The following is a 144,179-nucleotide window of genomic DNA, read 5'->3' on the forward strand; positions in this document are numbered from 1 at the left end:
AAATTAGTTTGAAATATAGCAGAGATAATTTTTTGCTGGTGGCGTGTTTATGAATGTTACTTATATCTTTGATCTTCCAATGTCGCACCGTATTTATTACTGAAGCCATGCGGGTTCTTATTCGGTACATTGAGTTATCATGAAAGACGTGTGTAATGTCAAATATTTCACGATAAATTTGGTACGGAAATGAGCTAAAATAAGTTCATAGTATAAATGTATCCTCTTTAATTTTTAAGTTTCATTAGATTATACATAATTGCTAATAATATTTCACTATTGTCTCTCTATTATACCTATACTTAAATCTATTTTCTGCATAATAAAAAAAAATATACACAAGTTTTACTCCAGATTTGAACAGTGACTGTACTAAGAAGCTGTCAAGAAATACTGTTATTCCAAACATAACTGAAAACTAAATGCTATAATGGGCATAAAACATAAGTTATAGATATTTAAAAAAATACCTTCAAGAACTTATTTTTAGGAATTCAATAGTATTAGAAAAAAGGCGTTTATCTGTAGTTTCGATTGTCATACGACGACTTTCTAGGCTGACGGTTAGCAAAAAATTTCAATTAAATTTAAAAAATAGATTGTTCCATATTTAAATTTTAAATTCCGACATCAAGGCATAGTACAATTGTATAATAGCTAACTAAAGCCAATCCCAGTTCAAGCGATTAGTTCAGTCAGTACAATTCGCTCTAATTTTTCTGTAATAGGCAATTCATGGATGGTCCTAACAAAGCTGACTAATTATCGTGGCGCGGCATGTCGTAAAACAGTGCATATTGACGGAATATAGAGAGGCCGGCACACAGTGCTTAATGACATTAATCACATTGATTTATTGTGGTTCCGAGTTATTACAGGCTGGGCGCCATCATTAGTGTGCGTGAACACACTAATACATACGCAGCGTGTAACATAAGTAGTATGTTCTAATCCTAAACCTAAACAAATTTTACTATCAACCTTTGTATATTGTAAATAGTTTGAATGTAGATGTATTTTATTAAGTATATGGTATTTTTGCATGTTTTATGTAATTTATGTAACACCCTAGCTGTATTTAAATGGATATACAGCATTAGGTAACAATTTACGCTGTTTGCAGCGTGTTAATATTGATTGGCTGGGTTTATTTAGACTCGCGCGAATCTAAACTAGGACGAAATTTTTTGTATCGAACCTCATTCATTGGTTATAAGCAAAGTTGAACTGAAGAATAAAGCGTTTGTTTATGGTTGATTTTAAATTTGGAATTTGTATATAATATGATATAAAGGACAAGGAAGAAACAATTACATTTAAAAATTTAAAAAAGGAAGTTAGTTTAGTTTTTTTATGTTGTCCTTCGTGTAGTCTCTTTTTTTCTTAATGTTAAGTAAAATAGGGCCCATTAAAGGACACGCCTGACCAGGAGATGCAGTGCGGCCACTGTTGGATGTGTGAGATGTCAAAAACAAAGGGGTGAGCTTCAAAACATTTTGCGGTTAAAAAATACAAACATGTGTCAGCAACACTGTTAGTACTAAAAATTATACTAAACAACTTCTACACAACCTACATTGTTCATGGGAACCGTGACAAGAGGTACTCAAAGTCGTGTTTACAAGGAAAGGCAACGTGTCGGTCGCAAGGACCACGTCTTCAAGTCGCGACCGAGCCCCGACCGGCATGTCAATCAGACTATTATAATTTCATAAACGCTTGTCAACGTAAATAATACGCAAAATTTATGTTACGAGGTTCTCACCGTTCGACGAAGGCATAATGAATACTTAATACAATCATTAAGTATAAAACAGAGAGCGTTCGACTCATATTCATTTGAGGACGTGGATATAAATTCAATTAAGCAGTTAGTATTTAGCGACGGACGCCAAAGAAGTTTTGTTATAACTTACGTCAAGAGCGCAAGCAAAAGTCGTCTCTAAATGAATATAATACAGATTGTTTTGCCGATTAGGTATTTGATTTATACTGTAATTAGTGGCTGTTAGATGTACTCCTTTTAGTCGTGTGTATGCATTATTTAAATATTTTCATGATATATCACCGGAAAAGATATTAAAATTGTAACTTAAAAGTTTCGTTTATAGCCTTCCAGAAATAGATGCAAATGCATAGCACTTGTAAGGTTTTAGATATGAATCGGCTCAAACGGTAATGTTATTAATATGACTATTCTTGATTCTTGATACATTTAACAGAGTTTATTACGGATACCTTATAAGTCCAAGAATATTATATAAATAAATGCCTAGTCACGCAGTATTGGCCCAGTGGCTTAAGCGTGCCACTCACCCCTGGAATCGTAGGTACGAGCCCCAGATTTGCACCAGTCAACTTTCTGTTACACTTATTTTAAAGAAAATATTGAGAGGAATCCGGCATGCTTTAGACTTAGGTCGACGGCTTGTGAAAGAAAATACAAACCTACTTGTCTATTGGCAAAAACAAATGATCCTACAACAGACATACATCTGAGCTTTATGGTTTTAATATCCAGGTATCAGTTTTTATATACACAACAATTATTAATAATTTAGCTATTATATATATATTATTATTAATATATTACAAGTTCTCATATTTCCGCACGTGTATATCATTTATATTTATTTTATTCTATGAACAGTATTGGCGTAGTGGCTTCAGCGTGCGACTCTCAACCTACGACAGGTTCGACCCCTGGCTGTGTACTAATGGAGTTTAATTCAATGTGCGCATTTAAGACTCGCTCAACAACAACTCGAAAAACATCGTCACTAACCGACTTGCCTTAGACGCAAACAGTCGACGGCATGTGTCAGGCTCCGGAAGTTGATCATCTACGTGCCTATTAGATTGACAAAACATGCTGCAGAAATCTGAGGCTCAGACATAAAAAGTTTGAAGCGCCACTGATTTGTTGTTTTTTATTTTTATTTCTTTTCTATAACACATTTTTATAAGTACACTAGCGGATCCGACAGACGTTGTCCTGTCTATACGTCTTTAATTTGAAAATTTCAAACTTTTTTTAATAAGCTAAAACATTCTGGACCATTTTGATGAAAATTATTATTTAAATGTTATGACAATATCTAACGATCCAGCACATGGTCTACAATAACACAATGATAACAAAACTTTTTTTTAATTTGATCGCAGCGCTAACTGTCGGGACAGACTAAAATTAAAATTCGAATATTATTTAAAATTTGACAGTGCGATGGTAGCGCCGTCTGTCGGATCCAATGTAAAACATTCCAAAATCAACAACTACTAATTAATTAAAAAAAACATTGTCCAGCGGACAAAATTGTGAATCTAAACCATTCTCGAATCTCCACGAACACACACAAAAAATTTCATCAAAATTGGTCCAGTCGTTTAGGAGGAGTTCAGTCACATACACACGCACACAAGAAATATATATAAGTACATATCTTATTTTACGCATTTTAATATGTAAACAAAAATAAAACTAACAAAAATTAAATAATTAAAACAATACTCAATGATAAATAAACAATACATTAATCATTCATATTTCTCGCCCCTGTATTAATATCTGAATAATGTTGATATAATAGGTGCCAGGGGCGCGACCCTCAAAGGTAATCATAGACAAGTGCAGTATTTGTCATTATCAACATTTTACTATGGGCTTATTAATGGCGAAAGAAATTAAACAATTCGTGGATAAATTCGTAACGATAGTACCACTATCGTACGTAAGTTGTACGATCTTTTTAAATGGTATAGAAAGCTGGTTATTATTCTATTATATAACTTTACGGCCCTGGTAATAACTGCCTGGCTTCAGGTCATGTACTTTTTAAGCCACTGTTTATTATTAACCATGAAAGAAACTACTTAATATCAGGGTAACAGTTTTGAGCATTGACTACCAATTAACGTAATCTTCTTGCCTAGGTATTTAGTTGTATTTTCTAAGAATTCCATAGTCATACTACGGAATTTCGGAAAAAAATAACTTTTTTATTACCTAGTATGATTATTATATAGGTTAAGTAAATAAATACAGTGTATTGCTTGGAAATAAATCAACTAGGGTTTGTTACTTATAAACATACGTTGGGCTCAAAATGGGCCGATTTTCTTCACAGAGTTCATATGTATCAATTACGCGTACGAAAAAATTCCATTGATTCAGGGCTTAAACGCACACCTTTGGTTTACTAGTAGGCATCTGCACTTTCATGTACTTTTACCGTGCGATACTTGCATAGTTAAAATACTTTTAGTTCTTGTATAAAATTCCAATTTAAAAAATATTTTTTTTTAATATTAATCAGTTTACACTTAAACCGCTAAGGCATTGGCACTCAAAATTAATCTATATCTGTACTCAACATAAGAGATTTACCTACCATTATTAACTACCATATTAACTGAATCGCGGGTACTCGTTAATAGCCATATAAAGGTAAAATGCGTTTAAAAAATAAACGTGCAAACTGGACGCAAACCCCTTTTTTAATATTTGCAACGGGACATTGATATTAATGTTGATAAACACGAGCGGTGGACGTCGCGGCCGGAAGTGGGTCCATCCATCATCCTCCCGCCCTGGATAAAAACGCTCGTTAGCCCCCACTTCCCTCCCACCTCCATACCCTACCTGCCTCTCTATTAATGTTCCACTCAAGTACCTCTATTACGGCTGTCATTTATTATATCCATTTTAGCAGATTGCCCGAACTCCTATTATTCATTAAGACAGCTTGATTGCTCTCGTATTTGCGTTTTTATCGATATATCGGCAAATACATTCCATAAACAAAAATAAGTTTGAAAAGATTTTAAAAGAATCGTTACAATGCCACAAAATATACCCTTCCGAGAGTGGAACTATACGAAACGTCAAAATAAATCTAAAGCCCCGAGGGTGTTTTCGAAAGGAAACAGAGATTGAGACGGGGGTGACAGCTCGAAACCTCGCAAGGCGACAAACGCTTATAAAAGTATGCGAATCCTGTCGCGGGTATTAAAATTATTATGAAACCACCGCGCCGCGATAAGGCGGATGATACGACTTAACACCCACCTCCCTCACCCCCACTATCGCATGCCACTCCGATGCCTTTCCACCATATCTAACTACATGAAAAGTTGCGTCTACGACTTATACACCAGTTCGTAAGTGACACAAGTTTGTAACTTTGTGCCCTTATCTAAATATCTTGTGTTCTTGACTGTTTGGTATGTTTCACTTTCCGATTTCCACTTCCTTGTGAATATTTATAGCCACAACACAAACAGCAATTAAAAGGTTTAATCGAAAATGACAACACAAAAACTGATCACACGTCAATCTTTTAAACCTCATCAAAATTCATGCAAGATGAAGTGAAAACTCGAACCAGACAAAGTTATTTTAACAATGCAAACGTCGAGAAGTTTATGCTGAATCTGCAACGGTAGGTATGTCGAACAACAATTATAACTTTGGCCCCGGACGCGACAGAACGTCGGAACAAATAAAATATGTCCACGAAACGCGCGAAGGGGGTGGCAAAGGGAAATTTCGTACATGAGACAAAGATAAGCTTAACCAGCGCGAAATTATGAGCGTTTAACTGTTTCTAGCTAGAGAATCTGGCACGGGCGCTTCGCCGGCTCGCCAGCGCGTTATTTACGAGGGGGGGTGGGGGCACCCGCGGCTCCCGAGGGCCGAGATAGCGCCTCCGGAAGAGCGCCATCGTCGCGGTCGCGACCTGCCGCGCAGAACTGACCCCTTGCGCCAACACCACAAGGCACTTCATACCGACGTCGCTATTACACCACTATGCTTCTACCGTTAAAGCGAACCAACACTATCGTAAAGTCGCTTGAAGCGAACGAGTTGTTTTCCAACGTTAAACTGAAGATGTCTAGTATTTCTTGTTTATGATAGCATAAATATGTTCGCTATGGTAGCTAAATTTATGCTACGATATCAATACAACAACCACCATATATTGTGTTACAAAAACGAAACTGGGGTACTAACTACCGTATCGTTATAGCTTCATTAATTCTGCGTTCATAAACAAACAATTTATTCCTTGGAAAACCGGGCAACTACGTACATGTCACATTGTATTACTAAACAATGTATTACAGAAATTGATAATGCTTATTAATGTTATGAATCGGGCAGTTAATTTATTCATTTGTTAAAATTATCATAAACAACGCATAGATGAAAAATTACTTCTACAAAGATTTCGCAGCAGACTTTAGTTTAGTTTTAATATACGCTCAAGAAAGAAAGTAATAATAACGTTATACTTAAGTAAAAATAATGTCCAGGGAAAAAACTGTAGTAAAACTGTCTAGGGTGTACGGAGAACCATTACTTTTGATATAAACAAAATAACAAAATATGAGCGTCCGGCCGCTGAGTGCCTCTACTTTTATATTTCATGAGCCAATTTAACTGCAATATTGTGTACCCGCTCTTACTTTTTCCTCGTATGTAATAAGTTGAGTGTGTTGTGAGTGTGAATAGTGTGCAGAGTCTCAAGAGTAAGTTATTTTTCGCTTAAAAGTATAACGATGTATTTATTAATTATTTAAATATATTTAAACACAGGAACCTTAAAAACCTAAGATATTTTTTTTTAAACTATGCAATGTTAATTTCTAATCTTTGCATTTTTAAAGTAACTAATTACTATGATATCCAATATACTGAAAACCTTAAGTGCTTTTATTAAGAAATACAAATAAAACTTATGTTTATAGGCAAAATTGGTATAGATATAAAAAACTGAAAGACGTACGTAACATAAATACGTTGGAAAAGTGACAATAAACATTTGGAGTTGGATTCTTGTAAGGGAAGCCTTCCAGTCGGGTCAGTGAACTATCAGCAATATATTGTTTTATATGAATTAGTCTTTCGAATCATTACAAAATCGGGTTGCACTATTAGACAATCTTGGCTTGTTTAGAAACAAGTTTGGGTTTGGTTTCCGAGGAAAACCTTCAATGTGTTCAATGTTCACACTGTACATTAATCAACAATTCCCAGAAAAAGTGTGATGTTAAATAATATTCGTGATTAAAAGGGTCGCATCAATTATCCTTCAATACAATTCCTGGAAAAGTAATTGTTTCGGGTTGGTAGGTACGAAATGACCAATGACAGAATCCGAAGTACATCGTAAGCAATAAAACGGACACATATATGTCTCATTGCTTTGCACTGCGTGAGCTGTAGCGGTTTGCATGCACTTTCCTTCATCTCACGTCAATCACTGTCCATACATAATAACTTAATTTTTCCCTCGCAAAGATCACTTCATAACAGCAAAGCCCCAAGCCACTTATTACCGCTTCGATAAACGCTTTGTTGAACTATAATTATTATTATATTTTCATACAGATTGGAAAGAAAATAGGCAGGAGCCTCATTTAATATAAGATACAGCATGGACACGATTAGCAGAGTTTGTTGTAGACTTCCAAAATTGCTATCATAAAGGGGTATTTTTTTTTCTATATACATGTGTCTTCACTAAGACATCATGGAACATTACAATCTAGCCTAACTTAAGACTAATAAGTAATTTAAGTCTAACCTAATTTACTAAAAAGGAAAGTGTCCAATAACACTACTTACAGTCTCTATTAAAGGGAAGAAGACACTCTGTTCTTGTGTTCTATTTTGCAGACACTTTACCACTTGATATTTACGTACATTATCACTAAATCACTAGTTCAAAAATAAAGGGGTATGAGTTCAAAATCGGAACTAGCTTTATGAACAGAACAGAGAGACACTTTGAGCTCATAAAATATCAAGTTGGTTCGAAAAGATAATTTTCAAGTAAAAATTATTGCTAGCTCCAAAAACATGACGTAACCGCGTGAAAATGGCAATAGGTTTCAGAGGGGCGATATTAAAATGCATGGAAATAAATTCAGCGTCGCATTCGGCCGTACTTTGGGGGTGCAGTAAAAATAAACATTGACGCTATTAGAACTCACTTCCATATTCAAATTTATGAACGCAGTCCGCTACTGTCACTGGACACAACGTTATTATAAATTGTTTAAACGTTAAAAAATTTACGACGCGGATATATAATGTCGTTTTAGGAGCTCTCAAATGATTTTTTTCTATAAAGATATGACTTAGTTACGAACTGAAATCTGAAGTTAAGTCCTTAACAGTAGAGGCTTGATAAATTAAAGATGTTTTTAGTTATTAAAAATATGTAATATGCGAACGTTCGTTTAGAACATTTAGACAGATATGAAAACAAACTGCTACGTTGAACATCAATTACCATAGTTTAGTGCATAGTACAAAACCTAAACTTGAAGAGTATTCGGTGCATATCACAGATTATTATCATTGGCTTTTATTTCTGGCTAAATTAAAGTTTATAAGTTTTCATACTTCACTGGTATTCGTTCTTAATGCTTATGGAAAAAAACCCAAAAAAATATTAACTAATATCCTATAGTCCTAGCATATCATACAAGCCCATTCTATGATATGCATATTATATTTTTTTATATAGGTACATATATATATTTTTGTAAACTTTCTCTTGTATTATTTCAAGTAAAGGCTATGAAATTGAAGGCGGTAACAGACCAAACAACAAACTTGAAGATGTTGTACATAAAAGTTACATTAAAATATAAATAGAATATGATAGAATGGGGTACGGTAACATAAAGCAGCGGTAGCTTAAATAAACATACGATTTCAAAAATTTGTGTATTTAAATCGAATGTGACTTGTGTTTGTGGAGCTATTTCTGTTTAACAGCCATACTGAATCTGAAATAACACCTACAATGGACATACATTTATTCACCAGGGATAAGGTGTCCCCATAAATAGGGGGATTGAATCGATAATTTTGTAAAGGTCTATGTATAATTGAAGATGGCTTTAGTGGCTTAAGCGTGACCTTCATCGCAGAGGTAGTAATAAACGGAATTTTCTTTCGATATGCAAAAGCACTTGCTGCTAGGGGAAGGTAAACGTCAGAAAACCGGGAACTCTAAAACCTAAAAATTGATGGCAATACACAGATCACCTACTTGTGAATAAAATAAAATCGATATAAGCATGCAAACAAAGACCAAGACTTATTTACCAAGGACCAAGAATTATTATTTTTTAATCAAAGTCAAAGATTTATATACTCTGTGACACTATATTTGTTTTTATACTGACAGACAGGTGACTTGCGAATTTGTCGTTAGACTCAATACACTTAGTAAATTTGACGAAGCGCCATAACACACACCTAAAATCACGAATTATTGTGCTTATTATATCAATATTCTTATCAATTTATTGATATTGAGTCCACTGGAAATTAAATTTATATTTTTGTAAAATTTAAATTTGCACAACAAAAACATCATAAATTATAGATATAATGTACCTATAATCTGTATGTAAACAAACCAAAATAATACACAACTTCGTCCACGCAGCCACATAAAAGCTCCGAGCCGATCCGATGCATATTCATTCATACAGACAGATATAAAAAGTGAGCTGCTGTCGATCGTTAATTAAAACTTTAATTGATTTTATCAGATAGCATACACAATGTCGACTGACTAAAGTGAATTTATTAAATACAAGTGGTGTCTAACTTGTACTCGGGAACTTTAATTAATATTTTTTCAAACAAGTTTTTATTTAATTAGAACTGTTTTAATGTATCTATCCCTAACATATAATAAGTTTTATATAGTATAATAAATATTTTGCTAGGTTTCAATTTATTGACTCGGTATTACAAAATACTACTTAGGTTTCTTAATAAGCTTGTTCAATGAAAACAGTTGTTATAACAAATGAACGATAGACACAACAACATATACACAAAACGTCACGTTAAAGTTGTTATAACTTTAAATGGGAGGCTTAAAGTTTAAATAAGTACAATTATAAAGCGGTAGCGAACACGTCTCGGCCCGATGACTGGCAGAATCTTCCAAATTGCTTCTATCACATTAATATTGGATTCTGGGGACTACCTATTTAATTTAAAACACAAAAAGACTCCCCACATCCGCTTTATTAAAAAACTGTCGATTTGGGAATCTAGTTAGTTGTCATTGTAGGATTTGTTACAGCTGTCATTGTTTCACTGATGACTGGTGGAAATTTTTTATCGCTCATAGATTTATCGGCTGACTTTGAACTCTGTTACTTGTGGTATTGTAAATATCAAGTATTATATTCGACATTAAATTAATTATATTATAATGATTAAGAAGATTCATAATGGAATTTACTTTTTTTATTATTGAAATATTGACCTGCTTAAATAAAACGTAAACAGTATAGATATATCATTTTACTATTAAATATTTTTAAACTCATAACTGTTTCAATAAATATTTGAATATTATTTATAATTATTATTTATTGTATGCTAGGATAAAAGTATTGAATTTTATATAAATTTTATATAAAATTCAATACTAAAACACTACACAAAACATATTATTTATTTAAACATCGGCAATTTATGTTATCCAGTTAATGCTTGTAATAACACTGTACTGATAAATAAATATTATGTTTATAATAGCTGTAGCTTACTAAACCAATCGTAGATACGATTAAATTATAACATGTAACACAATACAATATAGCATCTATGTTGCCAATGAAAACAAATGTACTAATTCACAAACAAAGGATTATAACTTACAAAGTGTAGGTTCAATTAGCGAATGTGGGAGGCTTCGCGGGGCGCGCGCCATCTAGCGGGCGACACCTCCCGCCGCCCACCGGCGTCTCGGCCGCGGCCGGGCACATGTCACTTATGAATATGAGGCGTTATGATTATGAAATATGCCCCGCCCTGAATATTGAATATAGAGGAGGGAGAGCTCGGAACGCGTGCGAATGGGCGAAGTTTGATTTATGAGCCGGGGCCGGCCCCGCCTCCCTGTCATAACCGTGTACCTGGTGCGCGCGCGCGCGGCCGCCGCCCGCCGCTCGGCTCAGTCCCGCGTCAGATGGCGAGAGGAGCGCCCGGCTGTTCGTCCGTGCCGCACTCTAAGTGACCCGGCCGCGAGTGAGCCCTGTGACCGCCTGACGGCCTGCCATGCGCCGGCTGTGACCCGCCAGCCCCAGCGCGCTAGCCATGCCGCGCGTCAAGCCTGCCTGCGTCCGCCGCGTCTCCATCGGTACTTACTTCTTCACTATCACCAAACACCCCACACAAGGACTGTGAAGCCTCCGCAAGGAGCACTTATCGTGTTACCATTCCATAAGTTTTGTTTATTGATATGATTCAGTTTGCAACGATTAAATTTGGCATCCATCAAAAAGTGCGCAAAAAATTTCGGCTCTTGCGTGGTGAGTAAACAGTGTAGTGAAATGTTGAGATTGTTGTCAATATCGAGATGTAGGGACCTGTCAGTAGGTAGGTATAATCAAACACAAATATAAAAGTGATTTAAAACGACCTATCGTTAATATTAATTTCTAAATTAATATTTTGTTATAAAAACATAATTATTAAAGTTTGCAATTCTTACCATAAACAAAACGCAAATTATGTATCTATTAAATTGCAATCTAAAAATTATTTTTGTGTTTAAAATTGGCATTAGTAGTAAATATTAAATTTCTCAAGAGAAAGTTAATTTTGTTAAAAATAATTAAATTTTATGCCAATAGTTTTCGGTATCAGATTATGTTAGTTGTTTTTAATCGCTCGCATTTTAGTGCTTTATTTTATTCGCTTGCGGGTTGTAGCATAGGGTTGAAAGTGTAATTTTTCTCACAATACGAAAAAGCTCTCTTGAATTGTAGCTATTCAAATAGCGCTGCTTCAAAATCTTTTGTTTTCGAAATAAATGGCTAAAAATAACCACTTGTGAATGCTTTCTTTTTTTCACAATAGCCAGTTATATTTTTGAATCTAAACCAAAATGATTTTAATTCGCGTCGTAATTTTCATTGCCTTGAGTTTTCATATTCAACTTATAAAGCATTTTAATAACATATTATGAATGTTATAACAAATTATAATGTATTTATGCGCTAAGGTTAAACAATTAAAATATGATAATACTGTAATTGTTATAAAATAATGTCGGAAATAATATTTTGATACTTGATAGAAAGATTGGATTTAACAAGAAGTAAAAAAATAGCTTAAAAAGTTGCTCTGTAATATTAAATTGTAGATTATAAAAACATAATAAATCTATAGATATTACTTAAGATTTCCAATATTAGGGTGTGTCATATAAAATGTTGTTAAAAACGAACTCTCTGTATACGGTTTAAGATCTGTATTCAAATGTCACAACAGAATATATCACTTTTTGATAAAAGCCTTAAGTGGCTGTATATTAGACGAATGACGGGCCGTCAAAACTTATCAGCTTCATACACTCATTTTTATGGACACTATAAAATATTTAGTGAGTTTTATCAATAAATGCATAACCATATTGAAAAATTTACCGAATATAAAATTAAAAAATCTACTTTACTATCCGGTTCTATGTGGTATTTACTAAAACTGAAATATTGATACATATTGCGTCCATTTACCTTGAATGATGAATAATTATTACTTTTGAATAAATTATTGACTTTCTGTAAGTGGATTAATTACCTTTGAGATTCAAATAGTTTCAATATTCAAATCGGTTTTAATAAATTGCGGCCGATATCTGTCTAGAGAAATTGAATTTTGATTTAAAGTAGTCTATTTTTTGTGTTCGGATGATGTTTGATTTCCGGTTTCCACAGTAGTGTAACTTAAAATACGATACATATGTAATAGCTATCTATGAATCAAAATATGTTATCACTTGACAAAACTTGCGGTTACGAGATAAATACAGCTATCTGTAATCTTCCTTATAAAAAAGATGTTCATTGTTCATCAAGCCTATACAAATGCATGTTTTTTTGTAGTACATATAAAGAAAAATAAAAAACAAGATATGTTTCTTAAATCAAATGGTAAGTTTAATATTATTTTATTCAGAACTAATTCACGGAGATGGTTTTTTAAAAAAAAATAGGAAAACATAGCATAAAATATAGTAATCAGATGAAATAAAATTGTAATTATTAATAGTGGTAATTATTACCATTAATAATTAAAAATTTACTTGGTTTTCTTTTTAAATATATGCATAAAGGCTATTATTGAAATAATAACAATACTAGAAACTTTTGAGATTAAATTTTTTATCTTACAATATTGTGTACCAGTCCCAAAACAAAATTTAAAAACTACCAAACAAAGAAACAGGAAACATTCTTACTTAAAATTCAGTAGCTCATAATTGTTACAATATTTATACTCATTTAGGCAGCTTTAGTGTCGGTTACTTTGAGGTGTCCGCTTTTTCTATTTCTTCGAAACGGCAATCGCTGCCACCTTTGAATCTCGAAATTGCGACAAATAACTAATCCGTCTAACAATACCAACTATCTATGAGACATTTAAGCTCTAACCGCAAGCTTAGACCGGATTATTATGAATGCTTTGTCGCGGTGTTCACTTTTCCTTTGCAATGTAAACATTCATTAAGTGCCGACTCTTAAAAGAAGTGTAACTGCGGTGAAATAGTAAACGATTTTTAGGGCTGTAGAACTTTAGTTAGTTATAAACTTAGAAAAAGTGTTGATCCATTACTTAGTTTTTAATATGTATAAGACATACAACCTTAAAGTTATAGATTCGAAACAAAATATTTAATGGTTTGTTGGAAGCTGGTCACCAATTTCACTTAATATCTTGCAGTCCATTCAGTGGGTTTTGAAAAAAAAAATACTTTGAATTTATTAATATGGCTAATTCCTACAGTTGATTCGACTGATCCTAAACGCTTTTTTCAAAATTGGCTTTTCTTTGTGAAATTGATTATTTCTAGAGTAATTCATCAAACGGAATTAGAATCTGTGGCTTTCAGACAGAATTTGTTAGTTTTTTTATTATATTTAGGCTAAGAAATGAAAATACTTAAATGTTTAGGATTTCACATTCAAAGCTTTATAAAAGAATCACACATTGTCTTTCTTATATATATACATATACCTATCTAAACCTGGTAAATAATTTACATTAAATTATATTGTTTTTATAAGATTATTAAGTTTACTTCTCTTTCTACAGGAAGTCAATCCGTGAAAAAAAAAGTCTGGTCACTTTTTAGGCAAAAGACCACTAGTTCACTGAGCCTTTTGATTGATTACCGTGTCAATTTGTTTTATTATGTTTATGGCTAAATAATTTTTATATCAATGACGTGTAGCGGTCTCCTTTTCACATAAAAAATGCCAGTCGGAAAACCTTATATTAAAATACTTTCTAACACAAATTTATCAACGTTATATCGCAGCGAGTATTAAAACTACCTGTTGTGAAAGTTGAAAAATCAAAAAGATAAGCAAATTACATGTTTTTAATAACCCGATGAATTTCCATAACTTTATGTAAATATGCTTTACTAGTTAGTAGTAGTCATGTAATTAAGATATATATAAACAGATATATGATAATTGTATATAAAGGACTCCATAGATAAGAATTTACAAATTTTAAAATAAATCGAGGATCGTGGATTCGTTTGATTTCCGGTAAATATTCAGATTGAAAGCTTAATCAACGTTATAATTGTGTCTGCCAGCCGCTTAATTTTTGTTTTTAAACCCTTATAAACCGTTTCATGAAATTGTATAGGTATAACTAAACATTGCCGTGTGCATGAATAGTTAAGAATTAATATTCAATTGTATTAATTAATAGAATTTTTAATAAATTATAGATAAGTTTATTTTATAAATGTGGAAATTTTCAATTTATAAAACCTATTATTTGAATAATAACAATAGATGATTAGTGATACTCAAAGTTCAAGTAGATCACTATCATTGAATATAATACAGATATAATTAACAAAACAAATTTTGAGCATTATACTTTCACGCAGATTTGAACACATGTGTAAAATCGAATATTTAAGGTAATAAGAATAAGTTTAAAAAAAAATTAGGATGTGATAATGAGAGCTGCACGTGTACAAAAATTATATTATTATTATTATTATTTTATTATTTAACCTTAAACTGAATTGGACTGGAGCAGTGTTGGCCTAGTAGCTTCTGCGTGCGACTCTCATACCTGAGGTCGTAGGTTCGATCCCGGGCTGTGCACCAATGGACTATCTTTCTACATGCACATTTAACATTTGCTCGAACGGTGAAGGAAAACATCGTGAGGAAACCGACATGTCTTAGACCCAGAAAGTCGACGGGTATCAGGCACTGGAGGCTGATCACCTACTTGCCTATAAGATTTAAATTGATCATGAAACAGATTCAAAAATCTGAGGCCAAGACCTAAAGAGGTTGTAGCGCCACTGATTTTTTTAAAACTGAATTAAATTATGTATAAATCGAAAGGCTAAGTGAACAAGTGGACTTTTAATAAGCGATCTCTTCCAGGCAACCCGTACTAAAAGAGAGCTAAGTAACACAGATGTGCAAAAAAGGTGGAATTTTATTTATAACTATACAACTACATATAATGCGAAAGTTGTGTGACTTTAGTTAGATAAAATTCTCCTAAATAAAAAAGTTATTTAAATTAAATATAAAAAAAAAGATATTGCGCTATGAGCGTATTTGTAACTAAAAATTCCAAAAATACATAGTTTTCATTGTATTTTCGAATGAATATATGCGTGCCAAAAATATACAATTTGGTATCACAAAAACGACGCAAATATTTTTGATGTAATCGCTAATGGAACGCAAATGCATCGTATTGCTTGTAATATTCCTATCGCTCGTAAGTCACCAGTCAAATCACGCTACAATATATTAAAAGAGAACTTTAACCCAAAAACAAAGCAAATTAATTATTTTTATTTTGAATAGACGGGCAGGGCGCTCATCTTACGTTAATCGATTACGCCCATGGACACTCTAAAAGCCAGAAGGCTCGCGATTGGGTTGCCGGTTTTTTAATAATCGGTACGCTCTTTTCTTTAAGGTTCTAAAGTTAAGTTACTTGGGAAATACTTAACTGGGCAGCTGGTTTTAAATAGTGGCGATGCGCGTTCAAAAATTCTGCCTTGAATAACGAAAGTTTATCTAAAAAGTTTATTGTATTTCAAAAAACACCGTTTTTATAAGTGTTTGTAATATCATAGGACGACGAATCATAGACTACAGAGAATGCTGCTCGTAATTGCGTTAATTTATCTTTATAAATACGGATTGTTCTAATCCATTCGTTTTTCATTGTTTAATCTATTGTAAAGCTGATGACCCGAATACAACTCTATTATAAGCATTTAATTAATGATAATAATTGAATAACTACCTACAACTATGGACACATACTTATACTTTATAATGAAGTATCTAATCAGAATGTTAACTTCAATTTAGTTAATTTTAAGCTATGACGTGTCAACCTTCTAATATATAATCAATGTGTTAATTGACTGGGTAAAAAATGTATTTTAAAAATTATATTATACAGATATCTCGCTTGTTTTCCAAAGTAAAGACAGGGACCCCTGATTAAGACTTGCTCTGGTCATTTCATAAAACAATCCTTTTTCGTTTTCTTTAAACTTTCCTCTTCCTACTCCATTATAAAAATATAAAATATTTTTTTCTATTGTGTGAGTAAGTCAGATTTGTACTATGAACACATAACAAAATAAGGACCAAAGTCAGTAAAATTCGTTAACTATACTGTACATTAATAGTCCTTCCGTTAGTTTATAAATCTGGCATGAACTTAAAGAAAATTCGCGATACCACTTTTAGAATTTTCTATTATCAAATTATAAAAACCTATACTAAGAACTTTCATTAAACATTTATTTTCTAAATCAAATTATGCAATTAAATTCTAAAAATCGATTTACAAAAGCTCTTTATAATAACACTTACTAATTTTGTTATTTTAAATAATAACATTGTATTAATGATCTTATTATCTCGTTATAAAAACATATGTATAAAATAATCCGTCTACAGCATAATAATCGCATGGAACAGAAAAAAAAATTGCCACTTTGTTAATTTCTCGTTGAGCACACTTTTACATACCTATGTAATGCGTTAAGTTCGCTAAAAGTCAATTTCTAAATATAAGTCAGTATATTATTTAACAATTTGTATTAAATTTTAAATAATTTAATAAAGTAATTTATGATTACGACTCACGCAATAAAACTGTTGTCACATAAAGACGTCATAATAGGTAGTCTTCTAATGAGATCGGCGCTAAGTATGGTTCAAATAAATATTTTACATTTGTTTTTTGACTACCAGTAGTTTATTAAAACATTTTCAATAATTTCGTTTTGTATCATAAATTTATAAGTATACACGCTAAACTTTTTAGGTATGACTTATGTACCTTATTTCTATATTTATTTATATATAGGCACATTGGAACATGCGAATATTACGACAGTTTCATAATTTAGTTTAAAAATACTAATTGTAATAATTTATCACGCCCCACCACTTTGTGGAACCAGCTGCCCACTGAAGTATTACCGAACCAATTCAACTTAGGGTCCTTCAAGAAAGAGCGTACCAATTCTTAAAAGGCCGGCAACGCACTCGCGAGCCCTCTGGCACTGAGAAAGTCCATGGGCGGCGGTATCACTTAACATTCGGTGAGCCTCCTGCCCTTTTGTTTATTGTTCTATAAAAAAATATTATAAGTATGTTATTGTTCTATAAAAAAATACAACCAAATAACCTTTATAAGGAACCTGGTATATTGAATATGAAACTCTCTAGTTTTTGATTCAAGAAATATATTTCGCCGCTTCTCACTGTTGCCCTGATAATCTCGTACGCCACTTCAGTAAAGTTTTGCATTATCCCTGACGATACCTACAATGTTATTTACATAATATTATTCCTCCTGCTTTTTGCTTAAATTGTGACTCGACCAATGACAGAAATGCTCTCGGGCACGAAATAAAACAATCGTTTGATACAGCATCATAGTTAAAAATATAAATAAATTCGTATATTTTATGATTCAATTGATAAGAGTGCATCAGAATGGTAATGCTTATTATTAGATCAAAAGTGTCGCAATTACAAATCGAATCTGTACAAGATAGGTAAATTGCAACTTGGTACTAACATAAACCAATCTAGATAAAACTTATTAGTCTAATGAACAAGTAATTAATGAACTTTACGCAAATAAAGTATTTTTATCTCAATTTTTGCTATTCTACAAGAGATGGATTGTCAACGATAAATCTTAAGACTATTTTATGTATTGTTTATTTGCCACGTAACTGAATTTATTGATTGGAATACATCATTTATATATTATACCAATACAAACAATTTTATGAATATTTTATTGTTACAGGTGAAAGTTCGGGGTCATGTTCTGAAGAAGAAATTAACAATGTTTTGCCTGAAGACCTCCGAGATCGCCCTGAAACGCACATGTGCCCCAGATGTCAGGAGCAATTCGAAAATTTTAACGATTTCTTGTATCACAAACGACTTTGCGATGAAAAAGCAATTCAAATGGGTGAAGAGAGAATGCACTCAGATCCTGAAGACATGGTTGTGTCTGGGGACGAAGAAATGGATAGCCCCAACAAACGATTAGAGCAAGTAAGAAGGCATCGTCAGGATGCTGAAAATAATAATAGTCTAGAAGATGGGGAAGCCGAAGTACCTGAAGCTGATGTTCCTCCTGTTGGATTACCATTTTCGGTAGCAGGGCATGTGACACTAGAAGCACTTCAAAATACGAAGGTTGCCGTAGCACAGTTTGCTGCAACAGCAATGGCCAATAACGCCAACAATGAAGCTGCTTTACATGAGCTGGCAGTATTACAGAGTACGTTGTTCACATTGCAGCATCAGCAAGTGTTTCAACTTCAATTAATAAGACAGTTGCAAAATCAATTATCATTAACGAGGAGAAAAGATGATCAACCACCAAGTCCATCGCCGGTTGAACAAGAAGCGACCGCTCCATCGACTCCGGTTCGATCACCATCACCGCCTCGTCCGCCACGGGAGCCATCTCCTGCTGCACCAACTCCTCCCAGTAGCCAAAGCTTGCCATCGACCCACTCGCATATCACACCTAAAATTGAACCGATTTCCATCCCGAAACCGCCAACCGCATCTCCACCTATGATGTCACATCCACCCTACAGCTCCATTTCGTCATCATTAGCTTCTTGTATTATCACGAATAATGATCCTCCACCGTCCCTTAATGAACCAAATACACTTGAAATGCTACAGAAGCGAGCGCAAGAAGTACTTGACAATGCATCACAAGGCTTATTAGCAAATAATTTAGCCGACGAACTGGCATTTAGAAAATCTGGCAAAATGTCACCCTATGATGGAAAAAGTGGAGGTAGAAATGAACCGTTTTTCAAACACAGATGCAGATATTGTGGAAAAGTTTTTGGAAGTGACTCTGCACTCCAAATACACATACGGTCTCATACAGGCGAGCGACCTTTTAAATGTAATGTTTGTGGATCAAGATTCACAACAAAAGGAAACCTTAAAGTCCACTTTCAAAGGCATACATCTAAGTTTCCACACGTAAAAATGAACCCGAACCCAGTGCCAGAACACTTAGACAAATACCACCCTCCACTACTTGCACAACTATCTCCGGGGCCAATTCCAGGGATGCCCCCACATCCTCTTCAGTTTCCACCTGGCGCACCAGCTCCATTTCCGCCAAGCTTGCCATTATACAGACCAACGCATCATGATTTACTTCCTCCTCGCCCACTCGGCGACAAGACACTAACACCACACCCATTATTTACAATGAGAGAAGAGCAAGATGCACCTGCAGATTTAAGCAAACCTTCTGCACCCAGCCCATCAAGATTAACATCTGAGATGTTTAAGTCTGAACCACAAGACGATGAGAGCCAACGCGATTCTAGTTTTGAAGAAACTGACCGAATATCACCTAAGCGAGAGCCAGAGGAGAATGAACCCGTACATGACGCAGAACAAGATCGATATCCTTCCACTTCACCCTACGATGACTGCAGTATGGACTCGAAGTATAGTAATGAAGACCAAATCGGAAGAGAGAGCCCTCACGTGAAGCCGGATCCTGATCAACCGGAAAATCTTTCAAGTAAGAATCGGTCGATAACTGGACCAATTTCAATAGCAACGGGACTTCGTACTTTTCCAAGTTTTCCATTATTTCCTCATTCCCCTCCTAGCAGTATCTCCTCGGATTGTCACAATCCATTTCACAACTTTACTCAGACGGTCGTTGAACCAGACCTTACTAGAGATCCTATGTTATATAATTCACTTCTCCCTAGACCGGGCAGCAATGATAACTCATGGGAAAGTTTAATTGAAATAACGAAAACTTCAGAAACATCCAAGTTACAGCAATTAGTTGACAATATTGACAATAAGGTGTCTGATCCAAATGAATGTATTGTGTGTCATCGTGTTCTTTCTTGTAAAAGTGCTTTGCAAATGCACTACCGAACTCACACCGGTGAGAGACCATTTCGTTGTAAATTATGTGGTCGAGCATTTACTACTAAAGGAAATCTTAAAACCCATATGGGTGTCCACCGCATTAAACCTCCTTCTCAAATTTTACACCAATGTCCTGTTTGCCATAGAAGGTTTCCTGATCCGAATATTCTCCATCAACACATTCGAACACACACAGGCGACCGTTACAGTACCCCTTTCGATCAATTAGTGATTCGCGACGTAGCCGACAATCAATCAGTAAGCAATAATGACTCTGAATATGGCCCTTTCTTTTCTATTCCAACCCCAACCTTTCCAACACCGTCCACTCCCGGCGACCGTTGGGCGGACTCCCGCGGAACCGACGATGAGAGCGGCCGTGACGAGCGCGAGCTTCCTACTCGGGAGTTCGACGATGAATCTGATAATGTAAAGGATCGTCGAACTTCGCCGCTCTCCGTCTGCGCCCCGGCGTCCGAATGCGAAATGAAAACCATCACCACAACGGCTTCCCTCCCATCGGCGACAGGTTCGGAGAGCGGGCGGAGTGCGCGAGCTTCACCGCCATCACCGTCCCCGCCGCCGTCGGCGCTGTCTACGCCGCCAGGGCTGCCGCACCATTCACCGCTGCCCTCGCCGCCTACGCCCCTGGCTGCACTGGGTGCCCTCGGCGGATCGCCCTTCAGCCCGCTCGGACTCGCGTTCCCTCCCGCAGGTATGCGAATGCGGGATCTTAAATAATCGATCATAAGTCCGCCCCGGTCGTCCATTTCCTCTTCCACATGAATCCTTATACTTATTACCTACCACCTAACTTACCGGGTGCTCCAGGGCGAGATGAAAATACGTTAAAATGTAATGAAACATTATTTATATTTTTAAACTATGTGATAACTTTAATCTGTCAAATAAAACCTACTTATTTGTACGCAGTGCGTGGAAACACAACGTGTACCATCTGCTACAAAACCTTTGCGTGCAACTCAGCACTCGAGATACACTACCGAAGTCACACTAAGGAGCGACCTTTCAAATGCACCGTCTGTGACAGAGGCTTCTCTACTAAGGTGAGTTGAAATATTTGTGTAGTAGTGATTTACGATATTTACTTAATAAATAAACTATTTCCGAACGCACCGGCATGTTTTCCCGCAATCCAGTTACATTATTGCGTTAGATGAATAAATCGTATTATTAAAACTAAATTCCTTATTTCTAATCGTATAAACTGCGATCGAGTATCTTTGGCTCGTTGCCAGTTCATACTTTATTGTTACACAAATAGCGACACATATCTACGCGTTTACGAGGTTTCCTACAATTTTCACAACATACAAATACCTTATTGCTTTCGAAAACAAGCGTTATTGTCGGCGACTTAATTGAAATATTAGAATTGATAACGGGGTTAATGTTGAGATAGGTACAGTACATAAGATAGTCGGTTTACCAAAAAGCAACGCAGTGTTGGTGTTCGAAACTGCATACTCCGGTTTCATTTCATCCAAGTTTCAGCGCATTAATTTTGCACGCTGTAATTACAAGTCTCTAGTCGACGCCTCTGCAGTCTGCTCGCATAAGTTTCGGTCGTTACTCGTTGTCTTCCTCTAGCGCCCAGACTTGCTGAGTAATTGACGATCAACTTTACTATGTCGTGGGCCTGTTTAATCTGATTTATCACACCACATACTTTCACAAACTGTTTCACACGTGTTTAAAATATTAGGCATTAACGCCAAAAGGCAAAACCCAATAATCAAAACAAAGTCATCTGAAAGTTGATCCAACGATGCATCAATTTTATTATCTTTTTACACACGTTAATAAGAATTAAATATCTGACTTCGTTCGTCATGTATAATTGCCGTGAATACCATAAAAGAGCATCATTACGATCTATTTATGTTAGGCAAGAAATGAACATTGACTTTCGCGGATTTAGCAGCGTGCCATGTTCACTTGACGCGCTCAGATATGCAACACTTGCTTTACATTAAAGCGCCATTCTCTATACATCACCTTTCTATTGTTATTATCCCGGTTCCAAGTATCGTGGTTTCTACGCTAAAGGATACAGTTAAAACTTATTAAGGCAGCTCACGTTACACAAATATATTATAACTATTAATAAACATTTGTATGTTTGTATTTCACATTCTTATACAACAATTATTTTTAACATTTAGAACAAAATTTAAATCTACAAATAAATCAAAAATTCCTTATTGATAACAACTAAGGCTCCGGTCATATGTAATTATTGTTATCGTAAATATTGATATAATTAATACAGCATTTAAGGCAACGCAGGGGATATTTTTACGTTTATGGCAAATCAAGTTTTATAATCAGTTCGGCCAATATTTTAAGCAAAGGTGGGCTTGCGGAGAGTCGTCGCCACAGAAACTGATAAGTCATAAAAACAACGTCACGAAAAACGATCGGAATATTAATTCATGTCGTAAAATATTTATTACTTATAAATCCTTGAGCCTTTACCTACGCTTCTCGTCATAAAAAGATTATTTATGCGTGACAAAATAACATTTTTCGATATGTTTCCCCGAGTGGCCATGCGGGAGTTATCAATAAAATATGCCTAGATTTTTACGACGGCGCCGCAATTTCATTTGTAATGCTTTTATTCTCTATTATTTGGAATTGATTGTCTTTATAAATCAATTATAACTATTCATTAATATCTAAAATAACTTATTAAAAATATTTAGGGCGAAAATAGTATTTTTTATTTACTATACAAAATTAGAATTGACTTCTAAATTGTAGTCATAAACATTTTAAACCCTTTCTTAGTACGTACTGACATCAATATAAGACATTTTATCGAGATACAAATAATACACGAATAATATACGAATAATTTAGGGTCAAATAACTATGATTTTGTTTGCGTTTCCATACAATTGTGTTTACGGGCATTCAGCCATTCCATACGGTCATCGTGACTTTTTACGTGATCTTTTGAAACATTGGAACTTCATGTAGATATTAATTATTAAATTGCTTTTCACGGATGTTGGTTACGATGTCTTAATACTAATGTTAAACGCTCAATTACAAGGGTCTTATCATAATTATGCAATATATAATGTATTTAAATGTCGTTAATGGACTGTAAAAAAGAATGGTTTAAGTGTGAAATGTTTTAACTAGGTATTACTAATAATGCATTATTGGCGTGATTAATGTCAAAACTGAAGTGGAATTCTAGTATAATTACCATTTGACAAGAGGGCAAAGTGCGTTACATATTACATAAAATTGATAACAGAAAATAATAGAAAGAAAATACTAAAAACTTAAGCCTATTTACTGTACGATTATGTAGTGAATCTATAATATTCATTATTGCTAGAAATATGATTTCCTAATATTATTCATAAGCGGAAAAATTGACTAGTTACACCGGGGTAATTTCATTTATTGACAACTCTACTATTAGTTTGAAAACCTAATAACGTAATAAATTCTGAGGCAATTGCCAATAGATGTTGTTAATATGACAACATAGATACTAATCATAATATCGGATGTGTTATCTGTAACGGGATATGGCAGCCTGTGACCACGATTGCTGAAAATCACTGGAACCGTTAAGCTACGTAAATAATGAATAAGTCGTATGCGTAAATAATCATGTTATCAATCCTAACACATTTTCTAAAAATATTTCAGTTGTAAATTAAGAATAGTTAAATACTTTGTAACAACATAGAAATTTTACATTATTTGATAACGAAAATTGCTGTAGGTAAATGTTTTTAATAATTAAAATATGTAATTGCAATTATTGAACTTGTATAAAGCAATGCTACATAGGTAACTAATTATAATGAAAAATATCCTTTTTATATTTATATTCATTTTAAACTGTATGCTCCCATTAAAAATCAGCTTTACGGAGATGAGCCCATTTTAAGTTGGGGTTTGAAGTTTCTGTATTTTTTCTACAAAATGCTTCGTTTAATTCTAAATACTTGAATATCATTGGATTTTAAAATAAACGTCAATATAAAAGAACAATTATTTTGTTAATTATGTGCGACAGAACCTAACCTAGTTCTAAAACAAAAGTTATTTATTGTATTGTGATATTTAAATAGAGGTCCTATCACATTCAAAACCTAACCTTACTCTGTTATGAATAGCAAGGATTTGAAAAACGCGAACATTTAACACCTTAAACATGCCTAGTTTTCATTAGTAGTAAAGTATTGGAAATATTTGTACCGGAGCAATGTGAATGTCAGATCAGTTGTTCAAGTATCGGGTACAAGCGAAACCTTATCTTCTAGTTGCCTGCTTACAAGCACATTTAAAATTACAATAAGTGTCGCCAACACCACTGTCTGCCGATGAAAGTTCGCGCGGACTATGTATCGATTATTCTGATCAGTTTATTGACTCCAAATAGCATTAGATTTAAAACATTTCTATTTCTTATAAGACTAAATGCGTAGGGCGCCATCTGTTGTTGAATAGCAGCATTTAAAGCTTTAGAACTAACTATCAATATGCACCGATTTCTTTTACCTTCAAATATGATATGTTTACATACAGACATCTATTGTAAACTGAGAAATCACTGATTTTAAAATTATTTAATACATGTAACAACAGAATCGAAAATATTAATTTGTCAGGAGTTCCGGAAAATAATAATATTTTCTGATAGTTATCAAGAAACATATTTCTTATCTCAATTTGACATTGATTAATTTATTAACTCTGCAATATAAATAAAGTTCTCAACGATGCATACGAATTGCCTAATTAATAACTACTAAATTACCAAAGTACGCGACCTCTATTATAAATTCAAAATTGAAGTCTGTATTTCCATTAAAAATAAAGCAGTTATACAATACAGCGTACATACTATACGGGTTTAGGTGTTAATAGATATAAATAAAACGGTACATTCATCTCTATCCTTTAACGGGTGAATTTTTAAATTCCTTCAAATGTCAAATTTGTCGTTTCTATGCTCTGTGGTTCTTCGTTATGAGACAAACAATTATATAATATACGAATTATATAGATAAATTAGGTTGTCGTATAATATAAATTTACGACGAACGGTAACGTCTATCTGTACTCCTTTATTATAAAAACTTTATCAGTTCAGTCAGTATTAATGCTATAAAGAAAAGAGATCAAGGCGTAAGTTAAAATAGTGTCAAAAACTGATTTGGTTTTATGCATATACCGGATACCTAGAGTTGAAACTGCTTTAAAGAATTTGCCGGTGCGTTTTTTATATGAATCAGTCGCAATCGAATTTTATACTACTCTCCGATTTCTTTTTTTAATGTTATTCGGATGCCAATCCGAGGAGATATTTTTGTTATTTTTTTGAAAGTAAAATTATTGCCAATGTTTACAATTTTGAATGTAGTTTTTAAATACTGTGTACTTTAAAAATATACCCAGATATGTTTTTGCTTTTGAATCTGTCTCTCTTTAACTTTGTAAATAAATATGTTTCCTGTGTAATTCTCCCATTGATAAATTAGTATAACCCTTTAATCCTGTGTGTGCGTGTGTGTAAATTTGCGTGTATTTGTGGTTCCAGAGCAGTGGCGGTTGCCAATGCGGCAGGCGCGCACGTGCCCCACGCCCGCCACACGCCACTGCTTTGGACCTCTGGAACGCCTTCGTCTATCCGGTATGAAAGAGTGACGCCTGAGCGTGTACTCGGCAGGGTATCTATGAACACGACGCTAATCCCATATACTTTTGATTTAATTATCTAAGACTTTGTGTAAAATTAGAATAAAAGTAGCCTATGAAAAGAGATTTGTAAATTAATCCGATTAACAGTTTATACATAAAAAAATACATTTTAATTCTGTTTAGCGTTGGCTCAATGCTTCTATAAATCTATTTAAGCGATAACCTAGCAATGCAAAATTTGTTACAAAATCTGATAAAAATCGAAGGAAAATCAAATTAGCGTCGTCTTCATAGATATTCTGTTATTGCTTCCCTCAAATATTCATAACACAAGACATTGTATACTAAGACATTTTACTTACAGGGTAACATGAAGCAACATATGCTTACGCATAAAATACGGGATATGCCACCAAGTTTCGATAAGAATGGAAGTAACCCAGCGAGCAGTGAAGATGGGCGGGAACCAAGTCCCGAGAGGCGATCGTCACCCGATAAAATGGATCTGAAGCGGTCACCCCCAGTACATCCGCCACCACCCATGAATCACCCGCCCCCTATTGATATGCCACCTTTGCCAAAGAGACCTACAGGTAATAATATCGAAATGGCCAAAGTTGATATAGCACTAAATCTTCTTCATTATGAAATTAAAAAATAAGGAACAATAGTCCGTACTACAGCAATCTGACAACGATATTTTTTTTACAAATATAATATTATTATTATCGCTTTATATTTATAGATATCTTAATAATTTATTTATTTAATTTATTTAATAATTTTCACTCCGATATAATGTAGATTAGGTAAATTAGCCCATTGTTTTATTCCTACTTCGTAATAAGTCGTTTTTAGTAGAGCATAAATCAGTGCTTTAAAGTGTTATCGTTTCGTTCCAGTGCCAAGTGCGCCTGTACACCCGCCACTCTCAGCATCATCAAAGCATTTATGCGGAGTGTGTCGCAAGAATTTCTCGTCTTCGTCAGCTCTTCAAATTCACATGCGGACTCATACGGGCGACAAACCATTCCGCTGCGCAGTCTGCCAGAAAGCTTTTACTACAAAAGGAAATCTAAAGGTAACGTTTCTATTCCAATATAAGTATTTGATTGTTGAATAGTTATTGTGATATTTTAATACAGTTCTAAAATAAGTTAAAATTCTTACGTGTGGCCTTTTTAAAATGTGGTCCTAGCTTTGGTACTTGAACAGGTTTAAAGGTACAATATTTCCGAACGAAAAGACGATGGGATGCGGATACATTCTACAACTGTTCGTTTTTTATTTATTTATAAGGCACGCTTACTATATACCTAAAGAAGACAAAATAAACAAAACATTTTAAAATAAAGAAATGCTTAAATTATTCTTTGATCATTTATTTTATTTAAGTATTCTTACAGCTAATCACTAAACAATATTCAAACAATTACTTTACACACAAAAGCCATAACGGAATACACATTGAAACAGAAACATAAAGCACAGTTTTACAAAGCACAGTTCTAAGATTGATTAATTGATAGATTATATGAATTTAATATGAAGGAACAGACAAAGCCATTATTAGTAAAAGATACCTGAGTTTTTTTAATTTTTTATTCACATTAAATATATCGATTTGCTGGTAATTTATGTTGTAATCTGTAGGTATACAATACATAACCGAGTTTCGTAAATAGTTGGTCTTAGATCGAGGAATTTCGAGTGCTTGAGTTTGCCTTGTATTGTAATATCACAATAATAAAATTTGTATTTCGTTCAGGTTCACATGGGAACTCACATGTGGAGCGGAGGAGCATCACGACGCGGGCGTCGTATGTCGCTGGAGCTGCCACCACGGCCCTTGCACGAGCCCCATGATCTGCTGCGACGACCTGATCTATTCTACCCCTATCTCCCTGCGCCCTTTCTTAACGGCATGCAGCAAAAGGTAAGAAATATTACAATTCACTCGGCTATGGCACTGTTTGTTTGAAGTGTTTAAAATATTTTTCAACCCGTAAACCGTACATGCGAAACGTTCAGATAAAACGTTTACGTCACTGACGCACTCATGTGCACTATACTTATAGAGAAGAGTATATTTAGGAATTATAAAATCAAAGGAATATTTAAAATAATTTAGTCATTATTAATCCTAGATATTTAATGATTCTCAAATTCTCATAAGTGAATATTTTTTGCAGCTGAATGAAATATCGGTGATACAACAAAGCGCTGGGCAGAACGGAGTAGCCGGTAAGTTCCCGGGTCTCCTTGGCTTCGGTGCGTTTGGGGCTGGTCGACCAGGTGCAGCGTCACCGTTGGAAAGGCCGCCATCCTTGGAGAACGATGAACGTCAAGCTGCCATGAGGGAGTTAGCTGAACGCGGGCGGGAACTTGCTGAAAGACGGCAGATGCGCGAAGAGAGTGATCATTACAGATCTCCTGTCCACGCTCCGCCTACACCCGCGCAGCCTTCCTCCCCCGCGTCACATCATCCGCATCAACATCCTTTAGCCTCACTACCACCACCCGCTAGAACCGAAGGTCTCACCGTCTGAACCTCTAGATATCGATAAGGGGACTTTTCTCACTTCAGAGAGCATCACTGTTCCTTAAATCACAGACTACATTTGTAAATAAACGGTCTAAAAAGGTGCAAATAAGTGACGGATAGAAAACTGATGACAAAACGCAATACGACTTTATGGACAGTGGTGCGATCTGAGCTTAGCGTGATCCCATTGATCGTCGACGACCACATTCCAAAGACCGATAGCGGGCAAGTCACCAACGATCAAGTATTCTCAAATATGTACAAAGAAAAAGAGTACTCAAAGTGAAGGACTGATCTTAAATGTATTGTGTTAGCGTAAGACACGTAAGTGTATCGATGTATTTATAGTCGTTATTCCAAGTGTTATTACGCCTATAGTATTACTATAAGTATGCACGAGTACGGGCCGGGGGCAATGCGGGAGCAATCCCACTATATGTCATTACTCTGTGATAATGCACATGAAGAGGCTGTGTCTTTCGGACAGAAGTATGAAATCAGATATATTAGATGCAGTCGAATGTGCTTCAACATCAAAAGTAATTATAAATTATCCCAAAAATTAATTATTCATAAATCTATATCGTAAATTGTAAATAAAATGTATAATATTTAGTTTTGTAAGTAAAATAGTTAAATTACGTAAATTTATGCTATATCTATATAATTATGTAAGTGGAGTGCGCTATGCATGATTTTCTTTAAAACCACATTCCAATGTGAAGAGATTCTACTTTGTGTCACCAAAGATTCATCAGAGTTAAGGCGACAAAGAATCTCCTTTGGCAACGAAAATTTTATACTTGTAATGAACGAAATGTGAATACGACAATACAATTATTTAATAAAACACTTTATAACTAGGGTACTGTAGTTGGCACTACCACACAATTTAATAAAAATATTTTTTTAAAAACCCCACTTTGAAATAGACCGATCAAATGCTTGCTGGGTTTAAACGTATTATTATTATTTTAAAATTATCGTATTGTCGTATTCATGTGGTACAGGGGAATGTACTTACTTTACATTATTAACTTATTCTCGCTCTAAGTACTCAATATATTTACTATAATATTTAACTGTGGTAACAGAGGATAATGACATATTCATATCATGTAAATTAAAAAGTATTTGCATTTGAGGTCTACATAGATTTAAGTGATAGCTATATTTCTTTAGGATATTTCAACATATCTCTGTAAAAATATGTATTAGATATTCAGACTGTTTAAGTTCATTTCCAAAAATGCATTTCGATGTACCTAATCTGTTTTTTTCAAACTTAGATGTGTATAAATGTTCTACTAAATTATTTATATTGTCAAATCATGCATACACTCTTAGCGCCAAGTTCACCGATGTGTTCACGAACCGTTTTAATTAAACTGAATTAAGCCAATGAGAAAAGCGGGCCGTTAAAACGTCGATGAATTTGCGCCTTAGTATTAACGCTTGGGGGACGCTAGGTCTCAAGTTTAGTTGTCTAGATTAAATTCTCATAGCACCTACAATATAATTTTCATGTTGCGAATAGATATAGAGTAGTGTAGTCATGAATATGATGTGTCATGTCCATGTCAGTATAAACGATCAAGTGTAAATTATTAAATGTTTATGTAAATGTCCAGAAAGTATTCAAATTATTTAAAAAACAATTATTACACTTATTTTTCTTTTTTGTTCTCCTTTACCTTAATCCCGTTTTTGTTTCTTATATAAAATTTCTCAAATACAGAGTATATAAACAAAAAAGTTATTTTATAAAACTTGCGACAAATTTCTTTGTCGCCCCATTAGGACCTTACGGAACTTCACCCAGAACCTCTAACTAAAACTTTGTTATGAGTATATAAAAATCATATCCTTTAGTAGAAAAAAACGAATGTATTTGTTGCATCAACAAGAAAAGCCTTAACCTTACAAAATAAAAATACAGTTTTATTAAAGACTTTATTTCATTTATAAGTATAGTAGCTATGACAATTAGACATCCATAAAACTAGAAGTTAATGACACTAGCGAGTTTCTTGACTCTATTAAGCAATAAGTCGCCCTCGCGGATGGTGGCTTGGTAGAGATGCGAACGATCGGCATCTGCGCCGCGACCGGCGCCTGTCACCACACAACCCGCCACTGCATCTATACGGCACTGGAGACGGCCGGCCGCTGTAAACCTGTAATGGGAATTATTGTGAAGAACCATTGCCAATTGGATATGGATTGATTCGATTTTTAAATAATAATTAAAAATATCCAAAATCGCAATTTCTAAATCTGATATGATTGGTGGCGTGTCTATTTTTATGTTTAAGACATGCCGGTTATCTCACGATATTTTACATTTGCTTCAAGGGTCGCCTGTTAATTATTTCGACTATGTATTTGGGTGTTGTTCCCTCGAGAATGTATGCCCATGCCTCCTGCCGATAGAGAATCTTTGACAATTTGAGACAAATCTTTGTTTTGAATTTATATTATTATTATTTATTACTTAAGATGTCACGTGGAACACAGTGTAACGGTTGCAGCTCCTCACAAATTTTGTAAAAAATAAAACAAAAAACTTGGCGATTGAAAAGAGTGGTGGAGAGTTTATTGCCAGTTCTTCTCTTCCGTTCTACGCCCTTAATTTGAGAACTGGCAATAAATGCAAAATTAGAAGCATTTAATCTCTTTTTTTGGCGTTCATCAGTGTACAATGTTACCTACACGAAGAAATTATTCTTGACTTTGACTTTTTGAGTGAACGCACTTCCGTTACTGAAAATGTCGCAGATTTGCAGAATCTGCTTTTACACATTACGATGGATTATTAAAATATTATGCAATAGAATATAGATACATACTAGAATTAAAATATTTCATATTACATTCCCAGGTCCTAGAGACTTATATAAACAAAGAATATACACGTCTAGACGCGTATTAAACACTCACTTTACGAAGGGTATAGGAAAACATCGTGAGGAAACCGGCACTTGTCAGACACAAAAAGTTGATCACCTACTTGCCTATTCAAAACATAAGTGATCACGAGTGAGAAACGTATCTCACCTGAGGCCAAAACCTAGACACTCTAACGCCTCTGTCAAGTAAGCATAAAAATAAGAACAGAGATTTACTATAATTAACTGTTTCACAAATATCTAAAAGCACTCACGTAGAAATCTCATCCTCAATGAATTCCCTGGTTACTCCAAAGGTGTCGGCAATGTTGTCGAGACTGAGCGAGCGATACGCGCGTAACAATTGAACGTACGCCTTGATGCGAGCTTCGCGTACGTAGTGCTGGTAGTGCGGACGGAACACGGGGTCCACGCAAATCTGGGTTTCAACCTGCAAATACCAATTATATATTTTAAATATTGTTTAAAGTGATAAGTAATTAGTAGTAGTAATTAGCCTGAAACAAAGCGATTACTTTAATTAAGAGATATAAAAGGATTAAAGAGAAGGCAATTCAGAAACTATTTCTATTTAAGTAAGTAATAATTTTAGCCCAGATTACAACTTTTGAGTGAAAAAAAAAGGAAAATGTCCAATTTTCTTTGCATTTCATGATTAATTGTTTACAATAAACTGGGAAATGAAATGAAATCGTTTATTTGATAAGATAGTGGTACAATTAGATACAATTACATATTATAAAAATCCGTCATATATAAATTGGCAGGCAAATGTCATTAATTTTATTATGTCACATAATAGAAGCATTTACGTATGTCGTAATATTAGGAAAGATAAGTTAATTAGAATTGGTGTTAAACTTATGATCTAGATACTCGCCCACGCTATAAAAGCACCTTGCCTTTAAAAACCTAATAGATACTTGTTTATATACATAGATCAGTCTGCTATGTACTAGAGGATAAACGACACTAGACACTTACCCAAGCGAGACTCTTCATAAAATCGGCGTAACGACACTCATGAAGTGACTCAACCAATTCCCTTAGTTCCGGGAATCGCGAGCGTAGAGCTTGTACCGCCGCGCCTTGACGACGCAAAGCCGCTTGCAACGCGTGACGTTCGAGCGCCAACGCACAAGCCAACACGCAGTATTGTATTATAGTCCCTGTAGTCAATAGATGATAGTATTAATGCAAAGTAAATCTAATTTGCTATAAGTCAAATCATTAAAAGTTATATAATTTCACATTCTTCACACAATTAAGATGAATACTGTAGAACAATAATGACGACAACAATAATAACATCAAATCACACAACAGCCTTTTTTACATACACAATATGGGACTTTTGACCAGGTACGAATCAAACTACTATAAGTTACTATATTTTAGATTCAAAAGTAAAAATAAATGTAACTTGTAAACATTTGAATAAGGTTTTATATAAAGATCTCTAACCACAAATACCTATTATCATTTAGTGTATTCGCCTTTTTATAAAAAAAAGTTAAAGTAAAGTAAAAGTTCATACACCTTTGTCTAAATGAATAAATTTTTGCAATTTGAACAAAAATTACTGACTTTAAAAGTTTTCTAATCTTTTTATGTCAATGTGATGAAATTGTTGTACATCCATGTTAAAGAAAATATTTTATAAGACTAGCTTCTCTACAGACCTATCCTTTGATTTTTTGTACATTTTAACCCCAAGAAGCTTTAAACAACCATATTTATGGAAAACCTATTTTCTTAGATCCACTCTATATAAAATACATACCAAAATCAACTAATTCATATGACTCAAATGTTGAAACACAGTCAATAAAAAGATCAGCTGAACGACTGTAATCCCTCACTGCCAAACAGTAGATAGCTTCATACGCCTTCAGTTTGTTGCGGGACCTCCAATCACCGCCTTTGTCTACTAACTCATGGGCCTGAAATTCATTGTGGAATTCAATGTGGTTTATTGCTAATTTACATAGTTGTAATATTTATAAGTTAGTAAATTGTGAAATATGATTCTCCTCTCTGACATTATTCCTTATTTAAATATATTAATACATTCCTTAAATTAATATTTAATTATTACTATTTAAACATGAATGCACTTAATAGTTAATTTAAGTTTACAGTGCTTCATGGGTAAATTAAATTTAAATTTTAGGGACCAAATAAGTAAGTAGTTGAGTCTTCTATGCCTTCTACTCAGAAATAATAAGTTTCACTGGAAACCGACTAGGGTTTAGTTTAGGGTGCAGTTTTTTCTTTGTTATAATCACTGTGTTTCATCAAATGTATTAACATACACAAATCATTTATTTAAAATTAAATAGAAGCATCTAAATTCTACCTTATTTATATATTTGCCCATATCTTTAACATTACATCCATGGAAGTATGAAATTCTAAATAGAGCAAATATAGCATCAAGTCTTCTATTGGTTGTCAATGTGGAGTCTTCATATTTAGATTGGGCTAACACGGTTGCAGCATCTTTGTCACCAATGGAACACAGATAATCTAATCTAAAATTAAGTGTATACATTATTCACACTGGCACATTGCCTATCTAAACACGTATGAGATGTTAACACATGTAAAAAACTGATGATCTTGTGAATATATTTTTATAAAAATGTTTAATAATGCATTAAGTTAAGTATATCTAGTCTACAAATATTTTAAAAAAATATTTCACAACACAATGATAATAATTCTTCTGTATATATTTAAAACAGGGTTTCTATTATTAAATTATTAAAAAGTTTTTACAACCTCACACACTACTTAATATAAGTATACATTTATTGTACCAGATTTGTTATGTATGCTTACCTATCTTGCCATACAGGAGTTTCAGAATCGTCTTCCTGGAACTTTGAAAGTCTCTCTTGATTTTCTTTAGCCATTTCATCAAACAACTTTTGATCAAAAGTCCACCCTAAGTCCGTACAAACTTCTTTGTAATATGGAGCCATGTTACCAGCTTTAATACCTTGAAGCAGTTGATCCTTTAGAGCCGGGTCGTTTTTCAATTCCGAGATAGTTAACTTAAACTTTATTCCGGCTAATGCCATGTACTCTGGAGTTTTACCTTCTGCTGTAAGCTCCATTGTTCAATCTTAATGTTATCCGCTACTAAAAGAATAAGACTTGTATCAGACGGACAAATACTTAGAATATACTAAAAATAAAGTAATGTATTAATCATTTACCTTAGATTACAATAGAAAACAACAAGCTACGATTTTCTTAGAATTGTACAATTAAAACATACAATTCATTTCATGACTTTCGAAAAATTTGAAGCCTAAAATGGAAACGTCAAGTACTTCACAAGTAACAACTAACATCTTTCACCTGGGAGCTATTTACATTGGCATAGCAATTGACATTATTTGACAAAGATAGCGACGACTGACGTCTACCTGACCACTTTTAGCAATTTACCTTTTTGAAGTACATAAAATATAAGTAGCGATTTACGAATTTATAATTTTATAGGAAGTTTTCGTAAAATTTTATTTATTTTACAAGTAATTAAACTCTTTGATGAAGTCTAAAAACTAAAACTTCAACCTTTTTTGTTCGTTTTAACTTTAAAGTTGTCATTCAATTAACAATAGTTCACAATTTAAAATGAATATAAACAATCTAGTTAGTAGTAGCCATCAGTCAATAAAAATTGTTCCATCTACTGAAGATACTTTAAAAAAAATTGGATTGAACGTGAATCTAGATGATAATGTGAGAATATGGTGGCATCAGCTTCAAATGACGTGGCAGACCTGGAAAATAAGTTCTACTGTTGATAATCACTTTGTTGCACTTTATAACTTTGAAGAGCCTCATAGAGTTGCTCTTGTGTGTGTCATTAAGTGTCATGAATTTAAGGATTGCAAACCTAAAACATTGCCATACTATATCATAGAATCATTGCAAAAATGGGGAGAAATGAATAATCAAATTCCAAATGATTCTTTAAAACTACCTGCCTTTCATATCGCAAAAATGCAAAGGAATCAACAATTCCTTAACATGATGTTTCAAACATTTAAGATAAAAACAATTAAGGATAAAATATTACCTTTAGTGAAAGATATCATAAAAAATGATAATTGCAAGCTGGGATCTCAAATTGTTAGTGCATTAGAACTATATGATGATATCCCCATAGAGGATTTACTATTTCCACTAATATTGCAAGATAAAATTAATATAGTTGATGAATACCTCTCAGATTCTCCAGGTCAAGTGAAACCATTATTGACATTTTTAGATTCATTGTTGGACAAAAAATTTAATATTAGAGAGTATGTGCAGAGATTTCTTGAAGATCATACTGTTTACAATATTAAATATGACAAATTACACCGTAAACCTCTTGGAAAATTAGTTGCACGCTTATGTTCAAAATACAATGTACCTGTTGCAACATGTACAAATTTAAGTAAAAACCGCACATCTGGAGGTTTAAGATATTTGATATATCAAAAATATGTGGAACACAATGTAAGTGATTCAGTTTGGGATGATTTGGTAAAAGACTCATTAAGTAGAACGGAAGGATGTGCTGAGGAATTTATTAATATTCTATGTGATTATGATCACACTGAAGCTTTAAAATGGGCCAAATTTTTAAATATATCTGAAACATGTTTACCATCATTCCTTAGAAACTTATCTATTGAAGAAACAACAGTAGATGAAGAAAACTGGGATGATGATGATAGTCCTTCAGCCTTGTATTATAAACTTCCTATAGAAGATCACTCAATTATTATAATTGACAAAGCAGAAAAATTTCATGAAACTCTATCAAGCATTATAGGATGTAATGTTGTAAGTATTGACTGTGAGTGGAAGCCATCCTTTGGAGCAGTACAATCTCAAGTGGCTCTTATTCAGATTGCAACTCTAACAAATGTGTATCTTTTTGATACATTAATTTTTAATGACAAGCAGTACACCAGCTTGTGGAATACATTTAATAAATCCTTTTTGGACAATGATGAAATTATTAAATTGGGCTTTGGTCTTGAACAAGATTTAAAAGAAATAAAAGCATCAGTCACTGGCCTGAACAATATAAAAATCAAAGGAGAAGGCTTACTAGATTTAGCTTTGCTCTGGAAAAACCTTGTGGATTGTGGTCTGTGCCTTCCTAAATCAAATGATGTAGAGGGAAAGGGATTAAGTTCTCTTGTACAGATATGTTTTGGGGTACCACTCAAAAAATCTGAGCAATGTTCTAATTGGGAACTCAGACCACTAAGACAGACTCAAATTTATTATGCTGCCCTAGACGCTTATGTTCTTTTAGAGGTTTATAATTATCTTCAAAATCTGTGCCAAGAACAAAGTATCAATTTTGAAGAAATGTGTAATGAGGTCATGTTAGATAAAAAACCCAAAAACTCAAAAAAAGCAAAGACAGTAAAGTTGGAGACAACTGCATGTAGTTATACAAAACCATCAAAATGCTTACGACTTCTTATAGAAGCAGAGTTGTCTTATTTAATGGGATATTTAAGATATTGTGGAATTGATACAAAAGTCATAAATACTACCATGGCTTGGCATGATGCAATTGGTTTAGCTTTATCAGAAGAAAGAAATATTTTAACATCTAAATTAAAACTATCATGTACTTCTAAGTACCCCCAAAGTGCTATATTAAGTTTGGATAAGGGTACAGTTAAAGACCAGTTGCAAAGAATTCTTACCACATTTCATGTTATTATAACACCAGACGACATTTTGACAAGATGCATATATTGTAATGGTGTAGAATTAAGAAATGTAGGATACGTTGAACTTCAAGATCTAAATAAAAATGTCCAAATTCCTGGAAATTGTAGTATTCATAACACAAATATGTATCATAATGACAATGATGATCAAATAGATAACTTCTTTAGTGACTCAGATGATGATGAAACATATATTTCTCCTCCTGTCCCACCAAACTATACACAAATCAGGAAATGTGTAACTAATAAAGGAGCTCTTATAGACATGAGCCACTTTTCAAAAATATTTTCTTACTTTCAGACTAAACAGAATGAACATATTCTTTTGTGTGAAAGTTGTGGAAAGTTTTATTGGAAAGAGGAGGAGACTATTAAAAGTATACACATATTAATTACACAGGTTTTAAACAGTAATATGTAACTTTAAATACTGAACTATTTTTTGTAAACCTGTTAGTAGTATCTAAAGCATGTGTTCATCTCTTTATTAAATGTTAAATTTTTTAGTTTGTTCTAGATTAAAGTAGGCTTGATTAGCTTAGAGTTAACTAAAATAAAGCGCTAATAATAGCTTAAATTTTTATCTGATTGGGAAACGCAATAATAAAGCAGGTGGTTTAATTTTGTTAATAATTTCAAATAGTATTTTCAAGAGTAAGTTGTTCAGTGATTGTTATATTATACTAAGTGTAAATTAGGTACAAATTATCATAGATAACTGGAAGGCATTACTTTTTTAATCCCATTATTAATACTATATTAGTACTTATACAATAAAAAAGTCTTATACTGATGAGAACAAGACAATTAAAAAATATAATAGACAAACATTCTTTAAGCATAAACATTTATTACAAATGTGAATAAAATTGACAATTGTAAGACATAAATATTAAGAAAATATTATATTATGATTAAAATTTTCCTATTTCTATGTTAAAAAATTATTATAGTATTCTTAAGTTTTTTCCTTAACTGTTCTAAGTGATTTTCAAGTATCGGGTTATCCGTGATTATTAGCTCTTCCAAAGTTAAGTAAGGAAATCCTTTTAATGAAGTCAATCTGTTGTTTGACAAATTTAGTTTCTGAAAAAGTTAATGTTTGAAAATAATGTATACAATCAATAAGGAATCTCAGATAAACCACACAAAGTATATCTAGTATAATGTACTGGACTGTTACCATGACAGTCAAAGCAAGATTAGTAGTAGACATAGTATGTAGTTTTACTATGAGTTTGACAAGTATTTAAAGGCTAGTATCTGGTTATACAGCTAAGATTATTACCTTTAATGTTAAACTTGACAAACTCATGGAAGAACTACTGATGTAGCATTGTTTTACGTATTTTTGTGTATTACACAATCCTTATCACAAAAAAATAAAGATATCATCACATCCGCATTTATTCTTTTAACCATATAAAATTATAAAACTTGATTTTTCAGAGAAAGAACTGATTTAAAAATATACAAATTGTATCAATTTCATGTGGATTTTTTAAATTAATATATATTTAATAATTTAAATTTATGCCTTGATATGCTCACCTTACAATGTTGTAATTTTATTAAACCAGGCAATACTCTTGAAGGAAGATTTTGGTTTGATAGATCAACTGCTTCACAAAAGCTATAATACTGCAAGTGAGGTAGACTTGATAACTTCTTAGATTCTACTTTGAAGTGTAGTGTTAAATTTGCATAATGTTCTTGTATATTATCTTCTATACACCATTTTGATTTTAAATCATTATAATAACCCGCTCTTTGTTCATCAATATTAATCAGAGTGCTTATAATATCAATTATATCTTTGTGGTATGTTTTTGCATCAACACAGTGTAAAAAGAAGGCAGTTGTAAGAAGTGTCCCTGGAATAAAATTAGTTTATGAAAATCCTTGTGTTACCATTATTTATGACCTGAAGTGGCAAATACCATCTACTTTATAATGTTATGAATAAAACAAGTAATGAAAAACAGCTGTTCTTACCACCTTCTTATCACCCGATTTTGGCTTGATGATGATATATAATACCCTGTACCCTAGATGTGTAATTTAATCATTTTGATTCACTCACTCTGAAGTGAAAAGAGATTAAAGTAAAAGACTAATGTTCGACTCAGGTAATGAATTATTATTAATATAATATAAATATGTTTATTTATGTGGTAAGTTTCTTTCTGAAAATCCCATAGAAACCCATCTGTCTTTTACAAAACAATTGGTTCACTTACCACTACATTCACTTATTTTATGCTAACACTGGTTTTTATAATGTTATTATTAAAAAATTTTTAAACCAAAAAAAATACTATAAAAAAACAAATTATTAAGAATAGTTACACTTATTATCCGGTTCCAATTCCAGTAATTGACGACAGGCATCTAATTGCTCATTAAGTTCATCCAAAACTGTAGTAGAATACTTATTCTGAAAAGATATCTTGTTCCTTCCTACATAAAAGCCTGGCTTCAGTTCATGAAGGCTCATTACCTCAATTTCATTATCATCTAATATATGCTCCACCTAGAAATAGCAAATTATTTATTATGTTTATATTTTAAAAAATGACATCTACATATATGTGACATACATATAACAACTATTAATATAAAATCCATTCGTGTGTATGTGATATATTCCGAGTGTGCATTGTGTTTGTATATCTATCCACAAATTCCTCAGAAACTAAATCGGTTCCGTAGTTATCGCGATATTTCTGGATATTTATGTCTTAGCTAAATAATGTCTATAAAGGAGTGGATTAAAATATAATTCAACGTACCTTTATATCTAAATGATTTTTTATATTCTGGTCATGATTTAAAACCCATAGATCATCATGCTCATTTCCAAGGCATGATTTCCATTCCCCAACCACGTCATGGTTGTTTATTATTAATTTTATTTTTTCTTTAATATAACTTATTGAAACACAATTATTAAAAGCAATAGAAACTTTTGAGAGTGTAACTGTACAGACTACTATTTGTGTAATATTTTTAACTGCTCCTACAAAAACAATAGAAATAAGTTTCTATACAATTTCATATATAGCCTTTTGTTTATTTCAATTTTTTTTCTATCTTAAAAGAATCAATGTCATCCAGTTGAATGAAAAAATCATTTTAATCAAATTAAGAAAAATAGGATAGGTGAATAGAATAGAAATTAAGAATTGGTTAGTAAAACCTTTGTTCAGATGAATTTATATTCTTTTCAATTATCAGAATGTTCAAAAATCTTAACATAGCCAAAAATAATTGTAATAAAGATGATAAATGTATTTTGGAAAATCGTTGATGTCATACTTACCTAAAAGCCACCGTTGATAAAACCAAGCACTTGTGTCATCTGGATCAGTAAAGGCAGCACTAAGCACCATTTTTAATTCTCGCTTATAGTGACTATCTTGAATTGGTCTTCCCCCTGAAACAGATATATTATTAGGAAACAAAATATCCTTATTAATATATTTAAACAAACACATACAAATAAAATTTAAAAATTTTATACAATATTTAAAAATTTCCAACATGGATGGGTTTAGGGCAGGGTCATCAGAACTATATCCCCAGGGCTTCCACAAAAGAGAGACATCCACAACAGATTTGTTAAAATTTCAAATAGTAGGTACTAGTATCACTTACTTTGTCCTAAAACCTACACAATTATTTTAAGTCTCTATTAAAAAATACTTACCTTCTTTGTCAGGAAATAGCTGAAGTAACATTTTGCTCCTATAATGCCAAGCTGAATAATTAGAGAAGTTGTCATGTAATTTTTCAGTTGTATAATTAAACTCATCTTGTAAATCTGGCTTACACTGGCTAACCACAAATCTTCTGTAATCCCATGTATGAACTGAAAATGTTTTAAGAGAAAAAATTATATGTGATGGACTCTGTATTTAAGTGTGTACCACTCTATTCTGGTATTATTTAGTTTGATTAAAAACTAAGAAGGTATACTTTGTTCTAAAGAAAGTTTTTAATTTTATTTCATAATGCATCAAGAGACAAGATTATGTGAAAATTAATATCCCTAGAATATGGATTATAACAATTTAAGCAATGGGTTGCTAGGCTTATAATTGGTCCTTACAATTTCTTTCATCCAGTTTCAAATATGTATTACATAGAGCCAGCTCCTTTTGCCAATCAGGGTCACCTCTAGTCATTAAAACCCACTCTCGCTGATGCCAAGCACAGTATGACTTTGGGTTTATTTTTAAACAATACTCAGTTAGACTCAACTCTGCATCATATATTTTAGTCATTTCCATCACAGGAAGATTACTTCTGTAATCAAATATTATGACTTATGAGCCATAGTCAAAATACAAAAAATATGTAATATGTATGTGATATTTAAACCACATAATTGATTCTATTTCTACATAAATTCTGTTGTGAGCCAAATGCTTATAACTAAAACAACCTAAAACCTACAAACCTGAAAACAATTAAAATTTCTCTTCTTATATTCCATAAAGTGTATATATCAGGATTCTTAATCAATACTTGGCCAGTTACATCCAACTGCTCAGTGTCCAGCTCACATTTTTGTCTCTGTAACATAATTAATCTTATTATTACCTAAAGGATTCCTTATGGAAGGGTTAATTTTCTATGTCTCAAACATCAGCTTATCACCACAGTGGCACATGCTAATTATAACAGTTTTAGATTATTTCAAGCTCTTACATAGATTTTTCATGCCTAAAATTAGATAAATGCAGGGCTTTGCCCAAGATAATGACCTTATTTTGAATCACATGCATTGCATGTTTAAAAACCTTTAGTTTTTCTTGTCTCTCCCTTTCTTTTTTAAGCTTTTCTTCTTCTGAGGTACGAACCTTAATTCTTCCATGCTACGGACAACATAACTTAATATTAATAAAGAGACTAAAATTTTATACTACTAACAATAAAATGATAAATTTCGATACCATTTTTAGTTAAAATAAGTTAAATGAACCTATTTCAATTTAAAATGTATTTAAGCAGAACAACCAATAACATTTGTCAAAATTTCCCAAAAAATTATTTTTAGATTATAGTTCAATATTTACAATTTTTTATTCAGGTAAAACAAAAGGAAATAACATCAAGTGGAAATAAATTGAACCATAATCCATATTATACTAAATTTTTTAATTCGATTCAAGATTTGTCAATTTCAGTGTTGCAACGTTATGAAAAGTAATAAATAGTGAAGTTGCGAAGTTATTCGATACGGAAATGGAATATTTCCGGATCGATTCCTCTGGTTTATAGTAGTATATCTAAACAACTACTTCTTTAATACAAACTGAGTATATCAGGAAATTAAATATTTCTGAACGGATAAATTAGTTATGACGATTAATTTTATTAATTTCATTACTTTTTCAGTAATAAAAAACAAAAATATTAACTTTTTATAAAATGAAGCCACGATTACTAATTAATAAATTATTATTGTGAATAATTATGTATTTATTTAAATGAAAATCAATAATTTAGTCTTTAATTGCCACACCAATATATATAAGCATAAATCGCGATTGCTTATCAATTTTTGTGTACATCACTACACCATTATATGTGGTATCATTATTTTACAAAATGACAGTAGCTAATGTCAAATGTGGAATCGAAATATATGTCGTGGTGTAGAATGCACTGGACATTGTAGTTTGAACCCGTGTACAGACATAGGCAGATAGACAGTTATAGATATATAGATAGTTATAGGCAGCGGTACGTAAGTCTAGCGCTGGCCGATACGTGGAGCGCATTGCTGCGCATGTGTACTGTCGCGCACGCAATACATTTTGGGCCACTTTGATTAATGATTACCTAAATAACGATATTAAGCTGAACGAAGTGTGAAGGATAGCTGCTGCGCATGATTACTGTCGTGCATGTACGTAATATTACCTATCTTTAAGATATAATAAGACAGTAAAAAAGGGTCTGTACATAGAACTTATTTCCCAAAAGGACCTAAGATATTATAACAAGTTTATGGGATGTAGAAAAATAAAAACATTATCTTTTAATTTGTAATGTTTTATTAATTAAAACAAATAGTTATAATTCTATCAATCGTCGCCGTCATCGCTACGCTATCACTGTCACTTTCTGTAACATTTATTTTTAATGTGTCTGTTATATTGTCAATTAACATAATATCTAGCCTACTCATTTTTTCCTCTTCTTTGACAAAATGGGATACGCATTTAGATCATTCAGTAGCCGTAAGTTTTTGAATGCCTTCCTCAAATAAATTCGCACGTCTGTCAATTTGAAGGTTTTATTATTTTGAGCTACATGCCCCTTTACCTGCGCCCATATCAATTTGATAGGGTTCAGCTCGCAATGGTAAGGGGGCAGTCTTAAAACCGTGATCGTTGTGCTGCCATTTCGTCTACAGCGTACTTATTAAAAGACTCTGTGCACATCACTACACTTTTATATGTGGTATCATTATTTTAGAAAATGACAGTAGCTAATGTCAAATCAGGAATTGAATTAAAATTCGTGGTATAGAGTAGAATAGAGTATATAGAAAACTTTTCGGTAGTAATATGACTAGACCCCCAGTCCTCTATTTTCGATGCCGTTATGGGATGTTCTATATTTTTATAAATCACAACCCATTTTTATCTTTGTTAAATCGATATATTTCTTCACAAACAACGGTAATTAATTTATATTCTTATAGAAAGGCTCATAGGAAAAATACATGCTCACTCATCTTAAAAGTCTGTTCTGAGTGACGTCTGTTTTATTATTTTCTTAGTGTCCTGTATTTATGTTGACACATATATAAAAATCGTATAGAAAATACTACACCAAACTGTATGTACATTTTTAGTGCGTATCTACGATACGCTACACCGTCGTCCGTCATCTGTTTTTTTATTTTTAATCTGTGAATTTGTAACATTCTGATATTTTTGCATCAATTTTCCTCTAAAGTTTATATACACTTTATTTCATAATCATTTTAAACAAAGGTAAATGAAACATGAATAATGCACCACAATTTTCGTTACGGTGGAATAACTATGTTAGCCACGTTACAGAAGCTTTTAATATACTAAGATTTGAAAATGATTTGGTGGACGTTACCTTATGTTGTGATGGTGGAAAAATAAAAGCCCACAAAATGCTCTTATCAGCCTGCAGTAATTATTTTAAACAGATATTTAAAGAAAACCCATGCCAGCATCCTGTGATTATATTTAGGAACTTTAAATATGAAGACCTTAACGCAATTATAAATTTTATGTACCATGGTGAAGTCAATATATTTCAAGAGCAGTTAGAATCATTTCTTATCACTGCTGAACTTTTGGAAGTAAAAGGACTGACTGATAATTTAGAAGATGAATCCTATAAAAACCAGATAAGAATAAATGATAGTGTTTCATTAGATTTGACTTCAAAATCAAAACCAGAATCCATAGTACAAAATACTTCAGAAGAACCTATAAACTTGGCTACGTTGCAACCTCCCAGAGAAGACAATTTGACCACAAATGTTCCATTTGTAGTAGTGGAACATGATAATATGTTTGACTTACAACTGGACTCAAATAAAGATAGCAATACACAATCAAAGCCCTCAGGATCATCTGATGATATGCATGTTGATAATCAATCTACCTCGGCTGAGGATATGCAAGAAAAAACTAGTTCAGGTTAGTATATCTAAAACAATACTATAAATATAGAGTAGTGTTGCATAATAGTTAGGTACCTGTAACATTTATATTCTTATCAGAGATTTGAAATTAACATGATTCTTATCAGAAACCTAATTAATCCTTAATCCCTTACCAATAATTAGTCACTACTTCTAAAGAATAATATTTGCAAGATTTACATATGTTATAGAACCTAAATATGTAATTTAAAGATTTTATGAAACTTTGTATTATACATATATGACCTTATTTTGATTGATAGTAGCGTTATTTTCATTTTGCATAAATGTACCTCGGAACCCTGAATTTGTGTTCAAACTATAGGAATGCATGCAGTGTTCATTGTATATTATGTGCAGCAACCATTTACTCAGAAAGGTTACTATCATAATGAATTCCATGTATTTATGCCTAAAACTTTTATTTTTGGTATTTTTATTTATCTTTTCAGTGATTGAACTTATTGTATGATGAAAGCAGCTAATGTGATGGTTTATAATAACTTACCATTTTATGTTTAAATTTTCACTTTTTTGTTACTTACAATATATGGAGAATGTTTAGCATAGATTTTTTATTTAATAAATTTCAATCATACAATGGACCCTCCAAGACTTATTTAATGTGTTGTTTTATGTTGTATTTCCACTAACTAGTTTTTTTACTTACAATATATAGAGAATGTTAAGATGGGCTCACTTAAATACTTTTTTAATTTGCTGTCATTTTTTGTTACAGAAACAGATTTAGCAAAGTTCCGCTGTCAACTATGCCCCAAAGGCTTTAAACATCCAACATCTTTAACACTTCACAAAGATTCACATGCTGGTAAAACACAATGCCCTGTATGCCGTCGGTCATTTTCTAGGTCTTATGACATGAGGAGCCACCTTCAAAGAATTCATCAAGGAAAGCAGCTTACAATAAAGGAAATAAGATACAAAAATTCTAATGACACTGTTGCAGCCAAACAGTTTACACATAATATTTAGTATATGGCAAAACTCTTTGCACATGGTGCTGCTGCCTGTAATAGAAGTAAGCGTATATTGTTATGGAATAAACATATTATTTACATTTCTTAAGTCACAAAGAAATTGCTCAGTTTATGCTTGGGCTATTTTTATACTAGTCTATAATATTGTTTAAATATATCTGTTGAAATATGTATGTGTTTGTGTTGAAATCTATCCTTATATATTGTCGACATAGCAGAATCAATTATTCCTGTTTACAAAAAAAAAGACAAAAAGTACTTATTGTGCGATTACCATTGTTTTTAGTAAAGATAGCCTGTCATTAATAAAAAATTGTTGTTATTTCTGAAACTTTGTTTAGCTGCTTAGAAGCAGCCATTCAAATTATATGATTTTAATAATTCAATGAAAAACAGGTTTTGTGTAACCATCAATACTTTTTTTTTTAGGTATTAATGGGATTGATATACTGGTACAAATTAGGGTTCTGGTTCTCAATAACAAGATTTTTTTATAGAACAGGGGCTGATGGGCAGGAGGCTCATCTGATGTTAAGTGATACCACCGCCCATGGACACTATTAGTGCCAGAGGGCTCGCGAGTGCGTTGCCGGCCTGTTAAAATTGGTACGCTGTTTCTTGAAGGACCCTAAGTCGAATTGGTTCGGAAATATTCAGTGGATGGACAGCTGGTTCCACAGTGGTAGTGCGCGGAAAAAACAGCCTTGAAAAACGCTCAGTTGTGGAACGGCGGACGTCGAGGTGATACTGGTGGAATTTCGTATTCTGCCTCGACGTCTGATGATGAAACTCAGATGCAGTTATTAAACCGAATTTCTCCTGAATCCTCTAAACACTCTCTATGATAAATGCGGTAAAAGATGCAGAGTGACCCCACATCTCTACGCAACGCCAAAGGATCAAGCCGCTCGGAGAGGGATTGGTTATCGCCATAAAAGGTACTTTTTGGTGTGGTTCCTGTTCAGGTTCTGGTTCGGTTCCGGACGGTAGTAAAATAGCGGTTCCGATATATCGGTAAGGTGCACACTACTTTACGTTTAGATGTTTTCAAAGTGGGTATATTCTCTCTTAGGTATTGTGAAGTATTGTGTGTATATTGTGATTTTTTTTTTCATTATGAAATTATCCGGTGACAATGTAGAAAAACTAAAGCTGTGTATTCAGAGTTTAAAAAGGGTCAGTATATTTGTCTACAAGGGCTAAACAAATTATAGACGACAATTCATTCGTTGAATCTTAGCTCTTGAGTCTTAACCATCGCTGTTCAGTGGCCTACCTCCCAGTCTCATAGATTGCACTTCGGAAAATGCTCCATGTAGCTAAACACTCTGAAATCCTTCACTCCTTTTTCAAACGCTCATCTTCATCACCCGCTTGGGCTGTCCACATTCCCAGGTCCCTCACTGGACGATTTGGTTCGTAGCAGTATGATATAGGTTTTTTTTTTTTTGGCTTTAATTTGTAATCTTAATATATATATTTCTTGTGTGCGTGTGTATGTGACTGAACTCCTCCTAAACGACTGGACCGATTTAGACGAAATTTTTTGTGTGTGTTCAAGGGGATCTGGGAATGGTTTAGATTCACAATTTTGTCCGCTGGACAATGTTTTTTTTAATTAATTTTCAATTTATTAGTTGTTGATTGATTGATTTTGGAATGTTTTACATTGGATCCGACAGACGGCGCTACCATCGCAGTGTCAAATTTTAAATAATATTCGAATTTTAATTTTAGTCTGTCCCGAAATTTAAAAAAGTTTTGATATTATATCATTGTGTTATATCGTGTGTGACCATGTGCTGGATCGTTAGATATTGTCATAACATTTTTATAATAATTTTCATCAAAATGGCTTATTAAAAATTGAAATTTAGAAATTAAAGACGTGTAGACAGGACAACGTCTGTCGGATCCGCTATTAATAATATAGGTTCCTAATTCCTTAAATAGGCGATTTAACAGGCATCTGACACATGTCAATGAACATCATGTGTGATTGTGGCCAAACGTCTGTCCAGTTATTTATAAAAACAAACACTATCTTTCACTGACTGTAGGTATATCTATATCTTGTAGTCTGTTATTATTTGAATTATTTAATCTTTGAGAAAATTATCCATGTAATGTTGTGATGCCATGTGCAAGTAATGCTATTAGAAATATTTTCGTCATTTAAAATACTTTTTGCTCACTCTTGTTGGTCCACTGAAAGCTAGAAGTCACAACTTGTGTCCGTAATCCGCATAAATAGCTGCTACAAGCGGTTATGATTACAATAAGCATTTGCTTCCTTTTCTACGTTTTGGTGTAATTATAACGCGATTACCGAGTTGATATCTTTTAACTTTAATTTACAATTTATGTTGTTCAGATAAAAATCACCAATTGACACTTTGGAGCCTCTGTGTCAATTTTTGTGGGTTTTAATAATTAAATTCCGCGTATGATTGATAAGTTCAGTTCAAAATATTTCTCGCATATCGTTCATCTTGTCGGACAATATTTTTAGCACCAGCTGTTTTTGTAAATGTAGGAATTTAATAGTACATTGTGTAAGTATATGAGCATTGATTGTCTGTCAAGTGAGATACATACTACCTACTTGCTTATTAGATGGGCAAATGATCATGAAACAGATACAGATGATATCTAAGACCCTGGTCTGGTTTGACAGTATTTTTTTTTTGTAATCCTCCTCTCCCCAACTTGTAGAGAACCGATAAAATACAGGCTCTTAAAGGTTTTCATTTTGCTTTCGATTCCTAGCAACGGGACCCATAAAAACCGATACTTTAGTGGTATTTTAGGAACATTTTCAATCCCTAAGGTATTATGAGATCCAATTGAAAGTATTAAAAACAAATATAAGGAATAGAAGTAAGAAGTTCAAAATAGTAAAAGTACCTATGGGTTAACACTCTGAGGGCTATTCCGAATAGGGGTGAAACGGCAAAGCGGCCGCGGCGGGGGTGTCAGGGGGTAACAGGCGGAGGGCGCTCGATACGCGCGCGCGCTACAACTTCACTCATTTAGTCGCATTTTGAAGCCTCTCGCGTACGGGCCGTATTTTACGAAACGGAATATTTTACTACACCGATCTCAAAAAACAAACATCGTTCCCGTATGTATGTATTTTTGTGATAAAGGTTATTTTAGTAATTTATACAGTGTTCAGTGCATATAGTTTGTTTAGAAATCAAAATTTATCCAATTTGTTTACATTTGGCACACATATTTGTTAATCAAAATAAATGAATTAAACCGTACCAAATCTATATTTAATAATTAAAATTGCTGTTTTTAAAGGTGCAATCGTGATCATTATTGATGGATTAATTTGATGTGATGAAACGTGATTCTGAAAATAGATTGATTTATTACTAGTGGTCTGGACCGGAAGTTGCCGTATCGGTTTTAGTGCAATGTAGATGCAGAAATTCTCTGCGGTTTCTTTATAACCACTAGTATGTGAATATTTGATGGTATGTCGTGAGCCGGAGCGCATACAGTTGAGATTCGTTCGCGAAACGTCGCGCGGCGGCGCAAAAGGGGGTATTGATCGGCAAGTCGCGAGACGCCGGCGTTGCCGCCAGCCGCCTAAATAAAGCTCTGCATGTGTGCCGCCCTACGCCGAAGTCACCGCGACGACGCTTTGCATCTTGCGATCCATGCCATTTTCAATGTTACAGACATTTTGATAGTTCTTGCCATTTTTTACCTAATTGTTTATCATTTATAAGTTTTCAATCAGTGTTCATTAATAGTTAGTGAAAAACTACTTAGGTACTGCACTACCTAAAAAATTAAACTCTAGTACCTATTTTATTAACAACATCGTGTGTGCTAAACGTAATTGCTTATAACATACCAATAAATAGGTATTAGCTTCCCCTTTTTTGATATTAAAATCGTATAAAATCCCGAATATAAATATATGTAGTGTAAATTATTACAACCAGTATTACTTTTATTGTAGGTGGAAATGTTGGGATAAGTGCCTATTCATCTAATGATAGCCATGGCGCGCATAGTAGTGGCTGGAGGAGCATTGCTCTACATCCTTAGTATAGCGGTAGAGACCAGTGCTCTCATTCTTCTACCGCACGACGTTCGCCCTGGACACGCCGTTCGCCATTTCACTGGAAACCACACTCGCTACACCCTTCTCGACCCTGAATTCACGTCATATTTCACCCTTTTGGATGATGGCCTACTTATGACTACAGCTGATCTCACACCACTCCTGAATCAACCATTAAACCTTGCCATCTTGGAAAGAACACCGTATAGCAGTTCAGCACATTCATTACACCTGTTAGTTATGGATCGCAGAAAAATGCTCAGTTTTACCACAATCAATGGTCTTCGTGGAGAGATCCCAGAAAATTCACCTGAAGGCACAGTGGTAGACTTACCACCTATAAGAGCCACTGCCCTCGTTAATATTGGCCGTATTGCTTACAAAATCATTAAGGGAAATGATGATTCTACCTTCGCTCTACGAGAGAAAGATACAGGGCCAAACTATGACCTTAAATCAGTCGTTACTGAAGGTGACGTCGAAATAGTGGCGTTGCGACCTCTTGACGCTGAAACTAAAAATCTTTATGATTTTATAATTCAGGCAACCGATTTACATGGCGTGAGTAAAGCTAGTTTGCCAATTACAGTTAGTGTATTAAATGAAAACGACCATGAGCCGGTATTCGATCAAGAATTGTATTATTTCACTGTTAATGGGACTATTGATAAAAATATAAATAATGGTTCTGCACATTGGCCAAGATTTTCTAACATTGGTATAGTTCACGCCTCTGATTCTGATGGTGATCGCGTCTACTATTCAATAAAAACTCCGACTAATTTAGCTGTCATTGTGCCACAAACTGGAGAGTTAATACTCGCAGGAGAACCAGATGGTTATGATGCTGAGCTTCTAGTAGTAGCCCATGATGTTGGAACGCCTTCTAGAAAGAGTAAACCGGCTCAAGTTTTTCTGGAATTTGTGGTTCGGGAAGAAAGGGAATTACCAACTCTTCACCGAGAGAAGCGGCGAGTGACACGCGCTGTTCGGCCCACAAAAAGGATAGAATTCACTGAAGCTGATGGTGAAGTAGAAGGGCGTGCAGTTTTCACTTTGGAAAAGGAAACCGACCGCGAAACTTTCAAAATCCGAGATGAAAATCCGTGGGTTACAGTGGAACCGAGTGGTGTTGTGAAAGTTAAAAAGAAGTGGGACTTTGAAGAGCTTGGACCTGAGAAAACTATCGACTTCTGGGTGACTATCACGAATGCCGGAAATGGAGGTAAGATTTTTATATATATATATGTATTACGTCATAGTTATGCTCGGTATCTCGAAAGAATATATTCAACGTCGGAAGAATACTATGTATTCAGTCATTTTGTTGTTTGTGGTCTCTTATACTGTGAATTAAGGTATGAAGTCATATATTTTTCACGCGTGACTGTAAGCATCACCTGACGCGACGTATCGAAATGCGCATCCAACCATATTATTATCTTGCGGCAGGTATTGTAGTTGATCCTTATTGGAATAATACACACAGTCTTTTCTTTTCTCATAAATATTTTTTTCTATATTTAAACATTAAGGTATTAAAAATAATAAAAATAAATCTTAGAGAATAGAGTTGAAACCACATGTATCATCAATATAGTAGTACTATGTTATTACTTTAAAACATTAGTATCACGTATTTTAAATAAAATATGGATTTTACGGTAGGTTCAAAACCAAATTCACATTTATAAATACATATAAGCATATAGTAACACACAGCTAACTTAGGTGGACTTATAATATTTCTTTAAAGATTGAGATCAATCGTAAAAGAGACAGTTTGTAAACATTTTTAAAGATTCAAACTCATAATAAAACCTGAAACTAGAACGAGGCGAGAGAAGTTTTATGCCAAGAAAGCTTAGTTCGTGAAGACGTTGATTATACACTCAAGTTTTAATGCGTTATTAAAAGTTCACTTTGGATCTCGTTAAATCGACATGCGAGTGTGATGGGATCATGAACTTAATCTAATCGTTACGAGGCTTTTAAAAATACGATTATTAGGCTATTATGTTTTAAGCTTAGTATTATTATAGTTACATTTAACTTTCAACGCCAAAAAAGTTCAATGACTTCAATTAAGTCCACACACATTAATCATTATGCCATGTAATCGAAATAATAGTACGTACAGTGTATGGCTTCTCTATTAGTAATAGAATGCGACAGTGTGTCCTAGATCAGTAGCACGAGACAGGTGGAATTCCCATTAAACAAATCTTACCATGGATATGACAGGTTGCCACCGTGGTCAATGCGTAGATAATCGGAGACCTGTCGCACGGCACCGATTCTGTACGCCAACCCTACGATCACGAAGCAATTTTTTTTCATGGAATTTCTTATTAAATTCTTATTTAGCTTTGCTGTAAATTGTTCCTGAACTTGTGTGGGATACTTTACATTCCAAGACTAGAGAAAGTATGAAGCTAGATAAGATTAATCTTAAGAAATATTGAAATGGTAGTGTCTTTATGAATTATAATTTTATTTTTTGACAGTTGTGACATTTATAAGAAATGTTCACGGAATTGTAAACGTTCGGATGATAAGTAATTAATAACTTGTAACATATAAAAATAATAAAAACTTAAATTTAAACAATACTAATACACAATCACACAACACAGTCAAATTAGACTTAGTTAAATGAATTTAATCACACTTAGTTAAATGTGTAAATATAATACTTTTGGTTTGTTTGTAAATCTTTGAACCTTTTTGTAGTAAAATATACGATGTATTCCATCTTTGGCTATATTTTCAGTGTATTTGTTTGTAATTATATATAATTTACTTATGTTAGCTGTAGGATAAATAAATGAATAAATATAAAATCCTAACAATATAATATGTAAGTAAATTATGCTTCAAAGTTTATCAATTTCATGACCTTAAAATCTTCAAAGATCGACACACATGTGTTAATTATCTGGCGAAGAAAATAGATCTGTGGGTGGCCGTTTTAGAGCAATTATTCTTGATCTGTCTCGGAAATCATTATTATCCTTGAAACATTTTAAACTCGTTAGCATTTACATTCAGTTTCGAGTTAAGTTATGATGTACGTTAAGGTACAATAAGCGATAATTATCGACTTATATAACATAAATAAAGGTTTATTAATTAATATTAATGTAAGTAATTTAATACTTTTATCAGTATATATTATTAATTTAAACATACCTCTCAATTTAAGCTACCTCTTCAATGTGTTCTTTTCTTAAGCGACTTTCAACCAAGGAATATAAATAATGTTCGTTCACCGTTTATTGTAATCTTAATAAATAGAGTTTACTTAGTTATAGCCTTGGTTTACCTTTTCTGCAAGATCAAGGGAATTTAAAATCTAAAACAGCGCCTTAACAAGCAGATCGTAAAACATTATATTAAATGCCTGGCCAGGTTTGTAACAAACCCCAAAGTGTCTTTATTGGAAGGTTTAGATACTCCGATGCTAAATTAATCCTCTATTTGCTCCTGTATCGTCCCACGCTCTTTGAGTTTGCGATTGACAAGTGCTTTGATGTTTTAGAATATCGTTTATTACACTGTTGGCGTGAAGTTGTCTTTATTGTGAACTATCGGTGTACGGTATTATTAAAAAAATAATCAACTTAATTTCACCATGATGTAAATTGCTATTAGTCAGGTGATTTAGGGAACTACATGTGCAACTATTAAAATTATATTAAATAAGAATAAGGTAACATATTTATAATTCTCTCAAAGTTTTTAATTTATCCTTGTTAAAAACTAGTAAAAGTCACGTTATTTCGTTTGTTATAGAAGTTGTAAATCAACGACAACTTGCTAAATTGATACGGTCCAGTGCAGTACAGTTTGTTAAAAGTCATTCATTCAATCAATGGCACTGGGTGCGGGCGTTGGTCGCACAATAATACTGGACAATTCCCCTCATTTTAACATTTTTGATCTATGCTAGCTATTATTAATAGTAAAAACCAAGCTAAAGAATACAACCGTGGAGATAGTTGCTGTTATGTACACAAACAAACACAATTCTCAGTGATGATTTCAGTATATTTTAGTAATAAACTGACATCTGATTACATTTGACAATTGAAGGTATTACGCCACGGTGTCGATTAATTTTGCCGTCACGCAAGACTAATTTTTATTGCCTATTTGTATACAGGTCGCTTAGAACTGTTAACACCAATCCAAGTTGGACGTAGTCAAAATAAACAGCCAGCCAATACGATCATGGCTCGACCGTTAGTAGTACTTCGGCACTTTCTATAGTAATCAGCAAAACAGTTGTCAATCGAAACAGCAGACAGCATCTCAATATCAGATAACTAAAATAACGTCTTTATGGCTTGGTGTTTAAGTGCATTATCGTCCAAAGTTAGAAGCTATCATGGAGAGATTTTATTTTGATCCATTTCGTTTATTAGGATGCGCGCAGTTTATTGTAATTAACATGCGTGTGACCAATCTTGACTCATGGCCATGAATTCAAATGCTTGTTAACCCTAAAACCCTAATGCAGTAATTGTATGTTACGCATATAGCTTTTTAATGTTGTGTGATGAGTTTTACTTATATAACATTAATTAGTTTCGTTGCAAAATTGGTATTCAAACTAGAAAGAGATCAGTTTACCTTAGAAAAGCTTTTTAATCTTAATAAAAATGATAAACTGCTGTAGTTTACTGTTATCTACCATTAAAATTAATATTATTTTTTTTTACGATTTTGACGTTCATTTTGAACATCAAATCCCAAACATTATTTATAATGTCCATCGCCAAGTGAAGTAAATTGCTATATTAGATAGAGACCCTAAATCTTACTTATATTCAAGAATAAAAAAAATAGACTACTTATGCATCCCTCATAATTTTTCACTGTTAATATTTAATTACTTTCAATACATTTAGGGTGGTCAATTTAAAAAGATATCATTTTCCGACTTGTTTTTAAACATGTACAACTACTTCTCTATAATGATTTTCTAGCCTGTAGGGAATCGCGAAAAATGGGGAAAGTCTTTGATGTATTACCACATTCGCCCTCGTATTCGACGTTATAGTTAATCATGTTTGATTAATGACAAGGAATAAGAGTAGACCGGAAGTCAGAATATATTTTTATATATTTTATTGAGCCAAAAAAACTTAAGAGAAATTATGTAAATATTTGAAACCTTAAAACTGAACTGGCCACTGTATAAGTATAGGCATTTTAAAACCCACTATCTACGTAGTACACGATGCATTTTTGCATACTTTTGCCGCTTTGTTTAGCTCTAGAGTCAAGGTATCAATACATTTATCTATCTATATATAAAAATGTATCGTAAAAAATGTTGCTAAGCTCAAAACTTGACTAACCAAATCGACTTTTTTTTATTTATTCCTTGAACTCCTAGGAAGGCTTTTTGTGGCGTAAAAACTTGGAAAAATACATAAAAAAGATTTTTTATGTATTTTTAGTTTTATTAAGGATTTAAATTTTAATTTAAAAAAGCGTGAAAATTGTGGAATAGCATAGCAAAATGTTCCATGTTTCTAGTAAACTAAGTAAAATCCATATTAAGGTGAAGGTACGAAGTTCAGCAAGTTATATCATAAAATACGTTAAGATTATCTCGCAAGGTTTCACTCCAATTGGTAAATGATTGGGCTCTTCATAAAGGTACTTTGATAAGCTTTACATGCATCATAATAATGAATAATGGTTACCTTTATTGGTTCTGTATAACACGTTTTATATTACCTACGTTATACACCCTTCGCTGTTTCAATTAGTATAGTAATTGTAATTAAATCTCTTTGTTGAAAATGTTTGTATTTGTAGAACAATTCTTATACTTCTAACAGATATTACAAATATAGCTTATGTTGAAATACATTTCTAGGTTCGAAATCATTAAGTAAACGTGTTAAAGTCCTATTAGTATTTCCTCAGCTACATTTGCATATGAATATATTTTATCTTTAAATTTACTAGAAGTTCAGATAAAGTAGATAAATATCGCAATACTCTAATATTCAACCAAAGCACCAAACAAAGCCTTGAGATCATACAAACAGTAAAAGTTAACTTATCAACCCATTTACATCTGGTAAGGATTTCATATTTTTTAATGTTGCTGCTGCGTCGCTTCATGCGTTATATCATACCCATAGCAAGTATCTTCCGAATGTCACCAAACTACTTTTTAATATATTACAGTGACATAGATGTAAACGATTGGCTTAACCCCCAAGGAACTATTGTAAGTACCGAGGAGTTGTGTAATCATGATTTTTGCATACACACCACTTCATACCGTATTGTTCTGCTTGCTGTGGTTGTTCAAGAGCTCTCTGCGACCCTGATTGGCATTCACTATACGTCAAATCACCCTTCTGAACCATTACTAAGCATTTTTCACTTTGGTCACAAATTTCGAGAAGAAACTCAATGAATAAGTTTTTAATTAAAGCAATAGAAGTCGAGTTCGAAATGAATATTGTTTTTTGCCAACAGCATAAAATGTAGAATTTAATAAGCATAAATTCTTTCAATCTCAAAGAAGGTTCTTATACATGTACAATTTTTATATTCTTGTATCGATATTTACCGCTTGCTGTGCCTATATACATATTATGTTGCGCTTGGTAAGGTGTGCTGGGTCAAAGAGGGCACGTAGAATTACACCTAAAATGTTACAACATTCGTCTAATTATAGATTTACGGACGCGTTGCTTTTAAGAGTTGTATAGATTATTCTTACCATTCATTCATTTAAGAAAATAATTGAAAATAAAACTACCAGATTTGATAACATATTACTGCTTATAATGTGCCGGTTTTCACCATCTTCCCTGCAAGTAGAGACTAAAAAATAAAAAGTAAATTGTTTTATCTCGTTTTTGAATTTTATTTTGTTAATTAAAAAAAAAAAATTAACATGGAGAATGATTTTTTGACGTTGCACAAGGCAAGTAATTGGGCAAGAATTTTGAAATAAAGAAGATATGTATTTGATTTGTATAATATCATATGTATAATAGATAAATAATCTTGAAATTACACAAAATGTTAATTAACGGTTAAGTAATCATATATTATAAATAAAAATGAATGGTTGAGTAATCTTTATATGTAAAACTCAAAACGTAAAACTTGAAGACGGCTGGACCAATTTGAATATTCTTTTATATTTATGTCTCGAACTCTGAGGAAGGCTTTTATGGAGAGAAAATATAAAAACCATTATTTATTACGGAAAACTGAGCAGGGGTAGCATAGCAAAGTGTTCCATATGTTTTTACATATGTACCTGCTAAAAGATTGGCTACGTAAAAAAATTATACTGAGGCGACTTTCACGAGAGCAGCTTGTAAGTGTAATTACGGATCATTAATTCTCTATTAGTTACTATCATTATCTTATGATCATATCTTATGATCATTAGTTACTCTAAATTAAAGATATTTGTTGTTAATATTATTACGTAAATGTATTTCTTATATGCCTTAGATTACGTTTGAAATCTGAATCAATATTCTATGAAGACTGTCAGACTTTTAAGAATTTTCCTAAAGAACTTTTAAATTGCAATTTTCTATCTAAAGTAGGACGTAGTCTCTGTATATTCTCGCTACAAATTTCGTTACAATGAAGCTTCATTGTAGGTGCATGCTTTATTGCTTAGCTTGTGTGATTTATTAGAACTGGTATATGTGACTACGGGGGAATTGTTCGTTCCTTTATTAAGATTTAGTGCAGCTTGGGGCTTTAACCCATCAAATTATTTTGCTTCCCCGGAGAATACATTATTAATGACCAAGAATTAACTCCCTTACCTTTAATAAATTAGGTGCAACTTTGCTCTTCTAAGGTGTCTATTCTGCTGTTGTCCAAACAGTTAGGGTCCAAAAGTATCATACCAATTGGTCGCCTAAATTCCGACATTGTCTTCTGGAATTTTTAATTATCTTTAATATCACTTTAATATCAATACTATCAGGTTTTTATTTCCCATCCTGCAATATCCTCTGTTTTTAAAAAAATGGATGGGATAATTCTTTATTCAGTCCATTACTTTCTAGTGTCCAATAAACATAGCCGTTTCTGATTCTGTTTGGTCGCAGGTGTTGAATTCATAACGGCTTAAAGTTTATGATGTCAGACTCGTGCGTAAACAATTTGGCTGATTCGTGCTAGGTGATTATAACCACTTCTGATTGCGAAAGTTGATGAATGCTATAACATAACACAGTAAGTGGTCGGTCATTGAAGTGTGTCTTATTCATCAATGAAACTGTCAAAGTTGTTTATTTAATGTTTATGGCTATAAAACTGTTTGCAGTCGCTCACGAATTTCATACATTGCTTCCCACAGCCAACTCCGACGGCGCAGCGAATCAAAGTTTTGACCTTCGAAGTAAGAAAACGCCCGCGTATCTAATTTTTCGCTGCAGTTTGTCAACATTGGAGCTTGCGTATTTCAGTACGGTATTTTAAGAGATGTGTTCTTGACACTCCGATCTTCCCCATTTTCTTAAGGTGGTAAAATTAATGCAATTTTGAGAATTAAGTCACAAATCAGACTCTTTTGACTGATTACTTATTATATTTGGATGGTTGCCTATTTATGACCTATTCTAAATTTTAAATGTATATTTGCGGTTCACCTATTTTAACAACCAACAATAACAACACGAGTAATTCACGTTTAATCAACCTACTTGCGCGCTAATTTTACAGCTAAATTAGACTTTAATGAAACTATGTCACATCATATAATAAATTATACTGTTATTTTCAATAATTGAAATTGGTTGTATTAATTAAGCGATGGAAATTAAATTAAGAGCTGGAATCGTGACTATTCACTGCATGTATCTGGCATTCAGTAGTCAGCAGAAACTCTCGACTTCAATTCCAGACTGGAAATTGCACTTCATTTGCTTTCACGACGTTGCATCCGAATCGTATGTTCTCACGCTACGTAATAAGCCTCTCAAAAATTGATTAATAGGTCTCTATAATAGCTAAAATGAATCGTATATAATTAAAGAGGTGTTATTCAAAATTTAGGCTGTCATCATTTCAACGGGAATAGTTGCCACATTTCATCTACGTCAATGAACAGGACGTAAAAATAAAAATACGGGTCCGCGCATAGAATCGTGTTTAATCGTCGCTGAGATGCATCAGGGATAGCCATAGACTATATAGCCATAGAGTGTAGAGTCGTGTTGTTCGAGAAAGAATGCACGTATCGGACTGACGGTGCAGCTTTTGATATCATAATTAAGCCGTTGATGACCGGCGAGGGGATAATGTTTATCTTACGGCTATAAATGGAGATGAATAATACATAAATTCGTTAATGAACGCTCGTTTCTCTTTTTGTATTTTTTTTTAGTCTTAAATACCTGCGTGGTGTATAAAAAAGACATTATACTTATGTCAGCAATTAGCTTTGTTCAGATCGAATGAATTCTGTATTACAAAAAGTGTACCGTAATGATTTGGATATGGGTGTTGTATTTTTGACGGATAGGTATTGTTTCTGAAATGGACGTCATATAGTAATTATACAACCATTAAATCTGAATTTTTAACAAAAATATTCTCCCGCTTTTAAAGACTAAAGAAGATACTCTCGCGACAATATTTTGTTACGTTTCGGTTGTATGTTTTCGAACGCGTTTTATGAATTGCATCGTAAGAGATGCGAATATTAAAATATGGGACGCTTGTAAAAGCATAAGCCGAAATCTAAACTCGGTCGTCATTTTTCATACATTTTAAGAAATAAGCACAGCATCAAACGGATGCACGTGTGCGTCTCGCTCCCTCATTTTGCTTTTATTGTTACCAGCAATTACGCTTAGTGCTCCCAGTAGAACGCCCGCACATCGCAAATGAAAAAAAACATTCTTTTGTCTTATATCATATGATAATATCGCGGTAAATCGCTATCCCATGGTATTTAAATGAATAAGGATCGTTATCAACTTTATAAGGAATGCTATTCTTTTATTGGCTCGCCTATAGGGCTTTGTCGAAATATTTACGCTCCATATTGAACGTGAAATTCCGAACAATGAGAGCGGTATCCCACTCCGGCGCATATGCGCCGCACACGTGCGCCCTTCCCAGATTCGTTTGAATTGAATAAACAGAACTGTGAACAGTCACGGTTTAATATACTGTCAATTTTTTATACTAACGTTTCTGTTTAGATACATTTTGCATTCTTAACTGTTATTTAATTGAATATTAAGAATCTGATGTTTGCCGCTTCTACTTGCACTTGTACTATTTTTTTGACGTTCATACGTGTACATTATGTTACCTATATGAATAAATAAATTTTGACTTGACTTGATATATAAAGAATTAATCAAGAGATATGTCAAAAATATAAAAATAAAAATAATTTTTGATCTTTTAAATCAACAGGACCTGGATGACCGAGCTTAGCTCGGTATTTTTTTTTATAAATCGTGTTTTTTGGAAATTTTATTTAAGTACGAATTAAATACTAATAAAATTATGAAATATGAATATAATTATCGAATAAAGATAATTATATTCATATTTAAGTTTTTATTTGACTGACATCTTTAAACGAGCAATTATTATTATTATTATTATTATTAATCCTTTATTGCCTTATACAAAAACACACATAACAAAAAAATAAAAGATAAAAAAAAAAAAGATAAAAAAAACAGTAACAAAAGATATAAGGCAAAGGGCGGCCTTATCGCTTACAAGCGATTTCTTCCAGGCAACCCTAATGAGAAACACAACGTTAAAGAAAAACCATCAGAGGGTAGAGTACAAAAAAAAATCAATTAACAAAAGCAACAAAAAAACAAAAAAACTAAAAACTTAAACTTAGAACATGCGTTACTATAACTAATTGAATATAATAAAACAAAATCAAAGAAAAAATAGCAATAATAATAAATAAAAATAATTATAGACAAAAATTTAAAAGCAAATAAAAAGCAATTCTGTTTAAGTTGATAAAACACAAATAAAATGACATTTTCTAGAAATGATTCCTAGCTAAATCGATTTATCGCCCCCGAAACCCTCTGTATACTAAATTTCATGAAAATCGTTGGAGCCGATTCCGAGATTCGAATTATACATATATATATTATATCTTTAAACGAGCAATTCTTGTATATTATATATATATATATATATATATATAAGATTATATCAACATTATATATTTCTAATTTGTATTTTTCTTAAATTTTGGCCGTTTACGCCAAGTGCCATGTTACTCGAGGTCAGGCATCGATCGAGTCGGCCGCGGCTGCCGGCACGCGAGTTGAATATCACGCTCTTCCATAATAACGTACTCAATGCTTATCCTGAAACGGCTTGGATTAATTAAAGTAGATGTATTTCATTTTGTATACCACATCATTGTTTTATATATTTTAATGTCGATGTTAAATTAAGAAAGTAATACATTCTACGATACTGACTAGCTTCATTCTTCGCCTCAGCCGCAGCGAAAATGTAAAACCTTATTTTCTTATATAGTATCAACGAAAAGGTCATTAGAACAAATTAAAGTATCGGTGTTAGATTAAAAGCTCCTAAGTAATTCTATATGAAGCCAAAATAAAAGTTTGAACTGCACAGGCTTCGAGATACTCCAACTGTGCTACACTTTAATAGGTTTGAATTAAAGCCATTTAATCTGTTTATGTAGCATATATTCAAAAGCTCTTTCCGACATTTTGTACTAATTATTTTGAATTGACTAAAAGCTAGCAGAACGTAAATTGTCACACTTGTATATAAAATTAAAATATCGTTTTGCGTATTTCGATAGTAATATTTATGTTTTAACTAAAGCAGTTATAATATAATAATAACATGATCGCTATACATATATATAACTTATCAAGGGACCAAATTGAGTCTTACTCACTTATCGGAAATAAACTTCAAAAATCTTTTAAAAGGTGTTTTAATATCGTGTTCGTTACCACGATGAAAATTTTATGGGACATGATAAACTTGTAGTGGTAGCACACAAGGTAATGTCTAATATAAGTTTTATAGTAAGACCGCCAAAATTTTTGATGTATGAATAATGTTAATTTTCATTTTATCACTGCTAATTAATACGAAGTGTGTGAAGAGCCCAGTTTGGTGTAATATTTGTTATGTCAAATAATAACGGTTATCTGCTGCGGTCACCGGAAGGAAGTGGCTGAGCTACTCCGTAACGGAGAGGCGACATATTGCTACGCTCGCTTGCTCATATTAAAATATGTCGATCAATATTGACTTGTGAACCAAACGTTCATGGCATAAAGTACGTACTCGAGTTATGTATGCTTATGGTAATCACGCTAGAACCGTGAATTTTTGAAGAGAAATTGATTTTTAATGAGGATACGAAATTTGTATTCAATAGAGATTTAGAAAAGTAAATTTTATAATTAACATTAACTATTTTGTACAAAATGATAACAAAATATATACTGAATCGGTTTTATTAAACTGATTCAGCATATATATTATCTATTATTAAAAATCGTTGATGAGTTAAGGACTCGTTACACTCATATTCGTACTTTAACAAAACAATTGATATCACCAAATCTACAAAAGATATCATGACATCATGAAATAGATTGTCTAAAATAATTGATTCTTAAACATACCATAGAGTCTTATCGCTGGTTAATGGTCCTGCTCTTTAGAACATTCTGTGACAAGCCAGAAGGAAACTGGAAAATGTATAATACTCTGCTTTGCTCAAAGCATGGGTAAGCTGTATATAGGTATATCGGATCTATTTTTCGTAAATACTAAGCATTTAAACAGTGATTTGTCAAGCCAACACGCACTTCCCATGCCATTTGTAGTTGCGTGCATTTAATAAGCTAGCTTAGTTGTTTGTTCTGTGACTGATTGAATAAGGTGGATTTGCCGAATTCATGGTCACGATATGCATACAATTATAGTTTACAGTATAAATATAGGCTTAATATGTTACATCTACTGAAACTCACGCCAGCGGTAGTCTGTAGTTGGTATTTCAATTAATTCACCAAGAATTCCACTGGAAGCTAAGAAAACTCTATCACTGTCGTAGGTTTTCTTAAAACAATAGTTTATTAAAAATTAATTCAGTTGAATTAATTTTTGGTTTAATTATTATTTAATCTACTAATACTTATAATTAAATCAATCACCAGTACAGCTTAATGTCTAATAAAGACTCTAACATACGCCGATGACTTTGAGGATTTGACCTCTACTACAAACAATAATTTACTAACGCCATCTAGTCTAACAAAATAGTGAATAGTCTAACAAAACTACGTGAATACGAAACCAATTATTAGCTAAATATAAAAATTTATGAATAAATATTGGTCTAGAAAAAATGGTGGCTGCCAATTATTTAACTAGTACATACCTACATGATTTTTTTACATGTTTAATTCGTTCTGAGGTTAAAACTTTTTAATGTCAGTATTGCTAAAATACCGAAACCGAGTCATCATCATCAGCTGACGATGGACTCCGAAGGTGAGTAGTGGATCTCGAGGATGGTAAGCAGCAGACATACCGTCATTGAGCTCGTTGTAATCAGCTCAGCGAGACGATACAAGAAATGTGACTATATGAACCTGATGATGGACTCCGAAGGTGAGTAGTGGATCTCGAGGATGGTAAGCAGCAGACATACCGTCATTGAGCTCGTTGTAATCAGCTCAGCGAAACGATACTAGAAATGTGACTATATGAACCTGATGATGGACTCCGAAGGTGAGTAGTGGATCTCGAGGATGGTAAGCAGCAGACATACCGTCATTGAGCTCGTTGTAATCAGCTCAGCGAGACGATACAAGAAATGTGACTATATGAACCTGATGATGGACTCCGAAGGTGAGTAGTGGATCTCGAGGATGGTAAGCAGCAGACATACCGTCATTGAGCTCGTTGTAATCAGCTCAGCGAAACGATACTAGAAATGTGAGTATATGAACCTGATGATGGACTCCGAAGGTGAGTAGTGGATCTCGAGGATGGTAAGCAGCAGACATACCGTCATTGAGCTCGTTGTAATCAGCTCTGCGAAACGATACTAGAAATGTGACTATATGAACCTGATGATGGACTCCGAAGGTGAGTAGTGGATCTCGAGGATGGTAAGCAGCAGGCATACCGTCATTGAGCTCGTTGTAATCAGCTCAGCGAGACGATACAAGAAATGTGACTATATGAACCTGATGATGGACTCCGAAGGTGAGTAGTGGATCTCGAGGATGGTAAGCAGCAGACATACCGTCATTGAGCTCGTTGTAAACAGCTCAGCGAAACGATACTAGAAATGTGAGTATATGAACCTGATGATGGACTCCGAAGGTGGGTACTCGGTCTCGAGGATGGTAAGCAGTAGACATACCGTCATTGAGCTCGTTGTAATCAGCTCAGCGAGACGATACTAGAAATGTGAGTATATGAACCTGATGATGGACTCCGAAGGTGGGTACTCGGTCTCGAGGATGGTAAGCAGTAGACATACCGTCATTGAGCTCGTTGTAATCAGCTCAGCGAGACGATACAAGAAATGTGACTATATGAACCTGATGATGGACTCCGAAGGTGGGTACTAGGTCTCGAGGATGGTAAGCAGTAGACATACCGTCATTGAGCTCCTTGTAATCAGCTCAGCGAGACGATACTAGAAATGTGACTATATGAACCTGATAATGGACTCCGAAGGTGGGTACTGGATCTCGAGGAGGGTTAGCAGTAGACATACCGTCATTGAGCTCGTTGTAATCAGCTCAGCGAGACGATACGAGAAATGTGACTATATGAACCTGATAATGGACTCCGAAGGTGGGTACTGGATCTCGAGGATGGTTAGCAGTAGACATACCGTCATTGAGCTCGTTGTAATCAGCTCAGCGAGACGATACTAGAAATGTGACTATATGAAGCTGATGATAGACTCCGAAGGTGGGTACTGGATCTCGAGGATGGTAAGCAGTAGACATACCATCATTGAGCTCGTTGTAATCAGCTTAGCGAGACGATACTAGAAATGTGTTATATGAACCTGATAATGGACTCCGAAGGTGGGTACTGGATCTCGAGGATGGTAAGCAGTAGACATACCATCATTGAGCTCGTTGTAATCAGCTCAGCGAGACGATACTAGAAATGTGACTATATGAACTTATTAATATTTAATATTAAATAAATATTAGGTAATATTTACTATAATACCACTATATTTCTTTGAGTTTATTGAAAAAATAATCAATTTCAACGATTCGTCTTCCAGTTGAAATTTTAAATATTTTTCTTGGTTCTGAAACCTACGAGTGCAGCATGTTATATCTAAGCCCGAAAATGAAATCAGAGTAAATCAGACCCAGTACCCACCTTCGGAGTCCACCATCAGGTTCATATAACACATTTCTAGTATCGTCTCGCTGAGCTGATTACAACGAGCTCAATGACGGCATGTCTACTGCTTACCATCCTCGAGATCCGGTCCCCACCTTCGGAGACCATTATCAGGTTCATATAGTAAAATTTCTTGTATCGTCTCGCTGAGCTGATTACAACGAGCTCAATGACGGTATGTCTACTGTTTACCATCCTCGAGACTCAGTATCCACCTTCGGAGTCCATCATCAGGTTCATATAGTCACATTTCTAGTATCGTTTCGCTAAGCTGATTACAACGAGCTCAATGACGGTATGTCTACTGCTTACCATCCTCGAGATCCAGTACCCACCTTCGGAGTTCATCATCAGGTTCATATAGTCACATTTCTAGTATCGTCTTGCTGAGCTGATTACAACGAGCTCAATGACGGCATGTCTACTGCTTACCATCCTCGAGATCCGGTCCCCACCTTCGGAGACCATTATCAGGTTCATATAGTCAAATTTCTTGTATCGTCTCGCTGAGCTGATTACAACGAGCTCAATGACGGTATGTCTACTGTTTATCATCCTCGAGACTCTGTACCCACCTTCGGAGTCCATCATCAGGTTCATATAGTCACATTTCTAGTATCGTCTCGCTGAGCTGATTACAACGAGCTTAATGACGGTATGTTTACTGCTTGCCATCCTCGAGACCCAGTACCCACCTTCGGAGTCCATCATCAGGTTAATTTAGTCACATTTCTAGTATCGTCTCGCTGAGCTGATTACAACGAGCTCAATGACGGTATGTCTACTGCTTACCATCCTCGAGATCCAGTACCCACTTTCAGATTCTATCAGGTATCAGGTTCAGCAACTTATTTTACTTGGTTGTACAAGTTGCACTTGAAACTTGACAACTCTAAATTTGAGTTTTGTTTGGGTATGTACTTATATACATATACTTATAACATACAGTAAGAAATTAACAAATAAAATTACTAAAAATAACCAAATTAAATTACACGAAATTAACCACAAATTCAACAACAATAGTAACGTCCTATATCTAGTGCGAGCGTCGAAGAAGTGCGCCCGACCATACAGCGCGCCGTGCTTATATAGCCTGAAAACCAGTTTAATCCAGTATTCCCCGCTGCTACACTCCACTTGACTTTTTTACAGCTTATTCGGCCTCTCCTGACGACGGTGCGTCCTCGCCCGTGTGATGATAGGCAGGTTGGCATGTTGAAACTTGACCTGCTGATGACTCTTGTATCGCGTGCGGTGGTTGTGGTGAAGGACTATCGTCATCATCAGCGCCACCTAAAAATTACATCATTTTTGTTTTTATAACGTTAAATTAACATAACTTCATCGAAAGTAAGAGCGCATCCATTACTTTTCGACACAACATGAGCATCCATTAAATATTTTTTTTTTTTACATAGCAAGAGCGTCTCCATTGCTTTCAACAGTAAGAGCGACTCCATTACTGTAAATCACACTAAGCAAGAGCGACTCCATTGCTTTAACAGTAAGAGCGACTCCATTACTGTACATCACACTAAGCAAGAGCGAATCCATTGCTATTGATAGTAAGAGCGACTCCATTACTATCACACAAGACTCCCGCAGGTCTTTACCAAAATAGGTACTACCGATATGATAAGCAGTTCTAATAAAATGACAGTTTTCACAAACATTTATCAACATACATAAGTTTTGAAAAGGCAAGTAAAAATTACTTACTCTCAAAGAATGCGGCACACACATCAGGGGTCCATTCCCCGCGCCAGGGCAACATGTATTCCACGGCAGCTTTACCATAAGAACCAGCGACTAATTTTAGTTCATATCTGTCCTGCCACAACGTCGCTAAAACCACATATGGTCCGCGCATACAGGAGTCTAGCTTACCAACAGCTTGGCACAAATGCAAAATCGCCGCCATTGAAATGCACACCCTTGCGAGTCAACCTCGCAAAGCACGATGTCTTCATATCTTGACCATTGCTAATGACTCGGCAGATACTCGATCTCCGTAGTCTGAAAGTTACATTTTTTTTTTTAATTAATGAAAAAGCCTGCCTGGGTCCCTTACCCTTACCCCCATCTCTGACACATCATGTAATGTACCTAAACCCTCTTCTATTGTTTTACTAGGTAATAATACGTCATATACACAATTACAACACACAAGGGCTCTGCCTAATCTATGTAAAATCGTAACGTATTTGATATAATTCGTTGATATACAACCTGTGCATTGCCTAATTCTTATGGCATCTTTATGTACTCATAATGACCCTCAGGTGTTACGAATCTCGGGAGTGGTGTCGATTTTTTTATTTAATTTTATCTGGTGAAAGCCAGTAGCCATATCAAGGCTAGGTAGCCTTTTCATAGGTAGCTTTATCTAGCCAATCAATATTATGGTCCTCAATTAACGGAAGCGGGTATTCCAACTGTCTTTGAGTTTTAAGTTTAAAGTCGACACAAAGCCTATCTGAATCGCTTTTTTTTTACAAATCTCTATCTCTAATTATTTATTGATTCAACACATCTTTTATGATATCTCTAACGCGTCATTTTTCATCATACGACATTTTATAAGGGCGGTAAACTATAACTAATTTAGCCTACCGCTCGACTTCGAACGCTGTCGAACAAAACAGTCCTCCGTTTTATGTCCTACCTTATTACAAAATGTGCAAATAATTTTGATGTTATAAAACTGCCTTTTATCTAAACTTGAATTGTTTGTAGATGACTGAATTGATGTAGAGACCCACTCTGGTGCGGTTTCATTCTTAGTTTGACACAAAATTTGTATATGACCAATTTCCCCACATGAAAAACATTTAATATTAGACTGAAAATTATATCGTTTTCGGGAATTATCTCACAAATTTGGCCTTTTAACATGATTTTGTATTATAGAGCGCGGTTCTAGGGGCTGGGTATATAATGAGAGGAATTTAACTAAGCCTTCCGATGATAAATTAGCACAAGTCGCGGCGGCGCGAACTTGTGGGTCCTTAATACCCCGAATAACTACTGCGACAATTTACTTTTCACTCATTCCTCGTACAACACGCAATACATGAGATAACTATCAGAGTCTGTTGTCTCAACTATGATCATTACTAAGCCACTCATTTAGCCACACTTTAGCATCCCCTTTCAAACAATATCCAATCAGAGATAAGCACTCACGGTCATCCCAATAATTAGACAACCGCGCAGAGTCTTCCTGCTCACACCATATATCGAAATATTTGAAAGACGGATCAAAATTAGAAATATAAATGGAGTTAGATCTTACCAGAATTGTGCTCAACGCACTTACTAGTTTGTCGGTCACCTGATTAAGTACCAGATCAGTGCTTGACTCGCATGCGCTGCTTGAACTTGGCACCGGAGCGTTCTCAGTACCATTGTGCGAACCGTCAGTACCAGGTGGTAACGAGTGTCACTTAAGGAAGAAAGCAGCAAATCCGATGGTGTTGCGCATGTCGGTGCAAAGGGCCGATCCCCTCGCGGTGGTGTTGCTGAGCACTGTTGTGGTGACACCACTGGTGGACATAGCTCAGTCGCTTGCGTCGGTTGACGGTTTAATATCGACTGTAACGTTTCTTCAAGCCCAGAGACGGGCACACCGTCTTTTTTTTACGTGTTCACCGCCTACCCTCCATTATTTTTATTAAACGTATATCACTCGCGTTTCAAACTGACTAAAATAAAACCACGTGGGCGTTAATTTAAACTAATCAGAAATGAGAACGAATCCCACTACTGAAGTAAGAAATTAACAAATAAAATTACTAAAAATAACCAAATTAAATTACACGAAATTAACCACAAATTCAACAACAATAGTAACGTCCTATATCTAGTGCGAGCGTCGAAGAAGTGCGCCCGACCATACAGCGCGCCGTGCTTATATAGCCTGAAAACCAGTTTAATCCAGTATTCCCCGCTGCTACACTCCACTTGACTTTTTTACAGCTTATTATACAATAATTTCCGAAGTTCATGTCCTCGCCTCACTTGATATTTCTTTTTATATTTTGGCATTTCTAAAAAAATCCGCGGGTAAAAACTAAAATACGCAAATATTTAATTATTATTGGCTTCGACACACAAGCGTAGTCCTCCCGTCGCAAAGCGTTGAGGTGGACTGAAGACAGGCCGCATGCAGGGCTCGCGGGTGTGAAATTGCGGGAGGAAGCCCATTGCGCTTGAGTTTATTTACCTTTTATTACTTTCCATGCCCAGGAAACGAATTAATACAAATTTTTTTTTATCAAAATAATAATATATGCTATATCTAATAATACGTGTAAGATTAAAATAAATCGCATAAACCGTTTTGGAGCGAATTTGTAATTTATGTCTAATCTACGGTTCGATGGTAAATTTTTTTTTGGGAAATTGGTATTGCTTTTATCTTTTTTGATTTTATCAATCGATACAGTAGGCTTCAACCCACAATATATATTTTTTTCAAATGCATATGAGCGACAGTTCTTCCAACAATTTAATTTAAACTAGGGCTAGTTGACCGATTTGAGCACTGTTCAAGCCTAAACATGACTTATTCGATCTTATACATATAGAGAGTAGATCATATGAATGATAAATATAAGTGTTACCTAATAATATTTCTCTTTTCTGTATTAGGAAACTAGGACCCATTCAGTCATAATTTAATGTTTCTTTTTAAATAAAAAACCTTCTTAAAACACTTCTGAAATCATTTCCGGAACTTAAATTTATAAACGCGTCACTTCCACTTTTAATTCAAACTAGGGTAGCCGCCAAAGATTTTTAAAATATTAAAAAGACAAAAGCATCAACAAAAACCGAGTTTATTAAAGTCGGACAGATTTAGTAGAAATGCGGCTAAATGAATGTCGTGCCTATAGCGTGATTTCATCTCAGTCAAAATACTCGATCTAAATATAAATGAAATACCGACCCACTCCGCTAACAAATTTTACGCTCAGAGCTAGTAATATTTAAAAAATGGTTCCTATTTTATGTTTATTACGACTTCATTAAAAATAATAAAATTATATTCGAAGTACCGTTCAACTCAATACATTAACTATGCATTATTCTGTATTTTTAAAATTATTATTCTTAAGGAATTTTCGTCGGAAATTGACTTCGGTGCCGTCTGATTATTTTGTAAACTTGTTAGTAAAAGTGTTAAAATTATAATGGGTTTGTTTAAGTGAAGTTAAACCAGTCATATATATAAAATGAAAAAGTAGTTACATACTAAATTTGAAAACTGTGCAGCATTTGAGAACGTTTATCCGCTATATTATATCTAAGTACAACATTACCGGATAACATCAAATCGTTTCCCACAAACGGGGATCGTGACCGCGGCGGCGATCTGGCCGGTGATAGCCTTCCATCTGCCTACCACTCAGTCTTCGTGAGTGAACTAATTGTATAGGATTATCGTGCCATCTAATGCCAGTTTTATTGGAACCGTTTAGGTTTGTCTAGAAAAATATATGAAGACGTCTTTCAGTTCGTAATGTGCGGAAAGCTGCTAATTACTAGTTAACAATTAAAGATACAAGAATTGTATCCAACTTTTGTTTAAGTTAGGTGATTAAGCTAAGTTAAGTTTTACTAATGTGTTCACATTATTATCAACTATAAAAACTTTTAATTCACATGTACAAACTTCGCAACTTATTTTCATGCCTTCATTCACAAGGCGTGTTCGAATTTCGAAGAATATTCAATTTAAAAGATTATTATCTATTACGTTACGTACATTAAACAATTCACGATATTAGCTGTTGAGGCATTAGTATTATGAAAGTATTTCCTAAAATCTCTTTAGGTCCCATCCCCATATATGTCGCATTAGTTATAGCGCTAATATTAATCTTTATTTCTATTGGTAAGAACGCTTAGTTGTCCAAATGATCAAAAATACGTCGACGCTAACGAACGAGTTGCTATGTTTAAATATTGAAACTTTATAATAATAATACAAACAACAAACTAGGGTGATCTAATTTTATTATATCCACCTTGTTTCTAGCAAGAAAATCTATGTTGTCCTAATCTCGCGAGAACGTACACTATCTTGTCCCATTTATTAAACGTAGGTTGACCGTTAAGCACGTCTTCAGGTAGTTACATAAGATACTATCAAAGCTTCGAGGTGTGAAGCTGCGATACAAGCGGTTAACACACTTCGCCGGATTTGAACTTGGTAACTGTTTACAAAGAAATGTACGATTAAATAAAATACAATTTGAACTGAATTGCCGAGTTACATTAAGAATACAATATTTTGTGTTGCGTAACAGATTCTAAATTTAACCTACATTTAGATAAGAATTATTATAAAATAATAATTGAACATTGTAAACTCCAAGATGTATATTGAAAGAATGCGATATTGGAGATTTGTTCGTATTGATTAAAGTCGCTATATTTATATGTAGGAACGCCTTTATCGTGTACACATCACGCTTCAAGGTGAAATCGCTTTCCGGGTATTTCCTATTATACTTCTGTTTCTCTGAAAGCTCCTTAGAGTTAACCTACGCTCCAATCCATGCTATTAAGTGGGTAGTTTTGTAAAAGCTTCCTTGGTAAGCTTACCATGAGCGCTAAAAGCGTGATGGCTACATTTTATTTCGTAAATATATCTCACAATATCAAGAAGCCAGAAATGTACGTATATTTTTACGGTTAAAATTATTATAAGGAAAAGGGCATGACATGGACGCACGTGTGCATTCCCGGTGAGCTATTGAATTATTCCAATACTTATCATCTCCCGATCTCTTATGCATAAAGAACATAAAGGTATTGTTAAAGAGATTTAAATAAAGTTACTTTGACCCTATAGGTGGATGATGCATAATATTAATGTTAATGGTAAGATTTGGGTTAGAAGATATTTATTTATTGACAAGTAATACTTAACTAAGTTTATCAATAAGGTCAGTTTTGAAAAGTATAGTCTGATATAGTTTGTCTATAATGAGATTCTTAATTGAAGAGAATCTTTTGAAAACGGTCCATTGTATATCTTAACGCTTCTTCTATACTACTTATTGGATCCAGTGAGAGGAATAAACAATTGACTGTAATCGGGATTATCGCATAGGACTTTTCTTATTTAGAAAATTGTATTCAACAAAAACTAAATCATTATAAATATTCTTAATATTTTTACTATATACATGCACATTGTTTCAAAAGTTGTAAAGCATTTTTCCATAACAGATAATAAAATCAAGGTAGGTACTGTGGTAACCAAACAGACACCTAGGTACAAACGCTGCGCCATTTCTCATTTGTATGTAAATTAGTTCATTAGAGATTTACAGAATGTTTGAACAAAGTACGTTAATTCCGTCTCGCACATTGAATTTGTGCTTTCCGAAGCTTTATTTCATATACCGTTAATCATGAAATGTACTTTTATTTAAAAAAAATCTTTAGCGCTACAACCTTATTATGTCTCTGCCCCAGATTTCTATATCTGTTTCATGATATTTTTGAGGCAAGCCGGATTCCTCACGATTTTATCAATCACCATTGGAGCGAATGTTAAATGGCCACATATAAAGAAAGTCCACTGGTGCACAGCCGGGGATCGAATGTACGACCTATGGTTGCTAGTAGCACGCTGAAGTCACTAGGCCATCACTGTTATTTTTATTTGTTTTAAACATTTAAGACTGCCCTTGACCGATCATAAATATATTAAAAGCTATTCAGACGATAACCAAACCAAGGACCTGCGGGTTAACCGCAATGACCTGTGTAAGGTTTAAGTGATTATAAAATTAAAATTAAATTTAAAAAAACATTCTTTAACGCGAACCTTTTCGACTTTTTTACAGCATATGCATGTTTAGAGTATAGTTTTCTCTGCTTCAAATAAAGTCTCCCCTTAGTATATTTCAAACATAATTTATTAGCATTTGCTGACACCTGTATTATGATGTTGTCCGCACCCAGATTTATACACAAAGAGACCGTTAGTCTAGCAGTTCTTAGTTATTCACGTCAAGGCTTACCGACGTGTAGTTCGAAGAGGAGATGGAGAGGATAATCTATTTCACGAAGGTGTTAATTGTGATTCTTAAGACCCTAATTACTATAACTAAAACCATTGGTTTAAGCGACATAATACTGCCTGAAAATGTTCATATGCAAATTTGAAATACTAATCGTTAAACGTTAAATCATAAATCTGTTGACACTTAAATGGTTCACTTTCTTTAAATATTCTAAATAAATATAAACTATCATTCTCAATAGTACCCTCATTACGGAATTAAAAATCGAACGATTTGTTATGATATCGATTCTAAAAACAAAACACCATTTGCGTGCATACTGTTAACATGAGCGTACGGAAAAAATCCAATAGGATACATAAACAGTTCGTCGGGGATTCGTGTCAACGAACGCAGCTTTGTTAGAACCCCGCCCACCCCCCGTCTCAGTAGGGAGGAACAAATGATAGGGTGGCAATATTTCCTATAGTTAGCTTAAGACACAGTATCACGCTGTTATGAGTGTAATGGCTTTATATTGTTGATTGATTGTCGGTATTAATTATCTATGTTACATGAATTCAACCGAATGACTTTACTAACTGTTAATGACTGGATATTAATTAAATTTACTCGAAGGAAGCAGGACATGAGTATATTAGGCCGATTTCTAGGTTCAAGCATTCGTTACCATGTTAAAGCGGTATTTTATCTTAAAAATACTTGTTATTTTTTTTTATAAATTGCTCCTGCACAAAGGCATAATTTCATCTTACGATCTAGCCTGACTCAAGCAAAGTAGGTAAAACTCACCTCATGTAGTTAAAATTTGTTCAGTAACACTAAATTTTTTTTCCACTTACCGGTGTTTAGCACTTCAGACTAACATGCCCTCGCACTAATTCGAATGGTTTATACTGGTTATAAAGTTGTCATAGAATCGACGTAGTTGACTATAAGTTGCGAAAGTAGTAACATACCCCGCGAGATTGATTACGACACCCTTCCTAGAATCCCCTCCTAAAATTATTTTGACAAAGTCGGAAGTATAAGAAGTCTCCCGGTACCGATTCCAATACCGCATACTGCACACCGTGTATGTACTACGTTTGATGAAACGATAAACTTATCTCTTTCATGGCCTAACTACTTGAAAACACTTAAGTTTTCAAATTGCTTTAGGATCGTACAACTTTAATGTTACCGACGCGACGTACCAATCCTCATTGAAAATTTAAAACAGCTCCTCCGGTCATTTTATGTATCCTTATAAACTTATTCTATCAAATGTGTGTAACTGAAAAGATGCAACAGCTTGTCTATTATACAAACTAGATTGAATAAATATTAGTTAAATAACAATAACCAGAAAGGCACGCTAATCTCGCCATAAAATATCATTTCACAATAGGACTTGCATAAAGGGAGTGCGTCGCGTTCTAAAAATGAATTATAGTACTTGTTCCGCAATGCAGTGGTTGCATGGGGTTGAAAGTTGCAAGCCCGCAGTTATGGCGATTTAACATGCTATGTCTGCCCTGTAGTCTGTAGGGTGTGATCGAATGTTGACTTAATGCCATTTTTTGCTATCAAGTACTATAAAATAAAAACACGACTGATAATTTTTTTATAACATATCCCACTAATTGCAAACGTACGTAGTTTCAGTATAAGAACCATTTAATTCTAACTTTTAGAGAAACTAGAAATCAAGGTACCGACGCGTTCTGTGCGCATCCCGGAACTATTTATGATACCTATAACTAATAACAATGTGTCCCAGAATGCTTCGCTCGTTAGAATGTGCAAATATTAAAATAATGTGTGTACTGAAGTTGATATTTTTCACAATAGTATTTGTAAATTTAAAAAGATAGTTCATGGTACATACATGCTGTGTACCGATATAATTGGATATCAGACTTTCAAATGTAGTTTAGTGTGTAATAACTGTATGTATGTAGGTAATTAATCTGTTTTTTGTTTTTTGTACCTGAATGTAAAAAAAAATTGTATTAAAAAAATATATATGTGTTTATATTTAATATAAAATATAAAATGTATTTAGTATTTCCTAGATAAGTTTCATCTTCATTAGAAATAACACATTGTATTATTGTACTCACGTAATTCATTGGGATTCTCTCCTGTAGAGATACTTCATCTAACCGAAATGGAAAAACTTTAGTAATATCACTTATTATTTACCCGCGTATCAGTGATTGTGTTCTGAGGTATGGTCAAATCTATGAGTTAGGGGAGACAACGGATGTCGCTGATTTAGCGGCAATGTTGCTTTTGGATAAATTGTCTGGCTAAAATCGATGAAACGATTTTATTATCGGCTGAGCGACCCCTCTTATGTTTCTATCTGTCTCACTCTGCAATAAATTTTCTTGTGTTGTTTTCTCGATGTTCTTTATTTTTTATTGATTTCCGTAGTGTGGTTTTGTTGGTTGAAGATACAACTAACAAACTAAAATATGTTTCTTTTGTTTACATTAAATAGTGTTATGTAAATTGAGTATTCAATGAATGAATATTATATCAATTATTAATATGATTAATGTATTTTAACCAATTCAATTACTAGTTGTGTATATGATAACAATAATTCCTGGAAAAGGTCACGGAACTCGCGACATTTGGCATAAGCGAACTTTGTTCAAACGTCATTGCAATTATTGTATCTTGTCACGCGCGTGCGCACTTTGATATGAATGTGGTAGTCTTAGTTAGTGGAGTTACTTACTTACTTTTGTTTACTTTTCTATCAGTTAGGAGTATTTTTTTTAAATTAAAAAGTGAAACAACGCTACATATAAATCTTACTCTTAGAATATCGATTTAAAATTCGTTCGATATTACTTATAGAATCGCCCTACAGGCAAGTATTTGTCGGATACTACATCGTACATACTCAGATAATGGTTCTAATACTTTACAAATTTTTATGCTATAAGTTAAGCCACGCCGGCCAGTATAAATTTTATTATGCTAATCTTATTAGCTTAAATCCACACCTCTATACGTTATGGTTAGAGGTACATAAAGTTTACGAGTAGCTGAAGCTGCAGTCTGAGCTGGTTTAACTTAAGATGTTTATTTTACGTTTTCAAACGAGGTTTATTACATCTGCTTTGTAGCGCCAACGTACCTTTCTCAGTAAATTGCCTATTTTAAACTTAACCATGACTTTATGCTCTAATCTAACATTTGTTGTTTTTGAAATACTTTTCTAACAAAAAAGCTAAAGCTAAAGCTAACAATTTTACAACGCAAAGTTGCTTCGCCGTAATTAAATATTAGCGAATATGGATACAATTTAACAAGAACAGAAATGGCATAAAAAAACGTAATATAAGGGATACGTCTCGCGGAGCTGCAGATTAATTTTTATTCATTTATCTTTTTGGTTTTAATTAACTGCCCATTATTACGATACAATTACATCGAACACAGATACGATAAATGCGTTAGCGATAAGTCAAGCCACATATATATTATAGGTATTTTCTAATCAATGTACTAGCTTTAACAAAAGTATGCCAAATTTTCGATTTTTTTTGTTTTGCTGCACTTCACTTTATATGGTAGGGAGAATTAAGGAGGGTCTGAATATCCCTTTACACTCATTGTACACCTAAACACCCTTTTCGAGACGTCTAAGAGAACGTCTACATGATAACTTAATGTCATGTATGTACGAGCAAATTAGATTTATGAAGAATGCTAGTAAATAAAGTTGTTCGTAGCAAACATTAAATATAATGAAGATTTTATAACAAGAGTTATTCTGGCATGTTCGATATAAGATGTTCTAGATAACCTTGTTAAGGTATAAAGTTTTACTTATTTATTTTATATTTTATTTGTTTTTCTAAAACTTTTTAGATAAGTACTACAATATATTAAAAATAACATAAAGAAATCTATATTAATGTAAAGAAACTATTACATTTAATCTGCAGCTTACCAGATCATCGTGCACATTCTTAACATCGTTTAACACATACCGCCATTATAATCATAACAATTGTTAGCGATACACAGTTTATTTGGCATTTTAAATACAAAATGGTTTTGATTAACCTTATTGTATCCGCTAACTGTAAAGCGTTATAATCTATACTATTTTTATAAAGAGGAAAGATTTGTATGTAAGTATGTTTGTAACGAATTGGCTCAAAAAGTACTGGACCGATTTTGAAATATTTTTCACCATACGAATGCAACATTATCACTGAATACCATAGGCTATTTTAATTGCAAGATAAAAAGCGGATGCCGACTAAGTCTACAATAATGTTACCCAAGGTATAAAAAATCCTATACAATCATCTTTCACGCATACGCTACGAAAACTATTGATGATACAACAAAAAAAAATTTAAAAAAATGTCCACCACATGTGCGAAGCCGGGACAGGTCTTTCAAGACCTGTCCCTGTGTGGCTAAAATTATAAAGCTAAAGCTTTAAATAGTGAACTTTGGAAGTTTTATAATACAAGTGTCAGGGTTTATTTAGAAAAAGGTTTAGAGATTTACGGTCCGTGCTAGATCACAACCTCTCATATTTCGAGTATTTGCCCCGACGGGGTGAATATGTCAGTTTAAACGCCAGGATTTCATATACATAAAGTATATACCGAAGCTAGACTATAGGGTCGGTGCGCCTTGATTACTTTCTTTGTGTGAAATAAAGCGTTTGTTCTGATTTCCATTAAAGAGAGCAATTTCAGAGCCATGAATATATAAGAAAGAATTTTTAATTAAATTGTGAAATACACTGGTTCTTTTGAATCATATATTCACATATTTTATTGTTTTTACAAAACAAAAACAAAATTGTATTTAGTAATGTGACCTGAAAAAGATAAGTGATGAGAGCGCCCGATTCCTTTTGAATCATTCACCATACATTATTTATATATATATGCCTCTTGGTTTTAACAATGTTTATAAACGGAGAATAAGAATTAAAGTAAGAGGAACTATAATATATGGTAGAGAATGAATTGCCGGACCCGATACAACAATAAATAAATCATTAAAAAATATATGGATTATATTTTGTTCTGTTTTTTTCAATAAATATTTTCAAAACGAACAGATAAATAAATATAGTTGATTATAGCATTCATTTTTTAAGGGTTAAATTTAATCGACTGTATGACAATGTAATGCTAATTGTTGCTATGTAATCGATTAATTTTAGGTAGTGGTTATGTCTTGTCATCTATCTATAATGTACGTACTAACTTGGTGTAATTACTGACTGGAATCTCGGTAGGATAGTAATTTGCTTTCCGTTGAGAATGCTTCAAACATTTAGCAATAATGATATAGCAACCATTATGCCTCTTCAGTATCTGTACGTGTAATTTATAGGCAACATTTTTACACAAACTATATACATATAGATTTGTCCTCCAATACATTTTACAGGAAAATTTAAGCTTGGAAGCTGTGCAAACTTCTACAATATGTTTATCAAGTAATTTCAGTATTTTCCTAGCTCTAATATCAAGGAACTGACATAATTATTTGTAATTAGATTTTCATATGATTATTAGGATGAATCAAGAATATCGCTTCAGGACGAATCCTAGGGGTAGAAGACGGGGAGTAAATAGAAGACATGCCCATCTCCTAACTCCTATGTAGTGTATATTGCACCGAAGGTTTTTGAGAGTAATATGCCGTTGATGTCCCGGTAGAATGCGATAGCGACCCCAGAGCCTCTGTAACGCGGCTTTGTAGGAATTGGTCGAGGTGTTTTTATTGGGTATTGTTTACCCAGTCTCTGAATAGCAGAGATTTTTAGTGTGGGTCAGGTCCGACATACCCCTGTAACTTTTAGGGCAGGGGATGCGCTAATTGCCACCTCGAATATAAAAAAAAGGATGAATCAAGAATGGAAAATTTTACACGTAGAACGTCAAGTTGAGTATGTGCTTCTTATTATTGTAGTGATAAAATCGGTAAGAAATATTCCCACAAGTAAGCCAGCGGGCTCAGAGGGCCACTGATGACTTAAGGAAGTTGCTCCGTGCGAATGTCGGTCTATTTCTATTCTGTTCCCGTAACATCTTACGCTTACCTTTTCCTCTATAGTATATATACTGGCCAACAAACCCATTATTACGTATGAAAGCCGGGTATCTATTCCGGGTATATAATCTATTCATACGGTATTATTCTAATCTTTCTATGTCTGTTACTGTTATCTTCAATGGTGATCAGATAAGTTATTAAAAGCAATATTTTGTCGATCATTATTAAGACGAACAAACTAGTAAATAATAACTTAATTTGTCTTAGGATTCATTTAATAAATACAATCAAAATACATAAACTAAGTACGAATGTTAACCGTATACGATCCTAAACCACTTTTGTAAAATATACCCACGTCAATAACTATTACCGTCCTGAACACGTCTTCATATTTCTATCCGGGATCTAGAGTCGTTCATTGAGGAAGAGTTATTACCCATGAAAGAATACATTGAGGTATAGCGTTCGCTTAGCTTTACTGCCGTTATAATTTATTTAGGAACGTGCTACTAACTCCCCTGGCAAAGGAAGCCCGCGGTCGTCCTGAGACGGAGACGATTTTATTGATTTTAGCGCAGTCGGCACGCTAACTTTTGCATCAAATCGCTATGGCTCAAATTGAGTTCTTATAATATTGAAAATGTTTCTCTATTTTAAGTATATCTCCAATTTATTTATAAGTATTGTTTAGACTTATTAGGTTCTGAACTCTAAATCCTTTTATACTTAATATTTATACGACCCTAATGCGATAGAATTTTTTTGCCATGAGTTTGCAAGGCTTGCAGTTATAAATGCATTGTTTTATTTTCCACAATTATAATTAAGCTTAAGGATAGGAAAACTATAATGCAGTATTATTTAAATGCAGAAATTACGTGTCGCGCCATAATGCAATTAAAAGGCTTTTTCTTGCACTTTTTACTAAAAGCTTAACTGCTCTCCGTGAACGACACTTCGTGAGGACCGAGCTTATGACCTGAATAGGGTCATTACGTCCTATACGTGGAAGTCCTATTAAAATCGAAAATGCATTTCGTTGAAATTAAGTAAACCCAACATTTTGATGAACTTTTGCCTTAGGCAGTGTCGAGTGTATGTCTATTGTTAACATGTACGTTTTGGCGCAACATTTATATTGTCATGTTACCTTTCTTCAGTCTATCAATCAGTCTTTAAGAGTTATTATTAATATATTATACATATAATAATATAGTTTTATTTTTGTATATTACTGAAGATAATATATTAATAATAACTCTTAAAATATGTAGCAAAACAAACGTTTATCATAAATTCTACGGTCTCTCACCGAACACCGTTCGTTAGCATGTTATGTCTCTCGGCATGAACTAAACCTAAAATCTTTGTTTAAAAACTAAACTTAAAACTTAATAAAAATCGAAAAATCCGAGCTGTCAAAAGTTAACGTCCTCGTAATGGAACATACGATTGCTTAACCAATTTATCGTAGAATTAGACGTTTGAAATCTTACTAATCTGTGAGACCCGCAACATATCAAACTGAAAATTATGGCAAGTATCCATGAGTTGCTGGCAATATGCCCTTGCGTTTATTCCCATCCAATTTCCTATACTAATAGATTTCATAAATATAAAATTCTAATGTTTATACCTATCATAGTCTGTGGCGCAGTTTATGATATAAAAAATACATAAAATTAAAAGCGAATAAGACGAAAAACAAAAGTGATTGATGATTGAAGATGCCTTACAATATGCCCTAACAGAAGTGGGAATGGGCGGGGCATATCTATAGATAAAGATGGACTTGAAAATGTATGGAAAGGACAAAGGGGGAGAAGAAGAGGATGCCCCAAAAAAAGGTTGATAAAAGAAACATAAGCGGTAACAGGAAGCAAATGGAGAAAGAAAGCCATGGACAGAGTCAGTTGGGAAAAACTGAAAGAGGCCTTTACCTGCGACATGGTTCCGATCCACGGTACTGAATTTAGTTAAGATATAGGATATATAACAAGATACATAATGTAAAGAATATAAGTTGTGTATCATTGGAAATTAATCGGGCTTTATAATTATGAATGTTAATACTGTTCTGAAATTTTAAATAATTAGTTGAGTTAAAGCAATTATAAAAAAAGTAGTCATGGTAAAAGATCGTCTGAATCTCGGATGTACTTACGTAAGTTATAGGGAGACATCGAGGATATTCAGATGGGTGAAGACTAATTAGTGATCACATATTTAACTTTAAAGAAAGGATTTAATGAAAACCACTTTTTAATTCACTATTGTAAAATACGTGAAGAATAGAAAAATACAGTTTGTTAGTATGCAATTGGATTAGTATTGTCTGAAGCGCACGTGCTCTTTACAACGAGCGTGGGGTGTTAAAAATAGAGTGAACCGGACATTGAACCGTAGCCGGACATCGGTGTATTAAAGTGTCCTATCGCTTTACGTGATTTCGCGAATCCAATTTCCCCAAAATCGTAACTGACGAAATCACAGTTCGGTACCGGCCGAATGTGTTCGATCAGATAAGTGTCGGTTTATGAGTTGATTGTTTATTTCTATTCCTTATTTAAAAATGTCTTTGAAATTACCGTCTCCAATAAAATTAGAAAAAAGAAATGTTTATTATTGAATATCATATACAGGTATCACTTATTCCACGTCGGTAGAGATCCCTAATCAGCAGCAAAAACGACAGAAGGTGTAGGCAGAGAGAAAAAGGCAGCGTAAAATGTTCTCGGTACTGTATTAAAATATGAAATCATCATACAAAATGACAATGGCAAACAGCACTTACTTATAATAAATATAAAGCTTATCTTAGCAAATTTGTATTTATAGGAAAGGAACAAAACTAAAGAACTCCGGATAAACTTGATAGAGGAAATTATAAATTGTAACAAATTGATTTTTTATATATGTTTATGCACACCCTTGCTCAATTCAATAATGTCTTCATATTCCATTCCATTTCTATATTATGTAAAATCATTTGAATTATATTTGAAATTTGAGGTCAATAAGTTTGAAGAGATTTTATAAAGGAAAATCCAATTGCGCCCGCCGTTCTCAATGGGCGTAATTTGCGACAAATCTAATGCTACGTTAGCATTCAGTTTTTGCTCGTAGCTGAAAACAAGCCCTTAGGAGCGGCTCAATTCGAATAATGATTACCTACCATCATCGAAATAACTATGTTGCTCTTAATTTTTCCGTTGCTCGTCTCGTACTAATTTACTCTTTGTTACATAATACGAATCCACAATAGGTAGATGCTTCTGTTGAACAATTTCCCAGGACCATTGTATAAGAGGCTATTATTGTCCGAAAAGCTTTGTTTTGTGATTCGTAACGTGAGCTTTAAATCCTTTTATTTACGGATATAAAAAGTTCTCAAAAATTTTACAACACGTTTATTTTACACGAACTAGATAAATATTTGGGTAATTAATTTTATGTGAATTTGTTTGAGCGTCACAGCTCTACTATGAGTTTGTCGACTGTAGTCCATGTCAAATATATATATACGTATGTGCTTATACGTATAAGAATATATTATATGCTAATGTACAAACACAAATGTTTTGTAAACTCATTCGTACGGTAGCTTACAGCTATCAATCAATCGAATTCTTGGTACTAACTGGATATCAATTAATCAAATCAATCAATTCAATTTATAATCAGATATAAAATAATATGACTAGATGCCACTGCCCTCAGTCGTGTCAAAGGAAGCCCTGCGTTGTTTAATTACCCTTATTGAGCCCGTATACCATATTACAGCTAAATTACTCAACAAATTGACCGCAACACGCAATCTTAGTCCTGGATGTGATTGTATTTTTGGCTTAGTAAAATATATAACGGATAAAGTAAGCTTTTTGATAGCAGTCATTGCCGCGCACGGCCACTATGTGGAATTAGCTACCCAGTGAAGTATTTCGGAACTAATTCGACTGAGGATCCCTTTATAAACATGCATACGAAAATCCGGCAAACGCACTCGTGAGCCTTGTGGAATTAATTTGGCCCCGTTTGCTCCTTGTTCTCTAAAAAAAAAGTGCATGAAAAAACACAAGTAAAAATTTTTTTTATTAATTATTAAGATTATGCCATTTTCCCTTACATTATTAGTGGCTTAAGTGGCATATTCTATGAGATTTTACACCTTGGTGCAAACTTAGAGAGCCTACAATATATTTCTCTGCAAAAACGAATAATACACAATTTTTAGGTGTCGTAGTGACTTATAAGGTATGTTTATTTTATTAGTCTAGTATTAAATAATGCCATTCTTAAAGGTAAATTCAAACGGTATAATACAAGGAAGACTTTTAAATAACCGCTGCGGTAGCAGATTACTTGTTGACTTTTCTAAGTAAATTTATAATTGTGCTGTATTAATTTCCCTCGGGATTAGGTGAACATGTTCCAGGAAAACCCGACGTGAAACCTGTTAAATATCACGCAGTCTAAAGTCTATACGAGTATATCATTTTCATTTATTTGATGTTCTAGTTAAAGAAATTAACTATTATGTATTATATTATGTAAATTATAACACTGTTATAATTACTATTTTGAACTTTTTTTCATATCTGCTGCAATCTGGAGCTAAATGTTGCCAATCACTAATTCCTTCTCAGAATTTATTTTTATGTTTGACACTTCTCTTCTCTCTTCACTTCTCTATGGGATTTTTCACCGTTTCTTAAATGCCTATAATAATACTCGGAATATTTTGCACGTAGGTAAATACGTATACATAAACACAAAAAGTTTTATTTCCAAGTTCCCTGTGGGAATCGAACCTCTCCATCGATAAAGTGACAGGTCTGTCTTTAATGATTCTTGGAAAGTGGATACAGCGGTTAAATTTACTTATTTTCGTTGTATTTTGCTAACGTTTCCTTTTTATTTCCCTTATATGATTCTGGTAACGAGATATCTTCTTTTTTATATTGAATACTATCACTAATCATCAAAAGTCACGTTAAACAATCAGAAACACACAAACTATTATTTAGCTCTCTCGTTCCTTAAAACGGGTAATGCCCGCGACTTCTCCGCGTTTGCGTCGCACGCATCGCATCGGTTGCGACATAAAAAAATCATGGAGCGCCGTTCTTTTGATTCGCTAAGCTCTGAGTAATTAATGTAAACTAATGTCCAAAGAATATATTGTTGTGTAAATGTAATATAAATAATATCGGTGGCGGCGACCTCATTGTTTTAGTGCCAGTGTGCACTGCACACTTCGCACGCATAAAAATATCACGATACGGATGATATCTTAGACCAAAAGCACAACAAGCTTCTTATTATTTCCAACAGTACTGATTTTTATGAATTTTGAGATTTATAAAATAATAAATCTCAAAATTGTATCAACCTCGTAACCGGCACCGCACGTACTAGCCTTGTGGCAATGTGAGTGTCCATGGGCATTTCACATCAGGGAAGCCTCCTGCCCTTATTATATAAAAAGACAACATAGCCGATGTTTACGATAAGATCAATTTTATTTAGACGATTTTCAGAATAATGTCACTTGAGACAATATCTATTGAGACAATTTTCTAATGTGGAACAATAAAAAAAAGAAACATACAGAGAGTAAAGTAAAAGAAGCGCTATAGTTAAATTACGATGTAGCAATTATTGTGACTGATATTTATGTTACTGAATTCGTAACCTACGCGATTAAACGTTCAAATACTGTTCTGAAAAATAGAAAATACAAGTAGAACCTGTGAATCCGTGTCGACTCACGAGAGATATTGGCCAAGGGTTTTTTTTTATTGGAGCTTGGTTTGCATTTCATATTGGATACGTGAGGTGTAATTGAAAATGGTTGGTTTAACGATAGCGTTTTGAATCATGATATTCGGACATTTTAACAGATTTTTGTAAGCTGGGTATTTGTATGGATAATGGATATATTAAATATTAATAACAACGAAACGCAACTAAGCCAACACATAATTGCTTCAGCAAGCGACTCTCATCCCTGAGGTCGTAGGTTCGATCCCAGATATGCATGAATAGACTTTCAGTTTATGTGCGCTATGAAACACTTGCACTTACGGTAAAGCAAAATATGACGACAAAACCGAACTTTAATGCTGACTAAATTTTCTTTTCAGTCAAACTTTAAAATTTATTTTAGTTTTCAATTTATCCCATTTTTTATTATTTACTATGTAGGTTAATAATATTGTAAAATTTGTTTTGTTTACTTAAATACTACTCAAACTCAGATGAAATGTCTTCTTATCATTCACGTGTAAAATTTTAATGAAATAAAGGTGACAAAACATACTTAAACTATATACGCGTACATTGCGATCACACACACAGTTACATCACAGAAAATGAATAAATATAACTTATGCGTGCAACACACAATATAAAATTACAAATGCCTTAAAACTCGTAAAAAAAATATCTTAGGGAATTTTGTTTTGCATTGTTTGCGTGCTATACATTAAATATAAACTTTTCCTTGATAGAAACACCGGACCTCCAAATACTTAAAAAAATCTACTTATCTTTCTTTGTTGCAGTCATAGTTCTCTCACTATATTAAAGAATAAAAGTGTATTTTGTAGTCGAACTGAAGGTCTTTGTTCAACTCAGTTTGGAATATTTTGCAAGACACATCCTTAAAGAATGTTATTTCCAAGACTACAAGCAGGAGTCGTTCTGGGTTTCACTTTATACACGGTTTTTGATAATCGTCAGCAGTTTAATTCTCGTCCTCTGTTCTATTTAAAAACCGTTAGAATTCAAAAACCATGTCAACCAAGTCACGGTATTGTAGAAATACCTTTTTGAATACGCAATAGTCTCGTTCAATGACCACACAATGTGTAATTTAGTCCATTCAATGTGTTTGTCCAATTGTGACTTATTAATATATTGCAATTTAGCAAATTGTTACAAACGATAGTTTTACTTAATTATTCTTAGTTGAACAAGGGACAGCATATTTCTCTTCAACTATGTTAATAACATTACAATATTTTTTTTAATTTTTCTCTTAAGTCGTCGAAATAGTTCTTTGACGTCCGTTTAGTAGCACGTTCCGTTTCAGAGTCTAATAAACTTGGCTGATATAGATGCTTTGAAATGTCTGTCGTTTGTAATTACTTTCAATAATAAAACGCGCAAAATTAATAAGTATCATCTTTATTTATTAAACTAAGTTAATAAATGAGTCCGTAGTGTTAGCTTTAAGTGAAAAATCAACGTGAAATTTTGTTCCTCCCATAAAGCTCTACATAACTTTTAATTAACAGAATATTAATAAGGAAATAAATTAAATATTAGTCATCAAACAAGTTTGTGAAAACGTATAATCTCTTTTGAAATTAGGGAACTTCAAACGGGCCAATCTGGCGATGATAAACGTTGAACGCGGTCGAAGTGGGAAGCAAATTATCTTCAGGTATTCTGAATTTGAAGATTTATTCCCAACATCTGTAAATAGATTAGTTAAATTTATATTCTGTCTGATCGGAACAATTGATTTATTGCGTAAAGTTCTGTTAACCTGTTCTACCAGAACACTACAATGGTAATTTGAATATGACCTAATTAAACATGTCACTCTCTAGTAGATTGAGTGACAAGGTTTTTTTGGTGTGGCAAGTGACGAAGGAAAATGGGCAGCAGGCTCATCTGATGTTAAGTGATAACACCGCCCCTGGACACTCACATTGCCAGGTGTTGTGTACTTTTCTTGAAGGACCCTAAGTCGAATAATTTCGAGAATACTTTCGTAGGCAGCTGTCGCGGTGAATCGGATGGGATTTTTTATTCTGTCTTGAAGTCCTATACTAAATCTCAGCTGTAGTTTTAGTATGGTGTGCGCACCTTACTTTTCACTGACAATGTAGAATTACGCTTACAATAACAATTCAAGTCAAGTCAAAGTCAAGTCAAAAATCATTTATTCATATAGGTAACATAATGTACACTTATGAACGCAAAAAATAGAAATATACATTAAATGAATCTAATTTTACATTTACTAATTAAATTCATATGAATTGTTTACATAAATCTCACATGTATACAAAAATATATTAATATACGTAACGTTATGTACGTACACATGACATTATTACATTGATAAGGCCAGTTTTAGGTAGCACAGACAATTTGTTTCTATACATATAATAAGTTTGTTAAAGGAATAAATCCTTATATGAATTTCATTCTAAAAAAATATGACAGCTTAATTGATCGATATAATTATTAGTTAACTTTAAGGCTAAAACTGTCTTAATATGTAGCTCTTAAGAAGTTAGCTCATAATGGAACTAGAGTGCTGTAATGTAAATTTTAACCAAACATTTAGCGCAGTTAACAGTGCTCGTAGATCAGGCTTGCTACGTCAAAGCAGGATTCAACTTATCAAAGTTTCACGGCTGTATTGTCGAGTTAAAACTCGGCACCAACTCGGTAACCGCGTTTTATAACTCAAATATTCACAATTCATGCCTGCCTCACCGCTGAATATGTGATTATTGCGTTATAATAGCACAATGTGAAGTTTATAATTTACTTTCGTAGCGTCGACTAAATCCATTCAATTATAGATGTTTAATTTCAGGATTGTGTTATGCAATTCTAACCCTTGAGTCAACAGATCGGAATAGTAACGCTATTGGAAGTTACAGAGTACCAGCACTGTAATTACTAGGGCTGAAGGGAGGGGTAGGGATGAAGAAAAACATTGTGAGGAAAACTAGATGTCTTTGATCTAAAAATCTAAGCTTGCGTCAGTAGTAGGGATTCACGGGTTCTGCCTCACTCGCTGCCTCAGTCAACCTAACCCCCCGTGCCGGGGACTGCCTCACTCGCTGCCTCAGTCAACCTAACCCCCCGTGTGTTTCTGGCTCAGCGGCAGTCCCCGCCTAAAAAAAAAAAAAAAAAAAAAAAAGTTTGGTCTCTTTCCCCACTAAACAGACCGTGCTGAGTCGATAGCACTCACTCCCGAAGCGATATTTCTCTCTGTTTCGAAGTTAGGTTTTGCTATACGTTGCAAATTAATCGATTTACTAATCACCTCATAATAAGAATGTAACGTCTCGTCCAAATCCTCATTTACTAATCACCGAGTCAGTTTCGTATCCATAATTAGCAAATTACCATTACGCATACGCATTTACCTGCAAATGCACCAGGACAGATGGGAAAAGGATTTACTGAACATTAAAAATATGATTTCCGTGTTTTATGTGTTTATTTGCATTATGTTACAATACAACTTTACTAGTGTCATGTCATTTCTTGGCGAGTCATACGAAAAATTTCTGAGGTAATCTTCCAAGCTGAAACCCCAGAACTTGTAGTACAAATATACTACACAATACTCCCCACAAAAGGCAGAATAGATGTCCTGAATGCTAGCTGTATTATAGCTCCATACCCGACAATTTCTTCTTAAAAAATCCGCTATTACTCTAATAGGCTTACGTCCAAATGAATCAAAATATTCTCCAACTTTTTCGTGGTTGATATGAATAGCTACCCAATGAGATCCTGGTTGTGAGTCAGGATCGAGATTGCATATAATAAATGTGGGTAAGTGTACGTGCATTGGTAGGCGATTCGAGGGGTACACGCTATACTGGATGCTGGGATGTATTTTATGGAGACTCATTTGCAGGTTTAATGTATTCATTTTTATTCCAACGCGTTTGACCTTCTACTCTTATATATTGCACTAAATACAATTCCAATTCCTATCAATCATCCACCTCAACTAACATCTCGTTGTATTGTCATCCCAATATATGTGATATCTTATATGCATTTATTTAGAAAAGTAGGGAAACTATTAATGAGAAACCATATTTTTATTTATTATATTTCATTCCGTTTATTATTCTCAATTTAATCATAAGTACATAAAAGTCATTTCTTAACTACTATAATCCACACATACATTTCTGTTCTTATCTATTTCTATAATGTTTGAAAACTCTGCATAAACTACACAGTTAATTGTTTCAGTCAATGCGTTCTCGAATCTTACTTCCATTCTCACACTACCATGACGAATGAGATTCCAGTGAATATTAGAGTTAGCTGATAAGTCGGGGGTTAAATCAAAGGCTAGTAAACAGTATCCATCTGAGTATTGCTCCCTCGATATCCCATTACCTTCGTTAAGAAAATGTATACCGGTACCTGAGTACAGTGTGTGGTATGCGCTGGCAAATACATCGTTTGGGAATGATGGTTGTAATGATTTTGATGGTATTTGTTGACCGTCTATATATAAACTAAAGGAGCAAATACCGAAGTTTTCAAAGTTGAATGGGTTTTTATTATAACTACCATTGAAGGCGGTATTATTAACAAAACCAATGATACATCTCTTAGGAACCTGTCCTAAAAATATATTGTCCAGTGTCTTACCCTGCACACCAGATGGTATGGTCAGGACTTTCACTTCGCCTCTTGTTATAGGATATTTAGCTGTAGTAGTGGCAAGAACCTTTTGATGGGCTATTAGTATTGATGGATTAATTTTTGCTCTGCGTATTATTAAAGTTGCATCTGTGATACAGACTTTGTACTTATTATCTGCATTCTGTGACATGAGGTTAAATGTTTCTCTCGATCTCACTAATTTTATAGATAATTCGACCCCGTTAATGAGGAATTTATCTTGATTGAATATATCCCCATGTAAATGCCCAATCATTTCGACATCCTTACCATCCTTTGAAAGTTGTTGTCTTTTGTAAAAGCCCTTATTTGCCTCATTAGTTTCATTCATTTTACCAGCTGTATCCTCGTACCATAAACCACATGTCAAATGTGATTTTTTGGCAGATGATGAATAATTTAATAGAGTTTCTATGAAAGCACGATATGCATAAGTATTATTTGGGGGTGACACAAGTTTTTGGTTTAGGTAAACATCCAATTGGTTAAATAAAGAATGTAACCAATTATTGACTGGTGCCACTACATTAGCTGCATTAACTACAGAACCGTCTTGATTTTTAATTTGAGCCTTGAGATGGAGTAGTGTATGCGAAAGGTCTATGTAGTCGTCTCCTGTACCAGGTACTTGGAATTCGATGGGTCCATCATCGCTTAATGAAGAAATTGGTTTGTAGTGTATCCAGTGCCCATATTCGATACTTGTTTGTGTGGAAGGAAGAGCAAATAGGTCCAATTCAGATTTAACACACTCACATGAATGATTATGAATAAATGACATTATAATTAGTTTGAAAATATATCTTTGGAAATATTAATATTTTTGTTCCTTGTTTTCCTTAAAGCGTCTTTCTTCTTAAGAGGTGAAACTCGAATGAGCTCATTTCTATATTTTCGTCTTTTATTAACACCCGATCCAGTCATAAGTTCATCAATTTTGGTATCAACTTTGTGTTTAAGGTTAGAACTAGCACTTTTCAAACGATTTTTAATTGATTCTTTAATGGGGCGACTAGCTACAACATCTGACAAAAGCCCAATACCACTGTTAAGTGCTTCTTTTCCAATCACCTTAGCACCACTAGTGAGTAAAGGTAGCACACTTCGAAATAACCCCCCAAGAAAACTGCCGATACCATGACCACGTTGATGTAAGGCTCCTTTGTAGATTACATTAATACCAGATCCAGCTTGTTGCGAATAATAATGTTCATAAGGACATATAATAGTATCTTGAGGTGTATACATTTCAAAAAAGATATAAAGATTATATTTTTTTAAAATGAAGTTTCACACACGATGTACCGTATTGAAATGGTACCGCATTTCCCGTGGTTGTTCTTATATCTACCTCAATAACATCAAATTCTCTTCTCATAACAGGTAAATAATGTGGTGGTGAAAATATATGCATTTTATTTGAACCATATATGTATTTAGCAGGATCTAAGGGTATAATTCTCAACAGGGGTGTCATGACATCACCAACAATTTGTGGTTCTATAATATCACAATACACAAATAATTGTGATGGTAACCCTAAATGTAGATTAGCAGGGCGTTTACTGATATTTTGATTTACTAGATTGGTATCTGGCTCAAACCCAAGTTGAAAACTCAAATTAGGTGATAGAGATAATGAAATTATTGATGGATCCTTTACTGCAACAGAGACAAACTTTGACACGGTGTCCTGGCGAAAACTAACTTTCTCTTTCGAATTTAAAGCTATAAGAATATTTTGTATATTATCATAGTTGGTGGCCGGTATATGGTTCTTATACATTAGTGTGGTCTCTTCGTTATTGATGGTAGTTTTTTTACTTATGTACATAATATTTTCATGTTCTTGCACGGAGAACATAGTAGAGGGATATTGGAACTCAACTATACCTACCATCCATTCTCCTTCTAATGTAATGGGCTTAGGTAGTTTTGTAGAAAAATTTGAAGTCATATTTCCCGGAAAATATTGTGTGGAACTATTGCTGAGTAAAGTTAAATAAAAACTTTCCTTCATTGTAAAGTTTTGATAGAAGATAATAATACCCAAGAATTAAATTTGTTTGGGTACCCTTTCCACTTGACTAATGCTTCTTTTCTGAGTCCAGAGTTACGATACCTTAAGATTTTATCAATTTTATAATCAGAAGTGGGGGAAAATGTAACTTTTTGTAATTCTTTCTCATAAAATGTGCCTGTTATAGATTCATTTTCCAAATCCATCAAAGTGTATACAACACATGGTGAGCGATCTATAACTGAAGTTATAATAAATATTTCATCACTCCAATTACTTTCATAACCTTTTTGAAATGTATGTTTTTGTTTAGTAATTCTTACATGGTCACCGACTTTAAACTTGGGTAACTTTTTCAAATTTGAGTTACATGAAATTCCATCAAAATATAGATTCCTCCAAACTTTCATAATGTTTTGGTTATTAACATCACATGGTCTCATTTTTATACTAGAATGCACACTGTGATTATATGAACTAACTAAATCTTGTAAGATATCTATATAGCGATGTGTATTTTTATATGTAAAATAACGCCACATTTTCATTTTTAAAGTTCTCTGAAATCTTTCTACTATACTTGCTTTAATATCCGGATTATTTGTAGTATAATAATTTATATTTTTATTTTTTAAATAACTTTGGACATCTTTAGATACAAATTCTGTACCTTTATCTGATTGTATATGTCTAGGAACAGTTTTAGCTTCATCAAAAATGCTAGTAAAACACTGTTTTATTGTAACAGAATCTTTCTTTTTTATTGCTCTAACATACGCATATTTGCTAAAAACATCAATGACACATAAAATATACTTATATCCATTATTATCCTGTTCGTAAGTTCTTAAATCACTCAAGTCAGCTTGCCACAACTCATTAAAATTTGATAAAATGTACTTATTTCGCAGAAATCTTTTTCGAACTGGCTTATGTAACGTATATGTTTCTTGAGACTGCAACCACGTCTCTACATCTGTTTTAGAAAGTTTTCCATTCATCGCTTTTGTTAATGTATTCACATTACTGTAACCGGCAGGATGTGAAATATCATAATATATTTGATGAAGCTTTAATATGGGGTCCATTTATCCCAATCAATTTTGTTTTTTATTTTACTGTTATGATTTGATTGAGTCGGAGAAGTGTAATCGATGCTTGATTCTTGGATCGGTAGTGTGTGATGTTTTTTAAGATTGCCAATATATTTAAGTCTTTTGAGATTACCAATGTATGTCAGTGGTATATTTATATCATTTAAAAATTTTGAGAATGTTTCCCAACCGATGGGATCTGCTTTCTTTGAGGGTCTTAATGCATCATTTACTAAATCAATAATATTACTTCCAGGAATTTCTTTTCCACTAATTACCACTGTACCATATTTATTCCATTGTAATTTATCACTATGGTTTTGAATGGATTCCATCAATAATTCTCCTTTCTTTATATAAGTTTTCGGAATCAAATTTAATATGTCCTGTGTTGACAACTGAAACGAGACGTCTTTACCCAACGACGGTTGTTCACCACCTACCACTTTTTCATTTTCATTTTCATTTTCGTTATCAGTGAAATTAATTTTACCATCTTCATAAGTTTTATTATTTACTGTTTTTTCAGTAAATATTATTTCTTGAGGTTGACGTTCTACCATAGAAAAATGAAGGTATCTTTGTAAAATTTGTTGGTAAAGGGCCCATTTCTCACGATCTCCTAATTTGCTTGACATTATTTTTTCCATTTCACTGTCTAATCGACTTCGTGGTGTAACTTTATTTTCATTTTGTTGATGTGTTATTTTATCAACAAAATCGTGTTCAATAATCAGCATTTTTTTAGTATTCATAGTGGTTTATTAGTAAAACAACTTATAAGACTACTTAGAACAGTACCTAATATTATTGGAAGAAAGGAACCTCCTTTTTGAATTAATATATTTTTTCTATATTCAAAACTTTTTCCTCTGCTTACTAGCTTACGTAAGGTATTTTTTAGGTTTTTAAGTTTAGACTTCTCTGCTCCTTTCAATGGTACTTTTCCTTTCAAAACGTTATAAATACACTCACAAAGACAGTTTATTTCTTGATTATTGCAGGTTTTCAGTAATACCTTCCGATGTCTTGGTTTTAATGTGTGTAGAGCTGACAATAAATCTTTATGTGTTGTTACTCGATGATACATAGTTTAAAACTGACTCAAAATCGTTGATTACAAAGATATTTATATGCTTTCATGGTGATATATAATGTACAATAGTGAGTGTTTTCAAAAATGTTTGATTTTATCCGGTGTGTATCATCAGTATTTTGTTTTAAATCAATCATCAAATATCCGTGAGCAACTTTTGTAGCATCTGCATATGATTCTTCGATAAATTTAGTGTTCTCAGGCGAAACCTGTCTGGCTAGAAATTTAATTTGTGTTTTATCACGGGGATTTTTGAAATAAATGATGTAACTTGAATTAAGGGAAATGTCACGTTGTCCTCTTCCTTGATGAAATAAGTTTTGTGTTATATAAAAAACACTTAAATTTCTATGGTGACTTCCTTTTGTAAATATATCAACAACTCTACCGTCAGATTCTCTCATTAAATCATCTATTATTATTAAATGAGGATTTTTACCATCGAACATATGCAAATCAGGCAACCCTTGATGATAATTCACTCCAGGTATATTATATAGTGGCTGCATTTCATCATAACACCATGTTATTTCAGAAAAAGACTCATTACATGCACTACCCCTATGTTTAATGAATTGTGCTACAAAGTTTGATTTTCCACATCCTGTTGGACCTGCTATGATTGCAGCAAAAGGATGAATAAAATGAATCATTTTTTTATACTTCTTTCTTCTTTGGGTATCCAAATAAAACTGAATATTTTTCTTTAAAAGATGTTATTTATACATTAAAGTTACTCTAAAATATAAATAAGGTAATATCTAAATAAAACAATAATATGAAAACATTATCTTACAAAATATTATAAAACACATAAATAAATAATAATGAGTAATGAAATTATCTACAACTAAATTTCATAAACATATTATTAATAATTTAGTTCACATTTTTCTTTTATTTTTTTTACTTGGAATTGCTAACGAGTTTATAATGGCCCAGTGGTATCGTATCTATATTATTTGGTAGAATGTGTCGCTTGGTATCATTAAAAGATAAACATGTTTTATTAATTTCTTGGGTGAAAATTATATGTTTTAACGATTTAAATCGATACATTTTACAAAATTGAATATTAAATTTATTAAATAAACATGACTTATAATTGTCTAACGTTAATTTTTTGTGACACATTTGTTAACACCCTTCGCCTTAGTAATAATTTTAGAATACAAAGTCTGTATCACAGATGCAACTTTAATAATACGCAGAGCAAAAATTAATCCATCAATACTAATAGCCCATCAAAAGGTTCTTGCCACTACTACAGCTAAATATCCTATAACAAGAGGCGAAGTGAAAGTCCTGACCATACCATCTGGTGTGCAGGGTAAGACACTGGACAATATATTTTTAGGACAGGTTCCTAAGAGATGTATCATTGGTTTTGTTAATAATACCGCCTTCAATGGTAGTTATAATAAAAACCCATTCAACTTTGAAAACTTCGGTATTTGCTCCTTTAGTTTATATATAGACGGTCAACAAATACCATCAAAATCATTACAACCATCATTCCCAAACGATGTATTTGCCAGCGCATACCACACACTGTACTCAGGTACCGGTATACATTTTCTTAACGAAGGTAATGGGATATCGAGGGAGCAATACTCAGATGGATACTGTTTACTAGCCTTTGATTTAACCCCCGACTTATCAGCTAACTCTAATATTCACTGGAATCTCATTCGTCATGGTAGTGTGAGAATGGAAGTAAGATTCGAGAACGCATTGACTGAAACAATTAACTGTGTAGTTTATGCAGAGTTTTCAAACATTATAGAAATAGATAAGAACAGAAATGTATGTGTGGATTATAGTAGTTAAGAAATGACTTTTATGTACTTATGATTAAATTGAGAATAATAAACGGAATGAAATATAATAAATAAAAATATGGTTTCTCATTAATAGTTTCCCTACTTTTCTAAATAAATGCATATAAGATATCACATATATTGGGATGACAATACAACGAGATGTTAGTTGAGGTGGATGATTGATAGGAATTGGAATTGTATTTAGTGCAATATATAAGAGTAGAAGGTCAAACGCGTTGGAATAAAAATGAATACATTAAACCTGCAAATGAGTCTCCATAAAATACATCCCAGCATCCAGTATAGCGTGTACCCCTCGAATCGCCTACCAATGCACGTACACTTACCCACATTTATTATATGCAATCTCGATCCTGACTCACAACCAGGATCTCATTGGGTAGCTATTCATATCAACCACGAAAAAGTTGGAGAATATTTTGATTCATTTGGACGTAAGCCTATTAGAGTAATAGCGGATTTTTTAAGAAGAAATTGTCGGGTATGGAGCTATAATACAGCTAGCATTCAGGACATCTATTCTGCCTTTTGTGGGGAGTATTGTGTAGTATATTTGTACTACAAGTTCTGGGGTTTCAGCTTGGAAGATTACCTCAGAAATTTTTCGTATGACTCGCCAAGAAATGACATGACACTAGTAAAGTTGTATTGTAACATAATGCAAATAAACACATAAAACACGGAAATCATATTTTTAATGTTCAGTAAATCCTTTTCCCATCTGTCCTGGTGCATTTGCAGGTAAATGCGTATGCGTAATGGTAATTTGCTAATTATGGATACGAAACTGACTCGGTGATTAGTAAATGAGGATTTGGACGAGACGTTACATTCTTATTATGAGGTGATTAGTAAATCGATTAATTTGCAACGTATAGCAAAACCTAACTTCGAAACAGAGAGAAATATCGCTTCGGGAGTGAGTGCTATCGACTCAGCACGGTCTGTTTAGTGGGGAAAGAGACCAAACTTTTTTTTTTTTTTTTTTTTTTTAGGCGGGGACTGCCGCTGAGCCAGAAACACACGGGGGGTTAGGTTGACTGAGGCAGCGAGTGAGGCAGTCCCCGGCACGGGGGGTTAGGTTGACTGAGGCAGCGAGTGAGGCAGAACCCGTGAATCCCTACTACTTGCGTCGAACTGCAAGCATAGAAAATATGTTCTTGTGTCTATTTGTCTAAAAAATATACCTATACATATCGCTTTCTTTTATATATTTTATAGTATATTTTCGGAACGTTTTGCCTTTGATTGTTAAATATTTAATTACAGTTAGTCAGTTTTTCTTGTTGTTCTTCAATAAGGAATTCTTGTGAAGTAGTGTTTTCTGTATCAGACATATTAAATACTTACTTGCTCCACTGGTTTCAAATAAACTCATAACTTGAGTTGCGACGCTTCTTATTGGAAGACATATCATCATGCGAACTCATAGTAAATGCAAATTTACAATTAAAATAATTTCTTTTCTGACGTTCATGTGTTTACCCATATGAATAAATTTATTTTGTCTTTAACCTTAACACTTTTAAAGCAACAGACTTGCCTTGCCTAACAAGAAGAGTCTAACAAAGAGTAAAACGAAATTAAAAGCTTCCAAGAAGTTGAGTGTTCAGTTAACTATGGAGTGGGGGGACCATAAAAGAGCTGTTGAAAGTTGAGCTGTCATTGAAATTTCAGCAAAACATCACACTACAGATAAGTGTGACTTATTGAAAAGTCAATTAGTCATGCTATATTATTGCTTGGAGTAAGAAAGGGTCTTCAAACACATTACTGATTTTGAAACGGGCAAACTTGTAAGAGGCATACCAGAATATAATAAAGTTTTAAGATAGGTACCTCACATTATACTGATACTTAAACTAAAATTGATATACACCTAATTCGTTAAATTACTGAAGTAACTGAACCTAATCTTATATATATAAAAGAAAGTCGTGTTAGTTACACCACTTATAACTCAAGAACGAAAGAACAGATTTGAGTGAAAATTGGTATGGAGGTAGCTTAGAGCCAGGAGACGGACATAGGATACTTTTTATCCCGTTCGACAGCGTTCCCGTGGGACTTGACATGAAACGTCTGTCACTATAAAAAGTGGTATAACAAATAAGAATCAGACTTGGAATAATAAAACGCAAATGATAGCTATGTAATTGACGTATAATGACAGCTATGTAATGACGTATATATGACAATTTGATATTTGTAAGAAATCAATGTTCAAAATATTTCTATTAAATAAATACGTTTAATTATTTTTACAATTTACAATTTAATTATAATGATAGTGCTATTGCCCATTCGTATAAACAGTGAAGAGAACTATAAAACTCGGTATTGTCGTATGTATACAGTTCATCCAAAGAATGATGAATGTTTCTATTTGTTGTTGTTGTCGAATGACGCATTTAATCGAGTATTGGAACGGGAACGTGAATATGATCACCAGGAATTAGATTTAGTAGTTCAAACGAATGTACCCCTGTTGAAATACCAACAAAAGGAAGTTTATGATACTTTAATGAAGGCAAACGATGAAGAAAATGGTGGTTTATATTTCCTAGATGCCCTTGGTGGAACTGGCAAGACATTCCTCATGTCATTAGTTTTAGCAACTGTTCGGGCGAGATCCAACATAGCGGTTGCAGTTGCTTCTTCTGAAATAGCAGCCACATTGTTAGAAGGTTGCCGTACGGCTCATTCAGAATTAAAATTACCGTTAAATCTTCAAACTATTGGAGAACCAACGTGTAATATTGCAAAACACTCAGCAATGGCCAAAGTTTTAGCGGCATCGAAAATCATCATCTGGGACGAATGCACAATGGCGCATAAACGTGCATTGGAAGCACTTAACCGAACATTAAAAGATTTACGCAATGAATCGAGATGTTTTGGAGGAGCAATGATTTTACTGTCTGGCGATTTCCGCCAAATACTGCCAGTAATTCCAAGATCTACGGCTGTCGACGAAATAAACGCTTGCCTCAAATCGTCAAATCTATGGCGCTATGTGACGAAACTGCAGCTGACAACAAACATGAGAGTTACATTGCTTACTGATAAAAAAGAAGAAAAAGAATAAAGATGTAGATGACCTGAACTACATAATGGTATGCGTTTGGTGGTTAGAAAATTGAAGAACAATGTAATTTACGCTACGATAATGATAGGAAAATTTAAAAGACTTCAATTTCCGATACGTCTTGCATTTGCCATGACCATCAACAAATCACAAGGCCAATCCTTAAAAGTTTGTGGTTTAAATCTAGAACATTCATGTTTTTCCCATGGTCAATTATACGTGGCATGTTCACGGGTCGGAAGACCATCAGCGTTGTTTGTTTTTGCGCCTGATAATAAAACAAAAAATGAAAAAATGTGTATCACAAGGTACTTAAGGGAAGAGCAACCTATGTACTAAAATACAGAAATAATAATGAATGATTAATGTAGGTATTTAATTTTTTTGTATTTTTTCCAATAAAAAAACCCAAACTGCTTATTTATTGCCATTAAGGCGGAACAAAGTTCGCCAGGTCAGCTAGTAGTCAATAAAAGTATTGCAAATCAAACCATGTCATGTAATGTTATCTAATAGGCTAACAACTAGCTCAATTTCTATAAAAAGGACAAAGTTTCACAAGCAGTTATCGAAATACTACTTTTAAATTGAAGTAGTATTAAAAATCACGCACTACATTGTTCTTGTAAAACTAACAATTTAATAATAATCTTTATAGGCAAAAGAGGGGATATTATAATAAAAGATCTCATCAACTACTATGGCAATTTTTGTTTTATTAAATGCAAGTTAAATATGTTTAAATTTCCCAAGTAAGAAGAGAAAAGTTTTTCGCGGTTTCCGCAAAAAAAACTCCCTTTGTCGCTACTCGTCTCTTTCAAGACACTCTCCTTAAAACCTTAGCTAGCTTCGGAATACTGGGCATTGACATATCGAATGCGGGCACTGACTTTTGCGGTCATTTGGAAGGGAAGGCTAAAATGTAATAAGCTTGTTCAAAAGGCGGTACTTCACTCCGGGCCGCCGCTTGCAACTTTTTAAAGCGCTAATTCGGCTCCACATGTACTGTTGTCATCTATAGGCAGGGCCAGTACCAGCTCTTTCCGCTTGACCGTATCCATCGAAACGTCAAGCGTTCCGTTCGGCTTGATCCCTTGGCGTTGCGTAGAGATGTGGGGTGTCTCTGCATCTAGTACGCTATGATGGCGTGGAGAAAATAAAGAACGGGTGCTATATTACAAAAGACTAAGAAAAGATTGATGTATGAAATCGCTAATGAAAATTAATTTATATGTGCGGAAAAACATATATTCTTAAAATGCTTCCATAACTTATGTTATACTTACTGGTATTAAAAACAAAATTAGTTTTTTTTTAGATTTCTATTTAATTTAAAAACTTAGGTTTAGGTACATTTTACAGCGAACGAAAACCTAACATGGTTTATCCGTCGCTGTCAGTGCTCAGTTAATTATTATACAAAAACTATTAAGCATATACAATAGATATACTTTACAGAAAAAGTGACTAAAGTTATGAAGTATATTTGTAACTATTTGTGTAGTTTGCCAACCACAAGGCTGCATAAAATGAGTAATACTTTCCAAGACTAAATAGGTTAATAAAATCCTTAGTCTTTTAGGGTTTACGGGACTAACGGACAATATTAATTTATGTTAAGGAACGTAATATCTTGATAATCTAACATTAAGTCTTACTCTACAAACTCTTTCAAGCTCTGTTTAATTGGCCAAAATTGCATGAGATAATTATTATTTAGTATATACAAATAGGCAATACAAAGTAAATTGTGTACAGTGGTTTACTATAATTTTATCGTAAAAGTGACCCAGGCATCGAAGACTCGTAACCACGAGGAAAGCACGCGGCCTCTATCGTGGTTGAAGTGTACGCATGCGCAAACCACCACCTCCCTGAACTTATGGAATGAGTTGACCCCACAGACCCTTACCCACCTGGCACTCACACCCAGATATTAAAACCAGTCGTATTTCAAAGGATCTAGCGAGTGTCGTTTATGCCCCTGTTCGCTTGACAAGAAAGAAATTAAAGTTGGTTTGAAATCGAAATGGATGCAAATTATACTGACGAATTAATTTTTCAGTTTCGTATGTCGTACTATGGAGTTCCAGCGTTTCGTGTTGTATATGAATTCGTCGTTCATTCTCTTACTACACAAACTAAATATGGTTTCTGATTTTTTTTTATTATAAGTTACTATGTATTTGTTTTTACTACTCTGTCTGCCTTTTGAAATCTTATACTAATTTCTTTCTCGGATGGAAGGCCAAGAGATATTGGATTGTATTCAAATAAATCACTTTTAACATTCAATAATTGAGTTTCATGTCTTTCAATTGAGGCAGGTCTACCCTGTGAACAATTACAAACTTCGTTGAGTAAAATTCTTGGACACATCTGCAGACTAGATATCTAGTTCTATTCACCTTTTAGAAAACGGGCACAAGTATTACTAATAGTAGATAACTAAATGACATCTAAAAACAGAGCGCTCTAATGTTAAAGAAGCATGATTTTAATGTTTACCTCTTAATGAACTACTCTGAGGGCTATTAAAAATATTTATAAAATAAAACGACTCCCTGAGTGCGGCCGATAGTCTTTATAAAAGGATTTATGATGACAATCGAAGAAACTTGGACCTTGAGTCATATTTCTTGTCGCTCTGCTTCGAGGGTGAGGTTTTTATCTTGTGGGGATGTTATCAATGGGGGTTGGCAGTCAGCCAAAATATAGTATTAACGGTTAATGCACCCAAAGTTTCGTTCGCTACGGTAAAAATTCTCCAGCTAGATAAAACTGCGCGTGTCTGGACCAATATCTCGTTTCATGCGAGATAAAATCTTGCATTCGTGAAATAAAAACTGCATTCATTCTCAACTAATGTTATCTAATGCTAAACTTTTTGAGGAGACTATTCTGTTTTGACAACTGAATTTACCGTCGACGATCTTTGTGCTTATGATTCTATAATAACAACTTAATCTCATATTACTAATTTATTTCATAGACGCTGCATGTCACAACATCTTGGGTATATACATATATAGAATAATAACACTTGCACATGGAGTCGTTATTTAAACGTTAATACATAATTACATAGTAACATAAATGAATCGTAAACTAATCGATAATTACAAATTTACGGTTAATATTAATGAACGACTCATTGTACGTTTGTTAAATTGTTAAAAGGATATTAAAGAAAATTTTAACTTTATGTACTTGCAATTGTTTTTATTAATCTATATTGTTGTTGATTAGAATTTATGACGCCGCCAACTTTTCCTATATTATATACTATTTGTTATGAGAGGCTGACCGACTATTGTGTATAATACAGACAGCGTATAATAAATAGTGGCAAAATAAAGCATGAACAATATTTGGAAGATTGGCAGTCGTCCAAAGGAGCCTAATCGCAAACTTTTTCCGCGAATCTTGATTTATTCTCAAGACTTTTCCGATATTAAAAGATGTCAAAGGCTTAAGGAAAATTGATTATACTTGACATTTAATATCATTTACCTATTTTAGCAATATCTAATGAATCTTGTCCATATCAGCATTAATGCGTTAGTACCGTGTCTTTAATTTAAATCATCATTATAATTAGAAATCATACAAACAAGAACTTAACTAATTACATTTAACAATACGTAAGTTAATCGAAAAATGTTACAATCATTACAAAAGCGGCCATAAGAATCATTTGAAGTCTTTTATCATTTTAAAAATAATGGTTCTGGCAACATTGCCAAAACTGACACTGGCAATTATTTTTAGTACAATATTTCATTTACTTGTAAACCCATAAAATTAACTAAGTTAATATAAGATTTGTCTAAAATTTGTATTGCTTTAAACACAATGTACTCTGTATGTATTTAATTTATATAGTGGGAGTTACAAATTGGGAGTACCTACTGATGCCGAAATTGTTACGTACAGGGCTCAGTCCAAATCCAAAAGAAACTGAAAAGTTGAAATAAAATGGAATATCAATAATATTGACGAGGCAGCATTTATGACGTATATAAATTTTGCATAATACTAGCTGCCCCCGCGAACTTTGTTTCTAGCCTACCTTTTACCTACCAAGATGGAATATTTACTACGCTACCCGAGAGAATGTTCGGTTTTCCAGAATCAAAACTTTTTAGTTTGTTCTGTGAATTTTTCTCAGTTTGTCTGTTTCTTGAAATTTTCAAATTTCATAAGAATCGGTCGAGTCGTTTTGGAGGAGTATAGGAACTAACATTTTGACACGAGAATTGTAAATATATATATAGAGGAAAACATATCTGGCAAGATTATCTAGAAGAACTATTTCCATTCTTTACACACAATATACTAACAGATTAGAGTTTATAGTACTCAAAATGGTGTATTGAAGTAACTTTAATGGTTGATTAAATGTTATATTTGTATATTTATAGAATTGCTACGTTCTGAGAAATTTCCAGCATCTAATTAAAGGAAACATAAGAAAGACATTATTTAGCATTTAATTACTTTTCTAGTGAAGTTATTCCTCCTTACTCATAAAAACTAAATCAGACTTAATTGAGATGGTATATTGTGGTGGATAATTTTTACGTTTTTACAAAAAGAGTCTGATGCAATTTGTTTATATTTATAATAGGGTGATACATATTTACTAAATGGGTTTAGTAAAAGTAAACTCTTAATTGAAATTTGAAGTTTCCAATACGGCTGTTGGCTTTGATAAATAACAGAACTTGGATATATGAAATAAAACAACGTAGCACAAGAATTCAACCGAATACGTACAGTTTCAATAGTTTGTTAGAGTTATTGCTTTTGTCTCTGTAGGAAGTTGGCAACGCAACGCAAAGTTTAGTTATAGTAGCTGCCAAAGTGGTACAATATGGATAAATTAAATAATTAAGGTTTTAAATCTTAAGACATTTTACTTTTGCTATTTTACATATGTTTTGTTATGTTTGATTTCTCAAAACCCCATAACCCGCGTTACGCAAGAAGCTACTGTTAAAAGTCGAGTCTCAGTCGTATATTAAACCATGTTGGTCTCCTGTGTCTATTGACCTGACATCATAGTTGTTCGGGTATACTTAGCTAACACACATGGTATAATCAAGAAGATAGGCAATGGCAAAGTATCTTTAATGACACAGTCCCGGTAATGCCAGCCAGGGTAATGGTAATGAGACGTCAAGTAAATTAAATAATAAATCAAGGAGAAAAACATATGCATTGACCTATGTAAACTACAATCGAAAAACCGTTACTGCAATCATTGGATTTATTTGAGGGGTTTACGTAAATCCCTTGAAAATCCCTGAAATATTCAAAATGGCCGCGTTTATGGCAATTAATATAGCCTACAATTTTGCTTCTCTGAATATATTTTTTCGAGATACTGTTATAAGCAAGCTAATGACGTCATTGTAAGTGAAATTTAATACTTCAATTCTGTTGCGATTTGGTTGTTGCCACCGCCACGAAAAACTTTATGTGACTTATAAAGGTGTGGCAGCCTATGGGTCAGCACAATATTCCTTACAGTGCAAAAATATTATAACATTCTGCCTTCGCTTACGCCAGTAATATACATTTTGGTAAATATTCTTTAGCCAGTCTTACGCGTACCACGACTGCCTAAAGCACTCAAAGCGAGTTATGTAAATAATATTATAAATCCGCCTTTGTGAAGTTTTCTTCAAATATTATAACAATTTTAATGTTATTATTGGGCGTGTATTTACGACATTATATATTTAAATGATACTATTATTCACACATTTACTAACAATTGTTTTATTTCACGCTTTCCAGTGGCCTTGAAGTGTAAGTATTTAGAAATAAGTAGACTTTTCGATCTCTTAGATTACTTGTACTATCATTTAATTAAATGAGTCGATACTATCGTATTGCGATATCAGATATCTAATCGGTAATGGAATCTCTCTAAGCACTATTTATTTGGATCCAAGTAAATAACGGTAAACAGTGGAAGCTTTTCTAATTGAATCAGATTTATGTATTATCCCAGATTAATATTTCTCCTTAAGAACCCAATTAACATGAGGCCTTACGTCTAATTAATTTTAAATATGTAACCTTTGTTATGAGCTTAAGATATAAGAAATTAAAAAATGTAATGTCATCTTAAAAAGATTAGATTCAGATTGATAGCTATAATACTTTTTTATCAACTAATAAGACACACGTTATAAAATCAGAGATGCAATAGCAGGTGCCAAATATATTGTAAACAATTTTAAAGAAGAGCCTACAAAATGCAAATTCTCTTTAATAAAATCGAGAAGACTTCCTGCTTTCCTATAATAAAAACAAACAAACTTAGCAGTTAATTTGGAGTTGAAACTTGCATACATTATCCAATAAACATTTAAATAAAAACAATATCATAGTATACTCCAAAGCTAGTTTGATAATATCTTAAATTAAATACTCATTGAGACAGTTTAATCCATTTCCTAATTGGAAAAGTTATCTTATGTAAGCATTTTTATCTTCAGACCATCCCGCTATTGTTTCCGCAACATTGTTTTAAACTTTAAGTAATTTATATTACGAACTAGTGGCTAATTGGTTAGAGGGTACCGTCGGTATAAATGACTAAGTTAGTGGAAAGCACTTATCGTCTCTGTTAAAAGTTAGAATGCCCTAAGTAAATTTGATTAGAATATATCCTTGGTCTATAACTAACAATAGGGATAAAATAGGTAAATAAAAGTTACTAAACGCTCTTTAGAGATAAAGAGAAAGAAACACTTCTGTATGTGTTTAATTTCTATTTAGGTTTTATTGAGTACTCTTGTTAATACTAAATATACTTGGTAGCTATAAAGAAGTTAATTTTATCATCCAATCTTATCATTTCAGATACAGACAACCAGCGCGTGATCATTCATGTAAAAGACGTGAACGATGAGCCTCCATACTTCATCAACCGACCGCTGCCAATGCAGACTGTGGTCCAACTCAATGCAGCCCCCAACACACCAGTCTTTACTCTTCAAGCGAGGGACCCTGATACAGATCACAACATCCACTACTTCATAGTCAGAGATAGAACTGGAGGGAGGTTCGAGGTTGATGAGCGGTCAGGTGTTGTTCGTACGAGGGGAACTGATCCATTTCAACTAGACATGGAGTATGTGCTGTATGTGAAAGCGGAAGATCAGGTAATTCGTTACACTTTATTTATATATTATATACAGGGTGGTCGAAATCGTGAATTTGAAACTAAGGGTAAGATGGGGTCATCAGCTGCAAAATATTGTTCTACGGGAGGTTCTTCAGCTCAACTCCTGCAGAGTTTTACTTTATTTGGCGATTTCATAAAAAAAATACTATTTTACTTATTTAATTTAATTACTTATTCAAATTCGATATATCTACATCCTGGTTCTTTTTCATAATATCCACTAGATTGGTATTGACGACTGGTAAGATAGGTACTCTACCGAAATGTGACCCTGCTGGTGATAACATATTTTAAATTTTAAATAATTGTTTTAAATTACGTTAAGAGAGTTCAGTGACTGAACATTTGCCTTGAATAAATAAAAATTTCTTTGATTACATATAAAATAATTTCAGTCTGGAAAGTTTTTTAGATGTATATTTCATGAGCTTGTTCATCGTAAAAAATTTTGAATTAAACTTTTTAGTCTGATAATTTCAAAGCGAAAAAAACAAAAGAAGCTGTTATTATTATCTGCAACAAGTTGTATGTGACTTCTCGGCAATGTAATTGTTTCCCCAATAACCGAACTATCTTTCGGCTTAAACGTGATTCATTACGTCCACAAAATTGGCACTCGTAAGCATTAGAATTAACGGTGAAACGTATTTTTCAGAGTGGACGTGTAGACGAAAGGAGATTCCAGTCAACGCCCGAAGAACGGCTAAGCATCGTTGGAGGGAAGCGAGCCCCACAATTCTACTTGCCCAGCTATGAAGCGGAAATTGCGGAAAATCAGAAAAAAGATTCAGAGTAAGAACTTATTAGTAATATAAACTATAAATTTAACCTTACATTAAATTTAGTCAGATCCCTAACTTTACATAATATTTGTGGGTGTGCTGTACTGGAGTGTACGATATATTTTTAAAACTGAAAAGGTATACTTGATAATTCAAGATTTATTAAACTGGGCAACATTAAATACGTTATAATTATAACTTTTTCAGTATTAAATATAATAAAATGGTAGGGAATATTTGAAAAGTGTTTTGAATTACATATCCATACAATTACATAAACAAATTATTTCTCAAGTTTTGTTTATTTAATTGGATGCACCATGCTTAAAATATCTTCATTTAATTGCAGTATAATTTCGGTAAAAGCGAAGTCATTTGCTGACCGTGAAATCCGTTATACGCTGAAGGCTCAGGGGCAAGGAGCTGGAACATTCAACATTGGTCCTACATCTGGTATTGTGAAGCTCGCTAAAGAATTAGATTTCGAAGACTTGAGACAACCGCACGTGTACTCTCTAGTGGTCACCGCGACAGAAGATTCTGGAGGGTTTTCTACGTCTGTAGATGTAAGTTAACTTAAATAAAACTAAGATTTATCGACATAAATGTGGACCATTAGGATCTTGTATGCGACACAACTAGTGCCATCTAGGAGGAATTTCATGACTTATAACTGAGTTCTTCATGTTAAGATAGTTCATTGACACTATACTAGATGGCGCTTAATGAATTGTTAAGTTTCTATAATAATAAAAATACAGACGTGACCCTTAAATCTGAGTGTCGGATTGCATCCGTTTCTTTGATAATTTTTATTTCATAGACAAGATCGATGTTGTAGATTTCGTATATTAGGTCCTTATATTCTATTATATATATATCAAATTCGCGTTTTGTTGTACTCTGGCCACTTTGAAATCAAATATCTCTTACTTGGATAGGAATTCCAAAATCACTTTTTACTCGTGCATTTGTTTTTCCAAAAATATGATTCATTTCACGACCATGAATAGCGACTGCATAAATTCGAATTTCAATCGGTAATCATAAAATAAGGCTAAGGCACGGAGGGATTTAAAATAAAGTTCTCAAATTTAGTTTAATATTTATGTAATAAACTTATATTTATTCGTCATAATTTTCCATGTTACTTTCAGTTAACAATACGCGTCTCTGACGTCAACGATAACGCTCCCAAGTTCGAGTTACCAGACTACCAAGCACACAACGTGGATGAAGACATTCCGCTGGGCACTAGCATCCTTAAAGTTAAAGCTATGGATGCTGACTCCGGAAAGAACGCTGAGATTGAATATTTAGTTTCAGGTAACTGTAATACTTCTAAGTTTAAACAATATATCAGCCCAAAGACATAAATAAACATCATCATTGTTACGTATAACTAATGTTAAATATATTAAGTTTCTTATAACTGAAATAAAAGTACAATTTATAGAAAATTCAATTCAAAATTGAACACTAACGTTAGGTGTCATTAATAAATATTTTTTTGACAATTTCTTTGTATTCTAATTGCTCACTTCATTATTTTCAGATGATCACTTCAGTGTCGATTCAAACGGAATCATCACTAACAACAAGCAGTTGGATGCTGACAATAACAACGCTTACTACGAGTTCGTGGTAACTGCAAAGGATAAGGGAGAACCAGCAAAAACTGGAACTGCTACAGTTAGAGTATATACGAAGAACAAAAACGATGAAGAACCTAAATTTTCTCAACAAGTATATACGCCTAATGTAGATGAAAATGCAGGTCCCAATACTTTGGTCACCACTGTTGTTGCATCAGATAAAGATGGGGATAATGTTCGATTTGGTTTTGTCGGAGGTGGCACAAGCTCAGGTCAATTCGTAATTGAAGAAATAACTGGAGTCATACGATTACACAATAAAGCTATATCGTTGGACAGAGATAAGTATGAGCTGAATGTCACAGCTTTGGATGACGGCGCATGTTGTGTTAACGGCGATGCGACCATACATACGTCTACTGCAGTCGTCGTAGTATTCATAACTGATGTAAATGATAACAAGCCGATTTTCAAGGATTGTCCAACGTATTTCCCTAAAGTCGAAGAAGGTGCACCGAATGGTAGTCCTGTGATAAAAGTACACGCCACCGACGAAGATAAAGGAGTTAATGGCCAAGTCAAATATTCCATTGTACAGCAGCCAAATCAAAAGGGTACAAAATTCACGGTTGACGAAGAAACAGGTGAAGTGTCCACGAACAAAGTATTCGATAGAGAAGGGGATGATGGGAAGTTTGTTTCAGTTACAGTCAAAGCTACAGATCAAGGTGACCCATCGTTGGAAGGAGTCTGTTCCTTCACCGTTGAAATCACCGATGTCAACGATAATCCACCGTTGTTCGATCGTCAAGTAAGCACTCAGACATGCATGATAGCTTAGAATTTCACAATTATGCTTTTTGCACTCAGTACTCTACATCCAAGTTGAAAAACTTACACAATATCTTATTGCAGAAATACGTCGAGAACGTAAAACAAGATGCCAGTATAGGCACAAATATCTTAAGAGTATCAGCATCTGACGAAGATGCTGATAATAATGGAGCGATCGTTTATACTTTGAGCGCTCCTTATAATCCGGCTGACATAGAATACTTTGAGATCCAACCTGAATCAGGATGGATAGTCTTAAAGAAACCGTTAGACGTAAGTATGCTCTCTGGTCGAAGTAACGTGTGGATTGTGATAAGAATGATGCGTGAAAGAGTAACTTTACTAATATTTGGTGGATGAGTGCTACCTAAAGCCTTAGGATTCAATTGGCACCTAATTTAAGTTTTTACATGTAAATAGTTCTAAATTGCTGCTGTAAATTGCTGTGGAGAGTAAATCCTGGCTATGAGGAGTAGTTGTCCATTGCGGCCGGCGTCCGGCGCCAGGCGTCCGACGTCCGGCGCGCTTGTTCCTCTTGCAGCACAATTACTTTCATTTGCCGCCAGCGCCGGCTCAGCACTCGATCTTCGTTAAGATTTATTTCGCACCACCATCTTGCATTCAACTTCTTATCGATAAAATACGACTTGTGTATATTACCTATTAATTAACTGCTGTAAATATTTCACCATAAACCTGTGTTTAGTTCTAAAACATGTACAGTTTCTGTATAAGCACTTCTGTATATTTCGCACCGAATAGTTTTGGGATTTATAGTTATTTTTATAATTCAGAAATTATTTAAGAAGCTTACGCTTTTGACATACCTACCATTATTGTATGTATGTACATGTTTTGTTACTAATATCCGACACAGTCGCAATGCTAGAGACAGTTCGAATCTGTCCTATATTTATTAGTGCGCTAGACGACCCTCATACCACGTGACCACCATAACTTAATATTCATAATACTAATTTTTTACAGGGTGCGAGTGTATATTTTGATATGTATATAATATATAATTAATATTAGATATAACTGAGATAGCCAGATCGCCTTCGGGCAATTTGGCCATCTGACCAGTTGTGACATTATTTCTTCTGTGAAAGGGGCAACGTTAACCAATCGAAATTTGTACAGTAAACCGTAACGTCCACCGTTTGTAATATATTCATTACAATGAGTGTCGTTTTGTTGTAGTCGTTACGAGGTCATCAAACTTGTTTATGACAACCTGACCTTTCCGCCATGTCTTGTATGCAGAGCCGCATGCATTGCCTGCTTTTGTTCATTTCTTTGATTTTTTAAAGATTAGTTTAGTTGATTTATTGTATAAAGTATTATTAATGTACAGTTTGTCTTTATCCCTATTGTACAGACCGGAAATTGTATAATACGGTAAACATTATTTTTCCGATTTATTTTCCTGCACCCTATATTGGCTAAATAAGCATTGTAAGCTAGCACGAACGAGCTCTCAGAATGGAAGAGGACGCCGCGAGAGGATTTCTACTTGTTAGTCATTTCTAGTTATTTCTGATATTGTTTTAGTTTGGCTTACTGAGTGGCTGAGTGACGACTGGATGTCGAATTTAATTATTAATTTCATTAAAAAATAATACAGAGACAAACAATAATAATGGAAGAGGATACTTAATTTTTTTTTATTTTGATTGTTTATTAGCAACGATAATTATGTGTTTATATTTGAGTTGTTTTGTTTTGTTTGTCCCCGCTGACCTCTGACCCGTGTATCTGTAGCGGGACAGGTATCGCCTGCGCGTCCGCGCCTCCGACAGAGGGGACCCGCCGTCCTCCGCAGACGTGGACGTTGAATTAGACGTGGTAGACAGGAACAATAAACCTCCCATCTGGGACATGTCCACGTATGGCCCCGTTCACATCAAAGAGAATGTCACAGTGGGTACCGTAGTGACCAGTGTGAAAGCCAGGTTGGTATGAGGCGCAGCGGGCCTCCGGGCCCGCGGCCTTCACTCCTTAACACTACTAACGACGTGGTTTTGTTTCCATCGACTCTTTCCCGATAGCGAGAGACGTACAAGTTGGAGGCTATGGCTCAAGACAAGGGCTTCCCGCCCTTGTCCAGAACCGTGGAGGTCCAGATAGACGTAGTGGATCGCGCAAACAATCCCCCCGTTTGGGACCACACAGTATACGGCCCGATCTACATTCGAGAGAATATGCCCGTCGGTGGCAGAGTGGTGTCCGTTAAAGCAAGGTGCGTGTACACTCGCGGGCACCGCACGCAGCCCTCGCACGCAGGCCGCGCTATTCACTTCTATGGTCTCGGTCCCTGTCGGTACAGATTGTACCACCACAAACGTATTTGACCCAGGGTTCACACCTAAAATTGTATTTAAAATAAAACTAAAAGGATGATATCGTCAGCAAAGCCCGTTTACAAGGTCAAATAAGTTCGTGGTACTATTTACGTGTGACAGTGGAGACGGCCTAGAAGCACGATGTTTGCGCGTGACCTAATGTGTCCGTCATTTGCCTTACACAATTGGTGGTTTGTGAACGGGAATTTTCTAAAAGCATTTTCACGAGCGCCTGATCAGATCTAAATTCTGGTACACCATTGCATTACGGGCTCACCGCTTACGTGGAATGGGGATTGTGCTCAAAAATGTCTTGTTATTTTTTGAAATATCAAGATATTTTTGAGTATAACTGGTAGGTATTATAGACATCTGTGTTTAATGTACTATGCATGTAGGCTGAGTTTTTGCATTAATTCATGTTTCAGTTAAATTGCAATTCAACATAGTTGTTAGATCCAGTCATTTGTTTTATTTTATTCGACGTTCATTTAAAATCATTTTGTGATGGTAAAGTTTTATGGTAAAATTTTGACAAGAAAAACTTCTTAAAATCATTATTATATAGACTAAAAATAATAATAAATTTTAATTCGCCTTATCTAAGCGGCAGGAAAATCAATGAAGGATATTTAAAAAAAAAATATTACGAAGGGATCGTCGGCACATTGCATTTTGAAATTGCAAGATATACCAATAATTTCTTGGTAGTGTGCATTGCATCAATCGCACAGTGTCGGTCCATGGTTCACATCTATTGTCTATCTGTTCATCCTAAACCACATTTTCAACTTACATGATTATAAGACAAAACCAATACCTACTAATACACATAATACTAATTTTATTTTTAATAAAATTCGTTTTTTTTATAATTTTAACAGAAACTATTACAGTAGTATTAGTAGTAGTACAGGATGTTGAGTCACGGCTGACAGTGAATAATTCTGATCTGACAATTTAAGATAAATACAGTTTCGTATAGTTCAAAATTTTAGTTTAACAAAAACCAATTTTTTCAATACTTCTGGGCAGGCAATCTCGCAGATCAGCTCATAACCAAATTTTGAATAATTTTATGAATAAAAACGAATTTTGTTATTAAATAGGTTTTCTTATAGTTTAAGGATTCAAGTATAATTTCCTTGTTTAAGTATTGAAATACGAAGGCAAATATGTAGTAGATATACATTTAAAAAACCAAGAAGAAAAGAAATTTAAGAACTTTCTTAAATATTAAACTATATCTTGATGTCTGGACCTCGTATTTAAGTTAAATTTTTAAACGGATTGAACAATGAGACTATTTATATAGATATGACTAATTTTATTGCTTTAAATCCTTATAACATATAAACATAGGTAGGGGTGATGCGATTTTAAACAACAATTTTGCTAGGTGTAACAATATTTTTTTTTAAATTTGTTTATGTAATATTAGATAAGCGGGCATTTGATGTTAAGTGATACCACCCATGGACACTTACATTGGCAAAAGGCTCGCGAGTGCATTGCTGGCCTTTTCAGAATTGGTACGATCGTTTCTTGTCGGCAGCTGGTTCTACGAATACTGCATTGACGTCGATAATTAAACCTAACTGCTCTGAACAACTCCTCTCCTTGGTAAATGCGGTAAAAAATGCAGAGACCTCACATGTATAAGGGATTAGTATATTATTGAATGTCAATTGATTACCATGATACAAAGACATTATAAGAAGGGCGTAAAAAAATACTAGAATACGTATTATTATATTTAATTATGAACCGAAATTTTGCGGCCGAATTTTCACCATAGTAAATAAGAATTAAAATGTTTTACAAAATCACTGATCCGTTATTTATTATTATAACAAAAGCTCAATTTCTTGCGAAATAATATAATAATACAATTAAATACGGTGTACAAGTTCTAAATATATCGTCGTATAATCCTTACGCGGATAAATTGTTGATCCTTAGTAGAGGGTAAGAAACATAATCGTGTACAGGAAACTAATATAAAAAAGGCATATCTACTTTAAATCACATTTGCATTAACAAAAGTCTACATATTTGCCGTTGTTTTTCGTAGCGATAGAAGAGATTGCTTCAAATATTGAATTGTCGTATGTTAACAGAAAGATACAGAATCAAGAGAATAATTGATTCCTTAGAAGTTTTATTTAGATTCAATGTTGTATTGTGTTCTTAGATGTCTCGAAGATAAAGGGTTTTGTCGACTATATTGCTCTGTATGTTTTTAGCTCCGGCATTGAAAACAACCCAACCGTATTTTACCGGCTGATGCCCGGCTCCACGGCTCAAACGAACAAATTCCACACTTTCTATTTACAACAAAGAGCTGATAATGGATTTACTTGGGCCGATATTAAAGTGAATCATCCCTTGGACTATGAGAGCATTAAGGAATACAACTTGACAATACGAGTGGAGGTAAGGCTTTTTAGAAATTGCGGGCGTGAAAAATCAATGTGATTTTAATTCGTCTGTTTCGCTTTCTATTATAAAAATATGTATATAAGCATCCTATGGCTAGTGCCATTAAACTTGCTAAATAACACAATAGACACTGCCTTTGAGAGATAATTATATACATAGATTTTCATTTATATTTGTTAGTTTAGTGAAAGGAAGGCTTACCATGTTGATTAATTAAAATAGTTATATGCAAAAAGTTCGTCATCTTATATCATTAAAGAGTTGTACTTGTCATTAGTATAATTTGGGCCTAAGGGAGTCTTGTACTAAATATTTGATTATATCCAGAACAACGGAGCGCAGCAACTAGCCTCGGAGACAACAGTATACATAATGCTTGAAGATGTCAACGACGAGATTCCCTTATTCACTGAGCGAGAACAAGAGACAGTGCTTGAAGGGGAACCCATAGGTACCAAGGTGACGCAGGTCAACGCTATTGACAAGGACGGGACTTTCCCTAATAACCAGGTTAGATTTAATCTTTAAAGCTGTTTACATTTGCCTAAATAACGTCAGGAGAAATATGATGGTTAAAATATTATCTCCTAATATCTCAGTAAGACTAGTTGGATGTAAGCGTCACAAATTCAATAAAATACCTGGTGTTCGTAAGTAGACATCTTTTGATTCATTGAATTAATCGATGTACTGAAGGTGTATTGAAGTAATCGGAAACTAATAAATATTAAAAAATTAATCACCTACAAGGCCTAACAATTACTTAAATCAATTGCAATTTTCAAGCTATATCAACAATTATTTTATATTATAGAAATGTTGCTAAAACGTGCAAAGCAGCAGGACGTATAATCCCGACCTCTATAGAAATGCGTGTTGAATGAAACATAATACACAAAAAAATGCATAACTTTCTTCCAATTAAAAATAGTAGATTAAAAATCAGGTTTTACTAAAATTCATTTTTATTAAATTGCATTTAGATAGTAGGGAATATGAGATTTTAGTTTATTCACATTTCTTTAACTATAGAGAATAAATTGAGTTCTTTAAGCCTTAAAAATAAACCTCTCGTAAAACGTCAAATTCATTATTGGCAATCATAGGCTATTGATTTGATTTAGAACGAATTCCCTAAATACAAACAACACATCTATCACATACAAACACACACATCGCATACACATCTTTCATAAATTCATATACTAATAAAAAACGTACAAAATAATAAACCCAACAGTAAAATATTAGTACTAACTTTGAACTGAAATCACGTAGTCGGAAGTGAAATCGTTAATGGAAAACATTAAGCTTTCTATATGTACGTATAAGGTAATGTTTATCTTCGTTTCAAATGAAGTTTTCAACAGAAAGCGGTTATATTAAGCAAACTACATATAATGTTTGAGATATATAGTTTTCAAATATATTGTTGTTTGGCTTATAAAATATATTAGAAAATGCCGTATGTTTTAAGGGTTTATTTCTTGATCAATCAATGAGGAATTTATGTACACAAATTAACCGGAAATTACTCGCAGACATTTCCATCTTTCACACAAAACTAAATATTGTCACTAATCACTTTAATACCGCACACAGTACACAGTACTTTATCACTCGTGTTCACTTTATTCGCACTTTTTCTCTTCGGTGTTTATCTCTTGATATCGCATTCGAAACTGAATTAATCGGTCGCGTTTCGGCTCGCCTATACATATCTGGAAATAAGCTTCAACAATATTCGAGAATTTTCTTGATCGCTACTGAGTAGCGATTGCACCAAATCTTGAAGGCCCGTACTCTTTGTTTCTTTCGTATATTGCTCGGTCCTTGTTATATGGCGTGCTAGAGTGCTCAGTCTAGCTCAGTTCCGATCTGGTGGACAAATCTAGAGACATTGCAGTAGACCCGTACTCGTAACAATATTTTAAGATAATATTCAGTTTAATGGTTATGCCTTAAACCTCATCCCTCCCCTCTATTTTTTCATCACAGTATATACAATATTTAGACAAAAAAAGTATTTGTTTACACTTGTGCAATTAATGAATTTTACGAATTTGGGAGTCTCTACGTCGTAGACAAAGAGACAAGCTTGTATAATATGTCAAAGCATTGAATGTTTAATTTTAATTCTGTACTGAAGCTTATATTGCTGTCACATGTTGGTGTTCGTAATTGGAACTACCTAGAATGCTTATTACATGCAGTGCATTCTAGTGTTTGCTAGATTAATGGGACATAGTTTCCTTTAAGTATGCAGGATAGTTTAATCGCGTCAGTCAATTAAAGGAATTACACGTCATCTATGTAGAAAAGATGTGTCATTACGATACGATTCTTCCATTTAACAATAATAATAAAAAGGCGTTTATTTACTTACCAAATATATACATTTACCCAACTTTTACCTCAGCGAAAAAATATATTTTTACTAAATTAATTTTATAGCACATTACTTATCAATAGCCTGTTGGTCAGGTTGTCTTCCGACATAGGCCTCCCCTTGCAGTTATCGCTCGTCTCTTCTACGAGCTATTCTTCTCCATTTTCCGGCAATTCGTCTTCCCATCTCTTTATTTACTTTTCCTTCTGGGATATCATTCTATGACGTCTTTCGTCCATTTATTTTTTTCCTTACTAAAATTAAACACGTAGATGACAATTTTTTTGTGATGTTTTAAATTTCTGTTTATTCGTTTATGAGTTATTGTACTTACTTTTAAAAATAAGTAGAGAACCCCATCCAATTTAATTTAATTACGCAGCTTAATCCACTGTATAGTAAAATCTGCTTGGATTTCGAGTATTTTGGCTAGACCTTTTGCGGCCTCTTTAAACATTAATTATTTTACTTCTGTAAATATACATAAAACCGTAATAAATTATACAACAATGGGTTTTTTGATATATAAAAACCAACAAATCTGTATCCTTCTTATATCAACAACGAAATTAATAAACTTCATTCAAAAACGAATATAACCTTTACCAGGTGTATTACTACATCGTGGACTCGCCGCGCAACGAAGGCAAGGACTTCTTCGAGATCAGCATGCAGACTGGAGAAATCTTCACAAAAGTGGTGTTTGACAGAGAAAAGCAAGGCGCCTACGCTTTAGAAGTAGAGGCAAGAGATGGAGCCCCCTCGGCTCGACCAAATTCAGAAAATCAGCCGAATTCAGGTAAGTCCACAACCAAACCGTTACCTAAATAAGTGAGTTGAAATTTTACGTGACAATTAAAAATCATAGTCAAAAATATAGTAAACAGTATAAATTAATATTTATTTTAATACAAGAATAAAATGTATTAGGTCTCAATTAAATACAAGAAACAATGAGGAATCACATATGATTGATACAACATACATTGAAAACCTCTTTTGGTTGTTTCATGTAATTTATAAGGCGTCTATTAATATATGTTTTAAAAAACTAATTTTCTGAAGTATTTTGTTTGTTTAGCTCTCCTTCGAATAATTCACGTGTATTGATGCCGTTTACGTATTTGCTACGAGGCCTACGCTAATGCTACGCACGAGGTAGCATTGTTTAAATTTTCGTTTGACGTGCCTTGCATAAGTATTTTGTCTGGAAATATTTGATAATACACTCATGCATCCGCTCACTTAATGCAAAACAATACAGGTACAAGGTTACGTTAAATAATTGTGCAGCGTTCCTCAACAACAGACGCCATTACGAGGGTTAAAAGACAAATTAAATGATTTCATCTTGCGCAATATAATAATAGCTTTTAATAAAAATGTCGAATGATTGTTGAAGATACGAAAATATATATATTTAAAATCTGCGACTGGTAAACCAAAATAACTGTCAAATCAGCATAAAATCTTCGAAACCTAAAGCAAAATGCGTGCGAAGGTCGCGTTAATAATGGTCGGTTAATAAAGGCCGAGAGAAGTCAACGAAAAGGAAAAACTTACTTTAAATATATGTATTAATGCCGACAGGAAGGTCTTAAGAGTTACAAGCTGTCAGTAGCGCACGGTCCCGGCTTAATCACTTTGCGACCCGCATTCTAATGGATTTTTTTTTCTATTCAGCATCGTAAGGTAACCCGCGCTGTCAACTTTCTAAGCATTATTTAAGTCTCCACCGACCCTTATCGTCGCAAATGTTGACAGATAAATGAGAGTGTCATATTTCATAGAATTCTAGTCAATTGGAAATTGATTATATCAGTGCCGGTGACGGTATAAATTGTCCGCTTCAGGCCATGTCCTATTAGAGAGGCGTTCTAGGGTATCGCGTCATCGTAAATCAAGTAGCAGGATAATAAACCGCCGCTGGCATAATCCGACTAAGCTCCTCTTCCTTGTATATGTCTCACAATAGTCTTGAATCAGCTCAGTGTTTAGCACCTTGCGATAGACAATTTCCTTATATATCATGAATATGGTAAATCTATACGACCCAATAAAACCACTAACAGTATTTGATCGTAAAATGCATACCGTTATCTTTGTTTACGGCTGGGAAAACGTACACCGTGAGTTTGTCTACCTTTCCTTGTGTAGACAACAGGTGAAGGAAACTGTTTAAATCAAATTCAAATTTCACTTTATTATTTTTACTGAAAAAGCATACACACAAAATTTCATCTGACTATTATTTTATTATTTGCAAAAGTATATTTTTAGCTTTAAAATGTATTGTAATTTAACTGAAATTAAATATACATGTGGCAGAATCACTACACTCTTTCAACTTTTCGTTTTCCCCATGTCCTAAAATAATTCAAAGTAAGCCTTAATTTTCTAATATTTTACTAGACAATTGTTAATTAATGTATAAATTAAATTGTTTATCAGAAATTTAGTACCTGTGAATCTTTTGACAATCTGTTTCGCCAATTCATTGCCCATTTCCTACAATAATTAAATATATTCCTTTGTCTTAATCTCCATTTTTTTTACTAGGCAATGGTTAAATGTATAAAATAAGTTAATTATACATATAGATACATGTTTGTTAGAATGAAACAGTGAAAAAACTTTTTGGTTTGTAATACAGTTAGTTTTGCGTAGGGCCTATAAGCCACGTACCATTTCAGCATATTGCAGCACATTTGTGACCGGAGCCCGATCGTGCATGTTTCGCATACTGATTACGTCTGGAGGATAATAGTATGGGAAATAAAACTTCGGACTCGTTTCGAGCTATTAGCTATTTGGGGAAACTGATAAAAGCGGTCGTAAAAGTATTGTTCTTATTCGTAGGGATGTAAGTATGTTTGAAATTTTTTTGCTACTGTGTAATGAACGAAAAAATAAAATTTAGATAGTATTGTTCTTTATTAGCGTAACTTTTACACATTTAAAGAAAAACACTTTTTTAACGGATTGAAGTTATGTATTATTGTAAACTTATAATTATTTAAACATAATTTTAAATTTAACCGACGATTTTTAACTATTACTTTTCACGCTAAATAAGAAGGTTCATAATAGGTTTATGTTTTGACTGCTGAGTGACTTATTCTATATTATGAATTATTCTTATTTCCACAAAATGTTTTATCGAAGTTAATTTTGTAATCATTATTATTTCTTATATAAAATTATTTATAACAACACTTACAATTTCAAAAGCATAGTAGACGAATATCCGTTTGACCTTCTAATTATCACAATAACGTATTAAAAAATTCACGTGATTCGATTGAATTACGTAAACCAGTTTTTACTAAAACAAACACTATTTAAAATGAACTCTTTTTCCTCTATAAAATAATTAAGAAATGGTTACATTAAGACTATCTTATAACTGGAAATTGTGAAATTTTATAAGATTGTAAAAATAATGTATTACTCAGCCCACTTAAATTAAATGTTTTTGAACCTGCTATTTCATTTTAATTTATTCGTTACTGTGGCGACTATGAAATTATTCGCGTTTTTATTTCGTCTTTCGATTCTGTTTTACTTTGGTCTGTTTGTTTACGGCTTACATAATTGACTGAGCAAGATATACGTTTTATGTTAATTAAATTTTTTATTGCTTTTCTGTTTTTCTTTTACTCTAATGGAGTAATTCAATTTATGTAGCTTATTTCCTAAATGTAAGTCTGTTTTTTGATGGATTCAGGCCATTTTCGAAAGATCTAAATTTTGTATTAATTAGATGTTAGATTTGTTTGTGGAACAAAAATTATGTATTTTATAATTCACTTATTATTTTTCTTAATATTTTAGCCGCTTTAATAGATGATCTGCTCTCATAAATAGGTTTAGTTTAGTTATTTACACTATGAAAAAAGTTCTTGTTATTAGTTACAAACAATTTCGTTAATCTGACGTAAAGTCTAGATTTACAAAGTTTAATAGTCAGGGGACTAGATCGTATTTCGGTTCATATAATTGACTTTCATAATAGGTTTTGTTTTCTTGCCACCAATAGTTTTTATTATGATCTCGGATGGCCGTGTAGACATTCGAAATTTTCTTTAAACATTTAATGATGTAGCTAAATAGACTACAACTACATCTTTTAGTAGATACCAACTCTGGGGAAATAAATACAGATAATACAACATTTTCTACAGCTGTGATACCTTTTTGTCATTCAACACCTTTTGTCTTCAGTCACCGTGACCACGCATGCTGTAAAGCACGCGAAACGTCAATAAAATTTAAAATTATGTTTAAATAATTATAAGTTTACATACATAACTTCAATCCGTTAAAAAAGTGTTTTTTTTTTCTTTAAATATTATTGTCTTTGAAAAGAGCTCCGTGTGTGTATTTGAAACAAAAGAGAAACTAGAACAAAGAACATAGATTGATTATAATTCCTGTAGTAAACTGTTGCGTTCCAAATATTAAACATCATATATACGTATACGAAACTTTTGTAAAAACCTGAACGTATATCTTGTATTAATAACTCTCTAAGAGAACAGAGCATTGTTCTACAAAATCACGATTGTAAAATGGAGCCGTGTTTCTCCAAGTCGTCTATTTCAAGTATTTCCAATTACTTGGGCTTAGAGAAGCACAATGTCGCCAAGTGACAAAGCAATATTCCCGTGGTCTGCGGGAACTTCGTGGCCTACATTTAACGCAGCGCCCTCGAGAATTTGTGATGAGGACTCGCCCGAGTGCACTGTTGAGGATTACCGCCGCAAACTACTAAATATTACCGTTTGCTTAACGGCTTGAGGTTACGATTGTTTTTTACTATCACTTCTTTATTTAATTAAAATCGTAATTCATTTATCTATCTAAAAAATATATCTATGATTAAAAAAAATTTATATATGATTCCTCGGTTAATATAGAAACATTTACAATATCGCTTTTAAATTTCACTAAGATTACGGTCCGAACAAAAGCTTGCTTTGAAAAGCTAAAAAATTTGGCTCTCTTTTCGGCAATGAATAATCATTTGTGAACTGGACCTAATCCATTTTCTTCTTAGACAAGGTCCATTTTTAGTTATTTTTATACTCCTTTGTAAGGCGTTTAGATGTTATTGCATCCGGTTATCCAGTAAATTAACTCGAGAGATTTATAAGGGTCATGATAAGACTCCTGTAGGCGTTAAGTGACAAATAACTGTATAGGAAAGGAATTTTCTTAAAACGCCAACTCGACAAGAGGTTTTATGATGCTATAACACCAAGACCATCCGCTTTGTCTCATAAAAATCACCTCACTTGAATGAGTTTTGTCTTAAATACTTGTAATCGTTTTAATCGTGAATAGTATTAAAATTAAAATGCTATTATTTCAAGTTTCGCATCAAAAAACGGGCAAAGCTATCGTATCGAGGAGCTGTTTTAATTAAAATAGAACATCGGTCCGTTGGAATGGCTCGATTTCGCTTGTTCGCCCGACAGACAGTTCAATAAGGGACAGAGGATGCTAATTAAAAACTCTAATAACAATTAATTTGTGACAACAGTGCTAACGACGAAATTGTCTCGTCTCTGTTATGACAACACTACTTGACGTAATTGTTTTTAGATAATTTGATACAATTTAATTTTTATTGTAGATTTTTGATTTATTTTTGGTTTTTTTGAAGCTATTGCATAGATTTTATAGCGGGCTTTGAGCGCGGCGACTGAATCAAGAAATTCCGTAACGAAAAAATCCTTACATGATGACGTAATATAGGTGCAGCCGGTACGCGTTAGAGTGAGACAGACTATTTAGGCGTATTAGTCTGGTAGAGTGGTAGATTGAATTAATATCAAAGAAAAAATTCTGCATAAATAAAAAGTAAATAAATGATTATAATTGCATAAGTTGATTGAAAATGCTATGCAATAGCTTTACCGCGGCAGTCCCCGAGTGCCACACGTGTTTTTCTTTAAATATGCGAAGTGTAAAGCATTTATTTATTTATTAGCACACAACATCTCGAAGAGTTTAAGACATATAAATGATAATTATAACTGACAGTACAATAATACATGTACTACCAACACCAATTACAAATCTAGGATTGAACATACTTCCTTTATCAACTAAGCGAGCTCAATAACACTATCCCAGCTTACTATATACGTATAAGATAAACAAAAGATTTAATAATAATGGATTAGTGCAATTCAAAACAACTACTATAATTCTAATTGTTATTTCTAAGTTCAAATTAATTACAAAATATTTGAGGAGTAATATACTCTTTGATGTCAGTGAAATACCAATTATATTTGTTAAAAATATATTTTTGTTCATTCGATACCATAAATTTAATAGGAAAACGGGAGATAACGGTGTCGTGTCACCCAGTTAATTTTCCGGGTGTTACGCGATAGCATCGTAGAGAAAATTCGTATTATCATTTCTTTTGCGAACATCTCTATGTACAACTCGAGGATAATATCCAAATGGCTGAAGGAATCGGAACAGGGCGTGGCCACTGTTGAGTAATGGAAGTTTGAGCTCTTATGAGGAGGGTCCACTTATGTCACGCGTAATGGTATGATTGATAATGCTTATTGAAGTAAAAACAGTAGGGCTTTGTTAGTTTAGTGATACATGGGATATTGAGTTAGGAAATAGCTATTCAGATCGTGTTTTATATTAGCTAATATATTAGCGCCGTGAATTTGGTAGTTTACGACGCTTAAAAAAAATTTGATTTTTACCTCAAATTCAGATTTCAGAAAAATTGAGACTGTCATGAGCGAAATCATGACACGATACCGTGACCTTTGAACCTTTAAGATAAATATAAGAAACTCTTGTTTGTCGTGCCTTACTGGGAAATTAAAGGACTTCATTCGGATATAGTGTACTGACACAGGTTTAAATATTGTTTTGTTCATGCCTCTTATGACTTCTACGAGAGGATTGCAGTAGGGAAATGTAGTGCTGTATCTTAAGAAGGATTGCAATACAAAATATTTTAGTGTTGTAGTCTTCATCGGTGTTGGATTTTAACGAATTTTATTCTTTACCTAATTTTCCGAAACGAATGTAGTTCTTCCTATATCTGCTGCAGAAACGATTTATGAAAATTGTACGTAGAACGAAACTCAATTTTAAATCACGAATAGGGATCACTTTTACTGAACTTTAACTAACCGATAACTCGTCGTCACATCATGTAAGCGTTATTCTAGCAAGAAATACTACGTGAAGTCTACTTTAGATATTTATAACACCATAGTATCTAGTACTGTTTTTAAAGATATATAATGATTGATATTTATCTGATATTGTATCTCAATTAGATATTAATTTCAACGCTTCCTATATAAAAAAATAACATTATTTTTAAATACGTGGATGAAATTTTAAGGCATTCATTATGGAGCGTTTAAACTTAAAATAGGCGCAAATACTTAGAGATGGGTGAGACGGTAATGGTCTGGGATTTAAAAAAGGCCCGAGTTTTATTTCTTTTGTTTTAAACCCTTAAATAAACATTTATTAACTAGGGACTTATTTATTGCAGTCGGATTTTTTTAAAATCGTTGACAAAGATTATACGTATGTAAATGATCGTAAGATTGGTACATTACTATATTAGATAATTACTTTTTTAGAGATCAACTTTACTTCAATTAAAATGTTGATATTTAAAATACTATTCTCAATATATATACAACAATTTGGTAAAATAAGTGCAATATTTTTGAATTACTTAAAAAAAGTTAATTCACGTTCATCTCAGTATTTCTCTGGCAGAAGCTTACACCATTTTGCCGTAATTGTCATCTTTCAAAAAAATAAATAAATCAGTGGCGCTACAACCTCTTAGGTCTTGGCCTCAGATTTCTGAATCTGTTTCATGATCATTTTTAAATCTAATAGGCAAGTAGGTGATCAGCCTTCAGCGCCTGACACAAGTCGTCGACTTTTTGGGTCTAAGACATGTCGGTTTCCTCACGATGTTTTCCTTCACCGTTCGAGCCTACGACCTCGGGTATGAGAGTCGCACGCTGAAGCCACTAGGCCAACACTGCTCTCTTGTCATATTTCATGATGTAAGATTAAAAAAAAATTTCCGGAATCCACAGTGCGAGTACACTGTTTTATACTTAGTCACAAAAAAAAACAAAGTTTTGTTATAGTTATGCAGCGATGAAAGCAAAGTTTCATCTTGAAATCATATCGCTTAGTCGGGTATAAAATTTATTTTATTTCGAGTTTTGCCTTTGATGGAAAGTTTTATATTTTTAAACCATTCGGGGACTTGTCCCAGCTGTGTTTGTAGAGCGCATAAAGGGAACTCTTTGGGATTGATTTAACTACACAAAAACAATTTCCATTGTTATTTACGTACCTTGCTTAGTATAAATGGATTTCGTGGAGTTTCAAAATTGCATTTCAAAGTTCGTAAGGATTTCTGTATTACTTTGGGCATCTAGATCGATTTCTTATATTCTGATATTGTATGTTTTTATTATTTTTGACTTAACCCGAACTTCTAAATAATAAATTTAAAACTATTTGATAATATGGATTTAATAATTAATTAACTTTTAAGCTAATGGCCCTTGTTACTTGATTTTATTTATTTAGGAAACAAACATGATACCTCTATACAATAAAAAGTAAAAATTTAAACATAAAATGAACATATTGAATATACAATTCATAAAAAGTTTCACTGATAAAAATAAGACACGAGGCAAAACATGACAGCAAAACGTTAGCTAAGTAGACAATACAACACAAAATATATAAGTCAAGGCGAAAACTATCTAGTAGATATAATAAAAAAGAGATATACAAGTCTTAGGACAATAGTTGTTTTAACTTAATCTTAATATCGATATTAGTGGCAGAATCCAACGTAGAACACATTCTGTGAAGAGCGGAACCCACTGGGAGTCGGAAGTATTGAGTTTATGTGCGAGCATTGAGATCTAGCAGGAACATTGAATGGTAAGAGTTCGAGAAGAACTGAACCAGCTAATTCATGTACATTTTTCTTATATTGATAAAATCTATTAAATTACGTCTACTGCTCAAAGAATTTTTTATAGTTCCTTGTATTTAGACCATTCATTCCAATGTAGAATACTTACGTAAAAAAATATTTTGTACACCCTCTTGTTGTGCGACATATATAGCGTAATGGGAATTCCAGATCTGACAGGCGTATTCCAATTGGGACTGCCCAAGCGTCTTATAGAGGTGAATGTATGTGGTTTAAAGTAAAGTTATAAGCTTTTATTCGTATCATAATCGATGTCTGACGGAATCTATGTCATATGATAATATTTCAAATATTAATAACCTTCTTTGAATATTTTTTTTATATAATTTGTTGGGCACACCATAATTAAAATATTGTGTAAAGTTCTGTCTATGTATGGGATTCAGTCTGAATTTCTTTATAAATTGCAAAAACTAACCTTTCTCCGTGTAAAATGTCTATAAAAAGCGGTAACGTAATAAAAAATAAATTAAGCTCACTATGAGGTTTTATTACAATCCTTATAAGTAATTGAAAATGCTGGGTTATGCTATAATTTAACCAGTCATAAATTTAAATACTAATTACTCTTCGCACGCTGTTATGTAAAAAGTAGAAACGAACTCTGCTAATTTGTATCTACGAAAAGTGTAAAATGTCCATATAATAAAATATTATGTAGGTCACACAAAAATGTCTTTTAAATTCCAATGAGACTCGGATGAAAGACGTTGAAATATATTCAATAATTCTAAGGCCAGTAATTAATTCGAGATCCAATTCAATTCTTATCGTTTTCAATTTGATAGAAATCAGTTAATTTTATCGAATTATACAGTTCGCTGGCTGGAGCAGGTGTTGAAATATATAGGACACTCAGCCGTCTTCAATTTACCATTCCACTAGTAATTCCTACTCACGTACTGAGCGGTAATACTCACCACTACTCGACCGATATACTGCAACTTGAAATTGTTTCACTACAATGCAAGCATCGTAATTTATACTTTTACAGCAGTATTCAGGTTTTATAATCTTTTAATGTTAACTGCTACCACGGTCTTAGAGCTTTTAGCAACGACAATTGTGTATAGAAATTAGGTCAACGAGAAATGCACATATCCCTAGGTAGATAACGTACTATCAACAAACTCGGTTTACTATACAGACTCTTTGAATTGTCTTACGTCACCGGTGCGTTTCGTATCTCCTATTTACGTTAGTATACGATTCGGTTCTCTTCTGTTAATAAACACAGTAATGTTTTTTTTGCCAACAACTAAATTTTGTGAGCATTTCTATTGAATCCGTTTTTGCTAATGGTACCTAGCACCTTTTATGTTTTAAGAGAAATATTATGTTACTGCGCGTTCTTAATACACTCTAATGACCTACATTTGCTTACTTTTGCCATAATTACGTCTTCGCGTATTCGACCTACCGTATAAATGAGCGAAATAGTAATTTTAATGACTCATTATCCAAGTTATTTCAAGTATTTCAGTCAGTATTGCAAAAAACTACGTTAAAACTTGTGCTACTATTTGTATAATTTGAAATTTAAGAGTGCTCTTAGGTATATTAAATAACAGGCATTTATTTCGCGAAGATATTTTGGGGCAATCAAAAAAAAGGGCGAAGCTTGACTATCTATTACAATTCAGATCATGGTCAACTATAGTTATAATTATATTGGCTTTTTTACAAGTGTTTTTGGGATGAAAGCTAATTTTCGATTGTGACTTATTATGAATCAAACGAATCTAATAAATGTAGAAATTACACAAAATGTCTGTCTTTCAAACACTGAGTGTACTAAGGCTATTTCTCTAAATTTCTCTAAATGTCCAATTAAGAATAAATTCGTGCATTTTAATGAAAGCCTTAAAAGAAAAGAGTCTCAAGAAGGTTAATTAAGTTTTTCGGCAGTTCCATATAATTAGCTCAATTTAGAAACTAGACCAGTGTATTTCAGTGCCAGCCTAGTGATTTCCGCAGTACATTAATAAAGTAGGCGCATGTTAGATAAATTAGACACTTCAATTAAGGATAGACATAAATGATGGTGATTGAATGAGTGACTGTGTTGTTTGCTCTCAGTAATAGGAGTAGACATGCAACTGAGTATAATGTATACTTTTTATTTAATACATATGTATATTAATACCACAATTGTAGAAACATTAATACTATAATTTTAAATGAAATGTAAAATTAGAAGAATTTAATGTATACCTATTACTTTTTTTGACGTTCATAAGTGTGTGTACATTATGTTACCTATATAATATGAATAGACGATTTTTGATTTGATTTGAAATGTATTTTAAGTTGCCGTGAATTGTATTAAATTTAAGGAGAACAATATTTCGTTTTTCGTCTAAACATTTAATTACCCCTTGGGAATTGAGTTTAGATACATAGATCTAGATGCTGAAATACATTTTTAGTAACATTTTATGTTTTGTTTTGCAAACAAAGAGCAATTTATTTCTAGCAATATTAAACGTTAACGTGTAAAACATAAACGTTGTTTAAAGATGAAACGTTCAAGAGCCGGAAGCAATTTTAATCTAGACTTTGCGAATAAATTGAGATATTTTAATTACACTTTAATCAATGCGTTCTTAATCTATATTGCAAAACTTGGCACGCGAACTCATTGCTAGAGAGAGCCAAATGTGGTGATGTTAATTTTGTTTTTCGTTATCGCTTCGGCATAATCTTATGCGTTCTTCCTGGGGTTGCACTTATCATTTATACTACCGTGTAATTTTATGTTTTGGTTGCATAACGATAGGATTACACATTCGAAAATATACTATGATATAAAGTACATTGCTTGCACATTCTAAATATTTAAATTTTATATTTCTGAAGCGCACTAAGAACAGCATCCGCCTAGTATTCTCTGCGTATAATCCTCGTCCCTGAGGTCATAGGTTCGAACTCTGGTTGTGCTCCACCATCCCACCGTCCATTCATCTTGATAAATCACTTGTCACGTTGTTTGTCCGCGATGGACTCCTAAACTACCAAACCGATATCAATAAAATTTGCACGCCGTTTGCAGTTTGATCTAACTTAAAAGATAGGATAGCTTATATCTCAATTTATACCCGCAATATTATTTTATTTCAAATATTTGTTTATTATTTAATACACTTCTAACAGATGGCGCTGTGTTAAAATTACCAACACTATGTACCTTTCACATAAATTCTGCTACCGTTTCCCTCGAATATTTTACTACTATGAAATATAACAAAAACCTAGCCACCGCAACGCTTGGCCGAGTCTGCTAGTGTAATATATATAAATACCCATATAAGACTCACGCGTACAAAAGTCAGTAAACAAGAAAATGAGAAAGTCTGCTACAAAACTCTGATCAACTATTAGAAATAACAAATGATCATGAAAAAGACGCAAATATCTGAGGGTTAGACCTCAAAGGCTCCTCTTGATTAGTTCGGAGGCCCATTATCTTGGGCTTTGCTCGCATCAGGCTTTACCTATATATAATATTTTATTTTGGAATATCCAAAAAACGTGCAGTGAATGTTCACATACATCTCATCTGGTTTATTACCCTATATGGTTGTGCATTGATAAATCAAGAGTAATTACTTTGGGAGATAAGTCTAAAGAACCTTAACAAATTAAGGTTAATTGGATTTTGTATGGCAAAAATAAAGATCCCTAGAGCAGTGGTGAACAATATTAACCTTCGAATTGAGTACACTTTTAAATGGTACTAAAAACTTAAAACCTGAAACTAAATTAAATTGGTTTCGATCTCAAATACGAATACAATTAGAATTTTTGTTTTTTCAATGCTTTTCTTTAGTAGTAGCTAGATATGTGCCTTCTAACCCAAAAATAGGCTTGCTAAGAATGGAATCTCGTTTATTATCTACGTTCACTAAATATCTTAGGCTCTACCAATGCCACATATACGTACGTATAGTCTAAGTTATGTCTAAAATTGTATTAAATCACATTGAATGATAGAAAAAATACACACTATTATGTGATAGGCTACTTTGTATTGTTATTAAAATATACTTCATCAGATTAAATGCTTTTGATTTTACTACGTATATCTAGATCAAGTTTAAGAAATATATTGCGTCGATACCCGTGCACATTTGTATATCATTAAACGTCTTCAGTTTTGTAATTATTATTATCCTATTAGTTTCTAAAATTGTGTTTAAACCACGTAAATTATTTCTTATACAAGTTACACAGTAGATGAAACTAAACATTTTAGCTACAGATTAAATTTTCTCTAAATTTGTTTAGTACATTTGGAAGTTAGACAATTTATCACTAACTATTAGGCTGGAACGGGTACTAAATCATGACGATAATAATAACGTATACTGATGTTTATACAATGTGAGGAATAATTAACTGCTGAGGTTGGACCCCGCTCTGTATCTCCATTACCCAAGTATTTCTTAATTAATGCGAGAATTTCGAATAATTTAAACTTAATTCTTTAACAAAATTGTCATTTAGAAAGTTGTTATATTTAGGTCAACTATATTGCACCTCCCACTATTTTGGGTATTGTTTATGTATGGCGTCCGATATATGAATATGGTATAGACACAATACTTCGTCCTTTTCATTGATCATATTTAATATATTCAGTTAGCGATAAACTTTTTTTGTGTGGTTTCCTCACGATATTTTTCTTCAGTAACACGTTGTTTAGAAAATGTAATAAACCGGTTCAGTCTTGTAGTATTTGTATTTTAATATTTTTGCACGTTTGTCTCATAAATTTTTTGGTAGTTACCCGTTGCACATTATGAAATGCATGAACAGTTGTTTCACCATTGCGTGACGAGAACTATACAATTTCTATTACTTCAGTCGTAATTTACAATAAAGTCCGCTAATGCTTCATTATATCAAAAATTGTTTTGAAGCATACCGTAAATAGGCTTTGAATGCCCCAATCACAGTAACTTTTAGCGTATGCCTCTGCAATGCTCTAGAATTTATGGTCTTTGCTCGTTATGAGCAAGTTAGCCAATGTGCGACATGGCTGGCAATGCTATTTCACGACCGCCAGCGACGCTCTAATATTGCCCTATGGCAATTTATGATCTGGCTCGACCTTCCGATGTCTACATAAACCAGCTTCGTAATTCACTTCAATTAGGTCCCGACAAAGAGATTAAAATGAACACAGATGGGACGAGTGAAATATATTTGGGAACTAAATGATATTACATCTCCGGTAATCTACTTTGTGCATGTTTTTGATGATTTGAAAATAAGTGGGAATATCAAATGATGAAATGTATGCAAACTGTATTTTTCAAATAACTTCGTTTAATATTTTAAGTGAATTTAGGCTTTATATTTTTAAAGCCGTATACAATCTCATAGAATAATATACAATATATATGTAAAAATAATATATAGTTTTGGTTACCGTCTACATATACACGTAGACCGGTAAAGCAAACACTTTTATAGTAACGAAACATTGTATAATATAACAATATCCCGACCAATACATTTGAGGAACTAATATACTTTAAAAGACTTAAGACTGAAATCTTCCTGAGATTTTTCCGTTTATTCGCTGAAAACTCGTTACAGCTGTAAGCAGGTGCGTTGAAAATTTATATCGAATTTCTTTCAGCTCACGTTTTGTCCTCAAAACACTGAACAAACTGAAACGAAATCCTATTATAGTATTTAGAATATTTCTTATGAAGGCTTTGGGTGGAACATCTTAAGAAAAATATTCTTATCACCCTTTTTCGGCGATTATTATTTTAAAATCAAACTTTTAGTAGCCTTATATTTTTAGATTCTACAAAGTTTAAGAAAAATCTGCATTTACAAAGGAGGCACTTGCTGTAAAAATATTACAAATTTTTAAGGTATTAATATAAACTTTTCCCGGCAACAGAACTAAAAGAAGTGTACAATGATTCCAGACATTCCTCACGTAAATCTCGTAATAATATGGTAAGAATGTACTTTTCGCGTTTAATATTTATTGCTAAACCTCCTTACAATTCGTATAATCCTGGTAATCTAGATACTTTTTTTAAGCAGAAACAGAAACTTTGTTTTATTTATTTTGCATTTAAGAATTTCTTACCAATAAATATAAATACAAGAAATACATATGAATAACCAATTCAAGTTTTTTTATAATCTTAAAAATGATTTAAATTATAAAACCAAACTAGGAATTGATTATTATTTCTTCCTTATTGTATTTATAAATTGATTGGCTCTGGATTGGCAACTTCTTTATATATTTTGCGAAGAAGCCTAAAATATATTCTTATGCGATCAGTGAGAGATGTTGATGCTCTCCCCGTTTGTACATCCTGCTCTAAATCCAGCCAAGAACTGTCGTTTTCTTGTCGTCTATCACACCTGTGTGTACTGCTTTGTTTTTACGTTTTCACTCTGAGTTAATAGGATTCGAAATTTGGTTTGGAAAAGGCATTATCACTTGCAAATGCGGATAGAACCGAGATTATGATAACGTGTGTGTGTTTAGCTATACTTCAATGGTTAGATTCTAGTTCAGAACTCGGTGTACATAAGTTTTTTATACGGAAATGTTGCTTCAGGTATTCTAATCAAATATCGTTTCTAATTCACTGTCGGTATCATATAGTATTATGTACCAATCTGTAATTTATTAGGTCAATCGCGTGACTATAGAACCACAAAGTTCTAGCCTTGGCAATCCCTGCATGATTAAATATACTGATTTGATTGCATTTAGATACCATAATCATAATAATAAAGCCTGTTTAATTCCCATTTATGACAAGAAGATAATATTATACATATTAGATATTTTAAATTATATACATTTTTTTTTTATCTTGTTATCCTATATATCATTTATCTTATCTAAATTTAGTAACGTCGATTTCCAACTGACCATGACAACTGTCCAAGCCTTTCTTTCTCCATTTGCTTCATTTTACCGCTTCTATTTCGTCTATCCACCTTTTTTTGGCGTCCTCTTCTCCTTCTTCCCCTTGGTCCTTTCCATACAGTTGTCTTTAAAGTCCACAAGTTTTATCAGTGTATCTTGCTACATGCCACCATTGTATTTATTGCATTCACTCAATATAATAATAAAATTACTTTAAATCGAAAATTATAAAACCAACGTATCGTGTACAATTTCACTGATAGACGGAAAACATTTATTGATACCGGTAAATTTCAGAAAATTAAGGAAATAAAAAGTACGGTAATATACGGTACATATTGGAGGAAAATGAAAAATGTAAACAGTATAATGAGCTATGGTTATGTTTCATTATAATGTTTTCATTTTCCTGTGATCAAATTATTGGAGTAAATAAATTGATAAAAATGTATGTTTTTTTCGATTTTTAAAACATGTCGGTTATGCTTGGTTTCGTTAACTAGATTATTTTAAAATAATTACTTTTAAATATACTGACTGAACCAACATAAAAAAGGTAGTACTTGTCAAAGGTAGTACTTATCAGTATAAAATATTTTTTTTAATATATAAAGATTACTAACATAAGCTTGTATTAACAAATTATTGGTTCCAACCGATTAATATACTTTCGCTATATAATATTCCTTACAAAGAACATTTTACTGGCCATATTTAAAAATGAGCACTGTAATATATAAAACTCTTCTTTATTTATGTTTTACCGCATGCAACACTGAAGCTTAACATAATCTTTATTCTTTCTTTAATACACAGCATTATGCATTTAGCATCTGTGGTCTGAACTCTAAGTTGACACTGTAATCGCATTACAGTGCAACAGTTTTTATACTGTAGAAAACTGAAATAAACTTGTAACAAAAGAATAGTTTGAAGGGCCCCTTGTGGCAAATGGCGTCGACAGGTGTGCACGTGACTACACAACAATAATGCTACACAAATATTGTTTTATTTTACCCTTTGCACGTATTGTGTTAATATGACAAAGATGATACACGAGTGAAATATTTCATATAATTAAAATGCAAATTTCTCTTGGTACTTAACTTAACGGTAAAAGCTGATGTTATTAAAGGGGATTTTCATTATACCAACTTGACTTAACCTGCTGAAGAGATAGATGACGAGGCACTCTTTTTCTTATTTTGTTGAAGCGTTCAGATAGCGTCTCAGGCATCTTACAATGTTTACAATTTACATAAATATTATAGTATTACTTTTTCATAACTTTTTACCATTCTAAGGTTCTATGCCATTGAGAGATCTTTAAAGAAATGTTAACATACTCAAGGTGTGAAAGCATTTTAATAATAAAATAATTTTGTTATTTAGAAATACATATTTATCTAATAATATAACAGTGATTAATAATGTTCCGTTTTTGTTCCAGGTAAGATTATGCTAGAATGTTTAATACAAGTAAGTACAGAACAAAAGCGTTGCTTTTAAAGTATTTATTGCGAGACGGATTGTCGCTATCATTGTTATAAACCAAGGCGATAAAAGTAAATGAGAAAAAGCCAAAGGTACGGGGAAAACGTTAACAGGTCGATAATGCGAAGCCATCAAGTGCGTACTCGGCCCGGCGGGATCTGCCCGCCTGCCTAATGACGGGTCACGCATTTAAATAGCCTGCTTCCGTTCCAATTACATGTACGTATTCATATACAAGTCATAATTCGCATCAAACACACCCATACCCAATCGCTGACAGGCGCTGATTAATTCCAGACATACCTACATTATCGTCATTTAAATTTCACGTGAGATGTGACTCGACGCAATTTACATATATAAGTTGATTAAGGCATAAATTCGAAATTTTATTTCGTATTGTTGATTGTCGTAAATTGTTTACCGATTTATGTCTTGAAGATAACGAGTTCAATTTTGCAAATCATGAACGAGAAAAATAATTAACTGTCTGACTCGGCAAAACTTTTAGATCTTTTAGAAAATCCTTCTTAGTTTAATGAGGTTTTCGTTAAAATGTCAAATTCAGTGTTGAAGCAGTTCACTGGTTAAGTTAACAAAGCGAATGTTGTTTCACAAAATGTCTTCACCTCGACTTTCATGCAGTTTGTCTGAAAGTATTGATTTCCAATGGAGAAAAACTTTGTAGAGCGAAGGTTCTTTAGAACAACAACTTAAGTAGAATAAATTCAACAATAAGTAATTTCCTTATATGGATTCTTTGAATCTACTTAGTAACTTAACAATAGAACGTGAATTCTAAACGTAGAAAATAACAGATGAACCTTTTAGTGTGTACATTAGCGCAGGCCTGTATAATTTGGGAACGGAGTGAGTTCTATTGTTTGAAGGCTGTATTTATATAGCTCTTGGTGAAATTAGTCCGCCACCTCAGGTGCACTGTCGCCCATTACTAACCGGATTCTCTAGGAGCAGGACTTCCGTGGTTACCGCATAATCTGCGTTATTTTTCATATTTTTTGGTTATAACTTTTATACTTATACATCATTAAGCTTTCCTTGGGTGGAATATTTGAAACAAAAGAAGTTTTTGTATATATTGCGATTCTTGATAATAGAATTGTAGTGTTGTATTGCAACTTTTTTTTTATAGAACAGGGGTAATCGGGCAGGAGGCTCACCTGATGTTACGTGATACCGCCGCCCATAGACACTCTCGATGCTAGAGGGCTTGCGAATGCGTTGCCGGCTTTTTAAGAATTTGTTAAATAACTTGAATAAATATTTGAAAGCTTCTGTTGGTTAGTTTTATACGAATGCAAAAATTTGCGTTTAAGCAGTAAAAAACAGAAAGTTAGTTGCCATCAAATTTAGATTCGTTTGATCCAAAATTTAGTCGTGGTTTTAATATATTGAAAACGATCCTATTTTAGCGTGAGTCACGAGTGCTCTTAATAAATATTGTTTGATTGATGGTCGAGAAGAATCACCTCAACTCTACACATTGGCATTCCAAAACGATTTATTTATACGTCAACTCGACTGTGAATTTTTTTTGTAAAAAATTCACAGTAGCCGCTATAATTGTGCCCTTTGTCCCAATTTTTTAAAACGTTCATAATCGTGTAAATAGCGGTATCATTTCGCTTTATGAGAAAGGTTAACATTTCATATCTTTCAGCTTCTCGTTATGAAAAATTTAAGCTTGTGTAGACTTTTACTATTTTGCGGTACAGGCGTCCGAGCACGAGCGCGCATTAACAAGTTTAAGTAATTAGTTTTATTTCATGTATAATTGTAGATACGCCGTAGTAGAGTAATGACGTTTCCTTTCTCCTTCCTTTCCTTGGGATTAAGAGTTTGAAATAATGCTGAAGTATAAATGCATTCGCCTAAACGTGCGAAGGTTTTTTGTGATTAATGTGTTTTTTTTCAGTAATTTTAATTATTTATTTATTGCCTTATATCATAAAAATATGTAAGTGTGCCCACGGGCAAAGGCCTCCCCCATTTTTATTAGTGTTAAAATTTAATCTTCGAATGATCTGGCACTATTGGTAAATCGATCTCTATTTTTTTTCCAGTAACACCAATATTTAAATATAAATATGATATTTCATGACCACCATTACTAACTAAATATCTGTTTGTTTTAAAATTTCTTTATACTTAATGTAACCTAAACGAATACGTCTAAGAAAGTGTAGAAACGTTATCTAGAACGAATTGCTGGGAATAGCGCTGCAAACGAATTACTGTTCGATTTTCAATTGGGATTTTCTATCAAATTTGCCAGCTCGTTTCTGCTGAGCTTGCCCGTTGTTACGATGAAGCGTGTAAAAGGTCCACGCATTTAGCTTTACTCAAAATAGTTTTTCCATCCCAATGGATTAATTGAAACATACTGTTATACAATTTATAAATCATGCGAAATATTTTAACAGCAAGTTTTATGACAGATGTAAAAGTACATAAATAATATTTAAATCGATCAACCCTGCAAATTGGTTGTATCTGAACTCAATTAAAAATTTAAAAAGATTTGTAAATGTGTGCACATGTTGAATAATGAACATCGATATGAATTACATAGATAAAATGATAATAAATTGTTTTATTTATGTGTTAAATTTATTAGCAATATAAAAAAGTCACACTGGAGACAATACCACAACACAGTAGACACATATGAAATTATTATGATCATTATAAGCTATAACCTTGAAAGAATAAGTATCGTAGAAGAAGCTGCTGCCCAGAAAATTAGCGTTTATCTCATGCATATTAATGGGTACTTCGTAATGGCCCTGTCAACAAAATTGAATTCATTTCCAACTTTCCCCTTATATTTGCCTTTTTATAATCCTTGACCTCTACAGTGTGCGGAAATCATGTATTTCCCGCCGTGCTTCATTCAAAATTGCTTTTCATGGATTTTTAATGTATTTCTTAGATGATTAATTTTTTTAAAAGGAATATTAAATTTTTACTGCATTTTAATTCATTATGGAGAAGAATAAATCGAATATCTATTATAAAAACTGAATTACTATCTTCATATTATATAGAAATATACAACTTAGAACATTATTTTAAAATATATAACAAGTTTATTAGAACAAAAAGAGCTTTTAGACGATGCATTTAAAAATTAAACGTGACAATAAGTCTATTTTCCACTGAGTTTAGTAATAGGCAATATATGATTTGATCCTTCCAAACTAAAACAATTTTTGTTTATTATTTGACCTCAAAACTCGGGGTTATACGTCTTGTGTGGTTTCAACTAAGCCACTAAAGTGATGATCGATGCCCTTATTATAAATACGATCGCATTTACCTTTGCCACGGTGCAATTTTCAGATAAATTAAATGCTTTCTTTAATATAGGGCCAAGTACAAAATGCTGACATGGCTTACTCAATTGATAATTCCATAGTTTATTTGTTCTATTATTTTCCTTCACTTGCGCAATTACAACCTTTGCCTGTAATAAAATTGTCGAAAATACCATTTATTAATATTGCTCTACTTTGAAAATGTATTAATATAATGATTTTCTCAATACAGTATTAGTAATTATTCTTTCATAATGTCATAGACAAGAGCTTTTTCATACGCTCACACTAAATTTTTCTTTGTGTTGCTTTTATTCATGTTGTGAGTTGCATTAACTACACAGTTATAGCTAAGTATTTTATCTACTTCACTGATCACGTTTCGTTTCGAGAAATATTTTGTACCCAAAAGGGTTAAACATTGATGAATATGATCGCCGGGATTCTTGGACCTGGTTCAGCACTTTAAGTAAACTAATTACTTGACAAATGGGTCGCGCTATAGTCTTGATATAATTTATTTATTTATTTAATTATAAGTCATTTTACAACTTATACTCATACATATTAAGACAAAACACTAACACAATGTAGAAATCCAAAATAGATTACATAGATAAACCATATGTATATGAAACAGAAAACAAGCATGTACATTAATAGACAGAGATACATTTAAAAAAACTAAAGAAAACTGTAATTTAACATTTGAAACAACATATAATACTTAAAATTTAAAATTACCACTTAAACATAATCAGATAATATTTTCCCTTAGTCTTAATACTGACCCTGGTAATAGAACATCTCTTGCTGAAGTCCAGTGAATATATCACATTACTATAATTTTGCAGATTCTTTAGTTTCACATCACCACACTCCATCTTCTTTGGTCCTTTACAAATCTCATACTTATTATATGTAGCTTTATATGGTCCCTGAAAAAGAATTTATAAATTAACTTGCTTCATATGTAGTAGGATATTTAAAATATACTAACATAGTTCTGGTTTGAAAGAACTTGATAAATTAAACATAGTAATATTGTAATAAACACTGAACACGTCCCGATATTCATTTTTCGTGTACCAAAATGATTGGTTTCTTTTATGTATGTGATATAAATTGTAATTTCCTATACAATTATTATAATTTACCGAATAATGCATTTTAAACATTAATTGCGGCAAACATAATATAATAAGTTTATAAATAACTTAATAATACGCTATTATAATAAATTATTCTGTCAATGGCTGAATTGGGCTTTATATAGGTAGTAGGCTTTATGTAGCCAATTCCTTTTTGTTGTATAATATTTTTTAGGTTAAACAGTTTGTTAAGACTGATGTTTTCAATGCAAAAAATAGTTTAATTCGGTCATATAATTTATTAGAAGGATATTTAGCGTATCTATGATATACATAAATATTTTTTAATTGCTTAACTAATAGGTAATTTCAGCTTTAGTCTGAAAAATAGGTTAATACAATATTATAAAAAACATAAACACTACGCCAGTTTATAACTTACTGAGAACATTAATATATTTAAAAAATTTATAAGCCGAGACTGTATCTGTGCCATCGAAGTTATTTTGTACGAATAGTTATAAAAAGTAAAAGGTATTATTTTTCCAGAAAACTAATACTTAGTACTTAGAGACTGACATAATTAATTAATGATTACTAGTAAAAGTGATCTGGAATTAAAATAAAACTTGCATTCGTAGAAAATATACGCAGTATCGTTAGTAACCGATATTCTAAGAAGCTTCGCATTCGATTGGATAATCCTTTGAATTTCCTAGCTTTAATCGTAAATTATTCTGAAGAGAATTTATTCATTCTCTCATTTCATTATGGCTAGTCGTTAACTTGTATTGCTTCAATATAAAATGATCGCTTTCGACCTAGTCTACACCCGTTAAAATCTTTATAATTTTGTCTATGCCGACAATATATAAAGTCATCTTACGTTGTATATTGATATTGGTCAAAACCCTTTTTGCTATATAAAAAATAGTTTTATAGAAATAAATGTTCTCAATTGTCGTAACTTGATAATAAGGTTAGTTTACAACAAAAATAATGTTAATATACCGTTTTCAATGGTCGTTAGCGGCCTATAAAAAATGGCTATGTGCAAAACATTTCTCATAAAATTTGTTGGTGGCGGCTAACATAAGCAAACATTGAATACTCAATGAAACATAAAAATATATCTAATAACTAACCTTAAAATTTAATTATTAAAAAATATTATTAAAAGGAGTCCCTTTAGGCAAGGTTCCGAAGATACCCCCCGTTTCCCCCTTTGAATAGCTAGACTAATTCTTTGTGCGAGGTAGCTGCTAGCTCTTCGTTCTCCTGTGATGTCGACTAACCTTTTTGATAATTCCCTAAAAAGCCTTAACGCGCTAGGACCCCACGGACAATGAAATATATCGTGAATATATAATACTTATATAATTCTTTAAATAGCTTCAGTATTGCAGATATGAAATTTATCAGGTCGAATCGAGCGATCATTAGTGCATTTTATTTCGAAGCCGTTTCGCCCAAGTTCCGCGAACCGCTTAATGCGTTTCCCCATTACGTGTCACCTGCGTCATCAACGTTTTTTTTACGCATTATTTTTATACTAATTGAGACTAAACGTATATTTAATTGGAGACAAAAACCAACCTGGTTCCGACAACTATGTGCGTGTGCTTCGCTAATATTATCTTAGGCAAATAGGTTTTTGATTTTTGAGTCTTTACCATCCTTCCTACGATCTCAAGATTCAATTGCTCTTTAGCCGTTAATACCAAAGTCTTATACTTCTCGGCAACATGACATTGACATGCATATTGAAAAACTACAGAATTTCTATTGCCTCCTTAAGATTGGCGTTTTTGGAAGCTGAAATGTTAAATTTAGTTCACACGCATATTGAAAACGTGTACTTTGTAAAATATAAACATCATTTATTTTAGGCATGAATTAGGAATAGCCTTCACAAAAGAAGAGCATTTTAAACCATATTGCATAAACGGTTTCTTACTAAGCAAATATTTTTTTTCGAAATGGAAATAAAAAATAGTAAACGATAAATCTTTTAAGCAGTTGTATAAATAGTTTTATAATACATTGGGGTATTTTTACTCGGAAAATAGCAAGTGTTTAGACGAAGGTGCGGTACGAAGGCTGTTTCTAAGCCAGACCCAGCCCCTCGACCTCTGTTTGCCGGCTTATGTGGCCATCCCGAAGCTTACTCTAAATTGCAATTAAATGAAGTGGCGCCTTTGCTTCGAACTTCAGATTGTTCAGTGAAAAGTATATTTTATCATCGCTAAAGAAAAAAAAGGACATAGGTTTTGTATAAATATATAGGTCTCAAAAGTTCGGTTTTATTTAATTTATTCAAATTATGGTTTTTGTTTGTGTATCTCTGTCTATTAATGAATCATTTTATGGTTTTTGTTTGTTATATCAACTTAGCTAATCATCGGAAAATGAAATAAGGAAATGAAAAGTATCGTATTATGTTTAACGATTTTATATTTGAAGAATAAATTTATTTACACCGCCCACTTTTTGCTACAAGTAAGAGAGAAAAGTACCTTTGTTACATAGCAAATAAACGGAAAGTCACTAATAGAGTTTAAACTAAAGGCGCTGACAGGTATTTAAAGCGTGCGGATATTATTTATAGGTACCTAGTCAGGTAACTGCAATTTAATATCCGTCCTGAAACATTTAATAAGCTTCCTCTTCTGATCAAACACCAATAAAAATTGTATACCTACCAGAATACCTATATTACTTTTTATGTGTGACGGGTGGTAATGCCTTTTTATCTTTTATCAGCTAAATTTAACTTTTGGGTTTCGGTTGATATATATTCACATTAACTATATAAACATAGTCTATATTGAAAGATTTTATAAAACATAAGAGGCGGATATTTTCTTTAGGCTATGATGTCGCAATTTGCCAATATATTTTATCTATTTAAGACAATTTTATATATGTAAAATGTTTAGTACAATCAGATGAAAGGATGTGGTGAGATTAAGACATATTCAACATACTCTAAAATATATTATTTAATATGTAGACTAAATTTTTCAGGCGTAGGGACCTGACGACCCCATCGCCCACTGGTGAAATAACCTGTGAAAGAGGTTATTTCACCAGTGCAATCAGTCAACCCCCTTCCTAGTGGGAGTGCCATGCTGTTGCTTTCGGGCTTCAGCCAAATGGGCAGGCACTACCGGGGCAGTACCACTGTCTCACAGAAAACCGGCGTGAAGTGATGCAATAGGTTTAGCTTATTGTACTCGCGTTTCGTTCGGTGAGTGAGACTCCCGGAGTCCATCCCCCCCCCCTTCCCCAGAGTATGACGGTGCAGTTTAAAGAAAGATTACCCCAGGGGGGTACCACACGTGGAGAATCCCCCTCTGGGCGTCCATCATCGGAACAATCAGTATCCGGTGGTGGATGCACAGGCTGCCCTTCGTATTCTGGGGTGGGCAAAAACTGCGCTCTAAACAAAACATCCAGTTCTAGTTTTAGGTTTCGATCTCGGGGCAAACGGAAGAATTCGCCGAAGGCAACCCCTTCCACGCTCACCGTGGACTTCACCAATGTTAGGGGGCTCAACTCAAACCTAAGCGCGGTTCACTTTCACCTTGAATCTGCGAAGCCGGCCTTATTCTTCCTCACTGAGACTCAGATATCCTCCCCGGCTGATACTTCTTACCTCTCCTACCCGGGGTACAAATTGGAACATTCATTTGTGCCGCGGGCGGGAGTTTGCGTGTACGTCAGAGAGGATATCTGTTCTCGTCGCCTCGGGACGCTTGAAGGAAGGGACCTATCTAACCTCTGGCTCCGCATAGACTGCGATGACCATCCGCGATTCTATGCGTGCCTGTATAGGTCCCATAGCGGAAATGACGAAACTGACCGACTCATCGAGCACATCCAAATGGCTACAGATTCCCTGCTTGAAAGGGTTCCTACCGCCGAAATCGTGATACTTGGCGATTTTAACGCCCACCATGCCGATTGGCTCGGCTCTGAAACCACCGATCACGCGGGAAGATCCTTTCACGACTTTGCTTTAGCCTACGACCTGACACAAATGGTCCCTGCGATTACGCGAATACCAGATGTGGACGGTCACAAACCCTCTTTGTTGGACCTTCTGCTGACTTCGCATCCGGAGAACTATCAAGTCTCCGTTGACCCGCCATTGGGTTCATCGGATCATTGTGTGGTCCGGAGTACTGTGCCATCTACGCGCCCTTCGCGGTCGCGCTTTTTGGGTTTTCGCCGTATTTGGCACTACAAGTCAGCAGATTGGGACGGGATGCGGTCTTTCTTTGCGTCCTACCCTTGGGGGCCTATTTGCTTTTCGTCTGAAGCTCCAGATTCCGTCGCTGCCTCTGTCGCCGAAGTGGTTCTGCAGGGAATGGAACTCTTTATTCCTTTTTCTGCGGTGCCGATCGGTGGCAAGTCTCAGCCCTGGTTTAAGCGTTCTTGCAAGACAGCCTCGCGTCGAAAGCGAGAATGCTTTAAGGCATGGGCAGAAGCGGCGAAATCTCGTGATGCTAATACCAGCGAACTCAAAAAAGCATATAACTCAGCCTCCAGGTCCTTCAAACGGGAAATCACTAAAGCAAAGTCAGAGCACATTGCCAGATTTGGCGAGAGATTGGCCCAACTCCCTTCGGGGACTCGAGCCTTCTGGTCTCTAGCCAAAGCTGTCCAAGGGAATTTTTGTCAGCCCTCCATTCCACCATTGCACAGGGAGGATGACTCGCTGGCCCACACTGCGAAGGAGAAGGCCGACCTTTTAGGCTGTCTCTTCGCGTCCAACTCGACTTTGGATGACCGAGGGAGATCACCACCGAGCATTTCACGGTGTGATTCTTCGATGCCGGAAGTTACATTCCGGCAACGTGCTGTCCGTAAAGCATTATCTTCCTTGGACATACATAAGTCGAGCGGGCCGGATGGTATTCCTCCAATTGTGCTGCGTACTTGTGCTCCTGAGTTGGCTCCGGTCTTAACGCGCCTTTTCCGGTACCTGTACTCGCTTGGCACTGTCCCGGAGTGCTGGAAGATCGCATCGATACATCCGATCCCTAAAAAAGGCGATCGCTCCGATCCGTCCAACTATCGCCCAATAGCAATAACCTCCTTGTTCTCCAAAATAATGGAATCCATTATTAATTGCCAGCTCCTGGAGTATCTGGAGGGCCACCAGCTGATAAGTGACTCTCAGTACGGCTTTCGTCGTGGTCGTTCGGCTGGTGACCTTCTTGTATACCTTACGCATAGATGGGCGGAGGCAATTGAGTCCAAGGGGGAGGCTCTAGCGGTTAGTTTGGACATAGCGAAAGCCTTCGATCGGGTGTGGCACAGAGC

At 33.6% G+C, this 144,179-nt stretch overlaps 6 protein-coding genes across 12 annotated transcripts; 4 read left to right on the forward strand and 2 right to left on the reverse strand.

The window, feature by feature from the left end:
* Window positions 1-10,783: 10,783 nt before the first annotated feature.
* On the forward strand, window positions 10,784-30,552 carry LOC110991408 (sal-like protein 3). Of its 5 annotated transcripts, XM_045631676.1 has the most exons (9): window positions 11,214-11,358; window positions 18,398-20,164; window positions 21,059-21,244; window positions 21,463-21,596; window positions 26,126-26,218; window positions 26,591-26,819; window positions 27,129-27,307; window positions 27,995-28,162; window positions 28,419-30,542. In XM_045631676.1, exons 1-9 carry the CDS (start codon window positions 11,289-11,291, stop codon window positions 28,773-28,775), a joined length of 3,183 nt encoding a protein of 1,060 aa, XP_045487632.1. In that variant the 5' UTR covers window positions 11,214-11,288; the 3' UTR covers window positions 28,776-30,542. The 5 variants fall into 5 exon arrangements, with proteins under 5 accessions (XP_022112446.2, XP_045487630.1, XP_045487631.1 ...); XM_022256754.2 differs by lacking the exon at window positions 11,214-11,358 and adding an exon at window positions 10,784-11,186 and having other exon boundaries at window positions 18,398-21,244; window positions 28,419-30,551; XM_045631674.1 differs by having other exon boundaries at window positions 11,209-11,358; window positions 18,398-21,244; window positions 28,419-30,552.
* Window positions 30,553-30,710: 158 nt separating this feature from the next.
* On the reverse strand, window positions 30,711-35,052 carry LOC110991407 (26S proteasome non-ATPase regulatory subunit 6). Of its 2 annotated transcripts, none has more exons than XM_022256751.2 (7): window positions 34,905-35,052; window positions 34,525-34,827; window positions 34,040-34,214; window positions 33,464-33,623; window positions 32,665-32,849; window positions 31,935-32,110; window positions 30,711-30,948 (listed from the first exon to the last, which is right to left on the reverse strand). In XM_022256751.2, the coding sequence occupies exons 2-7, from the start codon at window positions 34,800-34,802 to the stop codon at window positions 30,774-30,776; spliced, it is 1,149 nt and encodes a 382-aa protein (XP_022112443.1). In that variant the 5' UTR covers window positions 34,803-34,827; window positions 34,905-35,052; the 3' UTR covers window positions 30,711-30,773. The 2 variants fall into 2 exon arrangements, with proteins under 2 accessions (XP_022112443.1, XP_022112445.1); XM_022256753.2 differs by having other exon boundaries at window positions 34,525-34,824; window positions 34,905-35,047.
* A 117-nt stretch (window positions 35,053-35,169) lies between these two features.
* On the forward strand, window positions 35,170-38,277 carry LOC110991405 (exonuclease mut-7 homolog). Its single transcript, XM_022256748.2, has one exon. The coding sequence runs from the start codon at window positions 35,329-35,331 to the stop codon at window positions 37,861-37,863; it is 2,535 nt and encodes an 844-aa protein (XP_022112440.2). The 5' UTR covers window positions 35,170-35,328; the 3' UTR covers window positions 37,864-38,277.
* Window positions 38,278-38,302: 25 nt separating this feature from the next.
* Window positions 38,303-42,739, reverse strand: LOC110991406 (geranylgeranyl transferase type-2 subunit alpha). Of its 2 annotated transcripts, none has more exons than XM_022256749.2 (10): window positions 42,401-42,739; window positions 42,212-42,322; window positions 41,905-42,020; window positions 41,554-41,750; window positions 41,152-41,313; window positions 40,765-40,878; window positions 40,235-40,461; window positions 39,792-39,975; window positions 38,994-39,316; window positions 38,303-38,528 (listed from the first exon to the last, which is right to left on the reverse strand). In XM_022256749.2, the coding sequence occupies exons 1-10, from the start codon at window positions 42,401-42,403 to the stop codon at window positions 38,379-38,381; spliced, it is 1,587 nt and encodes a 528-aa protein (XP_022112441.2). In that variant the 5' UTR covers window positions 42,404-42,739; the 3' UTR covers window positions 38,303-38,378. The 2 variants fall into 2 exon arrangements, with proteins under 2 accessions (XP_022112441.2, XP_022112442.2); XM_022256750.2 differs by having other exon boundaries at window positions 42,524-42,738.
* A 1,591-nt stretch (window positions 42,740-44,330) lies between these two features.
* On the forward strand, window positions 44,331-46,314 carry LOC110991417 (broad-complex core protein isoforms 1/2/3/4/5). Its single transcript, XM_022256774.2, has 2 exons — window positions 44,331-45,142; window positions 45,887-46,314. Exons 1-2 carry the CDS (start codon window positions 44,467-44,469, stop codon window positions 46,138-46,140), a joined length of 930 nt encoding a protein of 309 aa, XP_022112466.1. The 5' UTR covers window positions 44,331-44,466; the 3' UTR covers window positions 46,141-46,314.
* A 2,886-nt stretch (window positions 46,315-49,200) lies between these two features.
* On the forward strand, window positions 49,201-117,797 carry LOC110991420 (neural-cadherin). Its single transcript, XM_045631772.1, has 13 exons — window positions 49,201-49,269; window positions 50,125-51,454; window positions 105,181-105,192; window positions 106,255-106,556; window positions 107,235-107,371; window positions 107,711-107,927; window positions 108,519-108,687; window positions 108,917-109,767; window positions 109,872-110,063; window positions 111,555-111,745; window positions 114,382-114,571; window positions 114,905-115,087; window positions 117,576-117,797. Exons 2-13 carry the CDS (start codon window positions 50,158-50,160, stop codon window positions 117,795-117,797), a joined length of 3,963 nt encoding a protein of 1,320 aa, XP_045487728.1. The 5' UTR covers window positions 49,201-49,269; window positions 50,125-50,157.
* The last annotated feature ends 26,382 nt before the right edge of the window (window positions 117,798-144,179 follow it).

Source organism: Pieris rapae, chromosome 16, assembly GCF_905147795.1.
Source record: "Pieris rapae chromosome 16, ilPieRapa1.1, whole genome shotgun sequence".
Taxonomy (NCBI): domain Eukaryota; kingdom Metazoa; phylum Arthropoda; class Insecta; order Lepidoptera; family Pieridae; genus Pieris; species Pieris rapae.

Excerpts from the sequence above, each read along its gene's own strand:
- LOC110991406 (XM_022256749.2), bottom strand. Across the intron at positions 41,314-41,553 it reads GAAACTGGATGAAAGAAATT|TTCATACATGGGATTACAGA; the intron begins GTAAGGACCAAT and ends AAACATTTTCAG. Across the intron at positions 40,879-41,151 it reads GCTATTTCCTGACAAAGAAG|GGGGAAGACCAATTCAAGAT; the intron begins GTAAGTATTTTT and ends TATCTGTTTCAG.
- LOC110991417 (XM_022256774.2), top strand. The coding sequence starts at position 44,467 with ATGAATAATGCACCACAATTTTCGTTACGGTGGAATAACTATGTTAGC. Across the intron at positions 45,143-45,886 it reads GCAAGAAAAAACTAGTTCAG|AAACAGATTTAGCAAAGTTC; the intron begins GTTAGTATATCT and ends TTTTTGTTACAG.
- LOC110991405 (XM_022256748.2), top strand. The coding sequence starts at position 35,329 with ATGAATATAAACAATCTAGTTAGTAGTAGCCATCAGTCAATAAAAATT.
- LOC110991408 (XM_045631674.1), top strand. The coding sequence starts at position 11,289 with ATGATTCAGTTTGCAACGATTAAATTTGGCATCCATCAAAAAGTGCGC. Across the intron at positions 26,219-26,590 it reads GGAACGCCTTCGTCTATCCG|GGTAACATGAAGCAACATAT; the intron begins GTATGAAAGAGT and ends TTTTACTTACAG. Across the intron at positions 28,163-28,418 it reads TTAACGGCATGCAGCAAAAG|CTGAATGAAATATCGGTGAT; the intron begins GTAAGAAATATT and ends TATTTTTTGCAG.
- LOC110991407 (XM_022256751.2), bottom strand. The coding sequence starts at position 34,802 with ATGGAGCTTACAGCAGAAGGTAAAACTCCAGAGTACATGGCATTAGCC. Across the intron at positions 34,215-34,524 it reads ACTCCTGTATGGCAAGATAG|ATTAGATTATCTGTGTTCCA; the intron begins GTAAGCATACAT and ends ACTTAATTTTAG. Across the intron at positions 32,111-32,664 it reads TTATGAAGAGTCTCGCTTGG|GTTGAAACCCAGATTTGCGT; the intron begins GTAAGTGTCTAG and ends TGGTATTTGCAG.
- LOC110991420 (XM_045631772.1), top strand. The coding sequence starts at position 50,158 with ATGATAGCCATGGCGCGCATAGTAGTGGCTGGAGGAGCATTGCTCTAC. Across the intron at positions 110,064-111,554 it reads TCTTAAAGAAACCGTTAGAC|CGGGACAGGTATCGCCTGCG; the intron begins GTAAGTATGCTC and ends GTGTATCTGTAG. Across the intron at positions 111,746-114,381 it reads GTGACCAGTGTGAAAGCCAG|CTCCGGCATTGAAAACAACC; the intron begins GTTGGTATGAGG and ends GTATGTTTTTAG.